This window comes from Notolepis coatsorum, assembly GCF_963971535.1.
Source record: "Notolepis coatsorum genome assembly, chromosome: 8".
Taxonomy (NCBI): Eukaryota; Metazoa; Chordata; class Actinopteri; order Aulopiformes; family Paralepididae; genus Notolepis; species Notolepis coatsorum.
Window position 1 is genome coordinate 92,675,044 of NC_140172.1, and position 110,016 is coordinate 92,785,059.

Here is a 110,016-nt window from a genome sequence, read left to right on the forward strand (position 1 = left end):
ATATTTTTTTTATAAATTTGCCAATTTGCGGTTATCTGTGGTCATTTAATCTGTTTGGATATGCAATTTGTAGATGCAAATTGCGTGAGCTGCTAGCGCATCTTTTATAGTTAATGGCTGTTCAGTATAATTAAGCTAACTCGGTCTCCATTGTCTTCTTAAACAACTGCCTGCATGCATGCTGTGTGCAATTAAAATATTATGGCACACCGAAATGATGTTGTTTCATGCAAAATATTAAGTGTTCGATATTGGGTCAAGTGCAAGTGTGAGTTATAGTGCAGGTAAACATGGCGTCGCCATGCGTGCATGCATGCTGTGTGCAATTAAAATATTATGGCACACCGAAATGATGTTGTTTCATGCAAAATATTAAGTGTTCGATATTGGGTCAAGTGCAAGTGTGAGTTATAGTGCAGGTAAACATGGCGTCGCCCTCGTGCGTGCCATGCATGTCAAGCCGCATCTCCATTTTAGGTTTGTTTGCACATTATGTCCTATTATCGGGTTTGAGGGAGATTAATTTGGTTAGGTTGAGTGTCATGCAGGCGTCGCGTCCTCATGGCATGCATGGTCGAAGCCACATATCTCCATTTCTTTGAGCTTGTAAATTGATGTTTGTAATAGATATATATTTTTGACAAAAGGAGGTTTGAGAGAGATATTAATTCACGCTCTCATTCATCTCCGCTCTCTCTCTCCCTCCCTCCCTCTCTCTCTATCTCCTCTCTCTCTCTATCTCCTCTCTCTCGCTCTCTCTATCTCCTCTCTCTCGCTCTCTCTCTATCTCCTTCTGATTGATGGTTAAACATTCAAACTGTGAAAATTATGATCATGTTTTTGTAAGCTAATATATAGTATGAACTTGTTATATTGAGTTGTAAGTTATTCTGGTATATGTTTCATGGAGGTCTAAACGTTGTATTTTTTCCCTTGCCTTTCAGGTAGCAAGTGCTGCTGGGAAATATTCAAATGAGCCAAACAGTAAGCTGATTATTTTTAAATATAAAAACACATTTGTGAGATGGGACTGTATCGTTGAGACCAGAACATAGTTTATTAATCTGTTTCCACAGAGCTCAGTTTTTTCTCATAGTTCCAATATGGTAGTCTGGCAGTGTAAATTGTGTGCAGCTTCTTTGACTTCTAGAATACAGTTATTTAAACACTACAGACTGCAACACAGCCACTTTTCCAGAGTCAGTCCTCTTCCATGCCTCCATACTGATTGTATCTGTAAATTTAATACGCTAAATGCATTAAGTACTCATTTGTCAAGATATCATACTGCACAACTTAGCAGTAGACCAGAACAGAGTCTGAGCCCTGTGGTAATAAAATGCCCTTTGTGCGCATTTCGGGAACCCTTTTCTAAATCAATTTTCTTAAGTCATCTCAGAAAGCATTTAAAAAATAATGAAACAGTGACATGCCCATATAAGGATTGTAGCTATAGCACAAATGTTTACTCTTCATTCAATTGCCATAAAAACAGAGTACACCAATTAAGTCTTGCATCAGACTTAAAAGCTGTCGTTGTTGAGGATCCCCAAGACAGGATTTCTGAGGTCACTAGTGATTTGCATGAAGAATGTCCAGGCCAGAGCATAGAAGTGGTGGATGATGATGATCAATGTGACACTGACAATCTAAGAAATCAACTTAAAATGAACCTATCTTCCTTGTTCCTAAAGATGCAGGCTATCCTCCATGTCTCAAACACAGCTATTCAAGAAATAGTAGACCACTTGAATCAGGTCTTCTCCTTATCTCAGCCATTGATCAAGGAGTCAGTTAATGACATATTGCAGAGAAATGGTCACAATATTGCAGAACCTACACTGGATGAAGTTGTTGGCGCTGTCATGAACTGCAATGTTCTGTCTACATCTACCTCTGAAGGTGCAGAGTTGTGTTCAACCAAGCGCAGAAAAAGCTTTATGGAGCGCAACTATCCATGTGTAATGCCAGTAGAGTATCAGTTGGAGCAACCAGGACATACCAGCATGTATGTTCCCATCCTTTCAATGATTCAAGAGTTGTTTAAAAACACAGACATCCTTGACAAGATTACAGAACCAAATACTACATCTGGTCAATATGTGTCATGCTCTGATGGCTCCCATTTCCTTGAAAATGAGTTACTGTCAACAGGGAATCTCATCCTACCACTTCAGCTATATATAGATGATCTGGAAATTGCCAATCCGCTTGGCACATCACGTAAAATTCACAAACTTTGTGCTATATATTGGGTCCTTGCCAATGTGCCACCAAAATACCGATCAGCATTACACGCTATACAGCTGGCAATGCTGGTAAAAGTGACAGACCTCCGTAGGTATGGATATGCAGCTGTACTTGCTCCATTGCTGCGTGATGTTCATACTCTGGAACAAGATGGTGTTTTCATTGAAAGAGTTGGTCAGAATGTCAAAGGCACAATCTGGTGTGTTTCTGCCGACAATCTGGGCGCTCATGGATTCGGTGGCTTTGTGGAGTCATTTAGAGCAGGCTATGTTTGCAGATTCTGTCTGGCCACAAGTGAACAGTTTCAAACAACTGAAGTCAGAGAGGGAGAGTTTTCTCTAAGAACCAAAGTCAGCCATGACCTGCATGTACAAACTGCACATGACACTTCGAGCAGCCATTTTGGTGTTAAAGGTGGCTGTGTCTTACGTGAATCCCTGAATTACTTTCATACAATCACAGGATTTCCTCCAGATATACTTCACGATCTTCTGGAAGGTATGGTTCCCGTGGAGCTTTCTCTCTGTGTTAAAGAGATGATTCGGCGAAAGTACTTCACTTTAGAGTATTTGAACAAAAAGATTGCATCATTCCCGTATCAGCACGCTGATAAAGTGGATAGACCTCACCCAATTCCCCAAACATTTGTTTCTCGAGGAACAATAGGAGGCAATGGGCATGAAAATGCCACTCTGCTCCGACTGCTTCCATTACTTGTAGGCAGTGTAGTACCAGTGGGTGATGCAGCATGGGCAGTTTTGATGGAGCTGAAAGAGGTGCTAGAGTTAGCATTGTGCCCATCATATACTGATGAAACCTTAGACTATTTTCAGTGCAAAATCAGTGATCATAGACAGGTACTATTAGAGGTTTTCCCTGCAGTTAAACTCCGTCCTAAACATCACTATGTGGAGCATTATCCCGCTCTAGTTAAGTGCTTTGGACCCCTGCTGCATGTTTGGACCATGCGATTTGAGGCCAAGCACCGCTTTTTCAAAAGAGTGGTGCATGACACTCAAAACTTCAAAAATATCTTGAAGACGATGGCAATCAGACACCAACACATGATGGCATATCATCTTGCTTCACCATCATATTTCAAGCCAAAAACCCAGGCATCCAGGGTTGACTCTGTTCTGGTTTCATCTCTACCAGCAGTAGCTCAGGTACACATTAGAGGACACACAGTTAGTGACACAATCTACCAGACATCAAAGGTAACCATTCATGGCACAGACTATGTCTGTGGAATGTTTCTCTCCGTCAGAGTCAGTGGTGGACTGTCTACATTTAGCCAAATAGAACAGATCTACCTTGTGAATAACGAGGTTTCTTTTCTGTGTCGAGACTATGACTCCTGGTATATAGAACATCTTAGGTCCTATGAGCTGTCAACCACACAACCACATCTGTCCATCTACCTACAGTCTGGTCTCAATGATACAGTCCCACTCTCAGCATACAAGATCGATGGTCTGCTGCTGCTGACTCCCAAGCGATTCATTCAAGTGAAACGGAACTGAGTCCAGCTAATGGTGAATAGTTATTTTATTAATCAATTATTGTGTCTTTATTCACTCGTTGTGTAATTTACCAGTTTATATTCTGTATAAGTTCATATTCTGTATATGTTAATAATGACGCTTTCTGTGTTGTGTTTATGATTACTCCTTAGGTCCTTGAGCTGCTGTCTGTCGACCGGACCACATCTGTCCACTGTCCATCTACCTGCAGTCTGGTCACAACGAAACAGTCCCACTCTCAGCATACAAGATCGATGGTCTGCTGCTGCTGCTGCTGACTCCCAAGCGATTCATTCAAGTTTCCATAGCACAATGGCAGCTGCCTCCCCACAACCCATGATCCTTCGTGTTGTTGAGCCAGACCGGGCTAGAAAATTAAAACTCAGTTCACGACCCGCCTCTGTTGATGCACTGATCACGATTATAAAAGAACAGTTGGAAATAGACCTTGACTTCAGTTTGCTGTATGAAGATCCAGACTTTGATGGGAAACTTACTTCCCTTGATGACATTACGGAATTGCCACAAAAAGCTGTTGTGCACATTTCACTTTTGCTCGACTCCAGCTCTCTCGCATCTACTGATATACTTTCAGATATATCATCTCCAGAACGTCTAAGCAGATGGCCTCCAGGTCCTTTTCCAGTTCCTACATTTGCATTCGATGTTGAGCTGAAACTTAGAGACGGAAACAACGAATTTGAGAAGAACAAGAGACACCTTAAGTTGACAAGAGACCTAAAGCACGACATCTTAGAAAAGCTTGCATCTACAATGTATGCTTTCAAGGCTTATCCAAGTGATAAAGAGATAGCAGTGGCTTCTGCGGCTCTTGTCGCCAAACATCCCTACTTGAAGGAAGCAGGATCTGAGACCGGCTGCATTGGATGGAAGAACAGCATCAAATTCAAGATGGGCAATTTCAGGAACAAGCTGAGACGGGCAGGATGTGAGGAGGTCACTGTAAATGCTGGAAAAAGAGGTAGAAGCAATCCTGATGGCGAACCTTCACATTCCAACATTAAAAGACCCAAGCGAGCAGAAGTAAACTTCCTACCCAACTATCCCCAAGGAGAGGATTCCTTGAGGCTTGAGCAGTTGAGGCAGACAATTGCTGAAGAAGTCAAGAAGACTGAGAAGAACCTGCCCCTCATTAGAAAGCTGATGCAGACCACATTTGCCCTGCGCCGACAGACCATAGTGAAGTCCAGCCCACCAGTGAAAGAGCTCATGGACCTCTGGCCTGCTCTCAAAATGGAGTCTGAGGTAATATAGATCAGCTCTCTCTTTCCTGTGTTAACATTTGGCACATTCTGTGTGTTTTAAAGTGAAACTTGTGATTCTTAAGCCTGGTTTATATACTCTAGCGGCGCATCTGCGTGTGTTCTGTGCGCCCCCGCGAGCTAGTCATCAGCGACCGATTCCGCAAAGCATGTAATGACATGGTTGACCAGAAATCCCGCCGTCATGCTCTGAAGCCCAAACCAAACAAAGTAAGAGATCCACCAAGTTGAAGTGACTAATTGATGTTGATATACTATATTGTCCTGCTGTTTTTAAATATAGGTGTATGCAGAGTTCCAGCTGATTACCAACCAGAACCTGCCCAACACATTCTACGCTGAGCTTGACCGCCATCTTCCTCGACTGATGACGTTATTCAGACAGAAGGCGTCCAAAACTGGGAACACAGCAGATGCTTTGGCTCACATTTAAAAAATCCACGATGAACAGGTGAATAGATTATTATACATGTCATAGGTCGAACCTCTGTAACATTGAACAGGTTCAATGATTCAAATGAGCATTTGAATTTTACAATTAGTCCACCATTGTGTTTGCCATTTTTCTGATTGCATTAAAGATGTGAACATGTTATTTGTGGACATATCTGATTGGACTGTTTAAAATCCGCTTTGTTCAGTAAACATTTCCATATAATACAATTATTTTTCTTCTTCTTAATCTTACATCTTAATAGGAAATCCATGATGTTCACACCAGGCGTACCACTGTTCTCCATGCCCTGCCTGTGTATCTGCATGTGGAAGTCGCTGGATTTTTCAAAACCTGCACAGTGAGTCAGAGTAAAAATAATTTACAGTACAACTGTATATTAAGTGAACAGTTAATCAAAATGCTAAGTATCAGTCTTCCTTCCTTCCAGGTCTCCCTTGTGAAAGAGATATTTGATCTCGACGGGACTAACCTGGTTAAATAAAAATAACCTTCTCACCAAAAAAATTGTTCTAACTAAAATATAAACAACTTACAAACACAACTCCATATACTTAGCGTTGTGCTGCACTTTGTAGAAACCATGGATTTATTTGTGATTATTATGTCTCTTTCATTCCTTCAGGACACGTCTGATGAGCCAGAGCCTCAGGGTGTTGCAGTGGCCCTCCTTACTTTCATCAGTGACGACCATGACACAAGTCCAGTTCACTACCAGCCTGTGACAATCTCTGTTGTCATTGAAAGTCACATCATGATCAGCCTCCCCAGATTTGGTGATTCCTTCCTGGTAATGTTTGGACTAATCTATGCACTACACCTCAGCTACCCCAAGGGACTTACCAACACTTTTGAATTCATTCAGAAGATTTTACTAGGTCTAGAAGCTGGTAAACTGTCGCCCAGGTTGCAGACTCTCAAGAATGACTTGATGCAATAATTTTTTTTTCTTCTGATTTTTCAATGGATTTTCTCCCCGTCCCAATTAGTCGTTGTGCCAATCCCCCCCCCCCCCCACCCCCCTCCCCTACCTGGTGCTGTATGCATGTTCTCCTACGAGTCGGTATAAGGGCGTCCCGAGTCGATCGCACGCTTCCCCCGAGACATGCGCCGACAGCCAGTGACGTCTTTTCACTTGGCAGCGAGGGCTCTCATTGGTGAAGTGTAACGTGTGGGAGGGCACGCTATCTCCACCAAGTCCTGCCCCGCTTAGCAAGCGCCGAGACCTGACCTGTAGGCGTCGCTGTCCACAACGCCAGATTCCCACCCGCCAGCTTCCCCACCCCCTAATACTGCCGAATTGTATTAGTGTGAACGGCCAGCCAAGCTGGTGACAACGCAGGGAGTTGGATTCGAACACGCGAATCCAGTGTCTCCAGCGTTGGTGACGAACGCAATCTCCGCTACGTCACCTGACCGCTCTTGCATTAAACTTTTGAAGGTATTATTTTGACATGACAAGGAAATTAATACCTCACCCCACATCCTTCTTTCAGATGAGTTTCTATTCCTTACTGTAATCAGTGATCATGACACAAGTCCAGTTCACTACCAGCCTGTGACAATCTCTATTGTCATTGAAAGTCATATCATGATCAGCTTCCCCAGATTTGGTGATTCCTTCCTGTAATGTTTGGACTAATCTATGCACTACCCCAAAGCACTTACCAACACCTCAAAAGTGTGTCTATAGAAACTCATCTGAAATGTCTTGTCATGTCAAAATAATACCTTAAAAAGTTGCTGTACTACTTTGCAGATGTTCAGCCAAATAGGTCCAAACTACTCAATGTACCTTGTTCTTTATTTTTTATGTAATATGTTTACATTTGAGAGTTTTACAGTTCGAATTTTCTTAACCGTCTATAGCTGGCATTATTGTAATTTCATCCAAGTAAGTTTTAGAGTTGAAAGAGTTTATCAGAATCTCAAAGGCAACATCCAAGTCCCAAACGTTTGTTTCTCGAGGAACAATAGGAGGCAATGGGCATAAATGCCACTCTGCTCTGACTGCTTCCATTGCTTGTAGGCAGTGGTAGAGTTAGTGTTCTCAGTACAGAGTACAAGGCGATATACCAGGAGCCATAAACGCAACACAGAAGCGTTGGAAATTAATACCTCACCCCACATCCTTCTTTCAGATGAGTTTCTATTCCTTACTGTAATCAGTGATCATGACACAAGTCCAGTTCACTACCAGCCTGTGACAATCTCTATTGTCATTGAAAGTCATATCATGATCAGCTTCCCCAGATTTGGTGATTCCTTCCTGTAATGTTTGGACTAATCTATGCACTACCCCAAAGCACTTACCAACACCTCAAAAGTGTGTCTATAGAAACTCATCTGAAATGTCTTGTCATGTCAAAATAATACCTTCAAAAGTTGCTGTACTACTTTGCAGATGTTCAGCCAATAGGTCCAAACTACTCAATGTACCTTGTTCTTTATTTTTTATGTAATATGTTTACATTTGAGAGTTTTACAGTTTGAATTTTCTTAATCGTCTATAGCTGGCATTATTGTAATTTCATCCAAGTAAGTTTTAGAGTTGAAAGAGTTTATCAGAATCTCAAAGGCAACATCCAAGTCCCAAACGTTTGTTTCTCGAGGAACAATAGGAGGCAATGGGCATAAATGCCACTCTGCTCTGACTGCTTCCATTGCTTGTAGGCAGTGGTAGAGTTAGTGTTCTCAGTACAGAGTACAAGGCGATATACCAGGAGCCATAAACGCAACACAGAAGCGTTATTATTAACATATACAGAATATGAACTTATACAGAATATGAACTGGTCAATTACACAACTAGAGTGAATAAAGACACAATAATTGATTAATAAAATAACTATTCACCATTAGCTGGACTCAGTTCCGTTTCACTTGAATGAATCGCTTGGGAGTCAGCAGCAGCAGACCATCGATCTTGTATGCTGAGAGTGGGACTGTATCCTTGAGACCTTGTAGGCAGTAGTATACTGCCCTGTCAAGGGCTAACCGCAGTAACTTGAAAAAAGTAAAAATTTAGTTATGAGTGAAATTGACCTTGTCAATAAATGTTTTATCTTGTGACCAAGTTTCAGATGTTAATGTCGCTCAGTTTTGGAGATATGGGGTTTTAAAAACTGCAGTAACTACAAAATCACACTCAAAACCCAGGCAGTAACTTCCAAACAGTGAAAAATGGCTTTAAAGTGTTTTGACTTGCCATCCAAAATGTGTTATAGGTAAATAGATGATAGTACCCAGATTTAACATGTATTAATGAAGTAATCTTTAGGCATACAAAAATATGACAAAATTATTTTAATTAACCCCAAAAAAGCAGATATTGCACTCTGCTGCACGATTTCCTTAAATAATTATACAGGTAATGTACAGGCAAAGTGCAGTAACTTCAAATACAATGTTGTTTTCCCTCCAGCTTTCATAACTTAACCTAGCCATTTTGAAAATGAAATTTAATACCTGAATATATTGGAATGATGATGATCCAAATAAAATGGCTAGGTGAAGTTATGAAAGCTGGATGGAAAACAACATTGCATTTGAAGTTACTGCACTTTGCCTGTACATTACCTGTATAATTATTTAAGGAAATCGTGCAGCAGAGTGCAGTATCTGCTTTTTTGGGGTTAATTAAAATAACTACGTCATATTTTTGTATGCCTAAAGATTACTTCATTAATACATGTTAAATCTGGGTACTATCATCTATCTACCTATAACACATTTTGGATGGCAAGTCAAAAAACTTTAAAGCCATTTTTCTCAGTTTCACTGTTTGGAAGTTACTGCGGTCTGCCTTGACAGGGCAGTATAGTTAGTGTACTGTATAGTGTTCTTAGTACAGAGTACTGTAGTGTTCTAGTTATCATTCTGCAAACATAGCCTGCTCTAAATGACGGATGGTGCCTCTGACATTCTGACTAACTCTTTCAATGAAAACACCATCTTGTTCCATGATACATCATGGAGCAAATACATGCAGCTGCATTTCCATATGTAGGTATGTGCACTATTAACAGTATTGCCAGCTGTATAGCATGTAATGTGGATTGGTATTTTGGTTCCACATTGGCAGGACCCAATATACAGCACAACGTTTGTGAATTTTACATGTGCCAAGCGGATTGACAATTTTCAGATAATCTATACATTTTATTCTGTACTGTACATAGATACACTGTGTTATCCCAACGGTCACAATAGTTGCCGTCAACATGTTTGCTCATTCTATGACCACACTATACAAATTTGAGTAATTCAGCCAGGATGTAAACGGCTCTGGTCATGTGCACTGCACATATTGAGACCCTTTATTATTTCAATATTTGCTGGAAATACATTGATACATCATTCAGTAACATTTTCAGAGCCTTATAACAAACATTATTACACTATTGTGACCAGAGGGATTAAATGTGTAATATACATTACATTGTATGTACATGTTATAACATGCATGTATTTATTTTCTATATATATTTTCTATATATATATATTTTCAATTTTAACATTGCCATAATGTTGGAGAGGGCAACACAATGTTTTTGTAAGATAAATAGATGTATACTCTTTGAATAGAAATAAATATAAAGAGTTTGAAGTTGTAACACAATGTTTTTGTAAGATAAATAGTTTCGATGAAGAACAAAACCTCCTAAATGCATACAAAAAAAGGGGAAAACTTCATATCTGCACTTTGCAAGGCACTAATACCTGGTCGGTATTGTTAACATATATAGTCCAAAAACAGTGTACGGTGTTTACAGTGTTATTGTACATTGCTAACATACAGATTATATATGTATACTCTTTTATACTCTTTGAATAGAAAAAAATAAAAGAGTTGTTTGAAGTTGATATAATGTGCTTGTGTAGTTATTTTTCTGTTAACTTTTTCACATGGATTTTAAAACTGAACCTTAAGTTATAGTAACTGCAAATATTTGAGTTGATTAACTTAGAAATTTGAGTTGACTACAGGACTACAGCCCCCTCAGCATCGACGGGGCACCGGTTGAGAGAGTCAACAGCTTTAAGTACCTCGGAGCCTACATATCCGAGGACTTGACATGGACCACACACATTAACAGTGTTGTGAAGAAGGCACGACAACGCCTCTACTTCCTCAGGCGCCTAAGGAAGTTCCAAGTCAGCCAGAAGATCCTTAAGAACTTCTACTCATGTACAATAGAGAGCATCTTGACCGGCAACATCACCTCCTGGTTTGGGAATAGCACTGCACAAGACCAAAGCAGACTACAAAGAGTGACACGTTCAGCCGAACGCACAATTGGAGGGGGGCTCCCCACCCTCCAGAACATTTACTACAAGCGTTGCAAGGGCAAGGCTAAGAGAATCATTAAAGACTCCAGTCACCCGAACAACTGCCTCTTTGAACTGCTGCGGTCAGGCAAGCGATACAGGAGTCTCAAGGCGAGCACAGAAAGACTCAGAAGAAGCTTCTATCCCCAGGCCATCAGGCTGCTAAACGAACAATGAATGAACACTACACAACAACAACCACCAAACGCACATAGCACACACATCCACACGCACACACTCACTTTAAACAAACACACTGTAGCACCCACTCCACACACTTATAGCACACACCCACTTTAAACAAACACACTGTAGCACCCACTCCCCACACTTTATATTTATGGATGAAGGATTGCACTACAACTCGTACACCTTACTGTAAATTGTACCTAAAATTGTACCTCATCCCATTTCTGCTTTGCACTAGATAGTACTGTACATTAGTACACTGCATAGTATTGTGTATTGTATATTATATGGTAACTCAGAACATTGTACATATGTCTATACCGAACACTGTGACCTCATTTTCTTCTTCTAAATTCATGCTATATTATGTTATTATGTTATTTGATACTATCTTGTCTAGCACAGTCTCTGGAGCGTAACAGTAAGAAGCATTTTGTATGAAAGTATTCTGTACTTCTGTATGACAACTATTAAAGAACTTGAACTTGAACTTGAACTTGATTAACTTAACGACATTGAGGCCATCCATGGCCTCAATGTCGTTGAGTTCTGTTAACTTAATCACATGGATTTAAGGTTGAACCTTAAGTCACAGTAACTGAACATATTTGAGTTGCCTCCACTTGAGAACCTTAAGTCACAGTAACTGAACATATTTGAACTGCCTTAACTGAGAACTGTAAGTCACAGTAACTGAACATATTTGAGTTGACACCACTTGAGAACCTTAAGTCACAGTAACTGAATATATTTGCATTGCCTTAACTGAGAACTGTAAGTCACAGTAACTGAACATATTTGAGTTGACACCACTTTAGAACCTTAAGTCACAGTAACTGAACATATTTGAACTGCCTTAACTGAGAACTGTAAGTCACAGTAACTGAACATATTTGAGTTGACACCACTTGAGAACCTTAAGTCACAGTAACTGAACATATTTGAACTGCCTTAACTGAGAACTGTAAGTCACAGTAACTGAACATATTTGAGTTGACACCACTTGAGAACCTTAAGTCACAGTAACTGAACATATTTGAACTGCCTTAACTGAGAACTGTAAGTCACAGTAACTGAACATATTTGAGTTGACACCACTTGAGAACCTTAAGTCACAGTAACTGAATATATTTGCATTGCCTTAACTGAGAACTGTAAGTCACAGTAACTGAACATATTTGAGTTGACACCACTTGAGAACCTTAAGTCACAGTAACTGAACATATTTGAACTGCCTTAACTGAGAACTGTAAGTCACAGTAACTGAACATATTTGAGTTGACACCACTTGAGAACCTTAAGTCACAGTAACTGAATATATTTGAATTGCCTTAACTGAGAACTGTAAGTCACAGTAACTGAACATATTTGAGTTGACACCACTTGAGAACCTTAAGTCACAGTAACTGAATATATTTGAATTGCCTTAACTGAGAACTGTAAGTCACAGTAACTGAACATATTTGAGTTGACTCCACTTGAGAACTGTAAGTCAGAGTAACTGACCATATTTGATTTGACTTAACTGAGAACCTTAAGTCACAGTAACAGACCATATTTGAGTTGCCTTAACTGAGAATTGTAAGTCTTAGCCAACTGAAAACATTTGAGTTTATCAACTTAAAAAAATTGAGGCCATGTATGGCCTCAATTTTTTTAAGTTCTGGAAACTTATTCGGGTTTACAGTGTACAAACATCGAACCACTCCTCTTGTGAGATCTCCTGTTGGAGCTCAGCCTCCCACTTCAACTTAATGTATAGCGAGTCGTTGGGGTTCATTGATATTAGGTTTTGATATAATTTAGAAATAATTTTTTGTATTGAAGCATCAATTTGGATATTAGCTATAAAGCGTTCTATAGCAGAAGGGTGTCGAATTTTGTCCCAATCTTCCTGGTTTTCAAAAAAAAATCTTAATTGGAGACATCTGAAAAAGTTAGTACTAGGAAGGCTAAACTCCACTCTGAGTTATTCGAAAGATTTAAGCTGGCCGGAGTGAATAAGTTGGTGAACAAATTTCAGACCCTTTGTCCTCCATCCACTGAATCCTGCATCCAAAGTTGATGGTGTAAAGTCCCCAATGAAACCGATTGAGGTCAGGCCCGATGTTGAAGGCAACCTGAACTCTTTCTGGACCTCTCTCCATATTTGTATCGTAAATCTGGAGCACACACCTATTGAGTCCTCCCTTATCTTATGTCCAGAGAATAATAAGGTAGTAAGTTGTTTCTGTGTAGATAAGTCTTTTTCCATTTTTAACCATCTTGATGACAAATCATCTGTAATCCAGGTGTGCAAGGGTCTAAGTTGAGCAGCCTAAAAATAATATTTGAGGTTAGGGAGGGCCAAACCGCCAGCAGTTTTGGCCAGCTGTAATGTTTTGAAACGCACTCTAGGTAATTTCCCCTGCCATATTAAACGTGAGAGTAATCGATTTAGTAAGCTAAAAGTGGGGTTATCAATTGGGATGGGCAGCATTTGAAACGGATACAGTAGTCTATGGAGTATGTTCATTCTGATTATTTCCACCATCCCTATCAAGGAAAGAGGCAGAACAGTCCATCTATCCACGTCCTCTCTGATCTTATTGATAAGCCTTGTGTAGTTGGCTTTATACAATTGGTCAAATGTGGGTGTTATGGTAATGCCTAAATATTTAATACCAGTGCTTGGCCATTTAAAATGGAAGAGGGATCTGGCCTGTTGAGAAATGTTCCCCCCAATAGCCAGTGCCTCTGTTTTGTCTATGTTAATTTTGTATCCAGAGTAATAACCAAATGTTTTAATTTGACTCATAAGGCATGGAATCGACCTCACTGGGTCGGATAGGTAGAGGAGGACATTGTCCGCATACAATGAAATCTTATGTTCTTCCCCTCCCATGTTCACTCCCCTGATATTCACCTCTTCCCTTATCAATTGGGCCAGCACTTCTATTGAAATATCGTACAGTAGAGGAGAAAGACTGCAACCCTGCCTAACTCCCCGTTGTAGGCTGAAGGGAGTAGAAATGTTGCCATTCACATGCACAGAGGACTTCAAATCTGAATATAATACTCTAATATAATTAATAAATATTGGGCCAAAACAAAAAATTTCTAAAGTTTGAAATAAAAATTCCCATGAGACCCGGTCAAAAGCCTTTTCGGCATCCAGCCCTAAGACCATTGCTTCGTCTTGACCCTTCTGGGAAAACGCCATCACATTCAAGAGCCTTCGTATATTATTACCAGAATATCTGCCTGTGATGAATCCTGTTTGATCAGGGTGTATAATTTCTTTTATAACTGAGTTCATCCTCCGGGCTAAAATAGTGGTGAGCACCTTTAAATCACAGTTGAACAAACTTATTGGACGGTAGGACCCACATAGTGTTGCGTCTTTCCCTTCTTTGTGTATTACTGTGGTAATAGCATCCCCCCACGTCTCAGGGAGTGTTTTTGTCTGGAATGAGTGGTCGTATGCCTTCAGTAACAAGGGGGCTAAAATGTCCACAAATGTCTTATAGAAATCGTTAGAAAAACCATCCGGACCTGGACTTTTATTATTTTTGAGATTTCTAATTACTTCTCTGATTTCAAAATCTGTAATAGGTGCTTCCATTTCGTCTCTTGCCGATTCTGACAGATTTGGGAGATTAATATTTTGCAAAAAGGTTTTTATCTCATTCACTTCATTACAGGTACCGGTGTTCTTATAAAGCATTTTATAAAACTCTGCGAAGGCTGAGGATATTTCCTCTGGTTTTGCTAGGTACGAGGTGTTCCCTTCTTTGGTTGACTTAATTTTGGCTACAGTAGACAGGGCTTGTTGTTTCCTTATGCGGTATGCCAGCAGGCGGCTAGCTCTGTCCCCACTTTCATAAGATGTCTGCTTCATAAACCTTAAATCACGCTCTACCTTTTCAGATGTTAGTTTATTGAGTGCTTGATGCGCCTCTTTAAGTTCCTTCAGTACCTCCGGGAGCTGCTGCATTTTGTGCTGGTATTCCAGCCTTTTAATTTTATTTTCTAAACTAACTCTGTATGTATCATTTATTTTCTTTTTAGCAGATGCGAAAGCTATTATGTGACCCCTCAAATAAGCTTTGGCACGCTCCCACAGTGTCACAGGAGAAATTTCAGGTGTCATGTTGAATTCAAGGTATTGTTGCATTTCCTCTTCAACAAATTGGACAAAATTCTTGTCATTTAGCAGCCCTGTGTCGAAGCGTCATCTCCTGGATGAGCGACAGTCTCCTATGTTCCAGACCAGAGCCACTGGCGCATGGTCAGATAATGTAATAGATAAAATGTCACACTTGACCACCCTATGGGCTTCTGATTTGCTGGTAACGTACATGTTGTTGTACTGATGAATATTAAAGGAGTTACGTTCAGCTTCGAGACACCGCCTCCGACTCCCATCTCTCAGCACTACAGTAGTGTATATTCAGTGTATTGATTAGAGAAATGTAATTTCTCTCCCACAGCGCATTTCCCATTATGTTGGTGTGTTTCTTTAAGATTCACATGCAAAACCAATAGTATGCAGCTGCAGAACCGAAGTGTGAGCGGCGCTCTCAGGGCCGCGCTCTGACGGCCTCGCTGTTGTGAGGTTTTTGTCCATTTGCTCACTTACTCGCTCTGTTCCTTTAAGCCTACTCGCTCTGTTTCCTTTAGTTTTTCTGTTAATCATTGCATTCCCCTATTCACACGCTTCTTCCCATAGATGTCGTTGATTGGTTCTCCCCCAACCACACGCTTGTCAATCACATCCCTCAGCTGTCACTGCTTGTCAATTAAGCATTCCCTGATTATTTATACCCCTTTTCCCCACTCAAGTTTTGTTGGATCGTTTTGATATTTCAGTTGCATTCGCCGTTCCTGCCTTGCCTGCTGTTTTTTCCCTGTGCTTTGCCTCCAGGATATTCAAGAAGCATTCCTCTTGGACACCTTTTTCCCGTGGCGACGCGCTCGCTCCGTTCTGTTCCAACGCTCTTTACGCACAGCGCCTGGGTGAGTTTTTATGACTGTCTTTGATCCTATTCCGTTTTTCGTGTGTTTATATAACACTGAAGATTTCCTGCTTTTTATCAGACAGTCACTCACCCAGCGTTTAGCCCTTTTTGGATTGTTTCATTGGGATAATATTTTGGCCTAACATCGCCCACTGTGTGTTTACACACCGAAGATATTATCACTTGGATTTGTATTTTGGGACTTCGCTCACAGTGTTTATTTTGCACCGAAGATTTCTATCACGTGGGATTGTGTTTGGAACGTTACTCACAGTGTGTATATACACCGAAGATTCAGTCACTTGGATAACTCTGTTTTTGGGTACAAGTCACCTCTCCTGTCACCTGCTCTGTTCCAACTGCACTCTGAGCTAACTCGCTCCCTCTCTCCCTCTCGGTCCCGCAACCACCTCGGAGATTCTGCCGAGAGAAGTCTGCAGAGCGGCTCTGACGTCATCGTCTGCTTCCCCAGACTACCATCCCGGGAGAAGCTGCAGAGCAGCAACATTCATCCTTGCTTGTATTCCAGTCTTTGTTTGAACTCTACCAAGTCTATGCTGTTTATTTTAGTGTAAATAAACAAGCCCTTGTTTTTGGCAACTCTGAATCCTACTCTCTTGTGTCGTTGCGTTTGGGGTCGGTGTCAAACCATAACATTACGATCCAACCAAAATGACGACCCCAGCCGACACAGAGAGGGTCAGAACCGCACTAGCTAATCAGATCGAGTTGACCAAGGATCACAGTCACCAACTAGAGAGGGCTGCGGCTGCGGTGCAGGATCTCAGGGAACAAGTCCAGCCTATTCAAGGGTCACTGGCCGCTCTGGCAGGACAACAATCTGGTATTCTCGTTCAGCTTCACTCGCTGAGCGACACCGTTAACGCTTTACTCCCCTCACTTCCTTCAGGAGCATTCCCCGCAGCCCCAGCAGTTCCCACGTACCCCGATCCCGCACCTCGGGAACCCCGTCTCTCCGTCCCACGGCTGTTCGACGGCAATCCCGAGGAGTGTGCCACATTCATCATGCAATGTGAGTTGGTTTTCCGTCATCAACCAAGCCGATTTACTTCTAGAGGGTCCCAAGTGGCCTATATGACAAACTTGCTTTCAGGCCGGGCTGCCCAGTGGGTCACTTCCTCCTGGGCAATGGATGCAGATTTTGTTTTCTCCTATCCAGACTTCGTGGCGGAGCTCCGCAGAGTGTTCCACCATCCAGCCCGTGGTCTGGACCCTGGAGCCCGGTTGGGGACCTTCCGACAGGGGAGCGGCGGGGTGACTGACTACGTCCTGGAGTTTCAACTGGCGGCGGTGGAGAGTGGATGGAACGACCCTGCACTTCGCCTAACCTTCCTGAGGGGGCTCAGTGACGCGGTCAGGGACCAGCTCGCTACCCGGGAGGTGCCCGACTCCCTCGAGGACCTGTTTAGCCTCGTCATCCGCATCGACGGACGCCTCCAGGAGAGAAGGCGCGAGAGGACCCGACTGTTACCTCCTGAGGTACCCCGGATTCCCCGGACGCATGACGTCACTCCTGGACGCCCTGCCCACAACACGACTGGTGGTAGCGGATCCTCCCGTTCGGTTCGCGAGGAGGAACCCATGCAGCTGGGACGCTCTCATCTGAGCCAGGCTGAACGTGAGGCAAGGCTCAGGTCCGGTCTCTGCCTCTACTGCGGAAGGGAGGGACACCGAATCGCCAACTGCCCCACCCGGCCAAAAGATCTGGCTCGCCGAGACCCCGGGAAATCCTGGTGAGCCGTTTTTCCCATTCCCAGAGCCGCGCACCACCTGGCCATCTGATGAGCGTCACCCTGGCCTGGGGGGACCAACGAGCCACGGTGGAGGCCCTCATCGACTCTGGGGCAGACGAGAATTTCCTCGACTTCGAGTTTGCTACCCGAGCCAACATTCCACTTGAGGACCTTGTGAGGCCCTTGGAGATCTTTGCGTTGGACCAACACCGCCTGGCCGACATCTCTCAACGCACCGGCCCAGTCGTGCTGACCATCGCTAGGAACCACGTCGAGAGAATCCAGTTCCTCATCACCCGATCCCCCCTTGTCCCGGTGGTCCTGGGTAGGTCCTGGCTCGCGCTGCACGAGCCCCACATCGCCTGGTCCTCCGGTACCATCAAGGGCTGGAGCTCCTCCTGTCACGCCCTGTGTCTGCAGGCGGCGTCCTGTCCCCCGCCCCGGAGGCCCGCTGGTGAGTCGCCTCCGGACCTCTCGTCCATACCTCCCGAGTACCACGACCTCTTGGAGGTTTTTAGTAAATCCAGGGCTCAGGCCCTTCCACCTCACCGCCCCTACGACTGCGCCATCGACCTCCGCCAAGGGGCTCCCCTTCCCGGCAGCCGCCTTTACAGCCGCCTTTAAGAAGGCGATGGATCTGTACATCTCTGAGTCATTGGAAGCAGGACTCATTCGGCCTTCCTCCTCCCCGGTGGCGGCCGGTTTCTTCTTTGTTGGGAAGAAGGATGGGGACCTGCGACCCTGCATCGACTATCGCCAGCTCAACGAGATCACCATCAAGAACAAGTACCCTCTACCTCTCATGAACTCCACCTTCGAGCCACTGACCCAGGCTACCGTCTTCACCAAGCTGGACCTCCGGAGTGCCTACCATCTTGTCCGTATCCGTGAGGGCGATGAATGGAAGACTGCCTTCAAGACCCCCAGGGGCCACTACGAGTACCTAGTGATGCCGTTCGGCCTCACCAACGCCCCGGCGGTATTCCAGGCACTCATGAACGACGTCCTTTGTGACATGCTGGAGGTGTTCGTGGTGGTGTACCTGGACGACATCCTCATCTTCTCCAGGACCCTCGAGGAACACATCCAGCATGTCCGCCGTGTGCTGGAGCGCCTCCTCCACAATCGGCTCTTCGTCAAGGCGGAGAAGTGCCGTTTCCACTCCGACTCCGTCGACTACCTGGGCTTCATCGTTGAGAAGGGCTTGACCCGAGCGGATCCTCGCAAGATCCAAGCTGTGGAGGATTGGCCTGAACCCACCACTCGGAAGGAGTTACAGAGTTTCCTCGGGTTCGCCAACTTCTACCGAAGGTTCATCCGGAACTACAGTCAAGTGGCGGAGCCACTTACCAGACTGACCTCTCCCGCTCTGCCGTTCGACTGGTCCCCAGCGGCATGTGCTGCGTTCCGCTCCCTCAAGAAGAGGTTCACTTCCGCCCCTATCCTGCTCCACCCTGACCCCAAGAGACAGTTCATTGTAGAGGTGGACGCCTCGGATACTGGACTGGGCGCTGTCTTATCCCAACGTTCGCTTTCGGACCAGAAGGTACATCCTTGCGCCTTCTACTCGCGTCGGTTCCTCCCTGCCGAGAGGAACTACGACACCGGCAATCGGGAGCTGCTGGCGGTCATGGCTGCGTTGGAGGAGTGGCGTCATTGGCTAGAGGGGGCCGAGGAGCCTTTTACCATCTGGACGGACCACAAGAACCTGACGTTCATCCGCGCTTCCAGGCGCCTCAACGGTCGGCAGGCGAGATGGGCCAGCTTCCTCAGTCGGTTCGACTTCTCGCTGACCTTCCGCCCCGGTTCCCGCAACACGAAGGCCGACTCCCTGTCCCGGTTACACTCCAAGGGGGCTCCACCCTCTGAGGACCCGACTCCCATCCTCCCGGAGGCCCGAGTGGTTGGAGCCATCACCTTGGGCATCGAGGGTGTGGTTAGACGTGCCCTACGCTTCCAGCGTGCTCCAAGCAACGTTCCGATTCATCGTCTCTTCGTCCCCGACTCTGTCCGGTCCCGGGTGCTGCTTTGGGGCCATACCAGCCGGTTCGCCTGCCACCCGGGCGTCCATCGCACGTTCTCCTTCCTGGCTCGTCGTTTCTGGTGGCCCACCATGCGGAACGACGTCAAGGAGTTCGTATTGGCCTGCGCGGTCTGTGCCCGCAGCAAGGCCTCGCACCAGGCACCCTCCGGGCTCTTACAGCCACTTCCCGTTCCAAGCCGCCCTTGGTCTCATGTGGCGCTAGACTTCGTCACCGGTCTTCCCTCCTCCCAGGGGAACACTTGCCTTCTGACCGTGGTGGATCGATTCAGCAAGGGGGTTCACCTCGTGGCCCTTTCCAAGCTTCCCTCGGCGGCCGAGACGGCGAACCTCCTGACTCACCACGTGTTCCGCCTTCATGGGTTTCCCCAGGACATCGTCTCTGACCGGGGGCCCCAGTTCACCTCCCAGGTATGGCGGGCCTTTTGCAAGGGATTGGGGGCGACGGTCAGTCTTTCCTCTGGTTATCATCCCCAGACTAACGGACAGACGGAGAGGATGAACCAGAGCGTGGAGTCTGCTCTTCGGTGTGTGGCAGCCGAGAGACCGGCATCCTGGAGCCGTTTCCTTCCCTGGGTTGAGTACTCCATCAATTCAATGGTCAGTTCCGCCACCGGCCTCTCACCATTTGAGGTTTCACTGGGCTACCAGCCCCCTCTTTTCCCCGCACAGGAGGCGGAAGTGGCAGTTCCCTCCGTGCAGGACCACCTCGACCGCTGCCGACGAGTTTGGGAGATCACCAGGACCGCCCTGCTCCGGACATCTGAGCGCGCCTGTCGTGGGGCCGACCGGCGCCGGGTTCTTGCGCCGACTTACCGCCCTGGGCAGAGGGTGTGACTCTCCGCAAGAGACCTCCCGCTTCGATCCTCGGCCAAGAAGCTCAACCCCCGTTTCGTCGGACCTTTCGAGGTCCTGAAGGTACTCAGTCCGGCGGCCCTACGCCTGAAACTTCCTGCGTCCATGCACATTCACCCCGTGTTCCATGTCTCCCGGGTTAAGCCCGTCTCCCTCAGTCCCCTGATGCCTCCAGCTCCTGATCCTCCGCCTCCCGTGTTGGTGGATGGTCACCCCCAGTGGCAGGTCCGCCGGTTGATGGGCGTTCGTCGGCGGGGCCGGGGGTTCCAATACCTGGTGGACTGGGAGGGTTACGGCCCTGAGGAGCGTAGCTGGGTCTCCCGGCAGCTCATCGTCGATCCCGGCTTGATCACTGACTTCCATCGTGCCCATCCTGACGAGCCGGGTCGGCCTGGTCGCCGGGTGGCTCCCGTGGAGGGGGGGGTACTGTGAGGTTTTTGTCCATTTGCTCACTTACTCGCTCTGTTCCTTTAAGCCTACTCGCTCTGTTTCCTTTAGTTTTTCTGTTAATCATTGCATTCCCCTATTCACACGCTTCTTCCCATAGACGTCGTTGATTGGTTCTCCCCCAACCACACGCTTGTCAATCACATCCCTCAGCTGTCACTGCTTGTCAATTAAGCATTCCCTGATTATTTATACCCCTTTTCCCCACTCAAGTTTTGTTGGATCGTTTTGATATTTCAGTTGCATTCGCCGTTCCTGCCTTGCCTGCTGTTTTTTCCCTGTGCTTTGCCTCCAGGATATTCAAGGACCATTCCTCTTGGACACCCTTTTCCCGTGGCGACGCGCTCGCTCCGTTCTGTTCCAACGCTCTTTACGCACAGCGCCTGGGTGAGTTTTTATGACTGTCTTTGATCCTATTCCGTTTTTCGTGTGTTTATATAACACTGAAGATTTCCTGCTTTTTATCAGACAGTCACTCACCCAGCATTTAGCCCTTTTTGGATTGTTTCATTGGGATAATATTTTGGCCTAACATCGCCCACTGTGTGTTTACACACCGAAGATATTATCACTTGGATTTGTATTTTGGGACTTCGCTCACAGTGTTTATTTTGCACCGAAGATTTCTATCACGTGGGATTGTGTTTGGAACGTTACTCACAGTGTGTATATACACCGAAGATTCAGTCACTTGGATAACTCTGTTTTTGGGTACAAGTCACCTCTCCTGTCACCTGCTCTGTTCCAACTGCACTCTGAGCTAACTCGCTCCCTCTCTCCCTCTCGGTCCCGCAACCACCTCGGAGATTCTGCCGAGAGAAGTCTGCAGAGCGGCTCTGACGTCATCGTCTGCTTCCCCAGACTACCATCCCGGGAGAAGCTGCAGAGCAGCAACATTCATCCTTGCTTGTATTCCAGTCTTTGTTTGAACTCTACCAAGTCTATGCTGTTTATTTTAGTGTAAATAAACAAGCCCTTGTTTTTGGCAACTCTGAATCCTACTCTCTTGTGTCGTTGCGTTTGGGGTCGGTGTCAAACCATAACAGCTGTGAGGGCCGCTCAGCAGCGCCACCCACCCAATGGCTGAATTGAAGTATTGCACTGTGCGGGCGTGCCGCGCTGTGAGCTGTATGAGTAAATTAACTATACTTTTGCTCACACAATATCCTGAATGAATGAGTTTATTTATTTCGAACATAAATTGAAAATAAATAATAATAAAAAACAAGTAATAAACAGATTAAAAACAAACAAGCAGGAGTAGGATGAAGTGTAAACGTATGTATTCCTACCCCCTTCACACTCTATTATCTTATGCAACTCATATTCACTCCACAAACTGAAATATAAATACATTGTTGAATGAACAGCCTGTTTCTTGAAGTTAGACTCTCCTCTAAATTGTAACCCCCCTCTCTATCACAGAATTGTTTGGATGTTACCCGGGAGTGAATTGTTTCGTGCTTTAAAACATGATTTATGCTGTCTTAAATTCAGCCAGGTCCCCGAGTTTCATGGCATGTGATTTAAAAAATAGTGTGTTTGTGTGTTCCAGATATCCTACCTTATTGATAATCAAATCTAAATCTAATTTATTTGTAAGGCCCGACAACACACGTTAATGTCCCCTCCCCATGGGCCGGACACGTCTTCTTTAAACATCGCTGTCCAGTCGCAATACTCCAATTCAGCCATTGGGTGGGTGGCGCTGCTGAGTGGCCCTCACGGCAGGGCCGTCAGAGCGCGGCCCTGAGGCCTATTCTTTATTCGGAGCCGAAGAGTGCTGCCGAGTGCTTCCGCGTTTTCCCTGATTGGCTGTGACACGCCCCGCGGCAGCGCGGCAGCCGCAGAGCGGAGCCGCGGAGCGGAGCGGCAGAGCTTGCGGCATTGTGTAGCCGTAATCCCCGATGTTTTTCATTCGACGCTTGGCTCAACTGGTATGCCGCCGTGCTGTGGAGCCTGCGGTGCGGTTGGTCACAAGTTTGAATCACTTCAATTTAATTTTTTTTTAATTTTTTACGTTTATCATCTCTCGCTATAAACGTGCATTCTTCCGCTAGTTAAGTTTAGGCATTCTTTCGGAGTTGGTTAAGGTTAGGGTTAAGTTAAGGTTAGGCATTATTTCGGAGTTGGTTAAGGTTAGGGTTAAGTTAAGGTTAGGGAGGGTTAAGGTTAGGCATTCTTTCGGAATTGGTTAAGGTTAGGGTTAAGTTAAGGTTAGGCATTATTTCGGAGTTGGTTAAGGTTAGGGTTAAGTTAAGGTTAGGGAGGGTTAAGGTTAGGCATTATTTCGGAGTTGGTTAAGGTTAGGGTTTGTCACAGAGAATGCCTGTCTGTCTTTCTTGACGTGGAGGATGCAGCCTATTTCCGCACTGCCTTCTCTCGCGCTGCCGCGGTCACATGGGCGTCATGGCCAATCAGAGAAACGCGACGCACTCTTCCGCTGGGAATAAGCTACACGCGGCCCTGAGAGCGCGGCCTTGAGAGCGCCGCTGGCTCTGCGGGTCTGCACCTGGATGCTTCTCGGCAAAACTGCTGCTTTGAGTTTTCATCCTGCCCCTAAAGAGGAATACCGCTCCATTTAAGAATTCATATTATTCCTCATTCCTATAGTTGAAGATGATGAAGGCAACCAGCTTGACTAAAACGTGTGATGTTGTCTGAGTTGTTACGACTGTCCTAGACCAGTATAAATACTATCTAGTTTCTAGTGTCTACTTATCAATAGTCCCATTACTATTCTATTATGGATCACCATCCACTATGATTAGGCCTCTGAATGGACTATGAATGGGCTATAATAAATCCCATTATATTGATACAAATGTAAACGTAGCTGAAACCATAGCTGTCAACATTGGGATTTGAAAAAACTGGAGATTTTGCCCCGCCCCCCTCCCCTGCCCCCTCCCAATGTAGTCTCCTCCCCCTCGTATGCATATATATATATATATATATATATATATATATATATATATATATATATATATATATATATATATATATATATATATATATATATATATATATATATTTTTTTTTGTATATATTTTTATTTCATTTTTTGGAAGAAAAGGCACAGGTACAGGCATACAATGCACATAAAACATACATTTAAATTATTTGCCAATTACATGCATTGGCTTGCCCCTTGCCTCATTTAAAATAAAAACTCCCTAACCCCTGCACCAACCACCGTTGACAAAAAATAAATAAAATAATAATAATAATAATAATAATAATAATAATAATAATAATAATAATAATAATAATAATAATAATAATAATAATAATAATAATAATAATAATAATAATAATAATAATAATAATAATAATAATAATAATAATAATAATAATAATAATAATAATAATAGTAATAGTAACCCCCCCCCAACCCACCCCGTCATAGGCCTGAGAAGAAAATTAATTGAACACAAATTTCAACAAAGACCAAGAAAATAAAAAATAAAAGGAATTATACAGATATAATTAGTCATGTCCTGCTAGCTATATAGTGAAGGTCCTAACTTGATAGAGAATATGGTTCCAGGTATCTATTGTTTGACAGCTTGCACCATTTAATCTAGCTGTAGAAAGCTCCATTGTTACAACATCAGCTAATAACTGTTTCCAGTGATTAAAGGGCAGAGAGTGTGGAGCTTGCCATCGCAGCGCCATTTTATTTTTTGCAGCAGTACTTCCTGCCAGCCAAAATCGTCTCTGAACAATACTTAAAGCTAAAGAATCATCATCATTAAGGAGAAGTAATTTGGGACAACAGGGAATGCATATATTTTCTGTTAGGATGTTTGTTGACAGCCAGGCCCGGACTGGCCATCGGGAGCACCGGGAGTTTTCCTGGTGGCCTGGCCTGCACGCGTGAATATTAAAGGCAACCAACTTGTGTTCAGCTTTTCGTTCAGCGTTTCTCTGATTGGCCACACGGCCAATCAATCAATCCACTAGCACACGCCCTTGCGGCGCGGCAGAAGCGCTGGTCGAACCAGCGGTGTTCTGTTGTGTGACTGTACTACAGCAGTGTTCTGTTGTGTGACTATTCTAAACTCTTCCACCACATGACCGACATTTGACATATACACCTCCTATCTATGTTGGGATTATGTTTGGTCATGACAAAACAATAAAAATCGCTACTGTTAGTAATGCTGCCACCACCCACTTCAATGACAGAGCTCTCATATTTGCGAATGCATAAACTATATCTTAAATTATGGCGATGTGTCTAATATGGCTGTCGCGAAGTCATTGATAAGCGACAGCCATATTAGACACATAGCCATAATTTAAGATATAGTTTATGCATTCGCAAAATATGAGAGCTCTGTCATTGAAGGGCTTCGTTCTACAACGGAGCACGGCCGCTGCTGCTGGAGCTGGACCGAGTCAAGCCGGCGGCGGCGCACGGAAGCCGGGGATAAACAACCGCGTCGCCCCGCTGGCGCTTCAGGCTCAGCAGCCTCCACGGGCGAAATAACATATAACGTTACAGTTCCACACTGATGTACAGTGAGTGTCTAATATGGCTGTCGCAAAGTCATGCCTCTCCCTCTGAAAGCCCATCCACGCTGTGTATCATAGAGACATAATATCATAATGATGTGTTTTCTATATTATATCCACAATCATTCATCTAAAAAATTGTATGGGCTTTGATTAAACATGTCCTACACCTACTGTAACTTACTGTACCTCTGCTTCCTACAGCACAGCAGGTAATGGCGTTAATCAATGGAATGCGAAACATAATAACGTTACGCTTTCTAGTTCAGCGCATTTCATAACTGTATGGGCTTTGTTTATACACGAGTGAATCTGGTAGTTGGTTGTTAAAAACGCGAAACATAATAACGTTACGCTTTCTAGTTCAGCGCATTTCATAGCGCTCCACTGCTACCGCAGCCCAACACAAGTGCGTTGGAACAGCAGCCACAAGTTGGTTGCCCGCGCTGCCGCTCGCGCGCGCTCCTTGGATTTCATTTGGGACGTGGGACGACTGCGCTTGCCTGCGCGTGGGGGCCGCGGCCAATCAGAGAAAAGCCGAACACAAGTTGGTTGCCTTTAATATTCACGCGGCCTGCACAGATAAAAAAATATATATATAAAAAAAAAAGGATACATTTTTTGTATTATAATTTTTTATTTATTTTTGCCAGGCCATTGTCTCTAGTTGTGGCAGCGGCGCTGCGCGATAGTTAGATAACCTAGGTGGGTGGGGAACAACCAGGATTTCACTGTCTGCGACAGAGTTGGAGAACTATCTGACTCTCTCCCCTCTCGCGGATCACACACACACAATGGAGCCGTGCTTGATTGATTGAAAAGTTTATTAACAGATTGCAGAATGGGTACAATACAGTACAGCTCAATACATACAATTGTTAAGGGGATGCAGACCAGAGAAAGACTTTCGTCTTGTTTACATCAGGGTCCCCCATTTTCAATTCATCATAACCAGGGGTGCAGTCGTAATATGGGCGAAGGCCAAACGCCCGTGCACGCGCATACATGTTCCCTCGGTTGCGCACAGAACAGATGATACACCTTGTCTCATCCTTCCAGTCGAGAGATCAAGCAACCCCCCACCTACAGGGCTTGTATTTGGTTGTCGGTATCCTATTATTATGCAAAGTCTAGGTGATAAGTGCCGGCGACGAGTCATTTTTGTGTCGTCGCGCCGGCACTTATCACCTAGACTTTGCATAATAATAGGATGCGCGCACTTCGGCCTCAGTGACGAAGCCCAAACGTCGTTTGACCGCGTATGCCCAGCACTGCACCCCTGATCATAACATATATGACACACACGACATACAGATAGACAGTACTGCTACATCTATACATTTATGACATACCAGATTTGCAAGTACAGTACTGTTTGTGATACAAAAAGTGTCCAGAAAAGAGTGTATATACATTTGACGTAGAAACTACATTGGAGGAGGTTGGGTAGGTGGGGTGGGGTTGGGTGGGGGACACTGAACATTGGAGGTGGGGGGGGGGGTTGGGTAGGGGTGGGTGGGGGACACTGTACACTGTACATTGGAATACTGACAAAGCCATACTTGGTAATTTACTGTACAACTGGGTTAGGACATTTGTAGGGGCCAGTTTCGAATTGCAGTCTCCCATAGGTGTTCTTTGAGAGTGTTTTTGAAAGTGGGTAGTGATTCACATTCCTTTACAGCTTTGGGTAGGGCGTTCCACATTGATGTGGCATAATTGCTAAACATGTTTAGCCCCTTGTTTGAGCCGAATCTGGGTTTAACATGATTTGTGGAGCTCCCTCTGGTGTTGTGATCGTGGTATTCACTGACCTTTGGGAAGTATTTTGAAATGTACATGGGTACCTTGGTCGTGTAGTGTATCTTGTAGACCAGGCCCATTGCAAGTTGCTGTACTCTGTCATCTACTCTAAGCCATCCTAGGTTGTCAAAGTGGGCTGGGGTGAGGTGGGTTCTAGGAGTCAGGTCAAGCAGTAGTCTGACTAGTTTGTTTTGATGTGATTGGTGGAGGCGGGACCAGGCGATACAACTGATTGACAGCGGAGGCGGCGAATGGAATGGCAGATGGCACTCAGATGCAGAATAACAGCCAGGCATTGAGCCAGGTAGTGAGGGACTCGGGAGAGATACAGTAGAGCGAAAGTCAATTAACGTTGATGTCAAGATGGACAGTGGAAGAAAGAGAAAGGGTGGAGGAGAGAGGGATAAAACAAAGAAAAAGAAAGGCCCTTACAGGAGATGCTGCTAAATCCGGCAACATTTATCAAATGTTTTCTTGCACCAAGGTCAAGGAACCAGCAGGTTAGTCAGTGATAAAAATAAACATGTGGATGTTAGCTAGCTAACGTTACCATGCAATGCAACATCTCCCCTGTCAAAAGACCAATGTTAAATCTGCCAAGAAACAAATAAATAATTTAACCCTTGTGTCTGAAAACTAAAGTGTTATACTCTTACCATATTAGGGGACTAAATTGAAAAACGCCATAAAAAGATTATATGTTAAAATAATTTCCCACTTTCTTTTCCATAAATATTTTATTCAACTTCAGATTAAAAATGAAATACTCCCACTTTTCTGAAAGGAGTTGTTAAATCTGACATTACAAAAAACAATATGTGGTGGTTATGATTGGGGCTGAAGTTGAATAAACAATTTATGAAAGAGAAAGTCTAAATAATTCCAAGATAATTCAAAGATTACACACCTTTGCCACATATATTGGCTACAAACATAATCACTGCACACGCTCACACTTATGGCCACTTTACAAAAGGAAAGGTCACTTTAAGAATAGTATAGTATAACTTGAGATTGTATAATATAGCATGTATAACAGTGTACATAAAGACCCAGTGCCTCATCCGTAGCTAACAGTGTATTGCACTACCACAGGACCTAGCATGTCCTACCATGCTCTGTAAATAACTCATGTACATATACCGATATGCCCTACTTTGTTTACTTGTTTTATTGCACAATGTCATTCTATTGGATTCTTATTATATATTACTATTGTATTATGCACATCGTTGCGGGCAAGACCCCCTGCATTTTATTGTATACTTGTATGCCGTGACAAATAAAACTCTTGACTTGACTTGACTGCAAAGTTATCAAAAAAATAATAATCTGATCAGACACAAGGGTTAAGTTGTTGTTCCCTTTCTAATTTCCTCAAAAACATCTAGTCTAGTTAATGTGATCAATATTATTTGACAATTGATGCTTTTTGTTGGAAATTTCAGTCAGTGAGCTCATACTTTGAGCTCATTTTATAGTTAAAATGATTGAGACAACACAATCTTCTGTCTTCGTTGTGCATGCATGTGTGTGCTCACCACACGCGATACATGTGTCACTATTCTGGCAGTGGCTACTGTTATTATAGTATTGTAATGTAAGGTCTGTTATTTAATGTTTGTGTAAAGGGCTATTTTAACTGTTGATGGGTAGTGCATCAGTAAAGTGAATATGGTATTGTGCTCTTGCTCTGTTTGAATAGGTGGAGAGAGTAGTTAACTGTATTATAATAGTAAATAGATACATATGTTGTGCTCTTGCTTTTTTGTTTTTGAAGGTGGAGAGAGTAGCATTGCTAGTGCCACAGCAGAATGCAGGAAATTAAGTCTTTGTAACAAAAAATGTCCTGGTGGGGGACCCCCAGACCCCCCGCTTAAAAAGTGGCCTGATTGGGGCTATATTTCGGGCTATATCTCCCGGTATGAATTATTTCCCCAGTCCGGCCCTGTTGACAGCTGCTCTCTGCTGAGCTGCCTCGTCGCTGCCATCTGCTGGTCAAAACCTGTATGTACCCAAGGACTGGGTGAACTACTAATTAATCAGATACCTGGTTTAAAGTGAAATGCTGTGTACATCCCTGCATTAAATGAATGGAAGTGTCAGTGTCAGTTCTGTAGAGGAGATGGAACGCCTGCTCTTGTCGGCACTGCACAGCCGTGGAATCGCAAGGCCATAGATTTAGAATAGATAGAAAGGGCACATTGTGGTGTATCTAATTAATTTGTTGAATACAATAGGATTTTTATAACGTTGACACAAATGAAGGAATATTTACACTAAGTTCTCTTTTTACCTCTTATTTAATTCATTCATTCATTTATTTTTTAAAGATTTATATTTTGGCGTTTTATCGCTTTATTGCTACTGGGCAGTCCAGTAGAGAGAGACAGAGGAGGAATGGGAGACAGAGTGGGGGGAAGACATTCGGCAAATAACGACGGGTTCGGGGGCTGAGCATGCTATGTGGTTCGCCACTGGGGCACCCTTCATTCATTCATTTAATTGTAGGTACTGTTTATATTGTACATAGTCCTGTGTGTTGTATATTGTGTCCTATGTTACTTTTGTGTTTGTCTCTTTCTATATACACCGTGGGAAGGGGTGCACGTAATTGAACTTTTCTGTATGTCTTGCACAAATTGGAAAATGACAAAGTTGACTTTGACTTTTAACATGTGTCTGGGAATGGCTTGAAGAACAAATTATAGAAGAACATAACAAAGATCTATCTCTTTCAATGTTGTGGTATAACCCAAAAATCACTCCCAGACTGGACAATCCGCTTTTAGAATTTTCATGTGAAATAGTGAAAATCTTACATAAACGCCTGACCTTTAGTGGATATTCCTTACCATCATGTCCATTATGGAAAAACCCTTTGCTCTCTGCAGGAGGTAAAATCCTTAAAAATAATGTATGGCAACAACATAATATAACACAGGTGGGCCAAGTGATCGAAAGGGGAAATATGATACCTTTTAATGAACTTAAAACACAGTTTGGGCTGAAAGACACAGAATTTTTATCTTATTTACAAATACAATCAGTTATTAAATCATTGTTGTCTAAAGGCATAGCTATAGGAACAAACAGAGTCTTGGAAGAGACATTAAGGGGAATTACAGGCAGGAAAGGCATTGTTTCTGCAATGTATAAACTATCATGTTCAACCACCCCTGATACCAATACCCAAACTAAAGTCCAATGGGAGCGAGACATGCCCGCTTGTTAGGACATTTTGGTTGGACATTGCTGAGGACCTGTCAGTTACTCTCCAAATTGACATTAATCCTTGCCCTATAATGTGTATATTGGGTGTAAAAATGGACACTGCTCAAGCAAAGATTGTAAATAATACTGTAGCACTGGCTTTTCTAGCATGCAAACGGATTATTTTAATGAACTGGAAAGAACGCAAACCGAACTGCTTCAGTATGGAGAACTGGCGCAAGGACTTCATGGACTTGCTATCGATGGAACAGGCTGCTCTGTCTCTTCAAGAGAGTGATAGGCCCGATGGCCTTCAAGGTCCCCTGAACTTTATTAGATCACTATCTGGAATAAGTTTGTCTACTGAACCTTTGTAATGCTCTGCAACCCCCCCCCCCCCCCCCCCCTTGCCCCTTGTTGTTATTGTTATTATTATAATTTCTTGTCTTGTTTTGTCATGTATGTATTGTCTTGTTTGAGAAAAATAAAAAAAAAAATTAAATATCAAAAAAACATGTGTCTATAGTGTCAGACACTAATTGTAATGTTAAAAACGGATACTGCTGTAATATAAAGTGAAATTCTACCATGCCTCAATGTATCAACTTTAAACATACACTAAATGTTAATGTTAGAAATGTTAATTTCCATTATTTCCACCATGTGCAACATTTCCCAAGAACAGCAATGTCCATTCTATCAACTCCAAATCTGTCCTATGAGCTCAATTCTCCCGGTGCATGCAGAAGAGGGCTAATCTTTCCTGTGACAAAATGGCATCCAATGTAATAAAAAAAGTCAATCAACAAACTCGATTCTTGTACCGGATCTCCTCCCTGGTAAACAAGAATACCCTGAAGACTCTGGCAGGAGCACTCATTCAAGGGTACTACGACTATGCTTGCACCTCATGGTACCAAAGCACCTCAAAGGCACTAAAAACCAAATTACAAACATCTCAAAACAAACTAGTCAGACTACTGCTTGACCTGACTCCTAGAACCCACCTCACCCCTGCACACTTTGCCAACCTAGGATGGCTTAGAGTAGACGACAGAGTACAGCAACTTGCAATGGGCCTGGTCTACAAGATACACTACACGACCAAGGTACCCATGTACATGTCAAAATACTTCCCAAAGGTCAGTGAATACCACGATCACAACACCAGAGGGAGCTCCACAAATCATGTAAAACCCAGATTCGGCTCAAACAAGGGACTAAACACGTTTCGCAATTATGCCACAACAATGTGGAACGCCCTACCAAAAGCTGTAAAGGAATGTGAATCACTACCCACCTTCAAAAACACTCTCAAAGAACACCTACGGGAGACTGCAATTCAAAACTGGCCCCTACAAATGGCCTAACCCAGTTGTACAATAAAGACCAAGCATGGCTTTGTCAGTATTCCAATGTACAGCCCCACCCAACCCCACCCCACCTACCCAACCTCCTCCAATGTACAGTTTCTATGTCAAATGTATGTCAGTATTCCAATGTACAGTGTCCCCCCCCGGGCCCTACCCAACCCCCCCCCCCCAGCCCCACACCTCCAATGTACAGCCCCACCCCACCTACCCAACCTCCCCCAATGCACAGTTTCTATGTCAAATGTATATACACTCTTTTTCTGGATTTTTTTTAGTATCACAAACAGTACTGTATTTGAAAATCTGGTATGTCATAAATGTATAGATGTAGCAGTACTGTCTATATGTATGTCGTGTGTGTCATATGATGAATTGAAAATGGGGGACCCTGATGGAAACAAGACGAAAGTCTTTCTCAGGTCTGCATCCTCTTAACAATTGTATGTATTGAGCTGTACTGTACTGTACCCATTCTGCAATCTGTTAATAAACGTTTCAATCAATCAATCAATCAATCAATCAATCAAGCAATCAATCAATCAATCAATCAGTCTTGTTTTGGATGAATACGGGGAAATATTTTAACGGGAGGACGGCGGGAGATACGGTTGAAATACGGGAGAATCCCGGGGAAAACGGGAGGGTTGACACGTTTGAGTAGGCTGTACTATGTACAGTAGCCGTCTGTGAGTAGTGATCTGATCAGGTTGTGGTGAGGCCATAAATCCGTTACTATAAAGATTCAGCCTCCTCCCTCATTCAACTATTCCGGTCTGCTTCCATCATGGCTCCCTCGATAGACAGGCAAGGATACTGGGGGCGGCCGACTTCAACACTGGATTGGTGTGAAGATAATTATGTTGTCTCGTTCTACATCGCAGAATTCTGTGAGTATAATACATGTACCCTTTGTATAGTTTATAGAGACCGCTTATACATGTCGATAGTATTGGCAGGAGATAGCGTAGCTATGAAAGGCCGTTTATGAATAACACAAACACAAGCATAAACTGCGCCCGTTCAGTAGGTTAAAATATGGATTATGCCAGCTCGATTGATTTGAATGTTACTGTCAGTAGTGTCCATATACATGGCTGTAAACCACGATTGCATACTGTTACGTTAATAGACTACACACATGATGTAACACAGCGCTGTTTTTGCTCCAGGCAGTCTACTTTAGTCTGGACTCTTCCACGAACCTTTATTTTGCCCGTTTGTCATAGATAGCACAACGATAACCTTGCAGTAATGATAATAATACAAGCTCTATTGTTTCGAACACCATGTCAGCGTTGTATCCCGTACATTGAACTTGGCAGTTGGAACTTGGCAGGTGCATTTTGAGCAAAATGGCATTGCCCGTTGGCACGTGCACCGCGTTCTTCTAACTCTGATATTATCAAGCGCCTCATTCTTTCGCGTCGAGATATTTAACAGAACTGGTTTCTCTCTAAGTTTTATTTGGATGCTATATTTATGCTTTGTTTGGCATGTTAGCCTAATCTCTAAACACTTTTTTTCCCCAAGTTGAACTCCAACTGGACTTATGGGGGTATTTGGTTTAGGTTTACAAGATGTATTATTAACGCAACATGATTCCTTTCCTTTTGGCATTTCGTATAGGATAGTAGCCATGTCTATTCAACTGTATATAATTGATGTTTGGCCTAAATATAAAATTTTAAATATATTAACCTCTATACGTCTATAGTACCGTACGTCTACAAGTCTTCTAAGGGCACAAAATGATGCAACAGTTAGCCTATGGTAGAGCCAAGCCAAGTGGATCAGAGATTGCTTAGACTACTACGTTCACCTCTTATTTGACTCATATTACAGTATTACAGTATGGTAATCTAGGCTAATATTATTATTTGAAAATATAATATTGCTCCAACAAGCCAGTTGGATCACAAAAAGATGGTCACTTGTCATTCAGATGCAACAGCACTATAGCCTTACCGATTAAAGCAGATCTATCAATACAGCATTTTCTGTTTCTGCACCCAATCTGAAATAACACACACAAAGCCTTTGTGACAAAGGCCCTGCTTAACCCATTTAGACCGGATGCTGTGTGTGTGTGTGTGTGTTTATACCTTTAAGGCTGGATGCTATTTGTGCGTGTATTTAGCTTTAACACATCCTGCGCCAATACCGTTGTACGACGTGTTTCAAGTTCATGCGAATTCTGCCAATCCACGGCGTACAACGTTATTGAGATCATATTTCATTTTTTCGCCATGTTCATAATTCCCTCACGGAGCCTGGTCTGATGCAGTGGGACTCGGCACAACTCTGCAACGCTTCAATACTGCCTGGTGGATGATCGGCGAGTTGCCAAACCGGAAATGGCCGAGTCGACCTCGGTGCGTCTCTGAAATGCGTCCGGCACTCGCATATTGTTGCGGGACTCTAGCCACACACTGTGGATATGGATCGCTGCCATAACTCAATAATCGACATGATTTGGGCATGTATTATTATTATACAAACCGGAAATGGATCGACTCGATCACCGTCAAATAAGTGGGATCTTTTTGCTCCAGTCTCATCGCCAAATGGTAAGAGTACGCTGACGTTACTTTCAGCCTGTTTGTTTATTATTATCCATGCAAACTGCTCTGATCAATATATCACCCATACTACATAAAGCATTTAACGACAATCACAGAATTATAAACGACCCCCCCCCCCCTCCGTTCATCCGCGCATGATCAGTCATAACGTTTAGGATCATGTACAGTTGACATTTTTTATATAGCGTGGATCGGCAACAAACAGCATTTGATAATCTATATATGCGTTTATGCCTATATCACGTTCTAGGAATTACTGCAGAAAACGATAAAAACATATTTATATTCTAGACTGTATTTTCGTATGAATGTATGCATGAAAAAGTAAAACGTTCCTACATCCTGAACGATAGATAATCGATGTTGAATGGGCCATAGTAATGTCAATTTAGCAATACGATTTAAAAAGTTATAGCCCTGCAAAGAAGGTGAACATCTCCATAGAATTACAGTGCTGGCAGAGAATGGTATAAGATGCTCAAATAGTGTGGCAGGGAATGTGTTAAAGGAAAACTCCAACATTTTGGGAAATTAGCTTATTTAACATCTTCCCTGGAGTTAGACAAGAAGATACATACCTTTTTTGTCTCTGTGCGTGCATTTAGCTTAGGGAACAGTCGCTCCGTTAGCATCAGTGGTGCAGTCGTGGTCACACGCGGTTACACGCCGTGTTACCAGATCACTGAGGCAGAAGTACGCGTAATCGCGCACGGATGTGTACTCGTGTGTACGCGCACACAAAAATGCGCTGTATCCATTCGTTGTGACTAAGTACCCGGCCACCGTTTTACATAACAAAAAGCGCAGGTAGACTAAGTGTCTGGGTGTTGGCTATCTGAATGCATCTCCCCCTTCATTCTGTGTGACACAGGCAGTGGAGGTGAATACTAATGTGGCTCGGAATTCGTGATGGGGGTCTACCTGCTTATGATATTGAATCAAGCGTCTGTGCTGCGCGCCAGCTTTTCACGCGCACATTCACACAAATAGAGAGCAAGAAGAGCTTGTATGATAGAAAGATTGCACTTGCGTATATGCGCTTGTGTGTGTGTGTGTGCGTGTGTGTGTGCGTGCGTGTGTGTGTGTGTGTGTGTGTATAAATCAGTTCTGTGCGCATGCACGTACCCGCGCGCGCGTGCACGTGGCGTGGCGTGTTACCAGTTCCCATATTACGACTGCACCACTGGTTAGCATAGCTTAGCTTCATCACTGGAAGTGAGGCGGGGCCGGAGCCTGGCGTTCCCTTACAGTGTATAGTTTGATTGATTGATTGAAAAGTTTATTAACAGATTGCAGAATACCCTCCAAATACAACTCCAAAACGTTCATGTAAACATGTTGTGACCTGTGTATTCACCACGTGGAGAAATAAAAAATAATTGAATTAGACAATTACGTTTTATAAGCAAATATACTCTGAACTATTTTTTTGCCCAACCACTCCTCTCTGAGCGCAGCCAGTGATTTCAACGTGTCGTGTGATTGTTGACATTCTCATTCATTCAAATGATCCGAACCGATTGAAGTTTATGGATACCATGACTTGAAATCCTCTTACCTTGACGATTAAAAGCCTCCCCAATTTAGAAAACAGTAATCCAATGGCTGGTATTGTTATACCAGACGCTCTGAGCTAACCGGAGCTAACGCAGATCAGGATGGTAAAGCATATATAATGACTTCCTTTCTGGGGTTGTCAAAATAAAAGTGCAACGTTTATAGCAGCGGAAAACGTTTATTTTGTACATTATCTAACGTTAACACGAACCTAAACTAACGTTACAACTAACCTAACGTTAGATAATGTACAAAATAAATGTTTTCCGCTGCTATAAACGTTGCACTTTTATTTTGACAACCCCAGAAAGGAAGTCATTATATATGCTTTACCATCCTGATCTGCGTTAGCTCCGGTTAGCTCAGAGCGTCCGGTATAACAATACCAGCCATTGGATTACTGTTTTCTAAATTGGGGAGGCTTTTAATCGTCAAGGTAAGAGGATTTCAAGTCATGGTATCCATAAACTTCAATCGGTTCGGATCATTTGAATGAATGAGAATGTCAACAATCACGACGACACGTTGAAATCACTGGCTGCGCTCAGAGAGGAGTGGTTGGGCAAAGTATATTTGCTTATAAAACGTAATTGTCTAATTCAATTATTTTTTATTTCTCCATGTGGTGAATACACAGGTCACAACATGTTTACATGAACGTTTTGGAGTTGTATTTGGAGTGTATTCTGCAATCTGTTAATAAACTTTTCAATCAATCAATCAAACTATACACTGTAAGGGAACGCCAGGCTCCGGCCCCGCCTCACTTCCAGTGATGAAGCTAAGCTATGCTAACGGAGCGACTGTTCCCTAAGCTAAATGCACGCACAGAGACAAAAAAGGTATGTATCTTCTTGTCTAACTCCAGGGAAGATGTTTCCCAAAATGTTGGAGTTTTCCTTTAAGACCTGATGCAACGTTTAGGTCATTTCAGACAGTGTCGCCATTTTCAAGGTATGTGAGTAATGAAAAGTGCTGTGATTCGCTGAAATACATGTGGGGGAATGCTTTGGGATTTTAATTATTATTTTTATTTTTTTATTAACACTTTCAGCGCCAGGCCCGACATTTCTCGCCAGCAGTTGAGCACCAGAACCAGAGAAATCTCGGGTTTTCGATCGTTTTCATAATTTTTTCTTTTATTTGATTTTAATATTCTATACAGTCTCACAGACCTCGGTGTATCATTCATTGGGACTCATTCTGAGACATCGAGATTGCAATGTCGGCCGAATCATGCTAGGTGGCAGTATCTTATATTTAGTATTTTATATTTGTTGTTGTTTATAGATATTTTTTTATAAATGTCAATGCACATTATAGTAAATTAATGATGTTCAAATAAAAGCCCAAGTTGTAATCTATCAAATGGTTTTCATTTCATGTTTCTACCTGCTCCAGAGGCTGAGATATAAAAGGTTTTAGTGAAGATTGACAATTCTGAAAATCTTTCCAAAAAACCCTCAGGTTTTAAGAGATTGTGTAGAATAGTCATTTTTATACATAGACTAAAGACAAATAGGCCTACTTTTAAAATGGTGGCTTACATTGGGAGAACAAATGTTGGTCATGTTCTGTAATCATGTTGGTAGGGGACACAAAGAAAGGAGACGCCATAATTTGAACCCTTATTATTTGTCATGTGCTTTTGTATGCTATCTCAGTTTTCAAAACCTCAGCAGATGAGGACAATAGAGGGCCAACAAAGAGGGAGTGGTTTGTCAAACACGGTCTACACATTTGGATGTTTACTGTTATTTAAGGCGTTATTGTGTCTTAGCAAGTGTGTTTTTTTTTAACACAGTTCAAAGTCCAAACAACAGTCTAATAATGCCAATCCAGTAGATAAAGTTGAAGTCATATAGGTCAATGATGTGACAGCCAGTGATGCAGTGGTGGTCCCACGGGGTACCACGCCGTCCTAGCAGTTTTCTGAGCAGAAGTACGCGCTCCACTCAGTACTCTAACAGGTCGAAAAGTACCTGGCGGAAAAAAATCTAATCTACGAATTCCAATCTGGCTTCAGAACGTCCCACTCCACTGACACATGCCTCCTCTATTTGAACGACCACATCAAACAAGAGGTGGACGCGGGCAAATACTGCGGCATGGTCATGCTGGACCTACAAAAGGCCTTCGACACTGTCAATCACTCCATTCTGATGGACAAGCTAAAAGCAATTGGTTTTGATAGCTTATCAGTGAGCTGGATGCAATCCTACCTGGAGGGGAGAGAACAGATGGTAGAGGTAAACGGTACTCTATCCCCCCCCCCTCACAGTGAGCTGTGGTGTTCCACAAGGAAGCATACTAGGACCGCTACTCTTCCTAATTTATGCAAATGACATGTCGTCAGCCTGTGACTGCAACTTGTTCCTGTTTGCGGACGACTCAGCCCTGCTGGTCTCTGACAAGAACAAGTTGCAGGTTGAAAAAACCCTCAGCTCGGAACTAGGCAAAATCTGCATATGGCTCGCTGATAACAAACTATCATTACACATGGGCAAAACAGAGTCCATTCTATTCGGTTCAAATAACAAACTCAGCAAGACCGACGGCTTCTCAGTTACAGTGGGTGACAATATTGTCACAAGGAAAGACGAAATTACCTACCTGGGTTCCATCCTAGAGGCAAATCTTTCCTGTGACAAAATGGCATCCAATGTAATAAAAAAAGTCAACCAACGAACTAGATTCTTGTACCGGATCTCCTCTCTGGTAAACAAGAATACCCTGAAGACTCTGGCAGGAGCACTCATTCAAGGGTACTATGACTATGCGTGCACCTCATGGTACCAAAGCACCTCAAAGGCGCTTAAAACAAAATTACAAACATCACAAAACAAACTGGTCAGACTACTACTTGACCTGAACCCCAGAACCCACCTCACCCCTGCCCACTTTGACAACCTAGGATGGCTTAGAGTAGACGACAGAGTACAGCAACTTGCAATGGGCCTGGTCTACAAGATACACTATACGACCGGGGTGCCCATGTACATATATATACTTAAATAAATACTTCCCAAAGGTCAGTGAATACCACAACCACTACACCAGAGGAAGCTCAACAAATCATGTTAAACCCAGATTCGGCTCAAACAAGGGACTAAACACGTTTCGCAATTATGCCACAACAATGTGGAATGCCCTACCCAAAGCTGTAAAGGAATGTGAATCCCTGCCCACATTCAAAACCGCTCTTAAAGAGCACCTACGGGAGGCTGCAATTAGAAACTGGCCACCGTAAATGCCCAAAACCCCCACCACCTCCTAATAGACAGTCTCCTCCCCACCGCATGTATATATTCCCTCCCCGCCGTATGTATATTTCTCTCCCACCCACCCACCCACTCCTAATGTACAGTCCCCTCCCCATCATATGTATATACTCTGTCAGGATCTAGGGGTAACAGTACTGTATATTTGAATACCGTTTATGTCACAAATGTATCAGTACTAAATACCTATATGTCCCTATGCCATAAATGTCATGTATGTTGTGTATGTCATAAATGTCTATATGAATTGAAAATGGGGGACCCTGATGGAAACAAGACAAACGTCTTTCTCAGGTCTGCATCCCCTTAACAATTGTATGTATTGAGCCGTACTGTATTGTACCCATTCTGCAATCTGTTAAATAAAGTTTTTCATTCATTTATTCATTCATTCATTTCATTTCATACTAAGTACCCACCATCTTATAACAATAGCGCAGGTTGTCAGGTGTCTTCAACTACACTACCCGGCACTTATCTATCACCTAGACTTTGCATAATAATAGGATACCAATACTAACATAACAAAGAAAGAGATGATCTGTGGAACTCTCACTGTGACAAATGGTCCCGACTGGAAGGATGAGGCATTAAGTTGTGCTTCAGAAGGAAACTGTCCTTCTATAAACTGTAAGTTACATTGTTAATTTAGTTTGTATTTACTTGTCTAGTTTAAGTTAATTCAATTAAAGAAATTGTAACTACAATATTGTATCTACAATTACATTTAAAACATTGTTTGTTTTTCAACCATATCTGTTGACAATATAATTTCTTTATATATTGAAGGCTACATCCTGCTACCTTTTTCAGCTTCTCTATTTCAAGGCAATATTTACAAAAACTAAACTAAAACTAGTAATTTCCTATACAAACATGTTTCCTACTATTTATGCATAATAATCATCTGTTCTGTGCGACCGCGAGGGAACATGTATGCGCATGCGCGTGCGCAGGAGCGCACGTGCACTTGGCGTCCAGGCAGTTCTGATATTACGACTGCATCCCTGGTGACAGCCCAATGCATTTAAAAGTTTGCACACTCATCTACTCCATAGTACTCCATGTGCTCCATGTTCTGTGCAATACAGGTTTGAATGTGGAAAAGATAGTCGTGCACACACTGGCATTCCTGCTTCTTCACCTTTATGTGAATTTATTAATACCTTTACTGTACCAACGTTTCAGTCAACAGCTGTGCAGCTGATCAGCTTGTGTAGTGTTCACAACGAATGCCATTACTGGCAATCAAAGCATCAGAAACGACCCCCTCCCCTTTCATGCATTCATGATGAAACATAATACCTATTATATACATTTGATTTGGAAATAGTAGCGTGTGTCCAGGGATGAAACACCAATGCTTTTAGTAGAATTCACGTTGCGCCCAATAACTCAGCATCCCAGGAATTAGCCCGGATCACTCCGAAACGATACTTATATTCACCACGGGATAACGCACAAACGTATTCATGAATTTTTTATTTTTTTGCATCTTGGACAGAAGATAGTTACTGTATCCATAGTATTGTATCCATAGCTATAATATAGAATATAGATATAGCTCTACAAACAAGGTGACGCACTCCTATCTTTTAAAGCGTGGCCTAGCTAGAACAGAATAAGGATAATAGCTGGCAGTGAATGAGTTAACCAGGAAACGTGCTTTCATTGAGTGAAGTGGATATCAAGCAGGGTTTTTCAGGTGATGCATGAAATCACTGCGCCCAGGCAGCAGTGGTTCGGCAAAAAATAGTTCCGGGCATATAGCTGCTTAGAAAACGAAAATGTCTAGGCTACAACATTTTTTTTCTCCACGTGGTAAATACACAGGTCACAACATGTTTACAGGAAAGTTTTGGAGTTGTATTTGCAGTGTATTTGGAACTAGGCTACCCTGACACACCTACTTCCAGTGAATGACGCTAAGTTAGGCTAATGGTGCGGCTGTTCCCTAAGCCTAGTAAGGGTATGTATCTGCTTGTCTAACTCATGGCAAATAAGCAAATTTCCCAAAAAGTTGGCGTGTTCTTTTAAAGGTAGCATTTGTAATGTCATCAAACAGTGACCTCTGGTCAAAGGAGCCCCACTTGGTATTGCAATTTGTTTGCATTACATTTGTAATAATAATACAACTATTATATTCTCTCTCTCTCTCTCTCTCTCTCTCTCTCTCTCTCTCTCTCTCTCTCTCTCTCTCTCTCTCTCTCTCTCTCTCTCTCTCTCTCTCTCTCTCTCTCTCTCTCTCTCTCTCTCTCTCTCTCTCTCTCTCTCTCTCTCTCTCTCTCTCTCTCCCCCTCTCTCTCTCTCCCTCTCCCTCCCTCTCTCTCTAGGGAACACTGTTAGTAACCTGATTATGATCCTTCCTCCCATTTTTGGTGCCATTCAAACATTTAAAGATGGCCTCGAGTTCCGCTACATCTGCTCTTTTTTAGGACTGGCAGGTTTGTCTGGTTATGCTATGCACATGTTATTAAACACAATTTGATGTATTTTCAAAGAACATAATTTATGAACTCTCAGATACCTTATTGTATATCATGACCAATTCCTATTTATGTCAGAAGGTAGTTTGCCTTTACTTCACATTTGAATGGTGTACTGATACCAGATTTTCTTTAATAAGATTAATTCAACTGAAATGTAATTTCTAGGTTGTAATTCTGCAAAAGTAGATTTTTTTTTACTAAAGTCTGCCTAGTTTATTTCCCATTGTTCTGTTTTTAGAGTTTAATTTGAGAGTTTTGAGCTCTCAAAATAGGCTAAGGGAAATGTAAGACGATTTTCACTAATAAAAAATTCGACCCCACACGAGACACGTTAGCTTGGCAGAGCTGGCAGTTTTTTAGCATCATATTCATTGACCTCCACAGTATCACCACACTGCTGACATTCTTCCTCCCCACCGGAAAAGTTGATGTCATTTAAGTGTTGGCATCCCGACAGCTTGATTTGCCGATCGGATTACTGAGTACTTACTGTCTGATTGATCTGTCTGTGTCTCCCAGCTGTTGGAGTTGGTTCCTGGTGCTTCCACATGACGCTGCTGTATGAGATGCAGGTGGGCTGAGTTATGACTGTAATAATTGATATTACTAAGGCTGAGATGATATGCCATTTGGAAGAATCGCTAAATCGGGACAAAAATTATCGATACATATCGATATTTGTATATACTGTATATATATATATATATATATATATATATATATATATATATATATATATATATATATATATATATAAATTTAATTATTATTTAAACAACAAATTTATGTTTATTTTGCAGCAATTCTTTGTCGTTGCCGCCATCTTTAGTGTTACAGATTTCCCCATTCAAAACTACCACAGTGATCCTTCTCATTTTATAGTCTGTGGGCTCTGGATGTGATGGAGGAGTGCACTGCATATTGAATGCACAGTGCAGAGTTGCAATTCAACTGAATGTACATGAAATGGGGATGTTTTAACTAAAACATGACACAAGACCTAGTATTTTAGTGTAGTATAAAGTATAAAAAAAAATGCAAAAAAATCGATAAGTGATGCCACTTATCGATTTCACGCAGTTATCGATACATCGATAAGTGGTTTCAGCCTTATTGATATTACTGTATACTCACTCATGGACTTGGGTGGCTGCTGAGGCAGTTTATTGCCGGACCCAAAGAGCCGGCCTACAACAGCGAATGTCCCTTACTGACTGACTGACTCCGCATTGTTGAAACACGCATGCGTGAGCCGGATAGCTTTCTACTGAACGCACAAGAGAGGAAATTGGTATCTATCTCGTCTGACTCTGGAGAAGACAGTAAGCGCATTTCCCATAATGTTGGCATGTTCCTTTAACCACTCCCGCTACCTATTAATGGAAACATTTGGTACAATGGGATCTAGCATCTACCTTTTGTAAACACACAGGTGTGAGTGTCTGTTGAGCTGTAGTAGGTATCAGACGTAGCAGATGTAGCAGTACTGACTATCTGTATGTCATGTATGTCATATATGTCCTGATGAATTGAAAATGGGGGACCCTGATGTAAACAAGACGAAAGTCTTTCTCTGGTCTGCATCCCCTTAACAATTGTGTGTATTGAGCTGTACTGTATTGTACCCATTCTGCAATCTGTTAATAAAGTTTTCAATCAATCAATCAATCAGACCACAATGGAGCCACACAAACTCGTGAAAACTGCATATTCTGTATAATGGTCGATCACATGAATAAATGCCAACTTTGGTTGAGGCAAAATAAAGCTACATGCATATCACGTTCACTTATCACATACAGTAGGTATAGTGCATTTCTGCCATTAGCTAAAGCTACACTCACTCTGCATTACTGGAGAATTGGATTAACTTCCGACCAGTTGCTTGCATTGGATATCAATTCCTTGTCGACTTCATTGCTTTGTTTTGTTTTGCATCTTTGCTTAGAGAGGGTGCTGATCCGGTGGGACAGCAAGTCGCGGAACGCATTCAAACTAACGCGCGTTATATGATTACTGGCAAAGCGTCTTGCTTTTTCGGCCCTGAGGACCCCTGTCTTTTTTTTGCGTATACTACGCAAGTGGGCGTGGCTAGGTAGATTTAAGGTGCATGAAAAAAGGTCTTTCAACGTGCGCAATAGGCGTGAGCATAGTCTAATAGGCGAAGCAAGACGCTTTGCCAGTAATCATATAACTTGGGTTATAGAATAACCTTAGTTTCTTTATTTCCTAATTTCTTACTGACTGGGTTAAGTGAATGAATGAATGAATGAATGAATTATTTTATTTCGAATGTTTACAAAATAAATAAACAATAAACAAAAATCTTTTCGAAATGTTTACAAATAAACAAGCGAAAAGGATAGGTTTGAAGCCAAAAGGCTTATAGAGCAACCTACCCCTAATTCAAAAACAAATTCAAAAAAGTTAAAGTTTGCAAAATAAAACAAACAAACAAACAAACAAACAAACAAACAAACAAAAAAATCAACAATCAACACAGATCACATCAGAGTAGATAACTTGTGTCTATAACCAAGACAATTGTATTGAGACAGTCAATCTACAGTATATGCTGCCATGCTGAGTATCACACACCGCATTGATCTTGTGTGTTGTATGTGTATCTCTACCCTCACCTGCAGTTACTGGACGAGTTACCCATGATCTACAGCACCTGTGTCTTTGTCTACTGCCTGTAAGTGGCCCCAGCCTTTTTAGATTTTAATCTTCAAGCTTTTGTTTTGTCATTGCTGTTGGATATTTACCAAAATACTGAGAAAAATGTATTGTGGTGGCAAGTCAGGTAGTAAAATTAAACAATCCCCCCAATATATCAGTTCCAAGAACAGCCAGTGTGTGCAGTCGACCTGATATGAAGGATATTTTTTTTTTTTCTCTTTCTATTATTTCCTCTCCGCCCTTTTCTAGTGCCCCATCTACAGTATCTTTATCTGTAAGCATTTGTTAGAACAAGTTGTACTCCACCCGGTTTACCAAGTTTTATCTGATTTCTGTTTCAGATATGAGTGCTTCAAGCAGGAGAACACCATCAGTTTATTTCCTATTGCATTGTTATTAATCTTCAGTGTCTCAGTCAGTGTGGTGAGTGGCTATATTTGCTGTACAGTATTTACTTTTACTCTCAATGTGGTAAATTAAGTGTCAAATCCACATACTTGATGAAATTCATATACATTTTTTTTGTAGGTTTACTTACAATGGAAGGAGCCTGTCTTTCACCAGGTGAGGGAACACGCACACACTTGTTTATCTCAAGGAGATTATTCCATGTTTGCCATTAGGGTTCAGTTCGTTATGAGTCAGTTATGTCATTGGGCCAACCTGAATAGTGACATGGCCGGCTTTGAAGCACTTGGTTATTGGGATAGCATTACATGTCAGGCCACAGTGCAATATTTGATGGCATTTTTGTCCCCCAGATGAGGACATTTCAGGGGGGGGGACAATGACCATCTGACCATCTCTATGTCATGCACAATAGGGAGGTGTAGTCTGACGTCACTTTAGTTCCCCGTGCGGTCCACCCGTATAGGGATTTATCATTGGGAAAATGTATTATCGGCTATTGTAATAATTCTACCTCATGAACATTGGCAAGCTCAAAACGAGTTCCCTTCTATCACTAACATTATTGTTTAAGCATTTTTGATTGAAATAAAATTATACAGAATTATTTTATGATTAATTGCGTATTTGTTTCATGTTGAGCTATAGATTGTGGATGAATACACACAGAAAGGTACACCATGCCAATGTTCATGCTTTATTTGTTTTAAACGAGACGATTTAGAAATGTGTCCATTGGAAATACATTTAGCAATTTCAAGCGGGGTGGACCAACAACAATGATGTAACCACTGCACCTCCCTATATCTCAGACACTACTGGTCCAATTTTGACCAAACAAAGGGATGATGCATCTTACCATTGTGTTCCAGCATTAAAAAAAAACAAAAACAAAAAAAAACACTGATTGGCCTAGTGTTGATGCTAATATTAACTCAATGGACGCCACGCAGTTGAGCATCGTTTGTACTTAATACGCCAAGCTCTAAGAGATAGGAATAAGCGGTGGTGTTTGCAGGGCTATAACTATATTCTATATTATAGCTATGGATACAATACTATGGCCCATTTGACATCGACTATCTATCATTCAATATGTGTTAAAGAAATACTTTTTTCATACATAAATTCCCGTTTTATACCGTGGTGAATATGAGTATAGTTTTAGAGTAATCCTGTCTAATCCCAGAAAACTACGCTATGCAGCAATACATGCATTTCACTAAAAACTTTGCAGTTTCTCGCCTGTACACGCTACTATTTTCGAAATCAAATCCATATTATCGGTATTATGTTTCATCATGAATGCATGAAAGGGTGGGGGGGGGGTGTTTTTTTTAAGCTTTGATCGCCACCAACGGCTCACGTTGTGGAGTAACGTTACACACATATGTTGTGATCGAAGTGAAGTCATGGTTGGATTGCTACCATATAGCCCTTACCTTCACTAATAATAATAATAATGGATTGGATTTATATAGCGCTCTTCATGATGTACCCCACAAAGAATATTCCAATTATCTGATCACGAGTCCCAGTGTTGGTGTCAATCGTGTCGCCAACATAATCTGCCACACATCATGCATCGGGAGCATTTCCCGCTTCTCAATCCGATCGGGACAACCGCTCCACTTGCCCGACAAAGAAAAGTCCAACCGGATACTTTTGATCGATGCACAGGCCAAGATATAAAATAATAATAATAATAACAAGGAACCAACGATACGGCCAACATCAATCTTTGGGAGAATGTAGTTGACTTCATTTTAAAGCTAGAACAAAGATAGAGGTATCGTTGGGAACTAGACATATTGAGGAATTAGTAGGTACCCTTTTATGCTAGCCTATCTGTAAAATGACGAAATTGCGCTGTAAAACTCGTAATTCATTGTGTGAGACATCTCTTTTTTTTCTTGCTTATTCCATGTTATTGTTATTATGGTTGTACATGGTCCTCATTCCAAACGATTCTTACAAATAACACATTTTAAAGGGGACATATTCATTCATATTTAATTATGGAGAAAACCATAATAAACATTTGTTACCATACAAATACAAGCAGGAATATATATATATATATTCTTTTTAAGTTTTTTGTTTTCCTTCTTTTCTTTTACATGAAACATAAAACATGACAACACAATATAATAATAATAATAATAATAATAATAATAATAATAATAATAATAATAATAATAATAATAATAATAATAATAATAATAATAATAATAATAATAATAATAATAATAATAAACAAGATGTCACATGACAATAATAATAATAACAATAACAATAATGACGATAGCATGACAATAGAAATAACAAAAATAATAAATACAGAACCTAAAAATAAAAACAAATTATATTATCACAGACGCCACAAAAGACGACATTTCCTCCCCCACTCCCACCCCAGGACCACAAGGAGGAAAGTGTTGTAGCACTAAGAGGCATACAGCATACCTCTTAGCACTGTGTCTGTGTTGGCTTGTTTTGAAATAACAAGGACATTGTGACAAAGCTGCTTTTGTTTACTATTTGGAGCTGGCTTTGCTTACTGATCACACTGTCCTGGGCCCTGTTTCTTGTACCTGGATAACTGAGTTAGCCGGATAACTTTAACTGGATAACTGAGTTAGCCGGACTTTCCGGTTCCATGTTCGTGGATTTTCCAAATCACCATGACAACAGATCCAAAAGTTTGAGCCTGGTCGAAAGCAGAGTTCAAGTTCAAGTTAGCCGGATCACGCAGAGCCACGCCCCCGCAAAGAAAGTGACAGCTCGTTTCCTGAAACTATTCCCACAGTCTACGATCTGCATTATACCATTCTGAATTACGTTTTTGTGCTCCATTCTTCCAGAGGGGGCTTTTGAAATGTAAAATAGACCCAAAATGCTGATACTAAATTCACTTTGTCCTAAATAATGCACGTTATATATACCGTGGCGACGGTGGCGCTCGCTCGTGCGATGTACACATTATGTGGTTATTTTAATTGTAACTGGGATTAAGATGTCTGATGAGATGCGCTGTTTGACGGATTTGAGAAATTGAATGAGCCGTTGACGTCACATTAATGAATGAGGATAAAGAGATAAACTTCATTCAAAACAAAGGATATTTTAAACACGGGTCTCTCGTTCATTAATGTATAAACAATGAATTTATCCCATCTGGCACAGTGGTGCAGCGGTAGTGCTCAAGCCTGCCAACCCAGCGACCGGGGTTCAAAACCCGGTGTTTCCAATATGATTTTTTTGAATATAATATTAATGATTATACGCCAAAGTAGCCTGGTTTTAAGTTAAAATATTATAAATCTACATGCATTGAGGTTGTCATTCTTTATATAGCTCTCAACGTGCACCAAATTGAATTATTCCTATATTGCAAAAAGAAGGAGACGACTAGGGTCTCGAACCCCGGTCGTCTGTGTGAAAGTCAAAAGAACAACCCGTCAGACCACATTGGAGATAAGTTAAAGATTGACTATACATCAATCAATGGGTAAGAGAGCCGTATCGTAATTCTGTATAACAGTTAACTAATTATTTTCGCTAGCAAGATCTCATTTGATTATTCAATCCAGCAGGCAAGTTTAAAGAAATATAATCTGATTGATTGAGGTAATGAGGGACTTAAAATTAGCCTATAGATAACGCATTTAACTTGTCGGCGAGGCGATTGAGCCGTATTGCAATCTGTCAATAAAGTCTTAAATCAATTAATCAATCAATGCCGTTAGAGAATCAGGATCTCTGCCATCGATACGTGCTGGCTTTTCACCTAAAGCGGCCGCGCGCATTTAGCCTGAGTCGCAAGTCTGGCTTGAGTTAACGAGACTGAATCCACCTTCGTGGAACAGGAAAATCCCGGCTTCAAACATCGGGTTAACTGAAGCTGGATAATGACATCTTGATCGACTTAGTTGAACCACGTACAAGAAACAGGGCCCTGGGCCCCGTTCCCCGTACCTGGTTCAACTAAGTCGATCAAGATGTCATTATCCAGATTCAGTTAACCCGATGTTTGAAGCCGGGATTTTCCTGTTCCTCGAAGGTGGATTCAGTCTCGTTAACTCAAGCCAGACTTGAGACCCAGGATAAGTGCGCGTGCCCGCCTCAGCCGAGAAGGCAGCAAGTGTCGAGAGCAGAGATCCTGATTCTCTAGCGGCATTGATTGATTAATTGATTTAAAACTTTAGTAACATATTGCAGTACGGCTCAATCGCCTCGCCGACAAGTTAAATGCGTTATCTATAGGCTAATTTTAAGTCCCTCATTACCTCAATCAATCAGATTATATTTCTTTGAACTTGCCTGCTGGATTGAATAATCAAATGAGATCTTGCTAGCGAAAATAATTAGTTAAACTGTTATACAAAATAACGATACGGTTCTCTTCCCATTGATTGATGTATAGTCGATCTTTTACTTATCTCCACTGTGGTGTAACGGGTTCTTCTTTTGACTTTCATGCAGACGACCGGGGTTCGAAACCCAGTCGTCTCCTTCTTTTTGCAATATAGGAATAATTCAATTTGGTGCACGTTGAGAGCTATATAAAGAATGACATCCTCAATGCATGTAGATTTCTAATATTTTAACTTGAAACTAGGCTACTTTGGCGTATAATCATTAATATTATATTCAAAAAAATTATATTGGAAACACGGGGTTTTGAACACCGGTCGCTGGGTTGCCAGGATTGAGCACTACCGCTGAGCCACTGTGCCAGATGGGATAAATTCATTGTTTATACATTAATGAACGAGACAAGATCCACAATCCACGCATAGACACTTCAATTTTATGCTTGAATGAAACACAATCCAGGCGCTCCATTAAACATCCACAGCGGAGAATATGAAAGGAATCAGAGCCAAACGAGCGATAGGTTTCAATCATTAAAAATATCCCCGCGGGATTCACATTTGCAATGCTGCGCGTTGTTAAAATAACCATATAATGTGTACATCGCACCGAGCGAGCGCCACGGTATATATAACGTGCATTATTTAGGACAAAGTGAATTTAGTATCAGCATTTTGGGTCTATTTTACATTTCAAAAGACCCCTCTGGAAGAATGGAGCACAAAAACGTAATTCAGAATGGTATAACGCAGATCCTAGGCTGTGGGAATAATTTCAGGAAACGAGCTGTCACTTTCTTTGCGGGGGCGTGGCTGTGCTTGATCCGGCTAACTTGAACTTAAACTCTGCTTTCGACCAGGCTCAAACTTTTGGATCTGTTGTCATGGTGATTTGGACAATCCAGGTACGGGGAATCGGAAAGTCCGGCTTAAATCAGACTTACCCGAAAGTTATCCGGCTAACTCAGTTATCCAGGTACGGGGAACGGGGCCCTGGTAGCATAGTACAGTATATACAGTACATGCCTAGACCTAATCCTGCAGGAATACAGTGGTGCATAGTACACGCCTAGACCTAATCCTGCAGGAATACAGTGGTGCATAGTACACGCCTACATCTAATCCTGCAGGAATACAGTGGTGCATAGTACACAACTAGACCTAATCCTGCAGGAATACAGTGGTGCATAGACACGACTAGTACACAACTATACCTAATCCTGCAGGAATACAGTGGTGCATACTGTAGTACACGACTAGACCTAATCCTGCAGGAATACAGTGGTGCATAGTACACGACTAGACCTAATCCTGCAGGAATACAGTGGTGCATAGTACACGACTAGACCTAATCCTGCAGGAATACAGTGGTGCATAGTACACAACTAGACCTAATCCTGCAGGAATACAGTGGTGCATAGTACACAACTAGACCTAATCCTGCAGGAATACAGTGGTGCATAGTACACGACTAGACCTAATCCAGCAGGAATACAGTGGTGCATAGTACACGACTAGACCTAATCCTGCAGGAATACAGTGGTGCATAGTACACAACTAGACCTAATCCTGCAGGAATACAGTGGTGCATAGTACACGACTAGACCTAATCCTGCAGGAATACAGTGGTGCATAGTACACAACTAGACCTAATCCTGCAGGAATACAGTGGTGCATAGTACACGACTAGACCTAATCCTGCAGGAATACAGTGGTGCATAGTACACGACTAGACCTAATCCTGCAGGAATACAGTGGTGCATAGTACACAACTAGACCTAATCCTGCAGGAATACAGTGGTGCATAGTACACGACTAGACCTAATCCTGCAGGAATACAGTGGTGCATAGTACACGACTAGACCTAATCCTGCAGGAATACAGTGGTGCATAGTACACGACTAGACCTAATCCTGCAGGAATACAGTGGTGCATAGTACACGACTAGACCTAATCCTGCAGGAATACAGTGGTGCATAGTACACGACTAGACCTAATCCTGCAGGAATACAGTGGTGCATATGTAACCTACTGTAATTCAACGCTATCAGTTCTTTCTGCAGTGGTACAGCTATCAACTATAGGTTCAAGGAGACTGGCTCTAAGAAAAATACACAGGCACTGTGATCTACGTTTTACCTTTTATATAACTTAAAGGAGTTCACCAGGTTCAGTACACATTACAACATCATAGGATCCATGCAATGGTCCACATTTATAGAAAATAATAAATGAAATAAAAAAGGTACCCAATAAAGTCTGTTTTGAGTGCACTCAATTAAACAAAAAGGGAACGGATATTCTGTTCCTACCACCAGGGGCCAAGTTAAAGTTCACCAGCCGACCGTTGGGTGATGGTGAGTGGAGAAGGTCAATGAAGAAGACCACTTCAGTTGATGCAGGTCCGTGTTCACTGAAGGGGGTAACAAAAACCAATCAGGATTCTTCCATTTGTTTATCAGTCTTTCAATTGGCAATGGTTTCTCCTCCAATTCAGTCTTCAAGTCAGCTAGTCTTTTCCTCTCTCTTCCTTGTCCAGTTCCAGCACGGAATCTTCTCTTTATCCTCTATATTTCATCTTCTGTCCAAGTAGTTTTCTGTTCAAGTATAACGTTTTCTGTCACTTTTCTAATATTCTCCAACTGCTCCAATATTCTGTCTCTCCGTTGATTGCTTGTAACCAGGAACAGTTTTCCACACGCTGCTCATAAGCAGGGCTGTACCACGTCAATCTCAGGGGAGCGTCAACAAATTACACTCTTCCAGGGAGTGTCAACAAATTACACTCTTCCAGGGAGCGTCACCCAATTCACAGTCCATAATGAATGTTTCAGCAAGACAAGAAAATAGCATGGGCTACATACTCCCCCCCTAGAATGCTTGAGTCCCTTCATGCGCTTACCACCTCTCAGGTTCTGGGAGGAGGCCTTCCAAACTCTTGCAGAATGCAACAATTGCCAGAATCAGGGGTCTCCCAAGACTCTCATAGTGCAGTCTATCAGGCTGTTGCCGTGATCTTCTTGACCTTCTGACTTCAGATTGTGGCTCTAGGTTGCCTGACTGTTCAGCTTGAGACACAGGATCGATGGCTGCTGCCACATCTTCTATGGCTGAGTGGTCTGATCTTTCATTCCGTTCATGTTGATCTTCGTCCACAGGCTCAGCATTGGTAAGAGGTTCCATTGCATGTTCCTGACAGTCACCTTGGAGTGAATGACGTTGGTCACTGCAGACGCTGTCAACATCAGCTTCTAGGGTCCTAGCAGTAGGAGTCTGATCTATGTCTGTTTCTTGTCTGGAGGGTCTCCTCTTGACTCCCATCTCCAGAGTTTCGATGAGAGGTTCCATCACAGTGACTTTGGGCCTGTAGACAACTGTATATTCCTCTTCGTCGCAGCTGCTACAGACATCATCCTCTTCATGGCTCAGCGTGTTGCCTCCTGTATCCATCACCGGCTGCTCCCGGGATCTCAACTTCATCCTCTTAGTGGACCTTTTTTGTTCGGTTTCCTTCTCCTCTGTGATGGGTAGGAACCCACACGGTAAGAGGAGGTCTCTGTGGAGGGTGCGTACAGGCCCAATCCCCTTTTCTGGCTTTACAACGTACACTGGTCCATCTCCCATCCTCTTCTCCACTACATAAATCTCTCTCCCATCTGTCCGCCAGCTTGTGCTTTCCTCTGATGTTTACGTTCTGTACCAAGACTCTGTCACCTGCCCTTAGTTCTGCAGCTCTGACCTTGGAGTTGAACCTTGTCTTGTTCTTTTCCCCCATCTCCCGTGCACTCTCTGCAGCTAGAGCATAGCTTTCCCGAAGCTTCTCTCGAAGGGCCTTTACATACTCAGAGTGAGTCCTGGCAGGATTCCCCTGTGGCTGGAGTCCCAGGACAAGGTCAATGGGAAGAGTCGGTTGCCTGCCGAACATCAGTTCATAAGGAGAGTATCCAGTAGTGTTGTTCCTTGTGCAATTGTATGCATGAACGAGTGGTTTTACAAAGTCTCTCCAGTGGTACTTATCTTTGTCCTCCAAGCATGCCAAGCAGGGTTCTGTTAAATCTTTCAACTGGGTTCCCGCGGGGGTGGTACGGGGTAGTCCTCACTTTTTTTGCTCCCATCAGGGAACACAGCTCTTTGATGGTGTGACTTTCAAAATCCCTCCCCTGATCACTGTGAAGGCGAGCAGGGAACCCGTAGTGAACAATGAAGTTCTCCCAGAGTGCCTTGGCTACAGTCTTTGCTTTTTGATCCCTTGTGGGAACAGCCACAGCAAATTTAGTGAAATGGTCTGTAATCACTAATACATTTCGTGTATCTCTGCTGTCGGGTTCAATGGACAAATAGTCCATACAAACCAACTCAAGGGGGTAACTTGTACTGATGTTCATCATGGGAGCAGCCCTCTCGGGATTTTCTTTCCTTCTGAAGCACCTCTCGCATGTGTGACACTTCACATCAATCGCTTGAGCCATCTTTGGCCAGTAGAATCGGGTGCGGGCCAAGTTAAGGGCGCGCTCAAACCCAAGGTGGCCAACTTCATCATGCACCCCTTCTAGTGCTTTGGCTCTGTATTTCTCAGGCAAGACTAACTGGTAGCCCTCTGTTCCTCTGTCCACATATCTCCTGAACAGAACTCCCTCCTTGAGTTCAAGTCGGTTCCATTCTCTGAGGAAGCACCTCACCTCCGGTAGCTCTAACTTAGCCTCTTTGTACGAGGGTTTAGCTTCTCTCTCTATGAGTTCAATGATGCGCCTTATGGGTGGGTCTGCCCTCTGAGACTTATACCAGTCCGCTTGAGACATCCCTGGGACTGTTCCTTGGGCGAGGCAGGTGTAACTTGGGGGAATGGCAGAGGGCGCCACCGCTAGGGATTCTGCTAAAACGATGGTTTCCTGGAAGTATTCACAGGGCTCCATCCGCACTGAGTGTCTTTGGCAAAGGGCAGTGAAGGTGTCCTTTGAAAGCACTTTGTGATCTCCATCCAGCACACATTGACGGAGCTTGCGGATCCTTTCTCTTTCCTCGAGAAAAGCTTCTGGTGAGGGTTCCTGAGGGCGCCTTGACAACCCATCTGCATCTTGGCTTGTATTACCAGGCCGATACTTTATCTCAAATCGGTATGTTGACAGGGCTGCTAGCCAGCGGTGGCCTGCCGCATCGAGTTTTGCAGAGGTCAACACATAAGTGAGAGGGTTATTATCTGTAAGAACTGTGAATTCTGCTCCATAAAGATAATCATGGAACTTCTCACACACAGCCCACTTCAGTATTCAAGCTTGTGTGTTGGATAGTTTCGTTCGCTCTTGGACAGCCCTCGACTGGCGTAGGCTATGGCCCTTAGTTTCCCTTCTTGCTCTTGGTAAAGGGCTGCACCAAGGCCCTCTCCGCAGGCATCTATGTGGAGAATGTAAGGGAGGTTGGGGTTGGCAAAAGCCAAGACAGGTGCTGAGGTTAACTTGTCAATGAGCATTCTGAAAGCGGTTTCACAGTCCTGTGTCCACTCACTTCCAAAAGACTGACTGGGGCTCACTGACATCTGAGGTTTCGGCCTACTATAGTCCTTCCCTCTTTTTCTTGGAGCCACGTAGCCAGCTGTGAGGGCATTCAATGGCTTTGCTATCTTTGAGTAGCCTTGCACGAAACGGCGGTAGTACCCCGCAAATCCTAAAAAGCACTTAAGCTCTTTGCGATTGGTGGGCCTTGGCCAGTCTTTTAAGGCTGAGATCATTTCGGGATCAGTATGGACACCACTAGCATACTGGAGGGCGCCCCGTTCGGCTGCCTCTCTGTTCGCTCCGTCGAGACTGTGTTTACTTTTGTTAATATTTATAGTTTTTAGAGTTTTGTGCGTACCAACTGTTGGTGCATTTAATGTATATGACCGTCAGTCACTCATAGACATTGGATTACGGGAAACTTACCAACTGGATTACTCGCTGGATCAGCTTTCCGAACCACATCAATGGCCTGAAGAAATCCTCCGGAGATTAGGACCAGACCCTTTGTTCCCAGAGCCCAGGAAAAGACGACGAGGAAAGAGGGCTGGGATCCGAAACAGGCTGAGATCCAGACGCCATCGTACACCACTTCCCAGTATATTGCTAGCCAATGTACAATCAATAGACAATAAACTGGATGACATACGAGCAAGGATTCAATATCAAAGAGACGTTAGGGACTGCAATGTCCTTTGCTTCACCGAAACATGGCTGACGCCGGAGGTTCCAGATCACGCGATTCAACCAGCGGATCACTTCTTTATCCATAGAAAGGATCGGTCATCATCAGAGTCCGGTAAACAACGTGGAGGGGGTATTGCCTTCATGTTTAACAAAAATTGGAGTGACCCAACGAACGTGAAGGAACTATCCAACCACTGCTCCCCAGAACTGGAATATATAACCATCAAGTGTCGTCCTTTCTTCCTCCCGAGGGAGTTAACGGCGATCGTCCTGGTCGGAGTGTATATTCCACCGCAAGCTGAAGCCAGCAACAAGGTTGCGCTCTCCAGACTACACGACGAGGTAAACAGAATCCAAGAGGCGAATGTTAACGCCGCCATTTTAGTTCTGGGAGATTTCAATAGCGCCAATCTGAGAAAGGTATTGCCCGACTTCTATCAGCATGTGACTTGCAACACCAGAGGCGGTAACATCCTAGATCACTGTTACATGCAATTTAAAGGTGGCTACAAGGCTCATTCTGATAGTGGCTTCGGTAAGTCAGATCACGCATAAATTTTTCTTACACCGAAGTACAGACAGAAAATTAAAAGTACTCCCGTAGTCTCGCGAGAGGTGCAGAAATGGGATGTGACGTCAGAGGATACGATCCGGTCAGTGTTTCACAACACAGACTGGAATGTGTTCCGCGACACAGATAACATTAAAGTGGAAATGAAGCAGTGAGCATAAATACATATTCATAGCATCACATTAGTATTTAGATAAGCCACAGAAGAAGTCACGTTATAAAAATAAGCAGTTTCTAAGAAAAAACGATTTGTTGTGTACATTTCTGAAGCATTTAGCATTATGGGCGCGGCCATTTTGTTGCTGACGTCATACCGTGGCTTGGGTGTATACACTCTGGTTAGCTGCCTATATTGAATGGGTCGGTCAGCAAATAAAATGTTGCCTACAAAACAACGGGACCGCGGTGGTTATGTTTGTATTGCTCCTGGCTGTTCAAACTAATTTTACCATGTGAGAGAGAGGAAAGTTGGTTAATTTCCACAAACTACCAGTGAAAAAAACAGTGTTGTTGACATGTTGGCTCGGGCTGCCTGCACCCAGACGGCGCGACCAGCCTGTTGGACAGGGAAGGAGGATCTGCAGCGAACACTTCATTGCCTCGGATTATGTTGTTGGGGTGGGAGGTTTGTCCAGAAGACCACTAATCAGCTGAAGCCCGATGCGGTTCCCTCTGTCTTTGACAGACAGACGCAGGCAGTTCAGCGTCGGGATCATTTAGCCTGCTGGCTACCTAGCTCCACTTCAACCAGCGTTGGGAGCTCCAACGTTAGCTTGCCGATGCTACCAGCACATCGACAAGCTAGCGTTGGGAGCTCCAACGTTAGCTTGCCGATGCTACCAGCACATCGACAAGCTGCTGGAGCCAGCTAACGTTAGCTTGCTGATGCTACCAGCACATCGACAAGCTGCTGGAGCTCCCAACGCTGGTTGAAGTGGAGCTAGGTAGCCAGCAGGCTAAATGCTCCCGACGACATCGACAAGCTGCTGGAGCCAGCTAACGTTAGCTTGACTGGTTGCTGGCTAACTAACGTGGCTACTCGTCCCGGGAGATAACGGCGCTGCCTGGCTGGTTGTTGGCTAACTAACGTGGCTACTCGTCCCGGGAGATAACGGCGCTGCCTGGCTGGTTGCTGGCTAACTAACGCTAACCAGCCAGGCAGCGCCGTTATCTCCCGGGATGAGTAGCCACGTTGTCGTCGGGGAGCATTTAGCCTGCTGGCTACCTAGCTCCACTTCAACCAGCATCGGGAGATCCAGCAGCTTGTCGATGTGCTAATAGCCTCAGCAACCTAACGTTAGCTGGCTCCAGCAGATCGACAAGCTGCTGGAGCCAGCTACCGTTAGCTGCTGGCTACCTAGCTCCACTTCAACCAGCATCGGGAGCTCCAGCAGCTTGTCGATGTGCTAATAGCCTCAGCAAGCTAACGTTAGCTGGCTCCAGCAGCTTGTCGATCTGCTGGAGCCAGCTAACGTTAGGTTGCTGAGGCTATTAGCACATCGACAAGCTGCTGGAGCTCCCGATGCTGGTTGAAGTGGAGCTAGGTAGCCAGCAGGCTAAATGCTCCGCGACGCTGAACTGCCTGCGCCGGTCTGTCTGTCGAAGACCGAGGGAACCGCGTCCGGCTTCAGCTGATTAGTGGTCTTCTGGACAAACATCCCACCCCAACAACATAATCCGAGGCAATGAAGTGTTCGCTGCAGATCCTCCTTCCCTGTCCAACAGGCTGGTCGCGCCGTCTGGGTGCAGGCAGCCCGAGCCAACATGTCAACAACACTGTTTTTTTCACTGGTAGTTTGTGGAAATTAACCAACTTTCCTCTCTCTCACATGGTAAAATTAGTTTGAACAGCCAGGAGCAATACAAACAGAACCACCGCGGTCCCGTTGTTTTGTAGGCAACATTTTATTTGCTGACCGACCCATTCAATATAGGCAGCTAACCAGAGTGTATACACCCAAGCCACGGTATGACGTCAGCCATGACGTCAGCAACAAAATGGCGGCGCCCATGTTGAAAACAGGGATATTATATTATATTTTTCAGACAAATAAGATGGATTTCACATTTGATTATAGAACCCTGTCTTACACAAGGTACACAACAAACAAACTAGGATCACATTGCTCACTGCTTCATCTCCACTTTAATGCCTACACGGAGACAGTGCTGGACTATGTTTGTACTAGGGTGAAAGAAACAATCCCCACTACCAAAATGAAAGTTTACCCAAATCAAAAACCCTGGGTAGACAAATCCGTCCGTGAAGCTCTGAGAGAGCGCACCAAAGCATACAACGACGGCCTAGAGGCAGGCAACATGAATGACCACAAGGTGGCGCGATACAACGTAAGGAGGACTGTGTCAGAGGCCAAACGACGCTACAGGGATAAAATTGAACTCCAGTTTGAACAAGCTGACTCTAGAGCTATGTGGCAGGGGCTCAAAACGATGACAGACTACAAAGGCGCCTCCCTCAAACTGAACAGTGACATCTCCTTAGCAAATGACCTCAATACCTTCTATGCGAGGTTTGATGCTGGTAATAACAACACCAGCTCACAAGCCTCGGCAATGGGGGGGGGGGGGGTCGGCTGCTGATGGAGGCGCAGTGTTCAGGGTAACAGAGCATGAGGTGAGGCGGACCTTTAAAAAAGTGAATATCAGGAAGGCAGCAGGTCCAGACGGCATCCCCGGCCGCGTCCTAAAAGTCTGTGCCGACCAACTGGCCCCAGTATTCACTGACATATTTAACCTGTCCTTAGAACAGGCTGTCATCCCCACCTGCCTGAAGAAGTCCACTATTATCCCTGTACCCAAAAAATCCAAGCCTGCTTGCCTCAACGACTACCGCCCTGTAGCTCTCACCTCCATAGCCATGAAGTGCTTCGAGAAGCTAGTAAAGGGCTACATCTGCTCCTCCCTCCCCATCAACATGGACCCCCTGCAATTTGCATACCGCCCCAACAGGTCCACGGAGGACGCCATATCCCATGTGCTGCACACAGCAGCATCACACCTGGACAAGAGGCAGGGGAACTATGTGAGAATGCTATTCATCGACTACAGCTCGGCATTCAATACCATAGTCCCCTCCATACTCATAGCCAAGCTCAGGGACCTGGGCTTGGGCTATGACCTCTGCCAGTGGGTCTTGGACTTCCTGACTGGCAGACCCCAGGTGGTGAGAGCAGGCAACTGCACCTCCTCATCCATCACCCTCAACATAGGGGCCCCCCAGGGCTGTGTTCTGAGTCCCCTCCTCTACTCCCTGTACACACACGACTGTGTGGCTCAGCGGAGTAGCAATACAATCGTCAAATTTGCTGACGACACAGTGGTGGTGGGCCTGATCTCTGCCAACGACGAGAGGGCCTACCTGGAAGAGGTCAAGGTCCTGGCGGGATGGTGCCAGGAAAACAGCCTCTCCCTGAACGTCAGCAAAACAAAGGAGATGATTGTGGACTTTCAGGAGGTCGGGGGTCAAGGACTACAGCCCCCTCAGCATCGACGGGGCACCGGTTGAGAGAGTCAACAGCTTCAAGTACCTCGGAGCCTACATATCCGAGGACTTGACATGGACCACACACATTAACAGTGTGGTGAAGAAGGCACGACAACGCCTCTACTTCCTCAGGCGCCTAAGGAAGTTCCAAGTCAGCCAGAAGATCCTTAAGAACTTCTACTCATGTACAATAGAGAGCATCTTGACCGGCAACATCACCTCCTGGTTTGGGAATAGCACTGCAAAAGACCAAAGCAGACTACAAAGAGTGACACGTTCAGCCGAACGCACAATTGGAGGGGGGCTCCCCACCCTCCAGAACATTTACTACAAGCGTTGCAAGGGGAAGGCTAAGAGAATTATTAAGGACTCGAGCCACCCGAACAACTGCCTCTTTGAACTGCTGCCGTCAGGCAAGCGATACAGGAGTCTCAAGGCGAGCACAGAAAGACTCAGAAGTAGCTTCTATCCCCAGGCCATCAGGCTGCTAAACGAACAATGAATGAACACTACACAACAACAACCACCAAACACACATAGCACACACATCCACACGCACACACTCACTTTAAACAAACACACTGTAGCACCCACTCCACACACTTTATAGCACACACCCACTTTAAACAAACACACTGTAGCACCCACTCCCCACACTTTATATTTATGGATGAAGGATTGCACTACAACTCGTACACCTTACTGTAAATTGTACCTAAAATTGTACCTCATCCCATTTCTGCTTTGCACTAGATAGTACTGCACATTAGTGCACTGCATAGTATTGTGTATTGTATATTATATGGTAACTCAGAACATTGTACATATGTCTATACCGAACACTGTGACCTCATTTTCTTCTTCTAAATTCATGCTATATTATGTTATTATGTTATTTGATACTATCTTGTCTAGCACAGTCTCTGGAGCGTAACAGTAAGAAGCATTTTGTATGAAAGTATTCTGTACTTCTGTATGACAACTATTAAAGAACTTGAACTTGAACTTGATCTACAATGTGGCCCAGGTATCTTACAGAGGACTGAAAAAAGTGACATTTGTCAGGGGACAACTTCAGCCCGTAGTCCTTGAGTCTGTTCAAAACCTTCATCAGTCTGGTTTCATGCCCCTCCAAGGTATCCGAGAAAACTATCAGGTCATCCAGAAAAAACAAGACTTCATTCAGGTGCAAGTCTCCGATGCACTTCTCCATCAATCGCTGAAATGTTGAGGGTGCATTAGTAATGCCCTGTGGCATGTGGTTAAATTCCCCAAAACCCAGCGGGCACGTGAACGCGGTCTTGTGTTTGTCTTCTTCAGCCAGTTCAACCTGATAGTAACTTGACTTAAGGTCCATCACAGAGAACCATCTAGCTCCACTAAGAGCCGAAAGGTTTCCTCGATGTTGGGGAGGGCATAGGCATCTTTAACAGTGTGTAGGTTCAGTTTTCGATAGTCCACGCATAGTCGGATCTTTCCGTTTTTCTTTTTCACAACAACTATAGGGGAAGCAAATGGACTCTCCGATTCTCTGATGATCCCAGCCTCCAGCAACTCCCTAATATGTTGCTTCACAGCTTCCCTATCACATGGATGAATTGGTCGGGACCTCTCCTTGAAGGGGGTTTCATCTTTTAGTCTTATCCTGTGTTTGACAGCAGAGGTACGCCCATGGGTTAAGTCGTCAACTGCTAACACTTCAGGTAGGGCATTCAACTTGCTCATGATGCGTTTCTTCCAATCAGCTGGAATGGGAGAGTCTGCTAGGCTGCATGATACTTTGTCACTCAGGGGGGTTTCTGTGTCTTCTGAAGACCACACAAGAGGGGTGTGTCATCGGATTTCATAGGTATCACACGCTGAGCTGCCATCATTTCTGCTATCACACGGTTTGGGTGTAGTGTGACGTCGTGTGCACTCATATTGCAGAGAAGAACAGGAACTTTGCTGAAGGACTGATAAGGAACATCCAGTAGTGTTGGTACTACGAAGATGCCACCGGGCAGAGGGGAGTTCAAAGGAGCCTCTACTGCACATGAGGTTTGAACTGAGGATGCGTCCATCCTAACGCCTCCTAGCATGCGCACTTTCTGTCCAGCTGGAACGATGACCGGGTGACGCCCAATCAACTTCACCGGTCTTGTTTCTACTTTTTCATTGTGAGTCTGAGCAATGTGCTGAAATAGCACGACACACTCAGAACTTAGTTCACACCCCTGTAGGAATTTCTGCCCTTCTCGGGTAACTCCTTTCTCGTACAATCTATTAAGTACATTTGTCCCTATCAACAGAGGGATCTCACGGCTTAGGTCACAGTCGGGTACAATGAGAACTAGGGAAGACACATTTTCTTCTATGCCAGTAACACTCTTAGGGAGAGTTAAAAATACCTGGGTGTAGCCTATGTAAGGGACTAGCTGACCCCCTGCGCCTGTAATCTCAAGTAGTGCATTAATGGGTTCAACAGGGAATGATGAGAGGTGTTCTGAGTAATAGGTCTCTGAGACTGTACTAACCTGTGATCCAGTATCTAGAAGCCATTTACATGGGAGGCCTTCAACAAGCACAGTCAAGGTGCAACATGGCCCCACAAGACCACTGGGTAAGGGTCTATAGTTACAGGGTGGGCCATTCTGAGCATAGTTTGTGGCCCTAACTACATTAACTTCTAAGTCTTGCATGGGACTAGATAAAGGGGGGTTCATGGCTCCTGATTGCCCCACAACAGGGGCCACTACATGTTTAAAGGGAACTCTGGCTGGCCCTGGTGCTGCATGTTCCACCGTTCACGCCTTTCTCTGAGTTCAAAGTTCTTTTGCCGTACAGCGGCAGGGTTTGGCTCATTCAAACATTGGGCAGCAATGTGGCCGTCTTCTCCACATCTAAAACAGAACCATGCTCGGGGCATGTCGGAGGTGTTCCTGTTCATCTTGCGGCTTGTCGCATTAGAGGCCATACAGTTCCCCCTAACTGCATTCTCGCCACCGGGGTTGTTTACATTCTGGGGTCCAACTGCTCTTAAAGCAAGCTGCTTCTTTAGCTTCGCCACTTCCTGAGCGAGCCTTTGGGTCTCCGTGAGATGTTTTTTAATTTCCTTCTCGCTTGCAACAGGTTCTGTCTCTTCCAGCTCTTCACATTGGGGCAGGCCATAGACTGTATGCATATGTGACATAGCTTTATTGCTCCCAAGGTGTTTCTTCATCCTGTTGAATTTTGTTTGTCGTCTATCCTCCTGTTTCCTCAATAGCAGTAGTAGCTCAGGGAAGGATGGGGGATTGGCCTTCTTTTCCTCAAACTGGAGCTCAATGAGCATGGCCTGGTCCCAGCAACCCCTACAAAACTGCCTGAGAAGTTGCTTCTGGGAATTTTCAGCAGACACCCCTCCTCCAGTAACAGCTTTCTCCAGCATCAGGTGTAGGCGATTCAAGTAATCTGAGGATTTCTCTCCGGCATTTTGATTTGCACCCAGGAATGCTGCATATAGCTCTTCTCCATCTGCTACTGCCCCAAAAGCTGCGTCAAGCTGATTGAGATACTGTGAGGGCGAGGAGTCAATACCAAGGCTTTTGACTAGGTCACTTGCTGGGCTCAGTAAGCTCTCTAAAATCCTTCTGACCTTCTGAGTATCCGAGCTGGAAGGATCACTCAGTAACAGTTCAACTTGAGTGTGCCACGTCTCATAATCAACTTCTCCACTGGGTTTTGGTGTTCTTCCTGAGAAGGTGCGGATTTTGCTGACATGTGAAGATTGATGTTCAGTTTTTATTACATGCTCCACAACTACTTTCTGAACACTGGGGGGGTTGATGAGGCTCTCATCCAGACATGACGGTGTTCGAGGGGACTCAGGCGCCAGAGTTTCAATTGTCTCTTTACCTGCTGTGTCACTATCAGTCATCTGAAGTTTAGAAAGATAAGTTTGGAGCATCTGGATTTGACTGGTCTTGCTTAGACCTGCTACTGCTGCAGCAAACTTTCGTTCATAAACGTTTTCTTGTTCTTCTGTTTCCTGAACTATCTCGTCTTGTATGGTGGTGATGTACCATGTGGAATCATCAGAAATGAATGGTTCAGTGAAGAACTCTGGATCTATACGAGCTATTACTCTTTCATATTTATATTGGACCAGAGCCCTGCCTTTAGGTTTACCTGGTTCATTAGGGACTCGTACACATTTCACTACTTCTCTGTGTACCTTAAAAACATTAGCAATTTCACTTTCTAAATACTTATCATCTATATTGGAGACAAAAAGGCAGCTCTGCCCATGCATTTTATAATGTTTACAATATTCCATTTTGTATTACCAGTCTCCTGGCTGTGCTCGCCACTTCATGTAACCTACAGTAATTCAACGCTATCAGTTCTTTCTGCAGTGGTACAACTATCAACTATAGGTTCAAGGAGACTGGCTCTAAGAAAAATACACAGGCACCGTGATCTACGTTTTACCTTTTATACAACTTAAAGGAGTTCACCAGGTTCAGTACACATTACAACATCATAGGATCCATGCAATGGTCCACATTTATAGAAAATAATAAATGAAATAAAAAAGGTACCCAATAAAGTCTGTTTTGAGTGCACTCAATTAAACAAAAAGGGAACGGATATTCTGTTCCTACCACCAGGGGCCAAGTTAAAGTTCACCAGCCGACCGTTGGGTGATGGTGAGTGGAGAAGGTCAATGAAGAAGACCACTTCAGTTGATGCAGGTCCGTGTTCACTGAAGGGGGTAACAAAAACCAATCAGGATTCTTCCATTTGTTTATCAGTCTTTCAATTGGCAATGGTTTCTCCTCCAATTCGGTCTTCAAGTCAGCTAGTCTTTTCCTCTCTCTTCCTTGTCCAGTTCCAGCACGGAATCCTCTCTTTATCCTCTATATTTCATCTTCTGTCCAAGTAGTTTTCTGTTCAAGTATACCGTTTTCTGTCACTTTTCTAATATTCTCCAACTGCTCCAATATTCTGTCTCTCCGTTGATTGCTTGTAACCAGGAACAGTTTTCCACACGCTGCTCACGAGCAGGGCTGTACCACGTCAATCTCAGGGGAGCGTCAACAAATTACACTCTTCCAGGGAGCGTCAACAAATTACACTCTTCCAGGGAGTGTCACCCAATTCACAGTCCATAATGAATGTTTCAGCTAGACAAGAAAATAGCATGGGCTACACATAGTACACAACTAGACCTAATCCTGCCGGAATACAGTGGTGCATAGTACACAACTAGACCTAATCCTGCAGGAATACAGTGGTGCATAGTACACGACTAGACCTTATCCTGCAGGAATACAGTGGTGCATAGTACACGACTAGACCTAATCCTGCAGGAATACAGTGGTGCATAGTACACGACTAGACCTAATCCTGCAGGAATACAGTGGTGCATAGTACACGACTAGACCTAATCCTGCAGGAATACAGTGGTGCATAGTACACGACTAGACCTAATCCTGCAGGAATACAGTGGTGCATAGTACACGACTAGACCTAATCCTGCAGGAATACAGTGGTGCATAGTACACGACTAGACCTTATCCTGCAGGAATACAGTGGTGCATAGTACACGACTAGACCTAATCCTGCAGGAATACAGTGGTGCATAGTACACGACTAGACCTAATCCTGCAGGAATACAGTGGTGCATAGTACACGACTAGACCTAATCCTGCAGGAATACAGTGGTGCATAGTACACGACTAGACCTAATCCTGCAGGAATACAGTGGTGCATAGTACACGACTAGACCTAATCCTGCAGGAATACAGTGGTGCATAGTACACGACTAGACCTAATCCTGCAGGAATACAGTGGTGCATAGTACACGACTAGACCTAATCCTGCAGGAATACAGTGGTGCATAGTACACGACTAGACCTAATCCTGCAGGAATACAGTGGTGCATAGTACACGACTAGACCTAATCCTGCAGGAATACAGTGGTGCATAGTTCACGACTAGACCTAATCCTGCAGGAATACAGTGGTGCATAGTCAGGGGTGCAGTCGTAATATCAGAACTGCCTGGACACCACGTGCACGCATGCTCCCACGCACGCTCATGCACGCGCATGCGCATACATGTTCCCTCGCCTGCCATGTGTCCACTTGCCTACCACCACAGAGACTCTGGGATCGAATCCAGCTGTCAGCGGTACCTGCGGCTTGGTCAGTCGTCCCTACTAACACAATTGGCAGTGTTAGCGGGTGGGAAGCCGGCGGGGTATGTGTCCTGGTCGCTTGAAGCCTTTCTCCAACGCGTTTGTGTTTCAGCATCTCTGATTGGCCAGGTCATGTGACATGTACGCCCAATCGTGGGACCGCACGTTTTTACACTGGTTAAGCTTAGGCGCTCTTTCGAAGTTGGTTAAGGTTAGAGTTTGTCTTAGAGCATGGCGGAAATAGGCGCAGAACTTGCCGTCCCACGATTGGCGCACATGTCACATGACCTGGCCAATCAGAGCGCAAAACGGGAACCCGGAAACACGGACGCGTTGGAGAAAAGCTACACGCGTCCTGGTCGTTGTAAACTGCGGTTCCTACTGGTCGGTCGGGGCGCCTGTTCAGCAGGGAGGGGATCGGGGGGAAATAGCATGAACCTCCGCACGCGTTACATTCCCCCAGTGAGAGTCCTCGCTGTCAGTTAAAAAGAAGTGGCTGGCTGACTCCACATGTATCGGAGGAGGCATGTGGTAGTTCTACACCCTCCCTAGGCCGACAGTGGGGCAATGAGCGCAATGACCAGGAAGGGAATTGGCATAACGACTAAATTGGGATGGGAGCAAAAATACAGAAAATAAATAAAATAAAAAAATTATTAAAATAAAAAGATCGATTTTTGGAATTTGTGAATTGTCATTCATATGTGAATCGACGTTCCCCCCACCCTTACCAATTAACAAACAAGTTAATCAAATATGTGAACTTACTTAATTTACAAACTATCGAATAAGTCTTATGGTGATATGTAAAATGATTCAATCACATGATGAAACTTATCTTATACAATGGCATGCAAATTTCTTGATTCTGATTGGCTGAAACAGTGAAGTTGCCGGTTGTTATTTAGTATACTCCACGTGACCCCAGAACCCGCCCACAACCGAATAACTTTCTTTTCGAATGAATCCGCCGTTTGTCTTTTCCGAATGAAACCAAGATGGCGGACAATAATCTTTATGAATGGATGTATTGATTGCGTCATAACGACTCATTCAAAAAAGATACACTCACCAGGAATATGTTAGTTGTTTACACAATGTTGGATTATGTAATTGGTTTGTCATGACCCATTGTAAAACAAAATATAAATTGCGGGTGGGGTTCTGAGGCTGAGTGCTCTCTGTGTCTGTGTCCGTCGCGCAAAAGCTGGCTGGCAGTCTCATTGAATAATATAAGTGTGGAAACGTATACAACAGGAGAAGCCGGAGAAGGAAAAAAGACATGCTGACATTGACGAAAATGAACTTATTATTGTACATTTTGATCTATGTACATGTATGATGTTACCCCGAATATGTAAAGCCGAGGGCACCGACACGATTTACACCAATCATTGTTTAAGAAGCACAGTGAAGTTACCGGTTGTTATTTGATTGATTGATTGATTGATTGATTGATTGAAAATTGTATTAACAGATTGCAGAATGGGTACAATACAGTACAGCTCAATACACACAATTGTTAACACAATGGCGCCCGACCACGGATAAATACGTGTTTCGAATCCATGCTTAATGGACCGAAGGACGGATATATCCGTGGCAAGTTGTTTTGGCTTTTATTCCATTTTAATAACCTATTCAAGGTCGCCGAGCTGCACTGCAGATGTACCCTACTCTTTGAATTCGAGAAAGTGCATTACCGGCCAGATCCTCTTAGGGGCGCTATCGCGATAATGCAGTGTTCCCTGTGGCCGAAGTTGTCTTTTTTTATTTTATTTTTTTTCACTTTTTTCTCCCACTTTCTATATTTTCTCCCATCCCAATTTCGTATCATCCAATTCAACCCTCCCCTGTCACGAACGCTGTTTCTTGCCTCCCACAAGCCGACTGCAATGTGGACTAAGTCATACATAGCACAAGTCCCCTCCGGTACTTGAGGTAACAGCAGTCGCATCTTTTCACCTGCGCAGCTCGATCTCTCAGTGGCGAGGAGTAACGCATGGGAGGCTCACGCTGCCCCCGACACTTCCTGATTCCACTGCGCAGGCGCACCAACCGACCTGTAGGAGTCGCTGTCCACAACGCCCGATCCCCACCCATCAGTTTCCCACCTAATACGGCCAATGTGTATTAGTACGGATGACCAGCTAAACTGAAATCAAATGTGGAGCGCTGGGCTCGAACAGGCGAGCCCAGCGTCTCCAGATTTCATGGCGAGTGCCTTGCCCACTACGCCACGTAGCCACCGTAAGTTGTCTTTTTTTTTTTATCTCTAATGTCGTTTTCTACTCACCTGAAGCGATAGCTATTGTCTGTTGCACGGAATACGTTTTGGATCGCGGATTTCACTATGCAATAAAGGGATTTATCATCAGCCAATGGACATATCGATCTACCAGATGGCGATCGATAACGGGGAAATGCTCAGGGGAATCCAACCGGCTCATGGTAAGATCTTTTTCACGTAAATTACATGCTGATCGGGCCTTGTTATGATACTCAACCAGGCGATTAGCGTATGTGGCTACTTAGACGAACACGGTTATTGGTAATCAATAATAAGAAACGACGTCCCCCGCCCCCCCCTTTCATGCATACATGCTTGAGGATCGTGCCGATCATATGCAGTTTGAGTTTTAACTGTAGCTTATGTATAATGGAAATGCCATTGGATATAACGTTAGTAGCTATTAGCCCTTTATCTAGCCTTCCAGGAAATATACTAGACCAAATGCCGTATAACGCTTATATTCACGGCGCTATAAAATGAGAACGTATTGATGAAATTTTTTTTTCTTTAAGCCATTTTGAAGGGACGGTTTATGGTCTCAATTGACAATGAGAATGGACAGATAGCAATACTATAAAGTATAGATTTAGCTCTACAAACAGCCCCAAGTCTGTTTACATTATGCTGGTCATCTCTAGTGATATTAGGTCGCTTTCACACAGGGGCTGTTTGGTCCGGATTATCGGACCAGAATTCGATAGTCCGGTTTTTTGGGTTTGTGTGAATGCGCGTCGAACTCGGTCCGCGGACCAAGCAGGCGAACTCTGGTCCGCCTGAAAACGTAGGTCTCGGTTCGCTTCATCGGACCAAACACGAACCAAATATAGGAAGTGCTAATTATTACCACTGCTCGCAGCATTCAATGCAAAACAAGCACACTGCATCTATCTCTCTCTCTATCTATCTATCTATCTATCTATCTATCTATCTATCTATCTATCTATCTATCTATCTATCTATCTATCTATCTATCTATCTATCTATCTATCTATCTATCTATCTATCTATCTATCTATCTCTCTATCTATCTATCTATCTATCTATCTATCTATCTATCTATCTATCTATCTATCTATCTATCTATCTATCTATATATCTATATATCTATCTATCTATATATCTATCTATATATCTAACTGTGCATCTTGGGAAGAAGGAAGAAAAAACGCGGCTTATTATATTGTTATTATTATATATATAACAACGTGGTGTACAAGTTGTTTAGCGAGAGGATGGTGGTAATCGGCTTCAATAGAACAACTCGCCTCCGCTGATCTGGAGCCAGGGCTCGCACTCCACACACAGACACACACACACACGCGCGCGCGTGCACACAAGGGCTCGCAGCCACACACACATTTCCACTGTCCAATAGATGAGCGCCCTTTTCGACCGCGTGACATTGTTCAGATAGTTTGGTGTGCCTGACAGATTGCTATGTGAACGCAGGCGAACCAAATGAAGAATGCAACAATGTTGCAACTTCACCACCAGAACCGCACCGAGTCCACCAAAACTATATGTGAAAGCGACCTTAGACTCATCCCAGTGGCCGCCAATGTGTTAACAGTGTGCGTTCAAGTAGCCATATTCACTGATCGATCGCTTGCGTGTTACAACAATGTCCAATCCGGCTGTAATTTGGGTGAATAGTATCCTACCATCAGCCCATGTAATCGCCGGCAGCATTTAGTCATTATTCATCGGCATCTGATAGATCGATATGTCCATTGGCTGATCATAAATCCCATTATTCCAGGCTGAAATCTGCGTTCAGTAATGTGATCAAAGATGGAGGATGTTCGGCTGGGATCCAGGCTCATATGAAACGCCCCAGACAGTAAAAAAAATAATTTTCCCATTCGGCCTCAATGATACTGCAGTGGAGCGATGGCGCCCCTAAGAGGATCTGGCCGGTATTGCATGTCGCCGATTTAAATCTGGCGGGTAAATCTGCAGAGTCAATCCGGGATCTTGATCCGTTTATTAATATGGAATAAAACAATAACAACTTGCCACGAGTTAACTTGAAGCACCGCACCTCCCTCTGCTTCTAGACACAGAGGCAATTTTTTTTTTTTTACCTACTTTTTCTGCTGATGGTTTTGTGAATAAATCTCTATTATGCTTCAATTACTGTGTGTTTATTCTATAGCAATAAGGTTGGGTGAATTCGGCCATTGTATAAAAGACATTACACCACTTGTAGTCGTGTGTTATATGAATTAGATCATGCCTCGGGGGGTCTAACAACCCTCCGCTGCGCGTCAGGCCTAACAACCACCCCTAGGCATGATCTAATTTCTATAACACACTCCTGCGTGTGATGTAATGCTTAATTATCGAAACTGGTCTCCTTGTTTTAAACACTAAATTCTCTTTCATGTTTTTCGCAGGTCATGTACGGTGCTCTGGTAGCATGTCTAGTGATGCGGTCAATCTTCATAGTTACCTGGTCAGTGGCTCAAGAGGAATTAAGACATGGCTGTACTGGTTATTAATGTTCAGTGTCACAAGTCATTTGTGACATATCAAATATATATTTCTTCTATTTATTTGCTTGTTTATTAATTTTTAGGGTCTACCCCTGGCTCAGGCCTCTCTGTTACACCTCCTTAAGTGTCTTCATGTTGGGATTCCTACTGTGGAACATTGACAATATCTTCTGTGACACACTAAGGTAAATATGTAAGGGACAATGCATGGGGTACTGGGCTTCACACATTCACCAAGGGGAAATAGTATTCATGTCTGCCAGTCTTTTCTCCTTCATTTAACTCTTTAACTCCCACCATGTTCCTTTGTTGTCATTTGTCCCATTTCTTGTTAACCCTTTTGAGGTGCAGGTTTTTCCCCAAAACATTTCCTCAGAATTCTATTATCGAGTTCTATAATTATATAGTTTTCAATGACCATTAACTCAATCAGTGCCAGCTATTGGCCTCATCCTGTTCTAGCTAGGCCACACTTTAAAATATAGGAGTGTGTCACCTTGTTTGTAGAACTAAATCTATATTTAGCTATAGGTCCAATGTCATTGTCAATTGACAGTATGAACCTTCCCTTCAATATGCCATAAAGAAATATTTTTTTTATCAATACGTTCCCGTTTTATACCGTGATGAATATGAGCGTTATATCGGAATGGTCTGGGATAATTCCTGCAAGGCTAGTTATAAGGCGCTAAGCTAATAACGTTAAATCGATTGGCGTTTCGGCCCTACACAAGCTATAGTTAAAAATCCAAATGCATTTGATCGGTATCATGTTCCATCATGAATGCATGAAAGGGGGGGGGGGATAATTTCTGATTATTAATTACCAGTAACGGCATTAGTATTGAATGCTAAAAACGCTAATCAGCTGGATCGGTATGAAAACATTGCACAATCAAGCCAGAATTTACGTCAGAGATAGTCCTTACCTGTGGCTGTGAGTATTCCAAAAATAATATTCCAATCATTTGATCGCCATCTGGTACATCCAATGTCGATTAGGGCCACGGCATAATCAATCACAGCATATGCATCGGATGTCCCGTAGACGTTTAGATGCGACCGATTGAACCTATAGCCTTGCCGTCTGGTAAAAATATGCGCCCGGAGACCTTACAGTGTAACACAAGGGTCTGGAACAAGGTTTACTGCAGCTCGATACTGCCACTGGCTTAAGGCGGCGAGCGCCAAGCAGGAAACGCTTCACAAGAGGGTGGCTGAACAACACAACGCCCTCAAACCCCTCATGATAAGAGGATATAGCCGCAGCATATACCCTCACCGTCGAAGCCGACAGTCTATCAAGGAGAGACTGAAGGAAAGCAAGGACAGCATCCAGGGGGCAGGACACTGGGTCCCGGCCCCCCACCTTACACCACTCTTGGAACATACGCCACCTACCCGCGTAAAGCGCGATAGTGGAGGGAGCACGCGCATTCCGGATGGTGTCAACCACAGAAGGGTCCATCCTCTCCAGACTCACCCTCTCACCAGCCAAACCATCAGAGGCTGGCCCAGCACAGGGGGCTGCCACAGCGACCCGGCCGCTTGAGAGAGTGCCCGCGATGACCAAGGAACAGGCCACGGCGGGGCTACCAATAGCTGGATCAGGACCGGGAACCACATAGCTGTGCCCCGGTCCGGCGCAACCAGGATCAAGGTCCTGTGCTCCCACCGTACCCGCTCCAACAACTGACCTATCAGGTGTGAGGGGGGGAAGGTGTACAGAAGCCCGGGCGGCCATGGATACACTGAGAAGGCATCCACCCCCAAGGGAGGATCGTCCTCCCGACTGACGGAGAACCACAAGGGGCACTTGTGAGATCATCTGCTCGCAAACAGATCCACTGAAGCTTCCCCGAAGCGATCCCAGATCTGCCTGACTACGTCTTGGCGCAGTTCCCACTCGTCGTGATGAGGACCGCCCCGCGACATCACATCCGCGCCCACATTCTCCTTGCCAGGGATGTGGAGCGCCCTCAGACTGCGCAGATTGTGAGACGCCCATAGCCAGAGCTCGACCGCCGCCCGGTGCAGATGGGTGGAGCGTACTCCACCCTGTCTGTTGATATACGCCGCTGCTGTCATACTGTCCGTCCTGACCAAAACGTGCTCGCCTACCACCAAGTGGGCGAGCCGTCTGAGGACCAGGAGGACCGCCTTCAATTCCAACACATTGATGTGCAGGGCAGACCGGGCAGCATGGATCGATCAGCTGCCCCCTACTGCGTTGGTACGACACGTCCCCCCCCCATCCCGTGAGGGAGGCGTTGGTGAAGACCGTGACGTGTGAACGCCTGCTGCCCATGGGGACCCCGTTGGTGAGGATACCAGTCCTCCTCCAGTGGGCGAGATCCCCCCGTATCGACAAGGGAACCGTCAACCGTTTCCACTTGCCCCTCACCGGGTCTATTTTCATACTGGAAAACCACCTCTGTATCCTCCTCATGAAGAGGAGGCCAAGAGGGACCACAGCGTGAGCAGATGCCATCATACCGAGCAGGCGCATCACCTGCAGCGCCGTGACCGTCCCTCCAGGACAGGAGGATAGACACTCTCCGTTGCTCCGAGAGGGTTGCCCTCATGGGCCTTGAACTTAGAACCAAGCCCAAGTACTCCACCTGTTGACTGGGAAGAGGTGTACTCTTCTTCCAGTTCACAGCAAAACCCAGCCTGGTGAGGAATTCCACCACCAGCCTGGTATGAGACCTGGTGACCTCCTCTGACCGGCTGAGGAGCAGCATGTCGTCGAGATAGAAAATAATTCGTATCCCCTGACGATGTAGAGGCTCCAGCGCGGCCTCTACGCACTTGGTGAATGTGCGGGGGGCCAGAGAGTAGCCGAACGGCAACCTCTGGTATTCGTATGCTACGCCCTGAAAAAGGAACCGTAGGAACTTCCTGTGAGGAGGGAAAATCGGGATGTGAAAATACGCATCCTTCAGGTCTATGGAGGTGAACCAGTCTCCCACCCTGACAGCGAGTAGCAGGTGTTTGACGGTCAACATTCTGAATGGTCTCGCCACAATCAGACGATTGAACGCGGACAGATCCAGTATAGGTCTGACACCTCCCGTTTTTTTGGGCACCAGAAAATAACGGGAGTAGACGCCTGACATCGCGTCCTCTCTCGGGACCACGACTACGGCCTGCTTCGCCAACAGAGATTGGATCTTGTCGGCCAGAGCTGTCACTGCTGCTGACCCTGATAATAGGGTCTGCACCAAACCTGAAAATGGAGGGTGGGGTTGTGCGAACTGCAAGACAAGCTCCCGCCTCAACGTTCTCTCCATCCACCTCGACATATGGCACTGTTGTAGCCATATGTGATAATAATCCCAGAGCGCACCCGCCGCCAACTGGCGCTGGGCCACAAGGAACTGTAGATAGGCGGCCTCCCACTGTGCGTAGCCTCTGAACCCGCCAACCGTGTGGGCAGGGCGTTCCGTGGAATCGGGACAACGGTCCCTGATACAACCCACGAGGCAATCGCACCCAAGGGGGGACCCTGACAGAAAGGGCCGGTTTGATACGGGAGAAGCTGACATCAAACTAGGTGACACAAGCTCCCCCACTGAACACCCGTCCAGAACATGCTGAGGAGTTGTTCTGCAGCCGGACATGCAAGGCGTGAGGACCCCATGGGTTCCTACACACCGTAGCCCTGCAGTGATATTACTATTACCCAAATCACGCGCGCCTCTTCTTTTCATACCACTGCCGATCTCGCGGGAGTGGGAGGCATCAACGTGATACCCCGCCTGGCGAAGGCGAGGTCGGGGTAACCCGTGCTGAGCATTATTTTGAAGAGGCCTCGAATCCCCCTGCTGACCACCGTCGACAGTGGCAGCCGTAACACCAGGCTCACCAATCGCACAACGCGTGGCGAGGGAGCCACGTGACAGCACAACATTCTCACGGACAGACCCAGGCTCAGCCATCAACTGGGTGTCAGCCCCTGTCCCCATGAGAAGCGAAACGTGGGGCCGCATGCGCTTCAACAAAGGCTCGCGGCCCGCAGCCAAAGGAAAACGATCAGAGCCCCTTTTCCGCTGGTGTTGGGGGAGGGAGTGATCGGGGAGCGGGCTGCTCGCGGCAGGACGGCGACGGCTTGTATATTCCAAGCCGAGCTCATCCAACATGGCCGATCCCTCGGCCGCCAAGGCTGTCGGCCTTGTGGACACCTGTTGACTCAACGCCCAGGGTACCACTGGCGGGGGAAACATGGCCGCCTGTCGAGGGCCTCGCCATAGTCGCTGACGAGACCGTGCTCCAACCTCCGTCTGCATAGCGTGAGGCGGTGTGGGACCTAGGTCAACAACCGCCTGCGTCTCCGCAGAACAATCAAAGAGTCCTTCCGCGGAAAGAGGAGCCGTGAGGAGAATAAACCTTTCTTCCTCCCCAAGAGGAGACTGCTCCAACCAGAAATGCCTATTAACAAGTGTTGATAGCATCCTAATCCTCCCCGCAGTTATAGCTTGTGACTGATTCAAGATCTCTATAACACCAAAAACATGCAAAATGAACCGGTTAAGAGGAGGGAAAAGCGGTGACATCCCACGGCGGGGAACATTAAAACAGTGACCCAGCATTATAGCACTAGTGTTAGCAACGCGCTCCAAGATCGCCTGGAAAACGTCCAACTCAGAGGGACGTTCACCAAGACATCCCGCCCCTGGCGCCGACACACAACTCGGTTGTCTAACATAACAACAAGCAGCATTACTAACACCAGCGTTAATGCCTGATGACACAGAACCTACCTGTGTGCGAGTCAGCTCGATAGCCAAACCTTGCACGCTGTCCCTCGATCTGCTGCCACAAGACGAGGAAACACCAGGACAGACCCGACGTGCCGTTGGAACATGCCGAGAAGATTCCAGGGGTTGGCAAATCTCCGGTGAATACTCAACATTGCGCAATTTCTCTATACTTTTCATAACGCTAGTTCACAGGGTGCAAGCATCCGCCATGATGGAAACGAAATAGAGGAAGGGCGAGTGGTGACCACGCCTGCTGCCTTATAGTACGGCATTGGGGCGGGGCCTGGTCAGATGCTGGGTGCATTTGTTTTTCGTTATATAACCAAGTCTCCAAAACGGGATAAGCTAAATACTAACATGGCGATTGATGATGCTGCAGACACACGCATCGATGTACACATTCAATAATAATTGCGCACGATAACAAGGCAAAACACGAACAGTCTTATTCCCCAATGGCAGGAGCGATAAGTCTTAACTCACACGGTGTACTCATGGGTAGGTTCAGTGAACGACTGACAATCTGACTAGTAAGCAGGGAGGACATATAAAGCAAACTAAACTACACACCAGGTACCAATAGAGCAGTGCTTCTCAAACTTTTTCTGTCAGGCCCCCCTTTGGCGGACCAAAATATTTTGGGCCCCCCCCCCCTCGCCCCAACAAAATAGTCATGAAATGGGCCATGTTTAAATTTATTGAAATAACACCAATATCGTGACCTTTCAAATTGGCCCTATACTATACTATACTGAAACTAGCTGAAACTAGCTCTCTAGGTGGTATCAGATGAGATTTCAAAGAGTTCGTCCAAGAGTTTGGATGGAGATGTGTCAGGAAGCTTTGTCTCAATGTTGTCTAAACGTTTTTTTTATCCAGAGTAACTTGGTGATCCTTTTCTGTGTTTTATTAAATAATGATTTTCAGATTTTGAGAAATGGTATTTTCATGGAGAACAGTGCAGCTGCAACCGAGAGCACTTTAGTGATAATTTTCTGTAATCTAAAAAATAAAAACGTTTTATTTTTTCGTTTTTTTTTATTTTATAAATCTCAAGGCCCCCCGGGCTGTCATGCCTCTGCGCCCCCCCTGGGGGGCGCGCCCCCCACTTTGAGAAACACTGCAATAGAGCAATCAGGGCAGATAGACAGGAAATTACCATCGGGTAACGCTAGGGCTTTTGCTCCCAGATGAGAGCAAACCCCCAAACGTTACAGGAATATGCCAATACATTTTAGATGGAAACCAGGTATACAATAGAATCAGAACCATCTTGAGAATAAAAAAAATTGTCAAAAAAAGATAAATCATTCTATGATATTATCCAAGCATAAGCCAAGGCCAGCCCAGCCACAAAATACATTATTTGTAATTGTTGTGGTTTGTACGTGACCCCAAAAGCACAACACGGGTATCAATGTTAGCCAAAAACAGGACGTAATTTATTGTAACAGAAAAAATGCAACACTTCCCCTTTAACCTTTTCACTGCCACACGACATAAGGTTAACCCTTTACTATCACTTAACCTTCTGTCGTGCGGCAGTGAAAGGGTTAACTGGCTGTCGTGTGGCAGTGAAAGGGTTAACCTCTGTATTGTCGCAGTGTTTCAAGTTTCAAGTTCAAGTTTCTTTATTAGTTGTCATACAGAAGTACAGAATACTTTTATACAAAATGCTTCTTTCTGTTTCGCTCCAGAGACTGATAGATAATAAAATAAGTATAGCAAGTATAAAATAGAAGTCAAGTACGTAGACAAACATTTTCAGTATAGTAGTAACTGAGTTACCATACAATATACTATACAGTGCAAAGCAGAAGTGGGATGAGGTACAATTTAGGTACAATATAATTTACAGTAAGGTGTATGGGTTGTAGTGCAAATTCTTTACCGATAAATATAAAGTGTGCTTAGGTGTACTAAAGTGGTTAAAGTGGGTGCTGCAGTGAGTTGTATGTTTAAAGTGAGTGTGTGCGTGTGGATGTGTGTGCTGTGAGTGCATTTGATGGTTGTTACAGTACATAGTGTTATTGTTCGTTGAGCATCCTGATGGCCTGGGGATAGAAGCTTCTTCTGAGTCTTTCTGTGCTTGCCATGAGACTCCTGTATCGCTTGCCTGACTGCAGCAGTTCAAAGAGGCAGTTGTTTGGGTGGCTCGAGTCTTTGATAATTCTCTTAGCCACCCGAACAACTGCCTCTTTGAACTGCTGCCGTCAGGCAAGCGATACAGGAGTCTCAAGGCGAGCACAGAAAGACTCAGAAGTAGCTTCTATCCCCAGGCCATCAGGCTGCTAAACGAACAATGAATGAACACTACACAACAACAACCACCAAACACACATAGCACACACATCCACACGCACACACTCACTTTAAACAAACACACTGTAGCACCCACTACACACACTTTATAGCACACACCCACTTTAAACAAACACACTGTAGCACCCACTCCCCACACTTTATATTTATGGATGAAGGATTGCACTACAACTCGTACACCTTACTGTAAATTGTACCTAAAATTGTACCTCATCCCATTTCTGCTTTGCACTAGATAGTACTGTACATTAGTACACTGCATAGTATTGTGTATTGTATATTATATGGTAACTCAGAACATTGTACATATGTCTATACCGAACAACTGTGACCTCATTTTCTTCTTCTAAATTCATGCTATATTATGTTATTATGTTATTTGATACTATCTTGTCTAGCACAGTCTCTGGAGCGTAACAGTAAGAAGCATTTTGTATGAAAGTATTCTGTACTTCTGTATGACAACTATTAAAGAACTTGAACTGGAGAGTGGGAAGCCCCCCTCCAACTGTGCAGTGAAATGGTTAACCGTTTTGGTAGTGTGGCAGTGAAAAGGTTAAGGGTAAAAATCAGAACGTCCCCTTTAACACATTGGACGCCAACAACGTCATAATTCGTTATTGCCCGCCATGCATTGAACGCCAACAACGTGATAATTCGTTGTTGGGATCAATATAAATTTTTTTGTCATGGCATTCATAATTCATCCAGCCTCCCTGCGGGACTGCAGCTGCACCCTGTCTGATATTGCAACACCTCAATACCGCCGCCTGGTGGATGATCGGGCGAGTTACACTCCACGCCAAACCGGAAGTGCCGCTGGTGCATCGAGGAAATCCCTCCGGCAGTAATATCTTGTTAAGTGGGTCCAGACAAAGACTCGAGTGCATCGGATCACTTTCAAAACGCTAATAATCTATATGATTTCGGCGTTTATTGCGTCATACAAACGGGAAATGGATCTAGCAGATCGACGTCAAATAATTGGAATATTTTTCCTCCAGTCTCATCGGCGAACGGTAAGAGGAATATAACGTTATTTTCAGCCCGATTGTTTATTCATTTCACGGCAATCCATCTGAACAATGTATCAACCCATACTAAATAAAGCCGTTACTGACGATCAAGGAATTATAACCCCCCCCCCCTTTCCTTCACGCATGATGAAGCATAATGTATACCGATCATATACATTTGAATTTTTTAATATAGCGTGTATAGGAAAGAAACGGCAATCGATAATCTATCATATGCTTCAAACCTAGAACTCGCGTTTTTGGAATTACAGCAGAAAACCTTAAAAACATACTTATATTCTCGACGGTATTAACACAACAATGTATGAATGAAAAAATATAACGTTCCCACATCCGGAACGATAGATACCCGATGTTGATAGTACCCGATGTTGATAGGAATATCGATATAGCTATAATATTTAAAAAGTTATAGCCCTGCAAAGAAGGTAAACATCTCCATAGGCTTACAGCGGTGGCAGACTGGACCCAATGATGGGTACTGTTACGACCCCTGTGAGTCTAAGGGTAAAGGGCTGTAACATAACAGTTGGTTGACAGAAAAGATGGACCACGTTTGTAAACAACAATGATATTTATTGATAGATGCAAAGGAAGCACATGTAGCTCAAGGGTGAGCCCAGGCCAAAACAACAAACAAACACCACTATACTCCAAATAAACCCAATCTAATCTATGGTAAAAGAAATTACATTACCTAAACTACTCTTACCTAACCAAAACAGGAGAAAACAATATCCAAAGGAAATGGCAGCTCACCCCATCTGTGCTTCCTGAGAAAGAGAGAAAAACACATTAATGATACATAAAACAAAGGCAGAATATATACAAAAACAAACTATAACTAACAATGCTCTCTCTGTGGCCATACACACACACAAGGCAATTTCCACTAAGCACAAAGGCCAATAAACGAAATGCAATATTGTCAAAGTCAAGGTTACAAAATCACACTAGGCCTAGCCTCATGCCAGAGAGAGAGAGTGACTGAAGTGAGAAGCCATGTTTTAACAGGTGTGTGGTGATCCATGATTGGGTGGTGTTGATTGAGTGTTGGAGTCTGGAAAACCATCCACCAATCGGTGCTGTGCTGGGTAATGGAAGGGCAGGCCTGGCAGGGACCAATGGTGGAGGGAACAATGGCTGGAGGGAGGAAAGAAAAATGGAGAACACACACACATGGAGACACACACTGGGGAATATATACATTGGGATGTAACAGGTACAATGCACGGCGCCCAATGTGTTAACACTTTGGGTGTCATGGCAGGGGAGGAAATTAGGCGACTTTACTCGCCAATTGCGAGTATTTTTTACGTTTGGCGAGTAATTCATGAAGAGCACTCGCCAGTCTGGCGAGTACTAGTAATTACAAAAACAAAAAAATCATTCTGCAATCTGCTGATTCGCTCACTGGCACAAACCGAACTCTGACTCCCCCCTTGATTCCTCCCATTTGCGCCACATAATAATCAGACCATAACCAATGAACATCATCGTTGTACAGATGCGCTCTAAGCTCCTCCAATGAACACTCGTTTTCTAGAAGATGCCGCCCATCTAGGGGAAGTGGACAGACCACTGCGCGCAGACCTACAAACTCCTGCCACCGGCAGCCGGCTTGACAACGTAGACGAACTTACAAAAACACATCAGTGGATGAAAATAATTGCATGTAGAGTCGTCGCTTTCGGATATCAGTGCGGTCTGACATGGGGGCGAACAACAGCACGTGACGCGTCTCCTTCGAGTCGGATGAGAATGACAAGTCAACCAGCATTAGCCGGCTAGCTACCTAGCATGTAACAAGCTACCATAACGCGCATTCAACATAGTGGACTATACTGAGCGGCTTTGCTTAAATGCAGCCGAGTGATATTTTATTATTACCGGGTTCCCCCCCCATATCACCACTCGCCCATAATGCCCTTCACAACGGTGATGTTGTCATACTTGGCATTCAGAATACACCTGCTGAACCCCTAGCGTTGTCGATTCGGTTCCAATGTATTGTCATCTTACAGCACAAGTACAGTACAACCAGAATACATTTGGCATACAACCAGAGTGCAAATGTAACAAGTCAAGTTCAAGTTGTTTTATTTAGCTATTACATTACAGTGAAATGCTTGGTTCTTTCACTGCCCAACTCAGTCCAACCTAAACCAGCCAACCCAGTATTGATTGATTGAAAACTTTATTAACAGATTGCAGAATGGGTACAATACAGTACAGCTCAATACACACAATTGTTAAGGGGATGCAGACCAGAGAAGGACTTTAGTCTTGTTTACATCAGGGTCCCCCATTTCAGTCCTGTTTGCTTAATGCCTTGTCCACTTCCTCCACACTCCAATATGCCCTTCAACCCTGCTCCTGTCAAACCTGCTCTTTCCATTCCCTCCATCATGTCCCCCCTTTCTGATGAATATTTCCTGCACTTAAGAGTCAGACACACATTCCTAGTAGTTGAGCTGTGATGAATGAATGAATGAAAACTTTATTTAACAGATTGCAGAATGGGTACAGTACAGTACGGCTCAATACATTCAGTTCAGTTCAGAGTTTTTTATTTGCCACATGGAATAATACAATCATAGTTTCTTCATTAAAAAAAAATCATAAATAGCCATTCCATGGACAAAAGGAGCAGGAAGAAGAATAAATCTTATAGTTACCTGCCCCTTATTCCTAAACTAACATGTATTTTCTTAATGGTTGGCGTATAACCTTATTTACACAAATAATCATTTATACCATTATAAAAGAAACACAATCCATAGTTAAACAAGAAACATTTAAATAATAATAATAATGATAAAGAAGAAAAGAAATTTCCATGCAATTGTTAAGGGGATGCAGACCAGAGAAAGACTTTCGTCTTGTTTACATCAGGGTCCCCCATTTTCAATTCATTTTCAATTCATCATTCAGTATAACCTAGACGAGCCCAACCCAGCATCTTTCACTGCCCAGTTCAGCCCAACCCAGTCCAGAATAGTTCCCTCTTTCATGTTAATATGTGATTTAATGATGTAATATTTTGAAGAGTAGAGACAGTGTGATTAATTTACTATGATTGAAAATCAATTTAGACGAAGACGTACAAAGAAGTAATTATCACAATTAGCGATTTTTTTTGTCTGGTAAAAAATCTGTTTGGCTGGTAAAAAAAATCAGATACCCGCCAGTTGGCTGGTAAGCCAAAAAGTTAGTTTCCTCCCCTGTCATGGGTTAAATTCATTATCAACCGTAGGTTGCCGGCTCTATTTGTCTATAGAGAAAGTCCCCTTCTTTGCAGGGCTATAACTTTTTAAATTCTATTGCTACATTGCCATTATAGGGCCCATTCAAAGTCCTATATGTATTGTTCATTGTGTAGCAACGTTAAATTTTTTCATTCACATATTCATAGTAAAGTATGGTCTAATGTATAAGTATGTTTTCATCTCTTTCTGCAGCTTTCTCCAGAACGTGATCTATAGCCCCAAATACATTATATTGATGATGCAATACAGTTTTATGGCAATCAGCGCGATATAAAAAATTCCAACTAGACGTACTTCTAGAAGTTACTACACGTCATCTGATGTTGACCGGATGGGCTAGGGGGCGTTTATAATTCCGTGGGCAGCGTTATACCAATCATCTAATGTGGGTCAAATGTTGATAATAGCAGTTAGTATCGAAGACGGTAATTTTACACGCTAAAACTCACCCCAGTCTCCGCGCGCCGTTGGGCGATCATCGTAGAGTAGAAATTTTACCATTATGGGATGTCGATTTACCCGGTCCATCTCCAGCTTGTATAATGGTATATACGTCCAAATCATGTTGTTTATCGAGTTATTGGCAATCGATCGCTATGTAGTGTGTCGAGATCGAGTCCCGGGACCTATAGCGAGTGCCCGGAAGTAACATGGCAGACCAGCACAACCTCTACGGCACTTCCTGTTAAGCGATTGCGCCGATCGGCCACCAGATGGCGCTCCTGAACCACCAGAGAGCTCAGTGGGTCCTCCTGGTGGATCTCAGGCCAGCGGAGGGGAAATATGAATCCGATCCCAGATTTTTGAAATATTGATATTAAAGACGCTGTAAAGCGTCCTCGGCAACTTGAGCATGGCCGGGAATGACGCTTTTAAGCGTTTTCCGGCAGTCAAAGTGTTAAGGGTAAATGTCAATAGGCCCGTAGGCGAAGAGGCAACGTCCAGTGCTGTAGAATATCCAAGTGAATCTTCAAAGGGTTAACGTAAATAAGCCCGAAGGCGATAGAACAGAGTCCAGTAACAAAGATGCGTGAGACAGTTTCAAGGGATCCAAGACTCACCGGGCATAACTGCCAACGGGCAATAGGAACCAGGAACACAACAGCAAAGGTAGCAACAGTAATTCCTCCCATACATAAATTATGTATGAGAGCATGCCCTAGTGGTGGGTGCAGCGCTCGGCATGTGCGTAATATTTGCTTACAGGGAGAAGGGGTCATTTGTTTGCCTCTTCTGCTTTTTCACAGAGGGAATATAACTTGAAGATGACAGCCATTTTCTTACAATAAACAAATATTTTCAGGAATGGAAACAAACATTATTATCTGTCAGGAACACAAGAATGAAAATGATAATTCAGTTTCTGTTCAAAACAGAACGATTGGAAAATAATCAAAGTATTCAAACCCTGGTTGCCATGGCCCCTGGGGCCCCCTGTTCCTCTGGGGATAGACATAACTAATGCTGCCCTAGGAAGGAAACCTTTCAGAAAGCAGTTCTGGAATACTAATTTCTGGGCGGCCCAGAAATTTCAAACACCGCTGGCGCCCCTTCCAATTAAAATCATGCTTGCATAGACACACATTCCAGTTGAAATTAGTGAGATGATTGTTATGATGGTTTTCTATGGCTGGTTAATCAATTAAGATGTAAAATTAATACATAATCACTGCATTTTATTGTCTTATCGTTGTCTCACTGTTCTGTGCTGTTTTGCACTTTATTTATTATTATTATTATTATTTGTGAAAAATGTGTATGCACTGTAATGTCGAATCACGTTCCATTTGTGTTTACATAAATGGCGAATAAAGTAATCTGAATCTGAATATGAACTATAATAATCAAGAGACAATATCTATAATTCAACACAGTATTTCAACAGTTCAGATCCTTCTACAAGCTTGGAAAATAAATGCAATAGTAAAGTCTAGGAGCAAGAGAGCAAGAAGAAGAGACCAAGAGACCCAGTTGTTCTGTGGTCTGTTATCTTTCTCACAGACAACTCTTACTATACCATATCTGCTATTAGTTGTTTTGTACACTCCTAATGAAATCATCTTTCGATACATGGTAATGTAGTACCTATGTTATCATTCATATGGGAGCTTAGAGGCTTTCATTCATCTTTACACTTGAGTCCTGGGGTTCTCTGGGCCCTTGGTGGCCTTGGGCCCCGGGACGTTTGCCTGGCATGTCCGGTCAGTAATCAACACATGCCTGGTTTCAATACTTTGTAAACTGTATGACCCCCCCCCCCCAACTAGACAATGATATGTCAAAGTAACTGAACCAAAAGCACCCAACGTTGACAGAATTTATTTGTCAAATAAAGAATCTGTCAAAAGATGACATGAAAAGTAACTACAGTAAAATCCATTAAGACTAATGAGCAGGGCCGCCTGGGAGAAATGCGAGGCCCTGTGCGAGATTTAACGCGAGCCCCCCCCCCCAAAAGGTTAAAAAATATATATATATATATATATATATTTTTTTTTCATACAGTCAACATATTCTTAAATAATAGCGCTGCCCGAGGCGGGGCATGATACAGTCAACATATAGCAAAAGAGAGAGCGAGAGAGAGCTCCCGTTCTACAGTCAATATACAGTGTACAGAGAGAGAGAGAGAGAGAGAGAGAGAGAGAGAGAGAGAGAGAGACACATTGGAAAGAAATTGAAATGCTATTTGGCCCTAAACAGAGAGTACACAGTGGCAGAATACCTGAGCACTGTGACTGAAGATCCTTGACTATACAGACTCAGCGAGCACAGCCTAGCCATCGAGAAAGGCCGCCATAGGCAGACTGTGTGTGTTAGAAAGAGAGAGAGAGAGAGAGAGAGCATGTGTGTTAGAGAGAGAGCATGTATGAGAGAGAGAGAGAGAGAGAGAGAGAGAGAGAGAGAGAGAGCATGTGTGTGTGTTAGAGAGAGAGCATGTATGAGAGATCAAAAAGGACAAAGATCAACACTTAAATCCAAAGAGAAGAGGGTCTATAGAGAAACCAAAGCAGCAAGGAGCCAATGGCCGACATCAGCTAAATAGGCTAGCCAGGTACTGTGACACACACAGCTTTGGCCAACGGCCCAACGCTACCCAAGCTACACAAACGACCAAGACATTCACACACAGCACATGTCGTATCTCCAAATGTTGTGAAGTAGCATATGTTTTGCCTGGAAAAAAACATCGTTATTAACAAAACATTCGGGAGGGGAAGGAAGGAAGAGTGGGGTAATGTCATGACATTTTCATTAATCTTACCTGCACCAAGGAACGCAGGGCGAAAGGCCGTAACACAGGTCTCCACGTTGACGAAAGGCCTCTCGCTGTCGGGACAAAATAAGCTGCTGCCAGAGCCTTGTCATGGTGCAGGCCCGACTACATCTTCTGTCAAAGATGATGTCGTAGTCAGAGTGCCAGAACCCCCTGCTATTCTCACAGCTAATGTCAATGGTCGTAGCACAAGCTAACAGCTAACTCAAGGCTAACTGATAGCATCAAACGAACGTTCCCAGCCGAGCGCAGCCGGCAGTTAACGTCGAAGCTAAACAGCTAACTGGCTAACAGTTAGCTCAATCAGGCACCTGGCTGTATGTAGCCGCATAGCTTGCTTCTGCGTTAGCTAATGGTTAGCACAAGCTAACAGCTAATTAGCTAACAGCTGATTGAGCTAACTGTTAGCCAGTTAGCTGTTTAGCTTCGACGTTAACTGCCGGCTGCGCTCGGCTGGGAACGTTCGTTTGATGCTATCAGTTAGCCTTGAGTTAGCTGTTAGCTTGTGCTAACCATTAGCTAACGCAGAAGCAAGCTATGCGGCTACATACAGCCAGGTGCTGACACCAGGCACACACCGTTAGCTACTAGTAGTACTATTAGCTAGTCGACCAGTTTGGCTCCAGCGAGGACCTGTGCGACCGCACTGCTCGCACACCCCCTGCTAATGAGGATTCACTTTAATAAAGCACATTTCTGCTCATTTGAATATCATATGAAATGTAGGTGTGTGTGTCCACTGCCAAAATGAACACTGGCAGAAATATCTTCCATTTGTATTAATGATGATGATGGATATCGCCTCCTTTGCTTTTCAGAGGCAGTAGACAGAAGCTGCCTGCTGGAGTTGGAACATTGACGCAGTTCCACGCTTGGTGGCACATCTTCACAGGCCTGGGGTCCTATCTGCACATACTTCTCAGGTAAATATCTGACTCGTATTTCAATTAGAGGAGTTGATGACTAACGTATTTCATTGTGGCTCTTGCTGTGTTTCGTGCATATGAAAATATAAATATTTTACCATCTTGTAGCCTCCAGATTAGATCGACCTACCTCAAACACAGACCAAAAGTAAAGGTATGTTGATGTTCACCATTTTTCAGCCCTTTGCACACAATCACTTCATTATCATGCTTTTTATTATCTGTGTGTATACTGTGAGTTTTGTATATCGTTAGCCTCATATGATAATTTCCTAAGTAATTTTTTTACCAAATTGTGATGTATGCCTAACTGTAATCTCCTCACACTGCTGCATCGCCCTGGCTTAGTGCCTATGTCCTCAGCCAATCAGAACGCTTGTTACGTTAAAAAAATCCCCATCTGCCTAACTCACTCGTGTGACTTGTGCATTTTAACGTTACATACACAGATGGCGATCGCATGACTTATAGGCAAGTATAACAACTGCCTTAGTGTATGACATGTATGTACGAGGACAACATTTCTAAGTCACGACATATTTTGTTTAAAAGTGTTAGGGTTTGACACCGACCCCAAACGCAACGACACAAGAGAGTAGGATTCAGAGTTGCCAAAAACAGGGGCTTGTTTATTGAGACTAATTAAACAGCAAAGAATAGGAAGAGTCTAAACAAGACAGGAATTCAAGCAAGGATGAAAATGTTCTGCTGCTCTGCAGCTTCTCCCGAGGTGGTAGTAGGGGGTAGCAGATGCTGACGTCAGAGCCGCTCTGCAGACCCCTCTCGGCAGAATCTCCGAGGTGATGCGGGACCGAGAGAGAGAGAGAGGGGGAGCGAGTCAACACAGGGTGCAGGTAGAACGAGCAGGAGAACAGGAGAGGTGACTTGTACCCAAAAACAAAAGTTATCCAAGTGAACTAATCTTCGTGTAAACACACACAGTGAGCAATGTTCCAAAACACAATCCCAAGTGAAAAATATCTTCGGTGCAAAAATAGACACTGAGAGCGAAGTCCAAAATACAATCCAATGTGATAATATCTTCGGTGTGATAAACACACAGTGGGAGATGTTAGGTCAAAATATTATCCCAGTGAAAACAATCAAAAAGGCAACCGCTGGGTGAGTGACTGTCTGATAAAAAGGTGGTAATCTTCAGTGTTATAAAAACACACGAAAACGGAATTTGATCAAAGACAGTCATTAAAAACTCACCCAGGCGTTGTGCGTAAAGAGCGCTGGAACAGCAGCGGAGCGAGCGTGTCGCCACGGGAAAAAGGTGTCCAAGAAGAAGGCTTCTTGGATATCCTGGAGGTAAAGCACAGGGAACAACAGCAGCAGCAGGAACGGCGAATGCAAACAGAAAATATCAAAACGATCCAACAAAACTTGAGTGGGGAAACGGGGTATAAATAATACGGGATTGATTGATTGACAAGCAGTGACAGCTGGGGGATGTGATTGAAAAGCGTGTGGACGGGAGAGAACCAATCAACGACGTCTCTGGGAAGAAGCGTGTGAATGGGGGAAAGAAATGATTAACAGAAACAAATGGAAAACAGAGCGAGGTGGTTTAAAGGAACAGAGCGAGTAAGTGAGCAAGGACAGAAACCTCACAGTACCCCCTCCTCCACGGGAGCCACCCGGCGACCAGGCCGACCCGGCTCGTCAGGATGGGCACGATGGAAGTCAGTGATCAAGCTGGGATCCACGATGAGCTGCCGGGAGACCCAGCTACGCTCCTCAGAACCGTAACCCTCCCAGTCCACCAGGTATTGGAACCCCCGGCCCCGCCGACGAACGCCCATCAACCGGCGGACCTGCCACTGGGGGTGACCATCCACCAACACGGGAGGCGGAGGATCAGGAGCTGGAGGCATAAGGGGACTGAGGGAGACGGGCTTAACCCGGGAGACATGGAACACGGGGTGGATGTGCATGGACGCAGGAAGTTTCAGGCGCAGGGCCGCCGGACTGAGTACCTTCAGGACCTCGAAAGGTCCGACGAAACGGGGGTCGAGTTTCTTGGCCGAGGACCGTAGCGGCAGGTCCTTTGCGGAGAGTCACACCCTCTGCCCAGGGCGGTAAGTCGGCGCAGGAACCCGGCGCCGGTCGGCACCACGACAGGCGCACTCAGATGTCCGGAGCAGCGCGGTCCTGGTGATCTCCCAAACTCGTCGGCAGCGTTCGAGGTGGACCTGCACGGAGGGAACTGCCACTTCCGCCTCCTGTGCGGGGAAAAGAGGGGGTTGGTAGCCCAGGGAAACCTCAAAGGGTGAGAGGCCGGTGGCGGAACTGACCATTGAATTGTATTCAACCCAGGGAAGGAAACGGCTCCAGGATGCCGGTCTCTCGGCTGCCACACACCGAAGAGCAGACTCCACGCTCTGGTTCATCCTCTCCGTCTGCCCGTTAGTCTGGGGATGATAACCAGAGGAAAGACTGACCGTTGCCCCCAATCCCTTGCAAAAGGCCCGCCATACCTGGGAGGTGAACTGGGGCCCCCGGTCAGAGACGATGTCCTGGGGAAACCCATGAAGGCGGAACACGTGGTGAGTCAGGAGGTCCGCCGTCTCGGCCGCCGAGGGAAGCTTGGAAAGGGCCACGAGGTGAACCCCCTTGCTGAATCGATCCACCACGGTCAGAAGGCAGGTGTTCCCCTGGGAGGAGGGCAGACCTGTGACGAAGTCCAGCGCCACATGTGACCACGGACGGCTCGGAACGGGAAGTGGCTGCAAGAGCCCGGAGGGTGCCTGGTGAGAGGCCTTGCTGCGGGCACAGACCGCGCAGGCCAATACGAACTCCTTGACGTCGTTCCGCATGGTGGGCCACCAGAAACGACGAGCCAGGAAGGAGAACGTGCGATGGACGCCAGGGTGGCAGGCGAACCGGCTGGTATGGCCCCAAAGCAGTACCCGGGACCGGGCAGAGTCGGGGACGAAGAGACGATGCATAGGGACGTTGCTAGGAGCACGCTGGAAGCGTAGGGCACGCCTAACCACACCCTCGATGCCCAAGGTGATGGCTCCAACCACTCGGGCCTCCGGGAGGATGGGAGTAGGGTCCTCAGAGGGTGGAGCCCCCTTGGAGTGTAACCGGGACAGGGAGTCGGCCTTCGTGTTGCGGGAACCGGGGCGGAAGGTCAGCGAGAAGTCGAACCGACTGAGGAAACTGGCCCATCTCGCCTGCCGACCGTTGAGGCGCCTGGAAGCGCGGATGAACGTCAGGTTCTTGTGGTCCGTCCAGATGGTAAAAGGCTCCTCGGCACCCTCTAGCCAATGACGCCACTCCTCCAACGCAGCCACGACCGCCAGCAGCTCCCGATTGCCGGTGTCGTAGTTCCTCTCGGCAGGGAGGAAGCGGCGCGAGTAGAAGGCGCAAGGATGCACCTTCTGGTCCGAAAGAGAACGTTGGGATAGGACAGCGCCCAGGCCAGTATCCGAGGCGTCCACCTCCACAATGAACTGTCTCTTGGGGTCAGGGTGGAGCAGGATAGGGGCGGAAGTGAACCTCTTCTTGAGGGAGCGGAACGCAGCGCATGCCGCTGGGGACCAGTCGAACGGCAGAGCGGGGGAGGTCAGCTTGGTAAGTGGCTCCGCCACTTGACTGTAGTTCCGGATGAACCTTCGGTAGAAGTTGGCGAACCCGAGGAAACTCTGTAACTCCTTCCGAGTGGTGGGTTCAGGCCAATCCTCCACAGCTTGGATCTTGCGAGGATCCGCTCGGGTCAAGCCCTTCTCAACGATGAAGCCCAGGTAGTCGACGGAGTCGGCGTGGAAACGGCACTTCTCCGCCTTGACGAAGAGCCGATTGTGGAGGAGGCGCTCCAGCACACGGCGGACATGCTGGATGTGTTCCTCGAGGGTCCTGGAGAAGATGAGAATGTCGTCCAGGTACACCACCACGAACACCTCCAGCATGTCACGAAGGACGTCGTTCATGAGTGCCTGGAATACCGCCGGGGCGTTGGTGAGGCCGAACGGCATCACTAGGTACTCGTAGTGGCCCCTGGGGGTCTTGAAGGCGGTCTTCCATTCATCGCCCTCACGGATACGGACAAGATGGTAGGCACTCCGGAGGTCCAGCTTGGTGAAGAACGAGGCCTGGGTCAGTGGCTCGAAGGTGGAGCTCATGAGAGGTAGAGGGTACTTGTTTTTGATGGTGATCTCGTTGAGCTGACGATAGTCGATGCAGGGTCGCAGGTCCCCATCCTTCTTACCAACAAAGAAGAAACCGGCCGCCACCGGGGAGGAGGAAGGCCGAATGAGTCCTGCTTCCAATGACTCAGAGATGTAGAGATCCATCGCCTTCTTCTCCGGAACGGTCAGACTGTAGAGGCGGCTGCCGGGAAGGGGAGCCCCTTGGCGGAGGTCGATGGCGCAGTCATAGGGGCGGTGAGGTGGAAGGGCCTGAGCCCTGGATTTACTGAAAACCTCCAAGAGGTCGTGGTACTCGGGAGGTATGGACGAGAGGTCCGGAGGCAACTCACCAGCGGGCCTCCGGGGCGGGGGACAGGACGCCGCCTGCAGACACAGGGCGTGACAGGAGGAGCTCCAGCCCTTGATGGTACCGGAGGACCAGGCGATGTGGGGCTCGTGCAGCGCGAGCCAGGGCCTACCCAGGACCACCGGGACAAGGGGGGATTGGGTGATGAGGAACTGGATTCTCTCGACGTGGTTCCCAGCGATGGTCAGCACGACTGGGCCGGTGCGTTGAGAGATGTCGGCCAGGCGGTGTTGGTCCAACGAGAAGATCTCCAAGGGCCTCACAAGGTCCTCAAGTGGAATGTTGGCTCGGGTAGCGAACTCGAAGTCGAGGAAATTCTCGTCTGCCCCAGAGTCGATGAGGGCCTCCACCGTGGCACGTTGGTCCCCCCAGGCCAGGGTGACGCTCATCAGATGGTCAGGTGGTGCGCGGCGCTGGGAATGGGAAAAACGGCTCACCAGGATCTCCCGGGGTCTCGGCGAGCCTGATCTTTTGGCCGGGTGGGGCAGTCGGCGATTCGGTGTCCCGCACCTCCGCAGTAGAGGCAGAGACCGGACCTGAGCCTTGCCTCACGCTCCGCCTGGCTCAGATGAGAGCGTCCCAGCTGCATGGGTTCCTCCTCGCGAACCGAACAGGGAGGCCTGCTACCACCAGTAGTGTTGAGGACAGGGCGTCCAGGAGTGACGTCATGCGTCCGGGGAATCCGGGGTACCTCAGGAGGTAACAGTCGGGTCCTCTCGCGCCTTCTCTCCAGCAGGCGTCCGTCGATGCGGATGACGAGGCTAAACAGGTCCTCGAGGGAGTCGGGCAACTCCCGGGTAGCGAGCTGGTCCCGGACTGCGTCACTGAGCCCCCTCAAGAAGGTTAGGCGAAGTGCAGGGTCGTTCCATCCACTCTCCACCGCCGCCAGTCGAAACTCCAGGACATAGTCCGTCACCCTGCCGCTCCCCTGTCGGAAAGTCCCCAACCGGGCTCCGGGGTCCAGACCTCGGGCTGGATGGTGGAACACTCTGCGGAGCTCCGCCACGAAGTATGGATAGGAGAAAACAAAATCTGCATCCATTGCCCAGGAGGAAGTGACCCACTGGGCAGCATGGCCTGAAAGCAAGTTCGTCATATAAGCCACTTGGGACCCTCGAGCAGTAAAACGGCTTGGTTGATGACGGAAAACCAACTCACATTGCATGATGAATGTGGCACACTCCTCGGGATTGCCGTCGAACAGCCGTGGGACGGAGAGACGGGGTTCCCGAGGTGCGGGATCTGCTGGGGCTGCGGTGAATGCTCCTGAAGGATGTGAGGGAAGTAAAGCATTAACGGTGTCGCTCAGCGAGTGAAGCTGAGCGAGAATACCGGATTGTTGTCCCGCCAGAGCGGCCATCGACCCTTGAATAGGCAGGACCTGTTCCCTGAGATCCTGCACCGCAGCCGCAGCCCTCTCTAGTTGGTGACTGTGATCCCTGGTCAACTCGACTTGATTAGCAAGTGCGGTTCTGACCCTCTCTGTGTCGGCTGGGGTCGTCATTCTGGTTGGATCGTAATGTTAAGGTTTGACACCGACCCCAAACGCAACGACACAAGAGAGTAGGATTCAGAGTTGCCAAAAACAGGGGCTTGTTTATTGAGACTAATTAAACAGCAAAGAATAGGAAGAGTCTAAACAAGACAGGAATTCAAGCAAGGATGAAAATGTTCTGCTGCTCTGCAGCTTCTCCCGAGGTGGTAGTAGGGGGTAGCAGATGCTGACGTCAGAGCCGCTCTGCAGACCCCTCTCGGCAGAATCTCCGAGGTGATGCGGGACCGAGAGAGAGAGAGAGGGGGAGCGAGTCAACACAGGGTGCAGGTAGAACGAGCAGGAGAACAGGAGAGGTGACTTGTACCCAAAAACAAAAGTTATCCAAGTGAACTAATCTTCGTGTAAACACACACAGTGAGCAATGTTCCAAAACACAATCCCAAGTGAAAAATATCTTCGGTGCAAAAATAGACACTGAGAGCGAAGTCCAAAATACAATCCAATGTGATAATATCTTCGGTGTGATAAACACACAGTGGGAGATGTTAGGTCAAAATATTATCCCAGTGAAAACAATCAAAAAGGCAACCGCTGGGTGAGTGACTGTCTGATAAAAAGGTGGTAATCTTCAGTGTTATAAAAACACACGAAAACGGAATTTGATCAAAGACAGTCATTAAAAACTCACCCAGGCGTTAAGAGCGCTGGAACAGCAGCGGAGCGAGCGCGTCGCCGCGGGAAAAAGGTGTCCAAGAAGAAGGCTTCTTGGATATCCTGGAGGTAAAGCACAGGGAACAACAGCAGCAGCAGGAACGGCGAATGCAAACAGAAAATATCAAAACGATCCAACAAAACTTGAGTGGGGAAACGGGGTATAAATAATACGGGATTGATTGATTGACAAGCAGTGACAGCTGGGGGATGTGATTGAAAAGCGTGTGGACGGGAGAGAACCAATCAACGACGTCTCTGGGAAGAAGCGTGTGAATGGGGGAAAGAAATGATTAACAGAAACAAATGGAAAACAGAGCGAGGTGGTTTAAAGGAACAGAGCGAGTAAGTGAGCAAGGACAGAAACCTCACAAAAAGTCACCTTATTTTGTTATGCAATGGTTGTGTTTTTGTATTTTTGCAAACTTGTTGATACACCTTGTGGAACTTATTTTCTAAATATAACAAAAAAAACTAGTACATATTTGCTGGAAAATTAGTTTTTTCTTCTTTTCCAAAAATCTTGAAAAATTACTTAGGCAATTATGAGGCTAACGATTTTGAGTTCTGTGTGTATTTCAACAAAAATATTTTAAACTGGTGACCTGATGCCATGTCTACAATCTGTTCAGTTTCTATGTGGAGTGTGGCCTACATTGCACATTGCGCCTCAGAAGACAAGCTGAAGGGATAGGGAACATTCAAGGATGGTGAATGCCCTATCTGGGTGTCATCAGCACAGGGCCGACACCATAGTCCCCCCCACTCTGCTAGGAACTCACCCCACAACCAGAGGGCACCTTGTACCCCAAGGCATCATCCCTGGGACCCTTCGGTTCTACACTGTGAGGATTTGCCAAGTACATAGCACTGAGAATTATCTATGGAATAGAATGTTTTTTCATTATTCAACAGATTGGTTTTTCTGTGATTTTATTGTGGGCACATGTTTTTATTATTTGTTCATTGATTGAATGAAGGCGTTGTGGACATTTTCTTGAATATGGTTTTGGGGTAAAGTGCCATAACTATCATTGTATGTTTAAACCTATGGTCTTATGGCAATACATCATTGGTTTTTTAGAGTAGGCGAGGGACCTTTACCTGCTACAGAGTATTTTTCATACCCCACTCAGTTCCGGGTATCTACGATTTTTGTGCTGGTCACATATGGGATTTAAACTGCCAGCATGAAAGTGATTCTGTGTTACTGTAATTTCGTTTTGTTGGCCACTAAGACCCATTCATTTGGTCAGTCCAACACCAATAGGGAGGTGTAGTGGTTACGTCATTGCCATTTTTTGTGTTCCACCCTCTGTCCAACGCAATGTATTTCCCCATTGCCCATATCTAAATCGTCTCGTTTAAAACAAATAAAGCATTAACATTTGCATGGTGTACCTTTCTGTGCTTCATCCACAATCTATAGCTCAACATGAAAATATTCCCAATTAATCATAAAAAAAATCGCCAAATTGTATTTCAACCAAAAAGGCACTACAATAATGTTAGTGATAGAAGGGAACTCATTTTGTGCAAAAATGGAAAGCTTTTCAATGTCCATGTGGCAGAATTGTTACAATAGCCGATAATCCATTTTCCCAATGATAAATCCCTATACGGGTGGAACAACCAGTGACGTCAGACTACACCTCCCTATATACTGTTATCTTTGGCTCATTGACAGCATCAGACTCCAGTAATCTAAACAGTTTTGTTACAAGTTTTGTGACTTGTACATACATACATACATACATACATACATACATACATACATACATACATACATACATACATACATACATACATACATACATACATACATACATACATACATACATACATACATACATACATACATACATACATATTAATTAGGGATGTCCGATATTATCGGCCTACCGATATTATCGGCCGATATCGTCATTAAAATGTGATATCGGAAAATATCGGTATCGGTTTAAAAAATATATATATATATATATTTTTTTAACATTTCTATAACCTTTATTTACCCAGGCAAGCAAGTAAGAACAAATTCTGATTTTATTTATTGTCAAAAGTATGCATAATGTTGTGTTAATTCCACAACAAGAGATATGTAATGTTAATTACCTCAAATTATTTTAAAAAATTGGGGGGGGGGGGGGGGGGGGGGGAAACCCTGCATATATCGGTATCGGTTGATATCGGTATCGGAAATTAAGAGTTGGACAATATCGGTATAGGTAAAAAAGCCAACATCGAGCATCCCTAATATTAATACTTTATTTGGTTCCACAAATTATATTACATAAACAGGGAATCAAATGTATCGGGCCAAGCAGCACTGAACACTCAAGGGTACACATAGCACCTCCTTCTCCACGTGGCTAAGCTGCCAATAATAGCTGAGACAGAGCAATATTTGGCAATTTGTTTGGCTTTTCTTTTAGACATTGCAGCAATTCTCAGACCGGTCATGGTGCATACATGGCCAAGACTTCCGAATACAAGTACACTATATCTACACCTATACCCAAGGTCGGCCATCACATTGAGCAGTGGTTGGTATTTGATATACGGTACTTGTCCCGGAAGACCTGGTCCATGTACAGATCAAAGGTACAGCCTACTTCTATGACCAGCACCTCCCTGTGGCTGGTGTCAACAAAAACAACATCCGGTGTATTTGGTATGTTAGCAAATAAGGCCAAACCACTCTGGTTGCACTCTAGCATGTTTGTACATTGCTGCACTAGATGGTGATATGTTCCGTACCGCATCAGACACAATGTCCACAATACGGTCATGACGAGCGTTTGTATGCATTACATCCATTTGTTATGTGTGCAATGGATTCTAGGTGTTGTGAATCCTGATGGTTTAAACAGAATGGACTGTGAGTTTGAGGATACCAAGTGGACAGATTGTATTTAGTGGGTAATACCTCCCTATATACTGTTATCTTTGGCTTTGGTTATCTTTGGCTCATTGACAGCATCAGACTCCAGTAATCTAAACAGTTTTGTTACAAGTTTTGTGACTTATACATACATACATACATACATACATACATACATACATACATACATACATACATACATACATACATACATACATACATACATACATACATACATACATACATACATACATACATACATACATACATACATATATCCTTTCTCTATATCTTGGAGCAGCCAATATCTTTTTGAATCAGAAGTGTAATCCATCATTGCAAAATCAAGGAATATAATTAATATATCAGATAGTTGTCTTTTAATCTTTTAAAGTGGGGGGCTATTTTTTATCGGTGCACTGTCCTGGCACTGAGCCAAAGGCAGAATTATACCAGTGTTTTCCGTTAATATTTTTGTTGAGTTTGTTCTATAAAAGCATGACTGGAAATCTGTAAAAAATTGCTCTGACATTTAGTGCATGTTGAGATAATTCTTGTCACATTAACGTTTTACTTGAGTATTAACGGGAGATGAGGATTTGTTTGTTTGCGCTGCTTCACTACAATGACTTTGAATTCAAATAGCAAAAGGGGGTAAAAATCATAAATTAGGGGAACACCATTTAAATAAATCATTCCTGATTACATCTGGGGTTATGCATGGATAAACAGCACAATACACATATTGGGCAGTCACAATGTATTTCATCTTCAAAGTGTTAACTTTTGGAAAGGATGTGTTTTATGAATAAACTGAATCTAAAGCAAGTTGACCAATATTTGAAATCCACACACAAAAATGTCATTGCAAATATCTGCTTTCCCCATCTTCCTCTATGCAGAATGAATATTTGTACATCTTCAGATAATGTTTTTTGACAATAATGATGTAACCGCAAATCCAAAATGTGTCCTCTTAGTTGAAATTGTATCTTTTTTGTGCATCTTAAGATAGACTTAAATTGAAAATGTACACATTTCTGAACTTGTATGAACTTACCCCACTCACCCCCTTTATTTACTTTTATTATTTATTTGCACCATGTAGTCTTTGTGTATTAATACATTTGGGAAGGTTACTTAAAGTGCTTAAAGTGCTTGATTTAAATTAAAAAGTCAAGGCCTGGAATTCCTTGAAAACAGCAATCTTTTAACAAGGTTTGATTGATTGATTGAAAAGTTTATTAACAGATTGCAGAATGGGTACAGTACAGTACAGCTCAATACATACAATTGTTAAGGGGATGCAGACCAGAGAAAGACTTTCGTCTTGTTTACATCAGGGTCCCCCTGCTTAAAAGGTCCTTGGAATTCCAATAAACTATTCCCATTGAAAGTTTTGTTCATCCATGATAAAATTCTTCTGAATCAAGAAATATAATTATTTTTATTTAAAGTGTAACTAATTGTCGGAAATTGGTTTTAAGCCATAAGTATTGGATCTGGTATTTTTTTCCTATAAAAAACAGCATTTAAAAGCGAATTGTATCTTTTTATGCCCTTTTAAAATGAAAAATAGTGCTTGGAAAAGTACTTAAAAGTCCTTGAATTTCATTTTACAATGTCTGTGGGAACCCTGATTCAAAGGGGGGGATTTTCACCCATTAGTTCAATGTAAATGGTGGTCACATCAGACAAGTCTGCATGCATTTGGACCACACACTGACAAAGCGTGCACTGTACAAAGACCGGGCACTCTCCAGTGTACAGATGGATGTGCTGCTGATGTGCATTAATTCATACTATTTCCTATTTTTTTTTAAATGCTCCCAATAATGTAAAGGAAGAGGGAGACATAAATGCAAATGCATAACAATTATGCATGTTGTAACAGTTTCTTACATGAACTCCTTTGTATGTAAATAGTTAGTCCACTCCAACATTCAGACACATTTGATCCAGTTTGGACCAATAACCCCATCATGATCTCCTTGAACATTAGATAGTGACTGTTTACACGCACGCAGTATTCTGGATAGTAGTATTATCTCTGTTATTAAGGCCTTATTTAGTATATACCAGTTAATATCCATCATGCATGAATAAGCACAATATTACTATATTAAAGGGGAACTATTTGACTATTTCTTTCACTATTTGGGCACTTTTACACAATTCCTGTGAGTCTATGGAACACCTCTGTAATATATATATTTTTTTTTATTCATTGTTTTGTATTTCTAATCAAGTCCTCAAAAACAGCATTTTTCTACCTCAAGATCTCGAGCCGTTTTGAGCTGATGTGGACTGGGGTGCAGGTGCTGGTGCCTGAGGAGCCACATTAACATGCAGCAGTGACTATATGACATCACATATAGGCACATTTTCAAACGACTCAGTTCAGTGAGGGTGAATATTGTGAGAGGAGAATTGGAAGAATGCGCCAATATGAGAATTTTGAGACATAGATCATATTAATATAAGTTCACATAGCTAGGAAACAATGCTAAACACTCAAAAAGGCCATTTATAAGATAGTTCCCCTTTAAATAAAAATCAGTGAATGGGAAAAGCTTCAGTATCCTAGATATCATTATATATTTTTTATATACAGTAAATAAATCAAATCTTACACAAGCATTGAATAGTGTTAATAAATATTAAATCATCATTATCTTGCTTTTATGAAGCTCTTTTTCATCCAAACCAGATTTTAACTAAATGTTTGACCACTAACTAAATCTACTACAAATGACTAGTTAACATAGTATTTCAGCAAATACTTTTCTGTCTGAAATCACATGTTCCCCAGCATTCTTATTCTCACTCCTATTATTCTTGCCTACCATCATATACTGTTGAACTGCAGGGGTGTCAAACTCATTTTCACAGAGGGCCACATCAGCATTATGGTTGCCCTCAAAGGGCCAAAGACTGTATAAATGTTAATGTAATGTAAAATAAATGTAGCTACTCATTTACATATTGTTAAACATGTTGTTTCTGTATTTATTACTTATTCAAGTTATACATATTGCATATGCATTTACATAGATGTAAAAATATATGTTAGCTTATGTTATTTTAACAAATCATTTTTGTTTATCAGAACCCCATATTACTCCATCAATCAATGATCAAACCATTCAAGTAAATAACAAAGAAGAATATCATCAAATACAAGCTATGACATTAAGTTTGTTCAAAACCTTTTTGTCACAGTCAAGAGGGGCAGAACTAACAACTGTGAGCTGCAAAGAACACGTGGGACAGATGTAGCAGATGTTACAAAAACAAATGGCTGCACACAACCTTGCAGAGGCCATACATCCAACTAATGGAAGATAGTTTAATTAACTTTAATTAACAGATTGCAGAATGGGTACCGTACAGTACAGCGCAATACACACAATTGTTAAGGGGTTGCAGACCAGAGAAAGACTTTCGACTTGTTTACATCAGGGTCCCCCATTTTCAATTCGTAATGAAATTGCTATTATGTGTCTGCATGAACACACAACTGTAACTGGAGCGACGCCGCTATTTTTTAACCCAAGATTAATGTTGGGGGCCACATCAAATGACGTGGCGGGCCACATTTGGCCCGCGGGCCATGAGTTTGACACCTATGAACTATAGGATTAACCCTCTCACTTAGAAGAAAAATCACTGTTTCTTCAGATAAGGGACAAAACATGTTTTATTTAAAAGAAAATATATTCCACATTAATTAGAAATGTATATATTTGTATAGAGAAAGATATTATTATCTATAAAAAAAAACGTTCTGAAAATAAACATTCACTTCATAACTTAATTTGTGTCAACTCTGTCAGACATACTAAAAAGTATCCTATTTTAGTTTGTTCAGTCCAACAAGACGTTAAAGTCCTAAAGTATAATAATAGTGTTCAGTTACTCTGATATGTAATAAAATACAATATATAAACTTTTATTCAGATTTCACACTGAAAAACCCACACTTTGTTTTTAATGTCAAGACTATAAAAACACATTTCTTAGATAAATAAGGCAATGGATGTAGATCAGTTAATAACTTTAATAAATGAACAATGCAAACTCAGCAAATAGTAAAAAAAAAAGAAAAATTGAAAATGAACAGAAATCTGAGCGTTGACAATCAGTGACGTTGACAAAATCAGTTGATTACAACAAATAAACAGAAAACTAAATAAAAAATACTGACAAACTGATGACAAAACATGTATTCTTCATGTAAGAAATTATAATGAATATAATCAAAGTGGATAGTGGAGTCAGTTCTCATTTTGAACATTCATATGACATTCCTTACGATCAATACAACAATCAATAATGTGTATACCCTACATGTCAAAAGTGTATAGGGTATGCAAGGTTAAATCATGTAAATCAGGCATGTACATGTATGTGGAAATAAAACCATGAAATAACATTGGAATATGTTACCATCCATGTTCATAAGTAATATTATATGACCACATTAAGAGGTTATGGGAGGATTGGTCAACACCGTCAGAGATAAAAACCTGATGGTGTTCATGTCTGACGGTGTTGACAAAAGGGCTTTCTTTTCCATGTCAAATATGTAGTGTACACTGCAGCCCTGTTGTTTTTCCTTAGTTGCTAGCTGCCTCAATAACATCACTAAAATGCCTAAATTCAATCCAAAATTCTTAACTAAGATCATCATTATTGGGAAGATGGTGTTGACACACAATGTGACCACAATATCAACATTGTTTGTCTAAAATATCAAAACAAGTTACCAGTCCAGATCATGTATAATACTATTGCCTGATTTAACCAGGATTATGAAAAAGTCTGACACAATTTTGATAGGCAGATTTTTACAGAAAATATTATTTGAAGTTCACTGTATCATGTATTGTTTGATATATTTCTAACCATTCTTTTTAATTTGATTCATATATTTAAAAATGTGTAGTCTTTAAGCTGCAACGTCCCTCATATGGGACGTTTTTCGGATCTTTTGCAACCGGCACTTTGGCGACCCCTAGTGGCTCGGGTGTGCAGGGACGCGGGAAGTCAGTCAGAGTTGGGGGTGCGGTCGGAGTCGGAGATAAATAATATAATAACGTCATATTAAATGCATGCGCGAAGCACATCATTCATGATTTTCCATTAATTTGAAAGATCAATATTTTACACTACAACAGACAAACTTGAACACCAACATGTGGACAGTTCACACACGAAATGCAGCAGTTTTTTCTCTAAGACGATTTTCAGAAGACGATTTATTGTCGATTTAGATGCAACCGGCGGGTAGCAACAACTAGCATTTGGACTTTCGTTTCGCACACTGCGCACAGGATCGTATTACCAGATGCAGAGTAGATTAAACAGATTAAAACTGAATATACATGAATAATCATAGGCTTCTAACAGTCAGCGCTAGTGACAATTTACAATTTTTTGTGACAGAATGAAGTGAACACACAGACACATAGCAAGAACCATCCGAAAATATAAATTTCTTTATTTGAAATATTTATTTCGAACATGTAAATAGTATACAAACTACGAGTAACGAATAACTGAACTTTGTGTGCGTGTGTGTGTGTGTTAGGGTGACCACCCTTCCCGCATTTTGCGGGACAGTCCCGAAAATTTTATGTTTGTCCCGCATCCCTCATCAACAGAACAATGTCCCACATTTAGTGGAAGTGGCAATAATCAAATAATCTGGATAAAACCATTGCTTTATCCGTCTGATTCAGATGACACTAACAGACATTTTGAGCCCCTCTTGGTCCATATGCGTGTGCCGTGAAGCGAGGGATTCCCCAATCTGCATGCATCAGCCCCAGTCTCAGATTTCATGCTCTCAAGAGAGAATTCAGCTTCCAAGAACTTCGCGAAGCAGCTGAAGCTCTTTATGTGAGGTGATGTGTGTGACTGTCTGTGCGCTGCAATTGTAAATCTTTTGGCGTTGCTTGCAGTTACAACTACCCGCCAGCAGGTGGGGGTGCTGCAGCACCCTAAGCACCCCCCCTTCACGCGTCACTGCGGGTGTGCATATTTTGTAATACAATATATATATATATCGAATTGAAGGCTTATTTGTTGCCTGTCGATAGCGACGAAATCCGACAAAATCCGTTCAGCGGTTCTCGAGTTACATGCCGGTATTTGAGGCTTGTGCAAAGTACACTGTATTGCGCAAAATACCACTCCCGACTCAGGCTGCAGTAGTTCCGTCAATCTAGATCCGATCTCGAAAATGATTGTGGATCGCTGTAGCCAATGAGTGTGGCTTTCCAATGATACCCCACATGGGGAGCTAAATAAAATAATTAAAAAACACGAGCAAAGAGCAAAACAGCCGAATGAATTGAAGTCTATGAGAAAACTGAGTTTTTCTTTGTACACAGTTTACCAAAATCACTCCTAATCACTCATTTCTGAATGGATCTTTATGAAATAGATTTATTATGAAATGATATGTACTACATCTGGCTCCGTCTGGATTTGTAAGCCATACCACCTTCTGGGGAAATACTACTTCTGGACTACTAACTACTACAACTCAAGTTCAGACCTATGTTACTCTATTATGTTAGCACTAAAAGTGATTTTTTTTCAGAACGTCATCTTTCAAAAGAGACCAGGCCCATGCATGTGCTATAAGTATAAAGTATGTTGTTTTGGTTTGCAAAAAAAGTATGCAGTCCTCAAAAACTAAACGAAAATGGCCAGGAGACTCATTGCAGGTTAACAGGTAAAGTTTTTTTGGGCAGTTTGATATTGTGACCTCTTGCTGAGGACAGTTACAAAAACATTACTTTCTAACTACAGAGCATACATTTAAACAAATTAAATTGAAACTGTAAAAGAATATACGAGAATAATAACATGGGTGTTGTGAAGGGCCAGATTAAACTGAGAATCTACCTTTATTGTTTGATATACTTTGTATATTATTTATATATATACACGGAATATCCCTTTACCTGCGTTCAAACCAGAGTAATATTCGCTCTCCTTATTGGACAGCGCCCCCAGGCGCCAGCGCGCAGGACCCCAACGGCAGGTTCAAAGACAAGTTCAGGCATGTCAGGACATGCCCGGAGTCAGCGTATTGATACCAGACAAAGACTGCGGTTTGGGACTAGATATTCACTTAAGTATATATACAGCGCAAGGTGCGCACACCAGTAGTTCAGTTCAGTACCTTACCCCACCTTCACCCCGAGTCAACGTGCAGTGAAGTGAGCAACCTTGCGTCTAACAGAGCGTTGAGAACCACGTGCGAATAGAATAGTAAAGTGTCAGAGTTTAATGCAGTAACGTCGAGTTCGACCTAATCTAATGTGAAGTAAATAGTCGTTAATTTATTGTATATCGTGCGGCCACAGTTCGTTCGTGTGTAGCATTACCCAGCGGTTCGTCGTGTCTTTAGCTAGTGTACTTAGCCAGGGTGTATGGCCTAAATACGTCGCCCACACCCGAGGAGTCCTAGGCGGAGAACCGTTGGACATGTACACAGGAGAATCGGCGTTGGCGATTGCAGAACCATTACTGGTTGGATTATATTGATTTGGAACGTGGTACCCGGAGAAGAGCATCGTTGATTTCCACTATCGTTTGGGATTCAACCTCGTGAGGATTACAACTCGGGCTGGCCTCGTGGACGGAGGCTGGCTAACTGTCATCAATGCTATCGAGCATTTGGATTACAATTATTGCTTTGCTGCTGATCAAGGGAGTTTACAAGGACCGACTCCTGTACCTGGAGTCTCTTTATTCCTCATTGAATCAGACGGAGCATCCGAACATTCCTCTACCCTCCAGGCCTTACACCCCCGGAGGGAACCCATTGTCTCCAGGCGGTACCAGTGTTGCCCTATATAGTTGCTACTATACGACAGGTGGTGTCAACTTAGACCCATCGTGGGATTCCTGCTATTCTTAGTGACTCATGCTATTAACTGACTTTACGTATATTCTTCGCCATACAAGCGCGACCCTAATTCTCATTCTGTAACCTAATGTTGCATAATAATAATAAATTACCCTCAAATACTATTTCTTTGTCAATGCCGTGTTCTTGTGGGTGTTCACCAAATATATTTGATGTACTGTCTGGCCAGTAATTAAAGTACATAACTAGCAGTGGTTTAATCTATCACAATCTTTAATACAGTCAGGGTTTTGTAACCCCTCATTTACAATTGGTCCTTCGAGCCGGAGGGTATCAGTGTAATATTTAATATAATATTAATATTGACATGGCCAGCGGTGAACACTCTCCAAGCGGCTCCCCTAAGCTAGAACGCCCGCAGCGCAAACGTCAGCTACCTCCATATCTGGAGGACTTCGCTTTCGTTCTACCCCCTAGCTTATCTAAACAGACGTTAAATACGGATAAATCGGATAGTTTAAGCATGTCCAATCCTATCGACTTGGCGACCCTGCCAGTAGAGACCCCAGTGGGTTCAAACGAAACTGACTTAGCTCACGGGGGGGACCAAGTGGGACATGACGTGACTATACCTCCAGACAGCGTCACCGGGATAGACCCCGGAGCGCTCCAGGATAAAGAAAGCGCTCCAGGGATAGAACCCGACACACAACCAAGAGAAGAGTACCGCGCCCAGGAGATAGACCTCGGAGCGCGCCAGGAGAACAGATCAACAACAAGCCCTGTCAGCACCCGATCACCTCCGTCAGTGTCATCCCCCAGCGAGGCGGACCAGAGACTGGCGCAAGCCTTGATCGCCACGCTGACAGCCTCAACCGAAAGAGACCGACTCCAGGGTGAGCGCGACCGGCTTCAAGCAAAGACGCTTAGTGAGCGCGAACACTCTGCCACGGAAAGATAGCGCCTCCATGCGCAACTCCAAGCGCAAGCCCTTAGTGAGCGCGAACACTCTGCAGCGGAACGAGAGCGCCTCCGGGCGCAACAATTAAGTGAGCGCGAACACTCTGCCGTGGAACGAGAGCGCCTCCAGGCTCAACAAATGAGCGAGCGCGAACAACGAGAGCGCCTCCAGGCGCAACAATTAAGCGAGCGCGAACACTCTGCAGCGGAACGAGAGCGCCTTCACGCGCAACTCCAAGCGCAAGCCCTTAGTGAGCGCGAACACTCTGCAACTGAACGAGAGCGCCTCCAGGCGCAACAAAGGAGTGAGGACGACCGCATAAGACTGGAGGAGAGGCGCCTTCAGACGGAAGAGAACATCGAACGAGACCGTGCCAATGCACAGCGCGACGCCGCCAATGCACAGCGCGAAGCAGAGCGCGACGCCGCCAATGCGCAGCGCGAAGCAGAGCGCGACCGGCTGCAGGCGCAGATGATAGAACAATTGATCGCCAGGGCGACACCCCCTCTCTCCGCACGGAGCTCCCGGAGATCATCACGACAAGGGTCTAGGGCACCTTCCCCTACCCGACAAAGCTACCCGGGACCCGGCCAACAGGAGGAACCTGTCTACGTCTCCGAGCCCCCTCCCCGACCGGTCCATACAAGACCCAGCCAACGGGAAGAACCGGCCTACGTCGCCGAGAGACTATCTAGAAGACTCCAGGACCTAGAAGAGGAAAAGGAGGAATATCAAGCCCACCAGCACGAACATACTTTGGACCAGGAGGCCCAGTACAGCCCCGACTTCAGCCCCGAGTCACTGCACTACAAACCCCTGACCCAACTCACGGGTGAGTTTGACGTACAGTCAGCACCGAGGAACAGCACCTGGGGACCCGGCCTCTGGTACCCACCAAGTACTAACCCACGACCACACGTACGGGGAGACTCGCCCAGGAGGCCTCTTCCCCTACGCTCACCAATGTACCAGCCATCCATGGCATCGTACCTTGGCACACCGACGTTCCCAGACTTTACGCGCGAGGACAGAGCACAGTACACGGAATTACGCATGTGTTTGGAGACTATGATGTCCGATGTCCACGACGAGTCATACAAATATGCCATCCTCCTCAAGCATCTCAAGGTGCCCAGAGCGCATAACATAGCGTTGGCATATTCCAACTCAAGCACCCCATACTCCGCGGCTCTGGTGGCCCTCGACCAGCGTTATGGACGCATATGGGATTACGTGATCCAAGAAATACGGGATATCGACCGTCTCCCCCCAGCCAAAGACAATAGAGCACTGGATGACCTCTCTATCAAGGTACAATCCCTCGTGGGGATGCTGGGGTCCCAAAAGGAGAAGGGGAGATATGAACTGTATGCAAATTCTAATGTGGAGCGAATACTGGAGAAGCTCCCTCCAGCCCGCCAAGACCGTTTTCGGCGGCAGAGAGACCACCGTGACCCCAACGGCCCAGAGCCATCCCTCCTAGACCTGGCCGCTTTCCTCGCAAGGGAAGTTAGTAGCCTACGACTGGACACATTCGTGTGGAGTGGATCTAGCCCAAGAGATGGACCTCGGAGGTCCAACGATAACCGCCGGTCAGTGACAGTTATGCACCAGGCCGCGTCAGTACCGCAGCACAAGAACCACAGCACCCCCCAGACCAAGGGGAAGTGGAAGATTGTATGCCAGTACTGTGAAAATGAACATTGGCTGTCTCAATGTGACACCTTCCAGAAGCTGACCGCTGACGAGGTGAGTCAGTGGATCAAAGCCAACCGCCGCTGCTTCCGCTGCGCGCGCAGCCATATGGCAGCTGAGTGCCGCCTAAAGAAAAGATGCAGCAAGTGCGACGGTGCCCACTTGGAGGTCCTACATGACAGCAACAAGAAGAAACCCGTACCCCCAAGCAGCTCGAGAGTGAACGTCATGTACTGTACATAGACCCTGCGAAGAGCGGGAGCTCCCGAGTGCTCTTGAAGGTGGTCCGAGTGCTCTTAAGCTACGAGGACAAGGTCATGGACACTTACGCCGTCCTAGACGATGGGTCAGAAAAGACTCCTCCTCGCATCCGCCGCAGCCCGGCTGGGTCTGCGGGGGAGCGAAGAAACAATGACAATCCGTACCATTAGAAGAGACCGGGGGGCGGTTAGGTGGTCGAGCGGAGATTGCGTTCGTCACCAGCCCCGGAGCTGTGAGCTTGGTTCGCCTGTTCGAATCCAGCTCACAGCTCCGGGGTTGTCACCAGCTTGGCTGGCCGTCTGCACTGATACAATTGGCTGTATCAGAGGGTGGGAGAAGCTGGCGGGGTGGGTCCGGGTCGTTGTAAACAGCGACTCCTACAGTTCGGTCGGGGCGCCTGCTAAGCGCGGATTGGACGTGAGGGGGATAGTGTGGTCCTCCCACACGCTACGCCCTCTCAATGAGAATCCGCGCTGCCAGGTGAAAAGAAGCGGTGATTGGCTGGACGTGTGTCGGAGGAAGCACGTGGTAGCCTCCACTCTCCCAAATGATCTGACTGTGGGGGGTAAAGCGCAGCGACCAGGAAGGGACTGGGAATTGGCATACGACTAACATTGGGATGGGAGAAAAATCGGAGGAAAATGGAGGGGGAAAAAGACAAAAAAAAATAAAAAAAATAAAAAAAAATAAGAGACCTGAAGACCATAAAGGGTGAACATGTCTCCTTCACGATAGCAGCGGTCGGGCAGCCCGAGAAGCAGTATAGCATCACTAACGCCTTCACCAGCCACGACATAGGCCTGTCACAGTACACCTACCCCATCCCAAAGCTGATGGAGAAATACGTGCACCTACGTCAACTACCTATACCGCTCATCGACGACGCCACCCCGACCCTGCTCATAGGATCCGACCACGCACACCTCATCGTCCCAACGGACCGGGTGCACATCGGGCCCAGAGGCTGTCCAGCAGCGGTCGAGACCCGCCTGGGTTGGACACTACAAGGCCCCCTCTCCGGGTCTTCCAACCGACCGACAGCCACTCGCTGTCTCTACACGAGGATAAACGAAGAAGACACCACCCTCTTGCAGCACGTCGAGAGGCTATGGACATTAGACGCGATGCCCTTTAAGAATGAAAAGAAACTCGTTCGCTCAAAGGAAGACACTTATGCCATAGCCCTCCTCGAGCAGAAGACAAAGAGAGTCGAGGTCAACGGAGTGATGAGATACGCAACTCCACTCCTGAGGCGAGAGGGTATGCCTACCCTCCACGTCTCAAGAGAAGCGACAGAGCGATATCTACTGAACACAGAGCGGCGTCTAGCCAAAGACCCCACTCAAGCCACTGTGTACCGCGCTGAGATCGACAAGCTGATCACAGCGGGACACATAAAGAAAATTGACATTCAAGAGGCCGACCAGACGATTGAATCCTGGTACATGCCCCACCACAAGGTCCACCACAATGGCAAGGATCGCATTGTATTCAACTGCAGCTACCAGATCGGACTACAGAATCTGAATAAAGAACTCTTGCCCGGCCCGACACTCGGCCCCTCTCTCCTCGGCGTACTACTACGTTTCCACCAAGACAAGGTGGCCATCAGCAGCGACATCAAAGGGATGTTCCTGCAGGTGCGACTAGTGGAGGAGGACAAGCCCTTGCTGCGGTTCCTATGGAGAGAGAGGATCAAAGATGAGCAACCATCCATCTACCAATGGGAGGTCCTCCCCTTCGGCACCACATGCAGCCCATGCTGTGCTACGTTCGCACTTCAAAAACATGTGACAGAAGACCCTGAAGCTGACGAGGAGGTCAGACAAAGTGTAGAGAGGAGTTTCTACGTGGACAACTGTCTGCAAAGCGTCTCGACGCCAGAAGAAGCCGAAGCCCTCCTGCTCAAGCTCCGCACCTCACTGATCAAAGGCGGCTTTGATCTCCGGCAGTGGGCCAGCAGTGACCCTCAAGTACTTCGCAGCCTCTCCCCAGAGACAAAGGCAGCAAGCAGCGAGACCTGGATGGCGACCACCCCAGGTGAAGCACAGGAAATGACATTGGGCCTAGTCTGGCGCTTCAAAACAGACTTGCTCCATTACAAATACACACCCCTGACCACGGAGCAGGGAAGGTCGACCCCTCTACCGACCACCAGACGGAGCGTATACAGAACACTCGCAAGTCAATACGACCCGCTGGGGTGTATCCTACCTTACACCACTCGGGCGAAAATGATTGTACGAGAGCTGTGGGACAAGGAACAGGGCTGGGACGACCCCATACCCGACCACCTAGCTTCCACCTGGAGAGAGTGGGAGAGAGAACTCAGCTCGCTCCAAAATGTGAACATACGCCGAAGCTACTTCCTACCCACAGTGCGGCTGGAGACGTGCCAGATGGACCTGCACGTCTTCAGTGACGCCTCGGAAGTGGCCTACGGCTCGGTGGCCTACTTGCGGGCCCGAGAGGAGGGAGGAGAAATACACACAGCCTTCATCCTGGCTTGCTCAAGGATAGACCCCCGCAAGCAACAATCGATCCCGCATCTAGAGCTCTGCGCAGCTCTGGTAGGCGCGCCACTCGCCACGTTAATCCAACGTGAACTCACCATCCCGGTGCAAAGAACAATCTTGTGGTCAGACTCCATGACCGTACTCACATAGATCCAGTCCGATTCTTGTAGATACAAGGTCTTCGTGGGAGTCAGAATCACAGAGATTCAAGACCTGGTAGGATCAGCGTGCTGGAGGTACGTGGACACGAAACAGAACCCAGCCGATGTCATCACACGGGGGATGTCCCTAGATGACCTCACACGTCACAATATCTACAGTGACGGTCCTGAGTTCCTCAAGCTCCCGGAGGAAGAGTGGCCTACCCCCACCCCTCGGGAGGCTAGTCAAGAGGAGGCAGAGATCAAGAAATCTATGTTCTGTGGGTTGACGCACATCCCAGTCCCCACTGACCCTAACATAGACGACTGCCTCACCTTTGAGAGTGCGCAGCTAAAAACATTCCTGTGGCACCACCCTGAGGTTCCCCCCACTACCGACATTGACGCATCGAACTACGCAGAGGCAGAACTCCTTCTGCTACAGCGAGCCCAAAGAGACTCGTTCCCCGACGAGCTAGACTGCCTGCAGGGAACAAAGCCAATCCCGTCAGACAGCAGACTGCTCCACTTGGCCCCCAAGCGCGACACCCATGGCCTCATCAGGGTGGGTGGTCGTCTGAGACGGGCCCCGGACCTAACGGATGACGTCAAGTTTCCTATAGTCCTCAACAGCCGACACAAGGTCACTGAGCTCATCATAAAGAAATACGACGAGGATGTGCACCACGCTGGGGCAGAGAGAGTCTTCGCTGAGATCCGACGTCATTATTGGATACTGCAAGGAAG

The 110,016-nt window shown here is 44.7% G+C and overlaps 1 protein-coding gene across 1 annotated transcript; it reads left to right on the forward strand.

Moving 5' to 3' along the window:
* The first annotated feature begins 32,741 nt into the window (after nt 1–32,741).
* On the forward strand, nt 32,742–95,036 carry acer3 (alkaline ceramidase 3). Its single transcript, XM_084319808.1, has 11 exons — nt 32,742–32,924; nt 41,791–41,901; nt 42,466–42,518; nt 44,592–44,644; nt 44,970–45,051; nt 45,157–45,192; nt 70,520–70,578; nt 70,702–70,803; nt 86,105–86,209; nt 86,321–86,366; nt 93,557–95,036. The coding sequence occupies exons 1-11, from the start codon at nt 32,822–32,824 to the stop codon at nt 93,608–93,610; spliced, it is 804 nt and encodes a 267-aa protein (XP_084175934.1). The 5' UTR covers nt 32,742–32,821; the 3' UTR covers nt 93,611–95,036.
* Nucleotides 95,037–110,016: the final 14,980 nt, after the last annotated feature.

Excerpts from the sequence above, each read along its gene's own strand:
- acer3 (XM_084319808.1), top strand. The coding sequence starts at position 32,822 with ATGGCTCCCTCGATAGACAGGCAAGGATACTGGGGGCGGCCGACTTCA. Across the intron at positions 45,052-45,156 it reads TCAGTGTCTCAGTCAGTGTG|GTTTACTTACAATGGAAGGA; the intron begins GTGAGTGGCTAT and ends TTTTTTTTGTAG. Across the intron at positions 70,804-86,104 it reads ATCTTCTGTGACACACTAAG|AGGCAGTAGACAGAAGCTGC; the intron begins GTAAATATGTAA and ends TTTGCTTTTCAG.